The sequence below is a fragment of the Rhinatrema bivittatum genome, chromosome 3 (genome assembly GCF_901001135.1).
Source record: "Rhinatrema bivittatum chromosome 3, aRhiBiv1.1, whole genome shotgun sequence".
In the NCBI taxonomy this organism is placed as follows: domain Eukaryota; kingdom Metazoa; phylum Chordata; class Amphibia; order Gymnophiona; family Rhinatrematidae; genus Rhinatrema; species Rhinatrema bivittatum.
This window is the reverse complement of record NC_042617.1, coordinates 514,911,878-515,056,056: the sequence shown is the minus strand read 5'-3', so window position 1 is coordinate 515,056,056 and position 144,179 is coordinate 514,911,878. Positions and strand designations below refer to the sequence as shown.

At 45.0% G+C, this 144,179-nt stretch overlaps 1 protein-coding gene across 2 annotated transcripts; it reads left to right on the top strand.

Annotated features, from left to right (window-relative positions):
• The first annotated feature begins 34,652 nt into the window (after positions 1–34,652).
• TRIM35 (tripartite motif containing 35) lies at positions 34,653–119,686 on the top strand. Of its 2 annotated transcripts, XM_029596204.1 has the most exons (6): positions 34,653–35,249; positions 51,759–51,854; positions 84,183–84,413; positions 89,495–89,517; positions 108,077–108,198; positions 118,632–119,686. In XM_029596204.1, exons 1-6 carry the CDS (start codon positions 34,830–34,832, stop codon positions 119,204–119,206), a joined length of 1,467 nt encoding a protein of 488 aa, XP_029452064.1. In that variant the 5' UTR covers positions 34,653–34,829; the 3' UTR covers positions 119,207–119,686. The 2 variants fall into 2 exon arrangements, with proteins under 2 accessions (XP_029452064.1, XP_029452065.1); XM_029596205.1 differs by lacking the exon at positions 84,183–84,413 and having other exon boundaries at positions 34,671–35,249.
• Positions 119,687–144,179: the final 24,493 nt, after the last annotated feature.

Genomic DNA, 144,179 nt, shown 5'->3' with positions numbered 1-144,179 from the left:
ACGGCAGGCTTGATAGTGAATTGTAAAATTATTTTGAATATTTGTGTTTCAGGTTGAGGAGAAGAAAATCGGTGCAATATCACTGAGGGAAGGTATGCCGAGGAGTTTGTGTCTCAAAATGTCTGAATAGTAAGTATTTTCCGGATACAGGGCTAGCTGCAGGGTCACTAGTAATGTTTCAATATAGTTGTTGAAATATGTAATACTGCAGTATTAAATTACTCATTGTTTTAAAAACATACGCGAGCGCGAACAAAAGTACACTGGATTTTATAAGATACGCGCGTAGCCGCGCGCATCTTATAAAATCCGGGGTCGGCGCACGCAAGGGGGTGCACATTTGTGTAACTTGTGCGCGCCGAGCCCTGCGCGCGCTGCCCGTTCCTTCCGAGGCCGCTCTGAAATCGGAGCGACTTCGGAGGGAACTTTCTTTCTACCCCCCTGCACCTTCCCTTCCCCTACCTAACCCACCCCCCCGGCCCTATCTAGACCCCCCCCCTACCTTTATCGGAGAAGTTACTACTGCCTCTGGGCAGTAGTAACTTATGCGCGCCGGCGCGGCAGGCCTCGACACAGGCCGCTGTGTCGGGCACTCGGCCACGCCCCTGGACCGCCCACACGCCCCCGATTCCTAACCGCGCCCCCTGGCCATGCCCCCGACCGCCCCTTTTTGCAAGCCCCGGGACTTACGCGCGTCCCGGGGCTTACGCGCGCCGCCGAGCTTATGCAAAATAGGCTCGGCGCGCGCAGGGTGGGTTTGGGATAGGTTTTCGAAGGGGTACGCGCGTATCTTACGCGCGTACCCCTTTGAAAATCTACCCCTGTGTGTAATAACTGAGGTGTGGCACTTCTCCACCCTTGGCAACCCTATCTTCAGTTGAACCCAAACAGAACAGAACACATACCTCCTCCACTCTTGCTGCTGGGTTCTCCGGTCTTGCTGCTGGGTTCTCCTTGCTGCTGGGCTCCCCTGTTGGCCTCTCCAATCTGCCGAGCATTTCGAGCATTTCGCATTCTGCTTCTGAACCGAATGAAAAATAACGCCAGAGCCAATATATGCATGTTGTCCATGGCGCTGCCCGGTACGAAGCTGGCTGAACACCACACTAACGCCAGGGTCAGGGTAGGTGGTAAATATTGAGGTTAAAGACGCGGTAAAGAAGCTGGTTAAAAAGGCGATAATTTGGGCCACGTTACTGTATCGGGGGGGAATAGCTAATCCGATCATTAACATATCATATACATGCGGCGGGTGGTAATGGATACGCGTCTTTTTCGGCAAGCGCAAGGATGTGTAAAAGCCGAAACTGAATCGTGCATCTGTCTTACGTGCTCAAAACGTGCGTCCAAAGCGGGTTAAAAAACGGGCAACTGCGGCCGCGCTTTACTGTATCGGCCCGTTAGTAATTGCAACTTAAGCTGTACCGACCATTATTTTCAACACAGTACTGGAGATGTGAAGTGGAGTAAAACATGCTGCTTTCTAGCCACACCACTGTCTCCCTGAAGTTAGCATTGCTAACTTGAGCTGTCTGGAAACAGCACTGCATTACCTCTGAAACAATACTAGCGCAGTTCAGGAATAGCAAAAGTACACTGAAAGCAGGGTGTACTGCATCCTTGGAAGCTGGTACCAGCCAACATTCTGTACTAATTGTTGTGGGAAGATGGATTTACTTGGGCTTCAATATTGCTGAACAGAGTTTCAAACACTACAGAGATGACTGAAACAACACCTCCGTGGAGGAGATGAGGCATACTGCATGAGTGACCTCATGACCAGGATAATTAAAGGAAAATGTAAAACAATACAAGATTGTCAGGTTTTTAAAATTGAAATAATCATATACTCTGTAACTGTCAACAAAGGACTCAAAGATAATTATGGGCTTAATACATTAATGAACCATAAAATCATATGGCCTGTCATCTTCTGATCACCATCAACCCCCACTTCCACCCCTGTAATCCTCCCCTTCAAGCTATCATTGGAATGTCTTTTATGATTCACTTACAGGCTAATTTTAAAATGAGCGCGCATGTGCCCATACACGCACATATCAATGCGTAAGTGGAGACACCCTGGAATTTTAAATCATGCATGCACTTGCACATTTGCATGTAAGTATGTACCTAATTTTAAGAGGTTACTCAAGCAAACCTAGGGGGTCATTTTCTAAAGCTATCGCACACGTTCGATAGCTAGCTTGGGGCGGAGTCAGCCCCGGAAGAGGAGGAGTCGGGGCGGCACTGGGGCCGACTCTGCGAAGATTTCCCAGACAGCGAAAAACACGCATGCTTTTCGCTGTCATTTTCGCGCCGAATAACTACACCTTTTATGGTGTAGTTATTTGGCGCGACGCTGGCAGCGATTGCACCGCCATGGTGCGATCGCTGCCGGCTAACGCAGGACAGCCCCCCACCATGTCGCCCCCCCACCCCTGCGGGATTCACTATGCCTTTCGGCATAGTGAATCCAGGCCCTACTTTGCACATCTCCCATTGGACTTTGCCAGGTTTAACTCAAGTATGTAAGCAGATTTTAAAGCGTGCTCGCGTGAGGGACATTCCCAGTTTTTCCAATTAGGCCTCCAGTTTGCCCAATCAATAATGAGGTCTTCCAGCTCCTCTGGTTCTTCATCCTGCATGCCCCCCGGTTGACCTTGACCCCTCACCCTGTCCTGTAAGCCCTAAAACGCGAGATCTACAGACTTGCTTCTCATCAGGGGCAGCAGTAAAGTTACGTGACTAACAAGCCAACATGCATTGCGGCCTCCAGTTTTAAAATATGGAGTTACACGTGTATATTAGCTTTGCCCTGGAATGCTCATGTCCCGCCCCTTTCCACCCCCTTATTTTTGATGCACGCACGGGTATATATGAACATACTTTATGGCTATTTAAAATCTTCGTTGCTTGCGCATGGCCTACGTACACACATATTTGGGCATTTTTGTGCGAGCCATGCTTTTAAAATCGATCACATATTTTCTGGTACTGTCATCTTTTGCTGATTCTGTTCTGACCTGTGGAAGGGAGTAATAGTTCCTGAAAGCTAGTCAAGAAAGACATTAAGTTAGTCCAATAAAAAGGTATTGCTTTATTTTCCCTTTATTTTTATGCATTCATGTAGAATAACATGGAAACCATACTACTTTATACAGAATTTTAAAAAGAACTTTTGATTCTTGTCTGTCAACCCTGCCATCTGGTGGATTCTCATGAAACTTCAGCCAAATGAATGAGTAATCCAATTCAACAAGGTTCCCACCATCAAATACTTCACCAGCCAGATAATTGCATGTGATCTGTGATGTGTACATCCGGCACAGAAGGTAAAAGCTCTAATAATGGTCCAGGAGAATGAGCTCCTGCCAAAACTGGAGAGAAACTACAATTAGTGCTGTTAGAAAACTTTAAAACAGTAACAAGATTGCAGTTAAGCTGCAGCTCACAAGTCAGAGTTAAATAGGGATAAATGCACTCCAACACAATCTAATACCAATTTAAAATCTGTTATGCATGCTTTAGTTTTGTCTCACATGGATTTTAACGCTCTCTATATTGGACTTCCTGCTCAGGCAACGCAGGTTACAACAGGTGCAGAATGCTATGGATTCCCAGATCAGATTTGCCCATTTCTTGCTGCTCAGCACTGGTTACCAGTATCCTGGTGCACCCAATTTAAGGCAATAAATGTTCTTAGTCCAGCTGATTTATAGAATCTCCTTTTGAAGTATGCTCCCAAGAGGAATTGAAGATCTTCTCAGGAGGCTTTTCTTTGCACTCCATTACTGAAGGATTGTAAGTTAGTCAGAACCTAGGCTTGAGCACTTTTGTAGACAGCACCAGCTCTTTGCAGTTCTAGTCCCAATGAAATCCAGTCAGAAATAGTATATCTAGTTTTCATATGAATGAAAAGGACATGGCTTTTAAAATGACTTACATGCGTCCCGGGCTTTACGCACGCCGCCGGGCCTTTTGAAAATAGGCCCGGCGCGCGTAACCGTTTGAAAATCCGGCCCTGTGATTTGCTATTTTTATGCGGTACCGCACTATCAGGTACATTGAAGGAAAAAGGTATGTCTGACCTTAGTTAAACATGTTAATATATGATAAAAAATGAAATGGCAGCCTAGATGAGTTATATTTTTATTTCGGAGAAGATCCTTTGTTTTTTTAAATAAACAGGTTGAATCCGAGAAACCATATCTGGAAGAGAGGATTAGTAGCTTTTAAACCCGATGTGCAGTTCAACAGTTAAAGATCGGTGTAAAAGACCCGGTCTTTATATAAAACACTGGAATAATATATTGCTTTTTTATTGATGGTGCTATTGAATTATGGTTGTTCTGGAATTATATATTTATGAGACTTGAGACAGTAAAGTCACGCATAAGAACCCACATAGGCCTTTTAGTAATTTTATAATGTACTTGTGTGATGCCGCAGTTTTTTAATATTCAACATTTGCTATCTCAAAGATAGATAAACATAACTTTACCTGAAGTTAGAACAAAGAAACTCAACTAAATAACTGTTTAAGCCCAATTTTGAAGTAATATATTGATAGCATCAGGAAAACTTATGTGATGTTATTAAAGGACATTCTTTAGTTATTTGGTATAGCGGATTCAACACTTTTAAATTGATTATAACCTACAGCGATTTGAAGGAGAGTGATTTTATATTTAAATATGTGGTTTAAAATAAATAGTTCACTGCATTTGTTTAAAAATTATTTTTTATAAAAAAATAAAAAAGAATTGATTTTAGAGATAGTATTTTTTAATTGCAAGCACATAATGGCAAGGCATATCGACTATGAGGTTTGAAGAATACATTAAGACCTTTTATAATGATTCAATACCATTTCATTAAAAATAATGTTTAATGTATTGTAAAAGATTCAAAGAATTATATTAAAAGGGGTCACAAGATGTTTTTGATTATTATAATGCTATAATTTATGAATGTTACCTTTAAATTAAAACTTGGTAACAATTAGTAATCATAAAAAAATTCAATACATATTGCTATTGAAAATATTGAATGTATAGGGATTACTTGTTTCGTTTCATAAACACATAAAAATACATACTCTAAAGAATTTTTTCTTTGATCATAAAAATCATTCACCAATATCCAAAAAGATTTTCTAACATGAGGATTATGTATAATAAATTAAGTATTCAACTTATATGTTTGCCCTATTTCTAGCAGATATTGATATCTCAATGCAACTGTGAAGGTTTAACACATTTGCATAATACGGATAAATGAGGTAACTTTTTTGGCATGATTAAATGGATTTTCTCTGTCCTTGTTAATATTTGATATGGTCCTCCTATCTCTTTTATTATGATATTTATGTGTGTGTATAATAATTGATATTTATGAAGTATTAATCTTTGTTTATGTAATTTATTTTATTTGTGATGTTTTATATATTTTTTTAAAGATTTCCTTTATATATATATTTTTTAACATTTATTATATATTAAATTATCTTTACAGCCCCTGACGCAGCCGAAATGTGAAACTCTGCCAGAGTCTGGCATTGTGACTTGTAACCTGAATTATTTGAAATAACAATTTTACTTTTCAAGACATTGAATCTGTTTTGTTTCCTTCACATCAGAGGCTGGATAGAGGCAGTGATGGGGGAACTTGGAGTAAGTGGCTGATGAGGTTGCTGCTGTCACTCTGGGACCTCCCCGAAATCAGCGTGTCTGTGCAGGAGTGCAGAGAGAGCAGCGGCAGCCTTAAGGACACTGCTGTTGTGGTGATATGGAGTGATCACAGCATTGGGGGCTCTAGGCAAGCCCCTGATATGTCGAGGAGGCACAGGCTGGGTCCCGCTGATATCAATGATGCTCAGAGGCATTTTTAAAGTTAAAAATAAAGGAAGACAAAATAAAATTTGAAAAAAAAAGCGCGATTCACGGGGCAGCCTGAGGAGAGGCTTCCCTCTGGGTTTTGTGTCCCAAGCATATTGGCGTACCTGGCACCATGGGGGGAGGGGGAGAGGAAGAGGTAAAACATACCAAATCACTTTAAATTTAATACATTTGAACACTTTGCTGGTGGTAGTCAAGTGAGGAGAGAAAGAGGACCTGTACAAACTCAATTGGGCTGGAAAATCATTTCTAAAATAATTTTTTTTACCCATTTTTGAAAGAAACTTTTCTGGGGGGATGGAACGGGACAGGTATATCCCCCATCAGGAAATTTTGTTTCATGATTTAGAGCATCTGAGAAGATGGCAGTTTCTCAGCAGAGCCAACTGAATACCATGGTTGGGTACCTCTAAGGTATGGCTGCCCAGTCCGCTCCGGCTTCCACTCCAGCACCCACGATAAGGTCTACTACTCCTACGCTCCACTTGCCTCCATTCTGAGGTACGATGGAAATCTAGTGAAATGTAGATTTTGCGACCATCAGTCTCAGATGGCTTTGCCCGACATGCCTCACCTCTATTTCAGTCTTCTCCACCAGCCTCGGGAGAATGGGGTCTGTAGCGTCTCCTTGCCGCACCCTCAGGCTTCCCCAGAGTGGCTCTAGCGCAGCGTCCCGCCATGTTGACCTGAGGACTCCTAGGGTGCGCGCACGCACGCCTCACGTCTTGTAGCAGTGTTGGCGCGAACCTCGGGGGCATCCCCATCGAGTGACGTCACTGCTTCAGTATTCAAAAGGTTGCCCATTTGCTGACTCTCGCCGAGTTAGCAACAGATTGGATTTGCTCCGGTCTGAAGCTGCTTTGCCGCTTCTACACTGCTGGAAGTCACCTTCACCCTCCGAGGTTCAACTAACCTGGGTACCTGCTCCTTGGGGGCCCTTTGCTTATTTCCAGGTGCCTATCCTCTATATAGGTACTCGCTCCTTGAGGGCCTGTGTGTCTATCCTGGTGCCTGCCTACAATTCTTTAACCTGCTGGAACACTACCTATCAGTTACAGAGAGTGAGTACAACTTCTCCCAGCCTGTCTATCTACAGTTTCTCGCTGCTCATCTGCATCGGGCCCTACACAACCATTGTGGAACAGGTCTCCTCTGCCGAGGATTACAGACTGCTAACATCTATCCTCTCTCTCCTGCTCATTGGGAACTCTATCTACTCAGCTACCAGAGAGTGCATTATAACATTTGCCAGTCTGGTCTCTCCTATAGTGCCGTACTGGACATCTGCATTGGGGCCTTACACCACCATTGTGGAACGGGTCTCCAATGCCAAGGATCATAGACTACCGCTGCTCTTTACTGCCACCTCTGGTGGACTACAATAGCTGTATAATAAAAGATAGAATCTCTGCGTTTGGGCATCTGAGTCTAGCCCGGTGCTTCAGTTCCTCCCCGTAGGAGATACCATCACTGATGCCCCTGAGAATCCACCAAACACCTCAATATCATAACAGTAGAGACTTCCTAAATCAATGTCAGATGCAATTCGAATTGCACGCACTTTGCTCCTGACAGAGTGAGTCAAAGTGACATATTCTATCCTTGTTAGCTAGGTCTGCCATGACCTAGGCTTCACCCCTTTGGGAAAGAGGTGATCCCCTCATGGGGGGCTTGAGCCACTTCTTGCAAGAATTCAGGGAGATCTTTGATGAGCCTGGTCACATGGCTTCCAAGTTGTCTGAACCCCTGCAGATCAGACAAGGCTCTCAGTCTGTGGGGGAGTATGCAGTGCATTTCTGCACCCTGGCCTCCAAACTTCAGTGGGGCAGTGACAGTCTGACTGCAATTTTCAGGCAAGGCTCTCTGAGCACATTAAAGATGAGCTGGCTGCTTGGGAATCTGCCTGATATATTGGAGGGCCTAATCAGCCTATCCATTCATCTGGAACTGAGGTTCCAAGAAAGGGTCCAGGAGAGAGGCTCAGCTTGTTGCCCCATCTGCCTCATCCCGAATTTCCAGTGACCAGTGTCCTCACCATCACCTCATGAGCCCAGACCGGCACCAGTAGAGGCCATGCAGGTCAACTTCCTCAAGCTGTCTGAGGAGGAGAAGCAGAAGCGCTGAAATCTCAACCTGTACCTATATTGTGCTGCATTTGGGCACTTCACAAATTGTTGCCCGATTAAGCCAGGAAACTCCAGCACCTAGGTTTGGTGGGAGGGGCCGCCCTAGGTCATCCCTGCACCTACTCGTGGACATTCTTCTTGACACTCTTGCCTTCTTGGATACCGGAACTGGTGGCAACTTCATCCATGAGGCCTTGGTCCATCACTATCAGTCCCTTTGGATACTCCACTCTGAATTTTGTCTGCAGACGAAGAACCTTTGCCTGGAGATGTTATGAAAGTCACCGTCCATGCAAACAGGAATTCTGCATGGAGAGCAAATCAGTCTTTATGTGTTGCCTAAAGTAGTCAATGCAGTCATCTTTTACCTACCATGTTCATGCTACATCAGCCCCACATGGATTGGGCAACGATCACCAAATGGAGCGCTCGCTGTCATGAGCAATGCCTTGTCACAGTTCCACCTGTGAGCATGCAGAAGTGCAGTGCATCCCATTCAATTGAAATTAATTGAGTGAAGGGTGTCCTGGTATGATAGTAGAAGAATTTCAAGCCAGGAGAAACCATGAGTTGGGATATGAGCCGTGCAACAACATGCGTTGAGAAATTAAAGAGAGGAGTGGAGTAGGGAATCCTCGTCCTGGTGAGGAGGCATGGGTTGTTTCCAGAGGGATTGATAGGATCCCTGACAACTCAATAGGAAAGGCGTACCACGGGTGCCGGTTTGACGGTAGAGTGGTAAAGTAGGACTGCGCTGTAGTGGTAGACTCCATGGGGAAGGAGGCTACAGGAGGCAGTAGACCGCTCCTCAGTGTAAGAGAAATCGGAATAACATGTTGGGCAGTGAAGTATACTGGTCTGCTTGGTTCCGAAGAGGCGGAATTGGGAAGACCTCAAATATGAAAAATCATTCATGTTCAGTGCTTGACTAAAAATTTGCCGTCAAGGATATTGTACTTTAAACACATATGTATTTATGTATTTATTTATTGTTAATATTGCGAAGTTGATTTTGAGTAGATTAGCAGGGTGAAAAGGATGGATTCACCCGATCATGGAGCAGGGAGCTGACCGTCCCGCAATGGTAGAGTAATGTATGGGAACCATAAGGCTCAATACATGGAGAGTGTGCTCGAATGTTCGAAGAGCGGATCGGGGGGCCCGCAGCTCCGAGCAAGTCATATACTTCCTATGGCCTGACGTGGATGACAGACCATAAAAATCCAGGTGGTGAGAAAAAAGGGGCACAGCGCCCTTTTGTGGAGCCCCTCAATGTAAAAAGACGGGGACGTAGAAGCTAGGTTACCGGATGCGCCGATATGGGCAATCCTCACTTGAAGTCTCTGTGCATGCTGGAAGGGAGAGTGACAGGAGAAGGATGGAAGGATTGACTCCATTAGGTCCCAGGCCACGGTGTAGTTGATGGTTGCGCGCGGCACGGCACACAATGATGATGCGCCGGGAACCAGAGTTGCGAAGAATTTGCCGGGCCCAGGGGGTGGTGGCCACCTCGGTTAGATTAACACCTGTTGTCAGGGTAAGACTTGGGCTTTAGAAGGCCCTGTTCCGAATAGTCTCAAAGGAGCATCGATGAAAATGGAAGGCTTGAGTGGCTGTATATGGGACTACTCGCAGGCGATGAGCAGGTTCAGATCGAGCAGGCAAGAGGGAGGGTAATTTGGAGGGTAGAATGGTTTGAGGTCATCTGTAGAATCGGCTAGGCAGGAATGTGTATATGGAGATGAGAGTGAGCCCAGTCTACCGCCAGGCTTGTGGTGATTAGCCCTCTGGGCTAAATAGTCGTTCGTCGCCAGTTATCTGTAGAGAGAATGAAGGTTCAGGTTGGCTATTGTAGTGCCTGTGATTTTAAAGTATTGCAATTATATCCTGGTGAAGGTGTGGGGAGGATAGCACCGAATGCACCCCTGCGGGACGATATGTTTGATTTTCTGCAGTAGAGGCCTGCTTGCGTTGGCATAGGCTGGTCGGGTGTATGAATAAAAGGGGCGGAAAGCTGAGGGGAGTTTGTGTTGACAAGGGCGGCGGGCCGAAGAACTCCAATACCTCTGTGCTTGTCTAGGTTGGTGGAGGGGGGATTGTTGACTCCCTTTCTCTACGGTTGTGAAGGCTGCAGAGAACTTTGCTGGAATGGCAGGGGACCGACAAGACTGAGACGGTCGGTATGGACGATGCCGGTAGGAATACTGACCGGAGAAGGATTTTGAAGAAGAAGTGTTTGCAGAGGAAATGGTTAGAGATATGAACTCTCACCATCCTCCCGTTGTTGTAGCTGAACTACTGTTTCCCCCAGATTTATCTGCAGGAAGGTTGCCAGGGAACAAGGATGGTCCGCTAACCTGTGAACGCCATCACGAAAGGTGGTCACCCGTAAGCAAGCCTCGTGACGAGCTGCAATACAGTGGCGTTGGATGTTGGTGAAGTGACCAAGGCCTCATAGATGAATGAAGGTGTGGTGAAAAAATTCTCCCCCCCCCCTCCTGGAAGGCCTGTGGGACCGAGCTGACTGGGGGAGAGGTTTCATAGACTGAAGACAACCGGAGGAAGAAAACGTCACCTACATATGTGTTGGTGCGTCGTGGTATGCAGCCCTTCAGATTGGAGCGCCTCTCTAAGGCGTCGGGATATATGCCCCCCCCCCCCCTTTTTTTTATGGGGTTCATGTAGAGGAAGTCTAGAACTCTGTTTTCTTCTATTAGTACCAATGCCTGAGTCATGGAGGGAAAGGTTTCCGCAGACGAAATATGGGATTCATCTGACGGGAAGTTGGTGGTCCCGAATAGGGGGATATTTAGGTCTCGGTTTTCATGTTGTGCCGGACAGTGAAGGAAGCAAGTTGTTGGTTCCGCCAGAGTTCAATGAAATGGGAAAATGTCCCAACATATGTCGTTCAGGATATAGACACCCTGAGACCTTATTTCAAGGATGTGGTCCATACTCATCAGGAATTTAATGAGTCAGGTCTTTTGTTGGAAAGAATAGTATATATATATAATCCCGGGAGGAGCCTCTGACCTGCCCGTTCACGCTATGGTGGGCCGTTGTTGAGGTTGATACTCTGGAAAACAATAGAAATTGTAATTTTTTTTTTCTTTGAGGGCCATGTCGTCTGGAGGTGGTACCTATGGATGAATTGGAATACCCGTCGGCGTTTGGTCTTGTGAAAATAGAATGTTCAAGGAAGTACTTCATTTTTTTTTTTTTTTAGATGATTCCTCCTTGTAGTCAACTCCCCGGGATGATTCCAGAATGGTTTCTCTTTTTTTTTTTTTTTTTTTACATGAGTGAGGTTTTGCACTGTAGAGACTCGGAGCCTTCTTGGACTTGCACTGGTAACGCATCTATGGCCTAGTAAGTGCGACGGTTCATGCGTGTCTGTATCGGTCTACACGTCGAGATTCGGCCAGCCTGCGGGCCTGTAGATGCGGACGCATTGGTGTTCCGGTATGTTGACGTATACCTGTGGATGCGTCGGTTTTTATTTGAAACATGTCGGTGGTTGGGTCCTCCGACGAATGCTGGAAATAAAAATCACATCCATTTTTTTTTTTTTTTGTGGAGGCTGGATGTGAACTTTTAAAATGAGATCTCTTTCTTTTTTTTTTTTTTTGCACCGGTGGATGCGCCGGCCCGGCAGATGTGTAAGGGTCTTTTGCATCGGGAAATGCGTTGATGAGCTGTTGGACACCATGGCGCACCGGTGGTTGAATTGGCTCTTTGAAAAATATCAGAGGAACATTTGGGCGCTTCGATGCATTGGGAGACGCGTCCAAGCACCGGCGGATGCTTCGGTACGTCGGTGGCTTGGCGCACTGGCCGATGCATAGACGCATCCCTGTGGTCTCAGCATAGACGCGCTGCATCGATGCGTCGATATAGATGCTTCTTTTCCACTGCGGAGCGCTTCCTGCTCCGTCTATTGCTGCCGCAGGAACTCAACTCTGTGCTGGCCCGGCCGAACCGGGAGGCTACTGAGGAGGTCAGCATTAGAAGGGGGTTTCAATGGCCCGATGGGGATCCCTGGAGACAGAAGGATTTCCCCTCAGAAGTAGATAAATGTATTTCTGCGATGCGGGTCATCTGCATCGCTGGGTAAGCGGCTAAACGTGATAAGCAGGGGGACACCGTCTGTTGTCTCCCTCCTTTTCTTTTTTTTTGACCACATTTTCCATCTTGTGAAGTCGACATCCGATGGAGGTGGCGTCAATGAAGAAGTAGTTAAATTATTTTCTTCATGTCTTTTTAGCTGTTCTTCCTTATTTATTCATTGTTCCATTTTAATTTTTTTTTTAAAGTTGTGAGCAGAGAGAGAGCTCCGCGTGCACTTAGTCACGCAGAAAAAAACTGACTTGAGGAGATCTGAGGTGGCACAGGAACATACAAGCGGGCACACCTCACTGGCAAAGACCTGTTTAGCTTTGAGAACTCCGCCACCCAGTGGCACGGAGGACGTTGTTATGGTTTTGAGGTGTTTGAGTAGATTCTTGGGTACTGTGGAAGATGACCACGCCCACGGGGAGGAGCCCCGTAGGGAGCCACAGTACTGGGCTACACTCAGGATGCACAAACACAGAGTTTTGTCTTTTATTGTACAGCTGATGTATACCACCAGAGGTGGCAGTAGTGAGGTGATCCAGAGGTAGCAGTCCAGGGACCCTTGGCAGAGGGAACCCCTCTCACTCAGATGGTTATAGGAAGATCCAGGTGTAGGTTTCCCAGCACGGCAGAGCTGTAGATGAGACACACTGAGAGTTAGATTACTCACTCGATGGTAGCTATAATGATGATGATTCCACCAGGCAGAAATCAATGGTTACAGGCACCGAGGCAGGGAGAACAGGCCCTCGAGGAGCGAGTACCTGATCCAAGTAAGGCACTTGAAAGAAAGCAAAGGGCCCCCGAGGAGCGGGTACCCAGGTTAGAGAATACCCCGAAGGGCAGAGAGAGAGAGAGCTTCCAGCGGCAGCACGGAAGTGGCAGAGTAGCTTAGACCGGACAAATCCAATTCTATCACGATCCTTGCTAACTCGATGAGCTAGCAAAAAAGCGTAGGCTAAATACCCGGATGGCGTGACATGACTCGAGGACGACGCCCCCGAGGTTCCCACTATGACATGGATAAAGACGTGCGTGGCATGCGCGCGCGCACCCTAGGAGGCCCTTAAGAGAAACATGGCATGAGGCTTTGCTATAGCCGTTCCAGGGATGCCGGAGAACATGGCTTAGAGATGCGGTGGTAGCCATCTTCCCAAGGGGAGAGCAGAGAAAAAGGTGAGGCACAAAGGTCGAAGCCGTCTGAGACAGACGGACGCAACAGTACCCCCCTTCAAAGGGCCCCCTCCAGACCTCCTACCTGGTCTTGGTTTCTGAGGATGCATTTTGTGTTATTGCTGAAGCATCTCTTTATCCATGATATTTGCCAAAGGTTCCCAAGAGTTTTCTTCAGATCCATAACCCTCCCATGAAAGGAGGTATTCCCATACTCTGACTTTCTGTCTCACATCAAGGATACCGTCTACCTTGTATTCAATGTCTTCTTCTGCATCAATAGGTGTAGGTTCAGGTGTTTTGGTTGAGAACTCGCTAAGGACTAGCGGTTTCAATAGTGAGACATGGAACGCATTATGAATCTTTAATGCTGGTGGAAGTTTCAGACTGTAAGTGAGGGTGCCTAGTCGTCGGAGAATGGGAAAGGGTCCGACGAAGCGTGGAGCAAAATGAGCTGATGATAGCTTGAGTCTTAGATGTTTTGTAGACAGCCAGACTTTGTCACCAGGCTGGAATTCTGGAGCCTTGCAGTGGTGAGCATCATAGCCTTTCTTTGATCTTTGTCCTGCTCAATGGAACATCTCTTTAGTTTTAGCCCATAGTTGTTGGATATCTTTGGCAATAGATTGAGCTGCTGGGGATGACACTGAAAGTGGAAGTGGTAAGGGTGGTAAAGGTAGTTGTCCGTAGACCACTTCAAATGGTATTGATCCAGTTGATGTTGCTGGATGAGAGTTGATGGCGAATTCAGCCCAGGGAAACAGTTCAGCCCAGTCATTTTGACTTGTACCAACATAGGCGCAAATGAACTGATTGAGTGTCCTATTCATTCTCTCCGTTTGCCCATTAGACTGAGGATGGTATGCAGAGGTGAAGTCGAGAGAGATATCAAACTTCTTGCACAATGCTTTCCAGAACCTTGCTGTGAATTGGGCTCCTCTGTCAGAGACGATGTGCTTTGGCATGCTGTGTAGGCGAAAGATGTGGGTGATGAAAAGCTTTGCAAGCTCCATGGCTGAGGGCAAGCCAGGGAGAGCTACAAAGTGAGCCATCTTCGAGAAACGATCCACTGTAACCCAGATGGTATTGTTACCTCCCGAGAGTGGTATGTCTACCACAAAGTCTGTAGCAATGTGAGTCCAGGGCTCTGCGTTGACCAGGGTGTCCAGCCAGTTTAGAATCAACAGCTTCTTCCTTAGGTTCTTGGGTACATTGGTCTTACCCGCAGGTACTGGGTAAATAGTTGACAAGATAACTCTTTTCGGGTTGATGATATGTTGGGGTTCATCAGGTACGTCCTCAGAGAGAAAAGAGCGAGATAGGGCATCTGCTCTGAAGTTCTTTTCTCCAGGGCGGTATTTCAGCACAAAGTCAAATCTGTTGAAGAACAGGGACCATCTTGCCTGCCTATGCTTTAGGCGCTGAGCGTGACGGAGGTCCAGGTTTTTGTGATCCGTAAAAACTGTGATCAGATGTTGTGCACCTTCAAGCCAGGGGCGCCACTCCTCGAATGCCATCTTTATTGCCAGTAGTTCTTTATTCACTTTGCCGTAGTTCCTCTCCACTGGCGAGAAGCGTCGGGAGAAAAAAAGAACATGGGTGTAAGGTCTTAGAGTCACCAGTGTGGCTCAGCACTGCCGCTACACCTATGTCTGAGGCATCGACCTCTACGATGAAGGGCCGAGTCGGATCCGGATGTCGGAGGCATGGCTTGCTCGAGAAAGGATCTTTCAGTTTCTGGAATGCTGTTTCTGCCTCCGTAAACCAATCGGCGACGTTGGCACCTTTCTTGGTCATTGCTGTAAGCGGAACAGTTAGTGAGGAGTAGTTTTTGATGAATGTTCTGTAGTAGTTGGTAAACCCCAGAAATTGTCTAAGAGCCTTTAGACCTGTGGGTTGTGTCCATTTCTGAATGCTCTCCAGCTTCTGTGGGTCCATCTGGAAGCCCTGATTGGAAACAATATACCCTAAGAAAGGCACTGATTCCTTGTGGAACTCGCATTTAGACAACTTTACGTATAGGTGGTTCTCGCGGAGTCTTTGCAGCACTCTTTTGACATCTTCCAGATGAGTGTTCATGTCCTGGGAAAATATCAAGATGTCATCTAAGTACACAACGATACATTTGTAGAGTAGATCATGCAGAATGTTGTTCATCATGTTTTGGAAGACAGCCGGGGCATTGCACAGGCCAAAGGGCATCACTAGATATTCAAAGTAACCATCCCGACTATTGAAGGCTGTCTTCCATTCATCGCCAGAGCAGATGCAAACTAGGTTATAGGCTCCCTTGAGATCAAGCTTGGAGAATATCTTGGCTCCCTGTAGTCTATCAAATAGCTCTGAGATGAATGGTAAAGGATAGCGGTCTTTCACAGTGATCTCATTTAGACCTCTGTAGTCAATGCATGGATGCAATGTTCCGTCATTCTTCCCCACAAAGAAGAAGCCTGCACCGGCAAGAGACTTGGAGGGTCTTATGAAGCCTTTCTGAAAGTTCTCCTGTATGCATTCAGACATAGCTTTATTCTCTACCACGGAGAGAGGGTAAACCCTTCCTTTGGGTGGTTCAGTGTTAGGCTTCAAATTGATGGCACAGTTGTAGGATCTGTGTGGCGGTAGTTCGTATGCAGCTTCTTTGGAAAATACATCTTGAAAAGATGCATATTGAGGCGTCAACCCAGGCATCAATGGGCATCAGTTGGCATGCAAGGTATAGGAGAGATTCCATCAGACATTTACCATGGCAATCTAGACCCCAACATGAAAGCTCCAGAGTGGCCCAATTGAATTGAGGCATATGCTGCTGCAGCCACGGTAGCCCCAATACTACAGGGTGCATGGCCTTCTCTAGTACAAAGGAGATAGTCTCTGAATGGAGAGCACCGGTCCGTAAATTCACTGGTTCGGTGAGCTGGGTCACTTTGCCCAGTAAGGGCTCACCGTGAATTGAAGATAGGAGTAGTGGAGACGTCATGGTGGTGGTGGGGATCCGCAAGTGCTCCACTAATCGTTTCAAAATGAAATTGCCTCCTGCCCCTGAGTCCACTAGGGCAAGAGTCTGGTATTCTAAGGGCTGCAGATTAAGGATACAGGAAGAGAGAGTGGAGGAGAGAGTACAGTTAGACCTAAGAAGAGTCCTCCCGCAGGACTTAGGTGTTGCGTCCATCGGTGCTAGATGGCTTCACCCCGTTTGCCTCACCTTGTTCATGGCTCCTCCTGCTTACCTTGCAAGCCGCCCTCTCCGGCGTCCCTGGAACGGCTATGGTGCTGCCTCCCACCATGCTCCTCCCAAGGTCCTACTAGGGTGCGCGCACACGACCCTCATCTTTATTCCAGCTATGGCGCAAACCTCGGGGTCGTCCCCTTCAAGTGACGTCACGCCATCCGGGTATTTAGCCTGCCTGCTTTTGCTAGCTCACCGAGTTAGCAAGGATTGGTCTCGGCCAGTCTAAGCTACTCTGCCGCTTCCTGCTGCCGCTGAAAGCTCTCTCTCTGCCCTTCGGGGTATTGACTATCCTGGGTACCCGCTCCTCGGGGGCCGTCTGCTTTATTTCTGGTTCCTTACAGGGATCAGGTACTCACTCCTTGAGGGCCTGCTCTCCCTGCCTTGGTGCCAGTACCATCGACTTCAGCCTGGTGGAATCGCATACCTACAGCTACCATCTAGTGAGTAATCTAACTCTTAGACTGTCTCATCCACAGCAATGCCTTGCTGGGAAACCTACACCAGAATTCCCCTATACCAATGGGGTGAGAAGGGTCCCCTCTGCTGAGGGTCCCGAGACTGCAACATCCAGACTACCTCACTCTTGTCACCTCTGGTGGTATACATCAAGCTGTATAATAAAAGATCTAAATCTGTGTTTGTGCGTCCTGAGTCTAGCCCAGTAGTGTGGCTCCCCACAGGGCTCCACCCAGTGGGCGTGGTCATCTGCCCAGTACCCAAGAATCCACTCAAACACCGCTTAACCACAACATTAGGTCTGCCCGTTTCCCGGACATATGGGGCATGTTTGTACAGCATGGCCAGCTTGTCAACAATACATGCACGATCCCAACCTCTTCCGCGTTCTTCTCTCTTTTGATGTCAAGTGACTGTGGTCTAATTGCATTGGTTCTTCTTCGCCAGCAACTGGACCCGAGGGAACAGACCTAGGTGTAGACTTAACTTGTGTTTGCCCTGAAGGGGTCTTCTGGGAGTCTTGGTCTCTTGAACCTTGTCACGAAGTTGGCGATCAATCCTTGTTGCCAACTTCACACATTCAGCCAAGGTCTCAGGCATCTCACGAGCTGCCAGCTCGTCTTTCAAACGAGAGATCAGTCCTTCAAAGAAGAGGGTCCTCAGGCATTTAGGGTCCCAATGTAATTCAGTCGCCAGTGTCTTGAATTCTATGGCGAAGTCTGATAAAGGTTTATTACCTTGCTTCAGGTGAACCAACGATGATCCTGCAGTTGTGTGCCAGGCAGTGATCAAAAACTGATCTGAACAGTTCAAGGAACCCGGCAAGATCATGTAAGATAGGATCATTGCGCTCCCACAGTGAAGAGGCCCAAGCCAACGCTCTTCCGTCCAGATAAGACATGATGTAGGTGGTCTTGGCATAGGCTGTAGGAAAATGATTAGGTTGCAGGGAAAAGTGCATGCAACATTGGTTGATAAATCCTCTACATTTCCAAACTTCCCCTGAGAAGCCTGTTGGAGCAGATCGAGGTACAATTGTCTTGACCGTCACTTCTGGCGGTGTAACTTCTTTACCTGTGGTGGTTGGTGAATTCATCTGTGCGTGCAGAAGGTTAAATACAGCAGTCAAATTCTCCAGCATGTTCTGCTGTTCGGAGATTCGCTAGGCCAGGCCTGGAATGGCCTGCAAGGCGGTGAGCTGAGCCGAATCCATGGAGTTAGCAATCTGTTATGGTTTTGAGGTGTTTGAGTGGATTCTTGGGTACTGTGGAAGATGACCACGCCCACGGGGAGGAGCCCCGTAGGGAGCCACAGTACTGGGCTAGACTCAGGACGCACAGAGTTTTTTCTTGTCTTTTATTGTACAGCTGATGTATACCACCAGAGGTGGCAGTAGTGAGGTGATCCAGAGGTAGCAGTCCAGGGACCCTTGGCAGAGGGAACCCCTCTCACTCAGATGGTTATAGGAAGATCCAGGTGTAGGTTTCCCAGCACGGCAGAGCTGTAGATGAGACACACTGAGAGTTAGATTACTCACTCGATGGTAGCTATAATGATGATGATTCCACCAGGCAGAAATCAATGGTTACAGGCACCGAGGCAGGGAGAACAGGCCCTCGAGGAGCGAGTACCTGATCCCAGTAAGGCACCTGAAAGAAAGCGAAGGGCCCCCGAGGAGCGGGTACCCAGCTTAGAGAATACCCCGAAGGGCAGAGAGAGAGAGCTTCCAACGGCAGCATGGAAGCGGCAGAGTAGCTTAGACCGGATGAATCCAATCCTATCATGATCCTTGCTAACTCGATGAGCTAGCAAACAAGCATACGCTAAATACCCAGATGGTGTGATGTCACTCGAGGGGATCGCCCCCGAGGTTCCCGCCATGATGTGGATAAAGACGTGGGTGGTGTGCGCACCCTAGGAGGCCCTTAGGAGAAACATGGCTTGAGGCTTTTCCATAGCCGTTCCGGGGACGCCGGAGAACGTAGCATGGAGACACAGCGGTAGCCATCTTCCCAAGGCTAGCGGGGAGAGCAGAGAAAAAGGTGAGGCACAAAGGTCGAAGCCGTCTGAGACCGATGGATTCAACAGACATCCCAGACAGCATGGCTAATTCAGCCTGCTTATCGACAGGAAAATGGCAATTACATGAAATTTTGGCTATAAAATACATGTGCAGTGTGCTGGGCTTATTTATTTAGCATTTTTATATACCGACTTTCCAATAACAGAATTACTGATCAACTCGGTTTACATTATAACAGAACAATCACATTTACAAGTAAATGTCTTACAATGAACAGGTAGATAAAACTTGGATAGGTATATATGGGGTTAACCAGTAAAAGATACATTGCCTAATGTAGGCATAAGTAAAGATACAGTGCCTAAATTTAGGTTAAATAAACAGTGCTAATTATAAGACTAGGTTATGATTCTTGACTGTTGTGGTGATAGTGGGGGTCAGATGGGTAAGCCTGGTGAAAAAGCCAGGCATGTTATATATTTTGGTTGCAAGAATGGCCTTTTTTGGGAGGGAATTCCATAACCTGGGAAGAGGGAGATGGTGTGCTTGCGGGTTCGGACCAGCTTGGAGTCAATGGGAACAGGGAGATGTTTGAGAGCCCCTATTTTGGATCTTAATCTCTGGGTGGGTTTGTAGAGAGAAAGGCATTCTTTAAAATAGTTAGGCTAGGCTTATTTGGGCCAAGTAGGGGACTGGATGCTAGTAAAGGCCCAGCAGGACTTAGTCATTTGGATCCTGGCATCTGAATAGCAGTGTTCTGCAGTACATGAGTTTTTGCAGAAAAGCCAAATACTGTATAGTGTGTTGCCATAGTCCAGTCGGGAGAGAAGGAAAGTATAGGTTAGAGTGGCCAGGTGGCTTCTCTACAGGTTGCCTGAGGTGGAAAAGGTGCTCCTAGCAACTGTGGAGATTTGTCAATCCATGTGTAATTTGAATTCCAGGATGATACTCAGACTATGGACTTTGGGTTTTTTTGTGAGTGAATGTTGTTCAACATCAAACTAAGGTTGGTGAGTGGATTATGAGTGGTGTCGAGGATGAGACCTCTGTTTTGCTAGGGTTTAGTTTTTAGCTTGTTGAATGTGGCCCAGTTCCAGATTTCTGCAAGGCAGTTGTTTTTGTACACTATAGCCTCTCTATTGGATCCCAGTGACAGGAAGACCTGGACAACATTCGCATAGACAACATATTGAAGATCAGATTTTTTGAGTTTGTCAATTAGGAGTCTGAGGTAGATATTAAATAAGGTGTGAGGGAGTATATAAGAAACTCCCTCAGAACACCTTAAAGGCCCAGCCACAGCTATCTGTACAGGTCCTACTTAAGTCCCAACCCAGCAAGGGATTCTGGGTTAGGGGGATCACGGCAGACCAGGGGCAAGAGACTAGGGCCCATAGGGTTGGGAGAGGCCCCGGAAAGTAGAGAGGAAGATTTCCTATGAGAGGCAAGTTGCAATTGATGATTGAATACTGTCGGAACAGCAAGGTGAGATGCATTTGTTTTTCTGTTTTGTTTGCACTGTAAATAAAAGTGCAGGTAAGGAAACAACTAGAGTCTGCCTCCTTTGTTTTCTTGGCTGTTTCCCAAGGCACTACCATCCAAGTTATCATATAGGGTTGGGGACAGAATTAACCCTTACAGAACTCCAATTGGTAGGGGTTTGGCGGATGAGGTGCCGCCCACAACAACTTATTGAGGGCAGTCAATAAATGACATCATACTATTTTGGCATGAAATCAACCCCCATCCCCCTCTCGTCATACTTCATCACAAATCTCCAAATCCCATTTCAATTATAACATCACAAACTTAGAACCTCCCCTTATATTAAGCTGCAATACTAAACTGCAAACTCGAGCAAAACAGAATTAGTACTGTACACACAGTTTAGGCATTTATCACGTACTGCAGTCAGTTTGTATTATAAATAAAGCTGTTAAATGTTGCAAAATCAAATAACTAAGACACTGAATTGTTTTGTTGCAAGAAATATTCATCCTAACGAAAAGTGATCGGCCATTTGTGCAAACAGGGATGCTGCTGATAGAAACATCGTTTTCTGGAACAGTCAGTCCAGTCCATGTAGTTCTAGATCATCTTCATCTTACCATACCACACTCTCTATGTTCTCTGCATATGCAATGATCACAATAAACTCATGTTGTTGATGGGCAGCCATTGTTAATGGTCTGATAATTTTGGTTGGAACTGCCTGATGTTTGTACATTGCTGTGTGGCTTTACAGCATCACCATAGAAGCAAAATATTGATGACATGTCTTGGATATCCTATCATTCAATACTACTGACTGACAGTTCAGGCCATATGGAATACAATGGAATGTTATAGCTGAACGATGAATATTGGGGTTCCAAGTGTTGTTTTTGAGCTAGAGTAGCGGTGACTAAACTTCTTGAACTGTGGTTCCACTTTATTCAAACAATTGGTTGGGGGCCCCCAAAATTGGTGGGGTGGAGAAGGAAGGTGTACAAATGCATTGGCCCCTGGGCAATGGAGACCCTCACTATACCACTGCTATTGTGATAATCTTATGACTTTGAACATATCATGAAGTCACAGAGCAATCTACGCCCTCATCAGAAAAATGGTAACCCCTCCCCCTTGTTGGAGCATGATGTCATTTATAGATGGCCCCTTGTGTCCTTCATGTTACAAATGATTGAAAATAGTTCCGTGATGAGCGGTGGGGGGTACCATCAGTGAAAGAGAGGAGAAAAATTGAGGGCACAAAGATGAGGTTGAGAGTGTGTGGGTTCATTTACACACTTAGTAATTCTAAGGGTGGTCATGGTTTCAATGGAGTCTCTAGCTGGTCCACTGGTAGAGGTATCTGCATGGAGGTTGAGGTCACTGAGGCTGATTTGGGAAGGGAGGCCTTTTGAGTGGCAGAGATTAGTTCATGGAGGTCGAAGAGGTTATTGGTTATTGGTCAGGTCAGTAAGGGAGTTGTATTTCAATAGAATGACGAGTTTATTCTTGAAATTGGCTAGCAGGCATTCATAGCTGGGAATTAGTGGGATGATGGAGCTTTTGAGTCTCATGATATTATTGAAGATGGCAACTCTACCTCCCCGCTTACTGATCCTATTGAGGAGTAGAATTGAGAAGTTGGGAGGGACAGAGTCCTTTGGGAACCAGGTTTCTGTGAGGAATGAGTTCTGGAGATTCTTCAAGTAGCAAGTTGAGCACGATGGGGATCTTGTTGATGGATTTGGAGTTCAATAGAAGCTTGATAGAGTGGTATGCAGCTGTTGGAATTGACAGGTTGAAACTGGACCTCTCTGGGATTAACAGGTGTGACACACTTTGCAGTGGCATTTTGGGTGCCCTGGGAAGCCAGGTCTGTGCTTTCTGTTGCCCCAGATTTTGATGTGCTAAGTGTAGTGGAAATGCATGCCTGGGGTGAGGTGTGTGTGTGTGTGTGTGTGGGGGGGGGGGGGGGTGGCAATTATTGTGTGTGTGTGTGTGTGTGGGGGGGGGGGGGGTGCAGATATTGTGGTCTGCTCTGTCCTCCCTGGCTGCATGCAGAATGCATGCAAAGGGATGTGACCTTAGTATGGGCCAGACAGGATTAGAGCTCACCCAAGGAGGGACATTGCTGGTATCCTGGGTTGCAGGAAGTAGTTGGGCAGACTTATTTCTGATAATGCTAAGTGTGGTGTGCTAATGGGGTGATGGTTCTTGATGAAGAAAAGGCCGCCCCCCTTCTCAGAGGCTCATCTCTTGTGGCTGCCAGGGTGTAGGGTACTAGGCAGATCTGATCTTGATGACACTACTGCAGATAGCAGTGGGACTCCATCTGGAGGTATCAGCTTGAACACTTATGGGAGAGGGCAGAATCTAGAGATTCTGCCCTCTCCCTTATGTGGGGCAGACCCACATAAGGGAGAGGGCAGACCTTATGTGGGTCTGCCCCACATAAGGTGGGGCAGACCCTTGGATGCCTGCTTGGGAGCACAAATGGCATGCCTTTAGTGCGGCCTTAAGTTGGAGGGTCCCACTATGGTGTGGCTCTTTAAAAAGCTGGTTGTCTGTGATGGATGACATCAGTGGAGGATAGATGCAGGGTGGCTGATCTCATCTCCTTCTGCTTGATCCTGGAGATGGCTTTGCAGGTGTGTATAGAAGGAAGGGGGACCCCAATGGAGGAGGCTGGTGGCTGCACACACTCATCCCCTGCCACTGCTTTTAGGAGTTCTGTGGTTCAGCATGTCCCTCAGCATTGCACTTTAAAGAGTCAGTCACAAAGGCTGGTTGGTTATTAGTTTTAATCATTTTCTTAATAAATTCCCCAAAGTGTTTTGTTTTGTATGTTTGTCTGGATTAGATTCTAAAATCAACAGAGAAAGGACTGTCTCTTATGTGTGTTTATTTTATTTATAATCTGCTTTTTTTTGGCATTTCAAAGCAGATTACATTCAGGTACTCTAGGTATTTCTCTATCTCCAGAAGACTCATAATCTAACGGGCCGATACAGTACAGAGCGCTCCAACGGAGCGCACTGTTAGTCGGCATTTGGACGCGCATTTTGGATGTGCTAGCTTTACCCCTTATTCAGTAAGGGGTAATAGCGTGTCCAAAATGCGCATCCAACCCCCCCGAACCTAATAGCGCCGGCAACATGCAAATGCATGTTGATGGCCCTATTAGGTATTCCCGCGCGATTCAGAAAGCAAAATGTGCAGCCAAGCCGCACATTTTGCTTTCAGAAATTAGCGCCTTCCCAAAGGTAGGCGCTAATTTCTCCGGGCACCGGGAAAGTGCACAGAAAAGCAGTAAAAACTGCTTTTCTGTGCACCTCCAACTTAATATCATGGCGATATTAAGTTGGAGGTCCCGAAAGTTTAAAAAAGTAAAAAAACAAAAACAAAAACAAACATTTGAAATAGGCCCGCGGCTGTTGGGTCGAAAACTGGACGCTCAATTTTGCCGGCGTCCAGTTTCCAAGCCCGTGGCTGTAAGCGGGCTCGCGAACAGACGCCGGCAAAATTGAGCGTCGGCTGTCAAACCCACTGACAGCCGCCTCTTTTTACCGCCGGGCCTAATTTAAATAAATTAAGATACTGTATCGCGCGCACAGGAGAGTGGCCTGTGCGCGCGCTGGGAGAGCGTTCGCCCGCTCTCCCGTGTTTTTACTGTATCGGCCCGTAAGTTTGGCCCTAAGGCAACAGAGGGTGATGTGACTTGCCCAAGGTCACAAGGAATGGCAGTGGGATTTGAACCCTGGTTTCCCTGGTTTGTAGCCCACTGCTCTAACCACTAGGCCTCCTCCTATTACCAAACCATCTTCCTGTTGCATGTTATGTGCTGCGTAAATCGAGTAGTGCTATAGAACTGATAAAGTAGTAGTAGTTTAGTTTACAATAAGTTATTTGAAAATTTGTGATCTGATAAATGACAAGTACCGGTATTTATTATTTTCCTTCAAAACAAATATATGTTTTCCTAATAGTAGAGGTGGCAATAACAGTCATAGGCAGAGGTGGAAGGACACTTATCAGTAAAAATATTGTTCAGTGCATCCAAGTAAGTGTTCAACATTTTCACAATTGAAAGTTAGTATTCATCTAGCTCTTTCTCTGGCTCTGCCCTTCTCATCAGCACCCAGTTCCAGGTTTGACACCTTCCCCCACCCAGCCCCCAAGCTCTGGTTCTCTCGCCTTCACCACCAAGTCTCCTGCTCTCCCCATCCCAGCAGCAGCCAAATCTCTCTCCAGTTCCTTCCCCCAACCTCCTCTAACTCTCACCACCCCTTCCCATGAGCTCCTCCCCATCTCTCTGGATCCCAACTCCATCAGCACTCAGACACCCCTTCTCTCTGATTCGCTCTCTCCCTCTTCCCCTCCCCTTTTCTGATGCCCCAACCTTTCTGGAGTTTGGGCCAGTGCTAGTTTTTTTGCTTCCCTGTACGAATAATGACTGTGCTGCCCCCTCCTCCCCTTATTCATTCACTGTCTGTCCCGGACTCACCAAAAGGATTCCCAGCTCCCTCCAGTAATAAAAGCTTTAAAAACTGAGACCTCCCCCCACCCCCCCCTCCTCCGGTGAACCTTATAGCCTTGCACAATGCTTCCCCACCCTCCAACCTCCCCCCTCAGCCCATTCCACGCACACAATTAAGAGTTATGCATATTTAATATTTTACATGAAAAATATCAAAGTCCAGTATTCTGAGGTAAAAATATCACTTAAATTATATTTACATGCACTGCTGTGATGGCAACATGCAATCCTTGCAAAAGACACTTGGAACCCATTTGTAGTATGCTGTGTGTGGGCTTGACTCTCCGAAAGCCCTAAAACACTAATACACTTCCTGTTAGGAGAATACCTCACCTCAGTCACACATGCAGAACATAAACAGACCTCAAATACAGAATAGAGCAACCATAAAGTAGAAATATAAGTGTGACAAAACCTGAATTGGAAACCACAAGAAGCCACACTCTATGCAGTGCAACAATAAACAAACAAAACCATCCACATTCCTCAAACAATAACATCAAGAAATAAAATAAATACATAATCATTATAGTTAAAACATACTAACATTCCAAAAACAGATGACAAAGAGTGAATAATTAAAAACTCGCAATTTTTTTAAATGTCCCAAACACCAATAAAATATTTCAAATCAGCAGACATGAAATAACATCTAAAAATAAAACTAAAGAGAAATTACTATTTACCTGATAATTTCCTTTTTTTTTTTAGAACAGTCAGATGAATCCAGAATAAGTGGGTTATGCACCTCTACCAGCAGATGGATACTGAGCAAACTGATGTCACAGTATATATATATACCCCTGCAGTGACATCAGCCTGCCAGTATTCTCTTCAAAAGCAACTGTGGACAAACTAACAAAACTTGATTAAACAGATAACCATTTCAATACTCGGCCAACAGGCAACACTAACCTCAGACAAGAATGTAATAACACTAGTCTAGGAACTGGTTGAACACTTAACAGGAACCCTTGTAACATGTAGCCATGGAAGAAGACCATTCGCCAGCCAAGGGAGGGAAGCTGAATTCATCTGATTGACCTAAAGAAAATGAAATTATCAGGTAAGTAGTAATTTCTCATTTCTTAGCGTTCAATCAGATGAATCCAGAACAAGTGGGATGTACCCAAGCGACTCCCGATTAGGGCAGGAGGCTGCCTGCAGTCCAGTCAAAACAGCATGTGCAAAGGCTGTGTCCTCCTAGGCCTGCACATCCAGAAATTATTATCTGGAAAAAGTGTGTAACGAGGACCACATCGCAGCTCAGCAAATGTCGACAGGAGACAATGTCACTTCCACTCATGACACTGCCTGAGTCCTAGTGGAATGCACCCTGACCTGACTAGGTAAATGCTTCCCAGCATCAACATATGCAGCTATGACTACCTCCTTAATCCAGCGAGCTATGGTAGCCCACGAGGCTAGCTCTCCCTGCCTAGTACCGCCGTGAAGCACAAACAGGCGATCCAACTTCTGTAAAGGTTTAGTAACCTCCAGATACCAGACAATATGTCTCTTGACATCCAAGGGTCGCAACAGATGATACTCCTTTACATCTCTTTCTCTTTCCAGAGATCGCAGGGAGATAGACTGATTCAAGTGAAAGTCAGTGACCACCTTTGTAGAAAGGAAGGGACAGTATACAGCTGCACCACCCCTAGAGTCACCCGGAGGAATGGCTCCTGGCAAGTCAAGGCCTGTAGCTCGGAAACACTATGCGCAGAATAAATTGCCACAGGAAACACCGTTTTCAAGGTCAGTAACCGCAAGGTCAGATTACGCATCGGTCTGAATGTAGGACCCGCTAAGAAATCCAAAACTAAATTAAGACTCCATAAGCACACTGGAAACAGCAAAGGAAGATGAAGATGTTTCACTCCTTTCAGGAAATGAGCAACACCAGGATGAGCTGACAAGGATCCACCATTCATCTGACCTCTGAAACAGGCGATAGCCGCTATTTGTACGTTTAAGGAATTAAGTGCCAAGCCGTCCTGCAAGAATTCCAAAGTGAGTGGGATCTTGACAGAACAAGGAGGCCTCAAACACTTGCCAAACCAGCACATAGGCCAAGGAGGTGGAGAGCTTTCTAGCAAGGTGGAAATCACTACTGCAGGAGTATCTTCATTTCAGCCAGCAAGTCCTTTCAAGTGCCATACTGTAAGACAAAATTGATTTGGATCTTTGGGAAGAATAGGACCTTGCCGCAACAGATCCCTGTGTGCCAGAAACCGAAAGGGCAATTGTGCTAGGAGCCACCGCAGATCCATACACCACGGTCTCCTGGGCCAATCCAGAGCAACCAAGAGCACCATCCTTCTGTGGTGCTCGATCCTCTGGACTAATCTGCCCAACCAGGGCCATGGAGGAAAGGCGTACAGCAACTTGTCTTCCGGCCACTCCTGCACCAAGGCATCAATCCCTAACAACTTCGGATCTCTCCTGCGACTGAAGAATCGTGGAACTTTCTCATTGCGCGAAGTTGCCAGCAAGTCTAGAAACAGGAGACCCCAGCGATCCAGAATCAGCTGAAACACCTCATCTGATAGCACCTATTCTCCTGGGTCCAGACTTTCCCGGCTGAGAAAGTCTACTCTTACATTGTCTTTTCCTGCTATATGCGAGACAGAGCATCTGGAGATGTAGTTCAGCCCATTCCATAAGCTGATCTATGTCCTGTGACACTTGTTGGTTCTTGGTTCTTCCCTTCTTATTTATATAAGCCACAGTCGTTGCTGTGGGAAATTATTTTAAGGAGTTATTTAGCTTGTGGAAGAGTATTGTACCGTGATAGAAAGGAATGAAGCAGAGAAATCACTGATATTATTAGTGTAATTATTTAATAAGGCATATAAATTCTGAGAATAAATGTGCCATTTTTCTTAACCTGCTTGTAATAAAAAAAAAAGTCCTGAGATCAGATATATTGAAAGAGCAGTTACTCTGAGGATATCTGAGGAAAATAGGACACTAGCCTCTTGGCCACACCTAACTGCTTTGCTAATGAGATAATGGACAGTTGGAAACTCAAAGAACACATGGGAGTGGCCCAGAGGAGAAACTAGAGCAAAGCTCAGAAGAATTAACTTAAAAAGACCTACTGTAAACTAACTTTTTGAAATCAGAGGAAAACAGCTCAGAGGAAAAGCTCTGGAACATTACCAGTGGCTAATGATGTGACTGATGAGCTGTTCTGATTTCCCAATGCGTTGTGTTCCAGATTTCCAAAAATATCTCCTATTGGGAACCGTGAAGTATTTTTGTGCAGATATTCTTTAATACAATCTCTGATCTTGTATGTTTTTTTTGCTTATTCTCAGACCTATAAGTAAAACTTCAATGCTTATAAGTGTGTTGTGTAATCTATGACAAAATAATCACCAGTTTTCCCACCGACTACAGTTGTGTTGTCTGGAAGTAGTTCTTGCCCACCACAAAGAAGATATTTCTGATGGACCTGGGAAATCTCGATAAAAGTGTAGGTGTCTTTTAGATCGAGGGAGTAAAGCCAGTCCCCTCTTCATAAGAGAGGTATCAAGGCACCGAGCGAGACAACTTGAACTTTTCCCACTTTAGGAACTTGATCATCGCCCTTAAGTCCAGAATAGGATGGAGGCCTCTGTTCTCTTTGGTATCAGGAAATATCTGGAGTAGAAGCCAATTCCCCGCTGTTGCAGTGGAACAGGCTTGATTGCTCTGGCCGTTAAGAGGCTGGAGAGCTCTGCCAACAGTACATCCTAATCTGTCAAGAGACCCTATGAGGGACACAGGGGAAATTCCAGAAAGAAATCTTTCAAATTGAGCCTGTACCCTTGATGAACAATGGAGAAGACCCAACGGTCTGAGGTGACAGCCAGCCATTGGTTTGCAAAGAACCATAACCGACCCCCTGACCGAGGGTCCGTTGGTGAAGGTACTGACAACTGGCTTACGCTCCCTCACAGCCAGTCAAAACCATATGGCAGGGCTCTGCTGGGGTGCCAGCTGGGTCCTAGGAGTACGAGGATGCCTTGGGCAAGTCCTAAGCCCAGCCCGCTGTGACCTCGCCCAGCCCGCTGGATCCCTGTCTAGAGGACTTCTTGCCCAAGGACTGCGGGTCTGAGATGCTGGTCAACAAATGCTGGAGGGTCTCATGATGATCCTTCAGCTGCACCACTACCTTCATGATCTTATTACTGAAAAGGCAAGTCTGCAAGGTGCTCCTGTATCTCTGGCTGGAGGTCAGAGGAACATAACCAGGCCATTCAATGAGCAGCAATGCCCGCTGCAGCTACCCACGCCACCATTTCAAAGACATCATAAGCAGAGCAGACCTCATGCTTATCACACTCCAGTCCCTGCTGAATAACTTTCAGGAAATCCTCCTGATGTTGATGAGGGAGGCTCTCCACCAGATCCTGAACCTGTTTCCAAAGGTTCCTGGAATACTGGCCCATATACAACTGATAACAAGCAATATAGGCTGCCAGCATGGAGCTCTGGAAGACTTTTCTCCCCAGGGCATCCAGTGCCTTGTGCTCATGGCCTGGGGGAGCAGAGCATAGGTATGAGACCTCTTTGCCTTCTTGAGGGCAGATTCCACCAGCACAGGCTGGTGCAGAAGGTGACTCCTCTCAAACCCTGCAGTAGGCTGAACCAGATATACCACATCTGTCTTACGGTTCACCGGAGGTACAGAGATGGGCTGTTCCCAGAGCCAGACAAACAGATCCTTAAAGATATCATAGACCGGGACAGCAACCACTTCCTTAAGCGCATCCACAAATTGGAGGACCTCCAACATCTTGTGTCTGGAGTCCTCTTTCATCAGGAGCTGGAAGGGAACGGATTCCATCATAGCCCTGACAAAACCTGCAAACATTAAATCCTTGGGAGATCAACGTCTCTCCTCAGGAGGCGATGGTTCCAAGGGCAGGTCCTCAGAGTCCTTTGAGGAGGAAACTGATTCCTCATCTTCATCAGTCTGATTGCTCAGAGACGCCGGTGGCAGAGCCCTAACCATGGCCTTGGGTTGGGGCATGGGGGCCACTGGAGGCACCAATGGACCCGGCAAAGGCTCGGGCAATGCCAGCCCCAATGGTCTTCCCCATCCGAGGAATCAGAAATGGGAATGGCCTCCAGGCGAGTTAGTATCTATGGCACCCGGGGCACCAGAACAGGCGGTGTCGGCAGCGCATCGAGGAGCAATTTCAGATGCTCCAACAGTGGTGCTAGCAGACTCTGGTGGTGGTGGCAGCCCCAACATCTTGTAGGGCTCAGCCGATCGCCAAGTGCACCCTGCGCTCCAACTCCTCCTCGAAGTCTGGCGAAGACAGGATAGCTTGAGGAGGAGGAGACGTGATCAGGCCTCCCTTGGAGCCCAGAGGGAGACCGGTGTCTGGCACTGGAATCGGTGGAACCACTTTGAGCCCTCGGCCTTGATGGAGTGTGGCACCTCCACGGTCCGTGGCCGCTTCAGGCATCATGGCTGATGCTGGTGCCTTCCCAGACTTGGAATCGTGGGAGGATGGTGACTGATGTCAATGCTTCCTTGGTTTCCCATGGTGCTTGGCCAGTCTTTCCCTGGTGCCGAGGGAGAGGGTGAGGAACCGGACCTGAAACGAGAAGAGAGAGAGATGGAGATCCAGCGACAGAAGTTAAACCTGGACCGGTGGCTACTGGTACCTCCTTCTTCCCGAGAAGGAGGTACCAGACGTCGATGCTCCTTATGCAGAGATCACTGGATTGGACCTCCTGGGCCCAAACAACTTTTCCATCTTGTCAGGTCATGCATGGCGACCCTTGAGGGTCATCTGATCACAAAACTGACACCCCCTGATAGTGTGAGACGCCCCCAGGCACAAGACACAGAACTCATGGGGGACATAGTCCAAGGGCACTGGGGGCATCAGCGAAAGCCAACGATGCCATACCAAAAATCAACTGGCAAGTATTCGATGGCCAGCGGTCACTGGGAGACTGCACCATTGGGAATCGACTGCAGGGGACATACAAACACTTTCCGCGATGCCCTCTGACTAAGGCCGGGAAAAGAGCGAGGGACCCCACGTGGCAGGAAAAAAAAGAGAATTTGAACACAGACGTTTTCCAGCAAACAAAGCACAAGCTCCTCATCCATGAGATGGTAGCACCAAGAAAAAAAGAGACTGAAGAGGGACCCCACGTGGACGAGTGGATAGAGTTGGGCATGCTCAGGGTGCCTAGTAAAAGTTCTAGCAACTTTGACAAAGGTTTTCCATTCTGGGCTCTATCTGATGGTGTCTCCCATGTGTGAGGACTACCATCCTGTTTGTCCTAGGAGAAAAATTCTACCCATGAAAAGGTAGAAGCATCCAGACCAGGAGGTATTGGAGGCGTACTCACTAAGGTGCACTGCTCTGCTGAAGAACCAGTTAGGGGAGTTCAAAAATCTGGTGCCCCCCCCAGACCTACATCAGGCTGGAAAGAAGCAGGCTTAGTGAAATCAGAGGAAGATAATTTCCCCTGAGCCTCCAAACAGCACTAGCACAAGTCTGCAGGCATTCCTGGTTTTTATGCCTGATAAGACGGGCAGTGCAGGCGCTTAGATTTCTTAGATATAGGCACCATTAGACTGGCAGTGTGCTGGGCAGCAGTTGGAAGCATGCGTCTAGCTGCTTTTTTTTATTTTTTTAGGACATCTGAAAATTTCTAGGCATCCAAAGTAGGCATCCGAATGCCTAGGCATCAGATTTAGGCGTCCCCAGTGATAGGCGCCATAAAAAATGTAAACGTACAGCAACACTCTACTTGTGGGCACAGGTAAGCGGATGGCCAGTTAAGATGCTGCTTAACTTGGATGCACAGACTATTAGGCCTGCCTAAGCATCCAAAAACTGGACGTACAACTTGGACACATAACTAGACGCCCATGCCGAACTGACACTCCTGTGGAGGGCAGCCTAAAGCAAGCACGCGAAAGTGCAGTGAAAAGGCCTCAGATTGAGGCCTAGCTGACATCAGGTTACCCACATCCCTCGACCTCCCACGGAGCGGGACGAATGTCTGAATGGTGCGCTGAGCAAGGAGACTTGGGGAAGGAGGAAATCCTACACTAGAAATCCCTCCTTCTCTGTCTCTGTATTATTATTTTTTTAAACTTACCTGAACTCAGCCTTACCTGGCTGAGTACACAGACTGTCTCCAGCTGCGGGGGAAGAGGGCATTTGCTGTCACTACCGCGCTCAACTTTCCTGCACCTGCTGCCTTTCAGCTGTTTACCAGCTAAGTCCACACTGGCTGAAAAGTAGCTATTGGAAACAAGCACTCATCTGAGGGACCACCTCAGGAATTCTCACCTGGGGAGGGAACTTGTGTTATCACCGCAGGAGAGCAGGGCAAATTTATTTTCCTTATTTCTCCTTTTTTAAATTGAAGGAATCTCCAGTAGGGAAATTCACACCCACCATCTTCTGGAGACAGAGAATACTGTCAGGCTTATGTCCCTGCAGGGGTATATATATACTGACATCAGTTTGCTCCATCTCAGTCTGCTGATAGAAGTACTTAACCGACTTGCTCTGGATTCAACTGACTGGATGCTAAGAAAAAAGGATTTAAAAAGTTCACGCACTCCATACCTGGGAACTTTTGATTTCGTCACCCTAGATTGTCGTGGCTTAGTGGGAGTGGATACACAAACTTTCTCTTCTCTTTCTATTTACACCCACACAAGCTCATAAACACATATGCTCCCTCTCAGATAAACCCCCAGGCATATCCATATCTTCTTTGGTTGGGATCTGCCCGCAGCCCCGGGCCTTCCTCTTCATTTCAGCTGCTGGCAGGTTGGGATCCACTTGCAGCCCATTCTCTCTCTCTTACACACACATACACACAACCCAGACAAACTCCCATTCACACCCACACATCCCAGGCAGGCTCCCATTCACACACACATACAAACACACGCCTATCCATTCCAGGCAGGCTCCCATTCACACACACACATACACACACACACACAACCTATCCATCCCAGGCAGGTAACACTCACATAATGTGTGTGTGTGTGTGAATGTCCCATTCACACACACACACACACACACACAACCTATCCATCCCAGGCAGTCTCCCATTCACAAACACCCTATCCATCCCAGGCAGGCTCCCATTCACACACACATACACACACACACACGCCTATCCATCCCAGGCAGGCTCCCATTCACACACACACAACCTATCCATCCCAGGCAGGCTCCCATTCACACCCACCCACCCCCATCCATTTGTTGTGTCCGTCGGTTCCCGACGCCCTCTCTCCGCTCTCCTTACCTCTTTGGCGACTCCCTCTTCGCCTGCAGGAAGATTGGTTGCCGCAGCGTCCTTCTGCCTAAGTCCTCTGGCGTCCCCGGACCGGCTAGATGCTGCATCCCGCCATGTTTCCTGGAGGCCTAGGGGCGCACGCATGGCGCGGCCCCCGACTGAAGCACCGGTGATGGCGTGAACCTCAGGGGCGTCCCCCTGAGATGACGTCACCCGCGACGGATATATATGGTCTTAGAATTTGCTAACAGATTGAGTTACCTAAGCTACTCTGCCTCCTTGGACTTACCAGGGGTACCCGCTCCTCGGGGGCCTCGCTCTCTCCTTTGTTTTTCAGGTAACAGTCTGGAACCGGTACTTGCTCCTCGAGGGCCCTCGTTCCCAGACTTGCTCTGTATTCTCTTCTGCCTGGAAGTCATCACTGCCAACTACATCAGTGAGTTACCATCGCTCTCTCAGAGCTTTCCCTGGAACCAGGCCTATACATTCCAGCTCCTGGGCTTCTGTGAGACATTATGTGAGTGTTACCATCAGGTTCGGTACATGAACTCTGCATACCCTGCTACTCACTATATTTCAGTTTCTCTACAGCTCAGCCTCCAGGGATTGCTGTTCCAGTATCTGAGGGACTACAGCCCAGCTGGGCATTCCAGCTCACTACTGCCACCTCGGGTGGTTCAGTATACTGTCTAATAAAAGAACTAGTGTGTGTCTGTCTCCTAACTCTGAGCCTGACCGGTGGTCCCTCTTGGGATCTTCCCCCGGGGGCGTGGTCATCTGCCACTGGTCCAAGGATCCACCCACAACTCTCCTAAATAACAACACCATCACAGGCAGGCTCCCATTCACACACACGCGCAGGCACACACATCCCAGGCAGGCTCCCATTCACCAACACGCACAAGCAGACCAGGCAATCAGGGTCCATTGGTCATTCCTCCTCTGCTGCTGCCTCCAGCAGCCGTTCTGCAGCTCCTCTTGTATCCTGGCACCTGAGAAGTGGCAGGACGGGCTTCTTCGGCTGCCAGCGGGATGGGGCCCACACGTGGCCGCACGTTTTGCACAATCCATCGCCGAACGGTTTGCACACTCAATGGCACCGGGCCTATCTCCACCATCTCATTCAAGATCTCTTGCTTAGCCCTTAGTCCATAGATGTTCGGGTGAGTCGTGAGCACCAATAGAATTCAAAATTAGCGCGGGGCCGCCCTTACGCGCGTTACCTTAACAACTAGAAGCCGGTCTAATAATTCTGAGGGGGTGGGGATACTTTATTGCCTGCGATGGCGCTCAGTTCGATGTCTGTTACTATTGCTGTGAGACTAGTAATATTCTGTTGGGTGTGACGCCCAGGGGGAGGCTTTCCTGCCGGTCACACCTACTCACACGGGGTGGGAAAGGACCTATTTTAAGGCGGGGCGGGGGCCTCGGCTCTTTAATCGTGACCGGGGGATAAGGTGGTGAGCAGACGAGAAATACTTTTCTGCCCCTAACAATGGCAACGGGTTCCTTCGCCAGCCTCCTGCGCCAGGAGCTGCAGTGTCCCGTCTGCTATGAGCCCTTCCACGACGCCGTCACGCTGGCGTGCGGCCACAGCTTCTGCCGGCAGTGCGTAAAGCGAGACCGGCGGCGGAAGGCGCCCTGCCCGCTCTGCAGGCAGGTGGTGGCGCGCGACGAGCTGTGCACCAACCGCACACTCAGCAACCTGACGATGGCTTTGGTGTGCGAGGAGGCACAGCAGGAGCAGCAGCAGCGCGAGGACGAGGGGACGGCGAGCTGTTCCCTGCACCCCACCCAGGCGCTCATCCTCTTCTGCCTGCAGGACAAGCTGGTACTTTGCGGCCTCTGCCAGCTCGCCGAGCAGCACCGGGGACACACGCTGCGGCCGGTACCTGACATCGCCAGGGACTACCGGGTGAGGACCGTATTCTAAGAGGCTCCTGCTCTTACTCCCAAACGCATCTCTTCCTCTTTGTATGGACCCAGGTGCTGCCAGCCCATGGTGGTGGGGTGTGGGAGTGTGGTAAGCCCCGGTTGGACTCTACCTGACTGGCATTTGCTGCTTGCCTGGCTGCGATGGGAATGGATGGTGTACACAGTTTTTGAAGTTCGAAAAAAAAATGAAATATGAAGGTGAAAAGTACCAGGAGAGCATCCCTTTAGACAAAACTACCGTATAGAGATAAGCACTGTAACTATTTTATAACTAAGCTACACTTAACTTTTTTTTAAAATTTTGTTTAGAGTAAGAACCGTGCTATTTTAGCTTTTATAGAGCTGCCAGAGGAGAAATTAGCACAGGCGTTCCAGCCCCACTACTCCTTCCCAGCTGTGCTTTCTACCTTGCTGCATCCTATGTCTGACACAGATTTCCTGAGTTGGATATTAAGGCCTTCATTCTGGTCATGCAAAATCCCATCTTTTTTAGGCTGCTTTTAAGTCTTAACCCCCAATTTATAATACAATCTGAGCTTTAGGTGAATTATAAGGTCCCTGTCCAAGAAAGCTTATAATGTAAGGGCCTGATTTACTAAGGCTTTTCTCCCATTCTAGGTTCAAGGGGAAAAATGTTTAGTAAATGAGGGCCTAAATTTGCACCTGAGGTAATGGAGGGTGTAGTAGTAGGAGACACCTTCCTCTCCACACAAGGCAACTTGCAAATACATACATACAGTCCCTACAGGAGGTGAGGACATTCCCACCCCTGACTTACACACCTTCCTCCTTCCCCCCCCCCCCCCCCCCCCCCCCCATAACAACTTAGTTACACAGATACCCTCCTGGAGCAACTGATACCTACCACCTGAATAACTTGCAGGCACCCATCATCCTCCTGCACCCACAGCATCTGATTCTGCCACCAGAGCTACACAGCCACTGCTGTAAGCACCTTACTCACATTCCTTCCTTCCCATCCAAGCAACTCAACTCCTTGAATTCAGTACTGTGCAGAATTCCCTTCCAAAGCAGACTTATGCATTTATATTGCAGAATTCAGTGCAGTCTCCTGGAACCAACAGCACAGACCTTAAAGGAAGATGTGTTCATGTTGGCCCATGCAAGCCAGAAGACTAGTCTTTGGCTGCAGTTATGTTTTATTTTATTTAATGTATTTATTTGCTTTTATATACCGACGTTCGATCAAGATATCAAATTGGTTTACATATAACTGAACAAATATGAGGGCCTGAAAAGAAACTGTAGTGGTGGGGATTGCCTACATGGCTGACAGAGGAGGCATTGAAGCCTAAGAGACAGCTAGAGAGGAGCTTGCAGTGAGGGGAAAGAGTAAAATCTTATTTTTAAATGCATAATTGAATTGTGTGCGTGCAGGGCTGTAAGGTTTGCTTAGGGTACCTAATACCCTTTTCTTGACTATGGGTTCTGTTTTTTTGTGGTGGTGGGGGGAGATCTTAAAAACATAAATTGCTGGAAGGAGCTGAGCTTTTTTTGATGGGTGTGGGACAGACTGAATGAAAGGGGGGGGGGACGACACAGCACAGTAATTTACACAGGCCAGCAAAAAAGCTAGCACCGTCCCTGCTGGGGGAGGGAATAGCTGTGGGATGACCATGGGGGGGAGAATAGCTAATTGATCAGAAAATTAAAAATTATTCACCTTTTGAGTAAAAACTTTTCTTGATTTGAGTAATAAATCAGTCTGCAGAATACTGACTTTTTTTTTTTTGCGCACAATTTTCTCAGGAATTCAACTGGCATCAAATGGCAGATGAAATTTAATGTGGACAAGTGCAAGGTGTTGCATATAGGGAAAAATAATCCCTGCTGTAGTTACACGATGTTAGGTTCCATATTAGGAGCTACCACCCAGGAAAAAGATCTAGGCATCATAGTGGATAATACTTTGAAATTGTTGGCTCAGTGTGCTGCAGCAGTCAAAAACAAAACAAAAAAAAACCCCAAACAGAATGTTAGGAATTAAGAAGGGAATGGTTAATAAAACGGAAAATGTCACAATGCCTCTATCCCTCCATTGTGAGACCGCATCTTGAATACTGTGTACAATTCTGGTCGCCGCATCTCAAAAAAGATATAGTTGCAATCGAGAAGGTACAGAGCAGGGCAACCAAAATGATAAAGGGGCTGGAACAGCTCCCCTATGAGGAAAGACTGAAGAGGTTAGGGCTGTTCAGCTTGGAGAAGTGACGGCTGAGGGGGGAGATGATAGAGGTCTTTAAGATCATGAGAGGCCTTGAAATGTAATTTTTTTTCTCTATTATAATTTAATGGTATTTAATTCAGTTGGGGGGTTATCATTTTATAGTTAATTTTTATTTTGAAAATGTATTGTGAACCGTTTCGGTCATTTCATGTATCTGGTGAAACGGTGTATAAATGTTTTAATTAAATAAATAAATAGATGTGAATCAGTTATTTACACTTTCAAATAGGACTAGGGGGCATTCCATGAAGTTAGCAAGTAGCACTAATCGGAGAAAATTCTTTTTCACTCAATGCACAATTAAGCTCTGAATCTGTTGCCAGAAGATCTGGTTAGTGCAGTTAGTGTAGCTGGGTTCAAAAAAGGTTTGGATAAGTTCTTGGAGGAGAAGTCTAACTGCGATTAATCAAGTTTACATTTCGGGAATAGCCACTGCTATTAATTGCATCAGTAGCATGGGATCTTCTTAGTGTTTGGATAATTGCCAGGTTCTTGTGGCCTGGCCTCTGTTGGAAACAGGATGCTGGGCTTGATGGACCCTTGGTCTGACCCAGCATGGCAATTTCTTATGTTTTTAAATGCACATCTAGATGGCACCCTACCTAAGCAATGCACGCTCTTCCGCACACTCCGACACAACCTATTTCACACACCACCTTGGAGCAAATTATCTCTTCTCCAACCAGAACAACTGTAACCAGGTGTTTAATAAAAGTTAAATGTAGTTAGGTTTATACATAATGGTGGCAGTGCCCTGTGCTGATGTGCTGTCCCATTAAGGGGAGTAGAAGAAGTTTTAAATGGCTAGGAACAATTCATGCCATCTCCCCTTCCCCACCTTCAGCAACTCCTGCTTATTCTTCACCCCTCTCCTTCTCTTCCCTCCCTTTACTCTGGAACAAGTAATCTGATTTGGGAGACAGAAAAACAGCAGCCCTTAGGGTTTAGCTGGTTCTGTGGTAGCAGTCTCCTTCCCCCTTAGCTTCCTTCCCATCTCCTGTCCCAGAGCCACTTACAAATCACTACCAGAACTGCATTTCCTTCTCTAGGACTGTATCCTATCTGACACCATGGCCTGGGTATATGGTGCAGAAATCAGTAGGCGGTAGGGGTGTGCATTCTTTTTGAACTTAAATGTAAAACGCTACTTTTTTTTTTTTAACTTAAAAAAGTGATGAGGCGAAAACGATCGGATTTCCAACTTATTCAACATAGCTATGTTGAATACGTTGGAAATCGCGATTGTTGATCCAAAATAAAAATTTAAACCCCTCACCTTCCTTAATCCCCCCCAAAGACTTACCACAACTCCCTGGTGATCCAGCGAGGAGTCAGGAGGAGCATGTGACGTCGGCGCCACGGAGTGACGCGGCGTCACGTGATTCCCCGCGGGTTCCCTCCGGCACCCTCGTTCGGCCCAAAAGGAACTTTTGGCCAGCTTGGGGGTGTCAGGAGGCCCCCCCAAGCTGGCCAAAAGTTCCTTTTGGGCCGAACGAGGGTGCCGGAGGGAACCCGCGGGGAATCATGTGACGCCGCGTCACGTGATTCCCCGCGGGGAATCACTCATAACAGTAGGTAGCCCTACTTCATGTAAGCATCTCTTATTTAATTCAACTATGCAAATTTGACTCACAATGGATACCCCAAACTGCACCAACATTATCAATCTGCCCAACCACACAATCAGCCAGGTTGAGGAAGGTGTCCTTTCATGGGGGCTTTCCTTCTGCCCCACCAAATCCACACATGTTACAATTCTGTGCTGATCTGACACCCCCAAGCCTCCTGACACCCCCAAGCTGGCCAAAAGTTCCTTTTGGGCCGAACGAGGATCCCGGAAGCGACCCCGCGGGGAATCGCGTGACGCCGCGTCACTCCGACGTGACGCCGACGTCACGTGCTCCTTGCAAAGTTGGTCAGAAATGGCGTCCTGACCCCGCTGGACCACCAGGGAGTTTTGGTAAGTCTTGGGGGGTGGGGATTAAGGAGGGTGAGGGGTTTAAATTTTTATTTGCACATATGGACATAGACTCAACTTATGGAATTCTCCATATGTCCATATTGACCGCAAATGGGACCCCCTTTCGACTTATGGACATATGAACTTAAACTTTTGCTCTGCACATCCCTAGTAGGCGGTCTGGCTGTACACCTTGCAAAAGGCATGACAATCAAGAGAAATTCAAAACGAATTCACTGAGCCCTGTTCTCTCTTACAACCAGAAAGAATGGATGTGCGCGCTTCCGACCTGAAGGATGTATATGCACATACTCATCCATCTGTCCCACTGGTGCTACTTTCAGGATGGATTCTTCTCATTATCAATAGAGTATGCCCTTTTGACTTGTCAGCAGCTCAGAGACTCTTCACCAAATGCTTTGTGGTAGTAGCAGCACACCTTTGACATCTGAGCCAGTCTCTCCATACCTGGACAATTGGCTAGTCTACAGTAAGCTCCTGGAAGGAAGTGTTGTTCTTCCTGCAAAAGACAGTTCATCTTCTGCAGAACTTGGGATTTCTGGTGAATTCCAAGTAATCAAAACTAGTGCGGACCCAGAAAATAGCTTGTTGGAACATGGATAGGTTCACTGCAGGGGAGAGCTGTTCTACTGACAAAGAACACCATGAGAGTGCTTATTTGCAAACCACTTGCCTTGGACCTTATGGTGGTGGTTGTAGCTCCATAACCCGCCTCCCATATTTGTCCTCTGCAGTAAGGCCTGCTTTAACCACCTAAGTGTTCTTAGTTTGAAAACGCCTTTCCTTACGACGTTTGACAGTTGTAGTGGTAAGGTAAATCCAGCATCTTGAATAATTCCTAGGTCCCGAATAGATTCTGAAGCCTTCACACTCTCCTTCCCTGCCTGTAAAGATATTTGCAATGGGTTTAAATTGTGTGTAAATAAGATCATGTCTGTCTTGTCAGTAAACATAAAAAAAAAAATTCTGGCCCATCCATGAGATAATTACATTAATAACTTTCATTCCTAGTCTCATCCATATCTCCTGTGATCTCAAAAACAGCTGCAAATCATCAGCATGTAGATGGGAAAAGTGTACATGCTCTGTAACACACAGGGGAGCAAATACGACAAACATGAATCCTGTAGCACACTCCAACAGAGTGGTATCCAGTCAGAAGTCATGGTTTTTCCTAACTTGAAAAAAAACGCTCATTCAAGAAGGAAACGAACTGCTCACTTTTAACTTAATAACAATCTCTGACAATTGAGAGAAAAGAATTAGTAGGCAAGACAGTCAAACGCGACAGAAACAACATTTAAAATATTGCAGTAACCTGACTATTCCTGTCAAGTTTACATAAAATAGGAAATTGAAACTGTTTCAATACTGTAATTGCAATGGAATCTGCTCTGATTTAGCTATTTGTCTGTCCCCTACACTTCACCATGAAGACTATAGACCATTTTAATAACCACCCTCTGACTCCATCCTGTTTATATCCTTTTGAAGGTGCCACCTCCAATACTGTACACAGTATTCCAAATAAGGTGTCACCAGAGACTTATTCAGGGGCAATATTGCCTCCTTTTTACTGCTGACCATTCCTCTCTAACTATGCATGCAAGCATCTTGCTGGCTTTTGCCATCACTTTCTACACCTTTTTTGGCCATCTTGGGATTATCAGATAAGATCACCCCCAGATTCTGCTCTTGTTTCATGCTTTAGAATTTTATCCCTTAGACCAGTGGTTCTCAACCGGTGTGTCGCGACACAACAGGGTGTCGCCAAGAACATGCAGGTGTGTCGCCACACTTTCTGATCCTCCTCCGCCCGGGCTTAAAATGCTGTCAGCCCGGGCGGAATGTGGCAGAACAGCTGGAGTCCGGGGCACCGGCATGGTCTCTTCTTCCCCCCCCCCCCCCCCCCCCGTGGCCCGGAAGAGGAAGTGGTGAGCAGTGGGTGTGTGCATGGGGAGAAGAGACCATGCTAGTGTGGTCAGCACCTGCCCGAAGAACAGAAGAGAGATGTGGCCGGAGGAATGAACAGCGCGGCTCAGAAAAATGAACATCAACCCCCGTGGCCGATGGGACTCCTTTCTCTGCGCGAGGGCTGAAAATGAAGGAGGTTAGGGTTGGGAGGAGGCTGCCGCTAGTTCCGGGGAGGGAAGGAGAGAGTGAATGAGCAAGCAAGCACGTGTGAGTGAGCATGTATGTGAATGATTGAGAGCCTGCCTGTGAGAGAGCATGAATGTAAGTTTACGATTAGGAACCTGTATGTGTAAGTTTGTGATTGAAAACCTGTTTGTGTGAGAGAAGTAAGAGAGAGCGCATGTCTGTGTGTGATTGAGAGCTGGTTTAGGTGAGGGAGCATCTGAGTATGTGAATGAGTCTGTGTGAGGAAAAGACAGTATGATTGTGTGATTGAAAGCCTGTGTGTAAGCATGAAAAGATAGACAGCATGTGTGTAATTAAGAGCCTATATAAGTGAGAGAAAAAGCATGTGTATATGTGAGTGATTGAGAGCCAGTGTGAGAGCACTGGTATGTGACTGAGAGAGGAGAAAGTTCCAAGCAAACCATCTCAGGACACCTGGATATCGAATGTTCCCAGGTATGCAGAGCAAAAAAAAAAATTTGTATCCTTATTTTTCATTACTGGGTCTTTGTGTCTGCTATTTTGAAATATTTTATTGGTATCTAGAAATTTTTGAGTTTTTAATTATTGGATATTCCACTCATCAGCTGTTTCGAAATCTGTTCTTTTTGTTAGTATGGTTTTACTGCTACTGATTTTATATTTCTTGATTTGTTTTATAAGGATGGGTGACTGTGTTCTTTTTTCCTTCATTACACTGCATACAGAGACTCTGGCTTGCAGTTTCCAATTCAGTTTTTTTCTGCATGCTTCTAGTTATGCGTTTTGGACTCTTTATTCTTTGTTAGGTGAGGGTCAGCACATGTGATTTAGGTGAGGTTTTCTGCTGGCTTGTTTCTGTGTAGGGCTCTATAGCAGCCTGACTTGGTCTGTTTTCCTAATAGGAGATGTATTGGTGTCTTAAGGCCCGTGTAATATTGTCAGTATTGCCTTTTCTTAGGTAAGGTGGTTACTGTTTAAATGCTGGAAATTAGTGCTGTTTTGGTGTGGGATGTTTACTATTTATGCAATTTCTGTTCAGACAGAATATGTATCTTTTCCTTGTGTCATTCTTAACAATAAAAATAATTACCTGACCTTTACTTTTATTTCCGCCATGAATTGTAATGAGCAGGGTGTCACACATGTGAGCGTGGCCTGTCAGGTGTGTCACGATGGGGGAAAAAGGTTGAGAACTATACTGCTTCCTTGGATTTTTGCAAGAGGCAGTTTCCTTTGTGCCTTTTTTGGCTTCTATTTAAGTCAAAACTAATCTCTACTGGGGCTACAATGCCAGGAACTTTCATTTATAAGTATACTGGCTTGTCTATTCCCCCTCCCCCCCCCCACCCCAACCATTTTTTAATCTTCACACTGTTCTCTATAGCCCAGCCATTGCAGTATGCACACAAACATCTGTTTTTTGCCAGTTTCCATAATTTTGTTCATACAGAAAGCATCATAAAATATCCCAGTTTGAAACACTGTGATATACTTCTAAAGCAGGGAGTGAATGTGTTGCAGAACATAGATGGGAGAAACCAAGTCGAGTCCTCTGGATAAGATGCTAAACATGAAGGCTTATTTGCATTTATACTTAATATTAGATGTTCTTAAGTGAGGGAGAGCAATGTTAAAAAAAAACCAAAACCCAAAACAATCAGTATAAATGTATTAAAATTGTTCAACCACTCTAATGATTATGGTGATTTACAAAATTAAAATAAATCACATTAAAACATAATAAAAGCAAAACTACATGAACCTGATTTCTAAAAAATTTATTGGAAGCTCTAAGATGGTGTACCTGAAGGCTTGTTGGAATAACCAAGTTTTTTAATGCCCTTTTGAATACATTTAAGTCAGATAAGACTCCGAGGTGCTCTGGCATGGTGTTCCAAATTTTTGGACTGCTATGGATTTTTTTATTTATTTATTTATTTTTAATTTTTATATACCGGAATTCCTGTATACAATACAAATCAGTCCGGTTTACAGTAAACGAAGAAATTGCCCCAGTCTGGGAGGTCAGACCTGGGTTGATTACATCGAACATTGAACATTGAAAAATAACAATGAAAAATAAAAATAAAAAATAACAATTAACAATTAAACATTAAACATTGAATGTTTTCGTGACCTAAATTAAATTAAATTAAAATAATTAAAAAGTTAAATATTGCATATATATATGTTGAATATTGTTAACTGTATAAAACAATAAATTAAAGGTTCAATCAGGATAAGGTGCTTAGTTGGATTCTGTAAATTGGAACGCTTGTCTGAAGAGCCAGGTTTTTAACTTTTTTTTGAACTCTGGCAGACTGGGTTCAAGGCGTAGGTCTGGGGGGAGAGCATTCCAATGGTGTGGTCCTGCGGTTGAGAGTGCTCTTTTTCTTAGTAATGATGTTGCTGGAGGGGCGAATAATGTGCCTCTGTAGGCGCTTCTGATGGGTCTGGAGGATAGGTGTGGACGAAGTTGCGTTTGGAGAGATATAGGGGCGATGTTGTTTGTTGATTTATGAATAATGGTAAGGGTTTTATAAAGGATTCTCTGTTTGATGGGTAGCCAGTGGAGGTTGCTCAGGATAGGGGAGATATGTTCTTTTTTATTGGTGTTTGTTAGGATTCTGGCGGCGGCGTTCTGTACCATCTGAAGGGGTTTGATACTGTTAGCGGGGAGTCCAAGCAGGATTGCGTTGCAGTAGTCGAGTTTTGAAAAAATGATGGATTGTAGGACAAGGCGAAAATCATTAAAGTGAAGGAGAGGTTTTAACTTTTTGAGGACTTGTAATTTATAGAAACAGTCTTTGGTGGTGGTATTTATAAATTTTTTCAAGTTAAGTTGATTGTCAAGCCATGCTCCTAGATCTCTGACGTCTGAAGAGAGATCAATATTTAATGAGGTGGATTGATAAAGGTAAGGTGAGTTGATGTGTGGGACGTGTGAGATAAGTAGCATCTCTGTTTTGCTGGAGTTTAAAATCAAGTTAAGGTTGGAGAGTAGTTGTTTAATTGGTTGTAAACAGTCCTCCCAGAAGGATAAAGTTTTTTGAATAGATTCTGAGATGGGTAAGAGGATCTGGATGTCGTCTGCGTAGAGGTAGTGGGTAAGCTTGAGTTTTGATAGCAGATGGCAGAGGGGGAGGAGGTAAATGTTGAACAGGGTGGGAGATAGAGATGAACCTTGTGGAACGCCTTGGTCTGATAGGATGGGTTCAGATTCCTTGTTGTTTATTCTGACTTTGTAGAACCTGTTTGATGATAATGATTTAAACCAACTGAGAGCCGTGCCTTTAATTCCTATGTTTGATAGTTGGTCTAGGAGTTGAGAGTGATTTACCGTGTCGAATGCTGCGGATAAATCTAGGAGAACCAGTAGGTATGATTGTTTTTTTTCCAGATTCAGAAGTAAGGTATCCGTGAGAGAAAGCAGAAGGGACTCTGTGCTTAATGATTTCCGAAAACCGTATTGTGCGGGAGAGAGAATGTTGTGTTCCTCGAGGTATTCGGAAAGTTGTTTGTTGACAGCTTTTTCCATCAGTTTGGAAATCAATGGTAAGTTTGCAATGGGTCTGAAGTTAGCTGGGTCAGAAGGTGAAGCGTTTGGTTTTTTTAGTAGTGGTTTGAGAATTGCTAGTTTCAACTGATTGGGTACAATGCCTTGGGCTAGGGAGGTATTAATGATTTCTGCAATGGGTTTTGCTACAGTGTTAGTGATGGCGGTGAGCAAGTTGGTTGGTAGTGGGTCTGAGGGATGAGCAGCTGGTTTAATTTTTTTTGAGTATGTTTTCGATCTCCATGGCAGATGTGGGTTCGAAAGCCTCTAGTCTGGCGTTCTGAGTGAATTGAAAAGCGCTCATAGGTATAGGTGGGGAGTTGTGGGTTGTAAGGTGTTGAGTGAGGTTGGAGATTTTTGTTTTAAAATAAGTGGCCAATTCGTTTGCCTTGTTGAGTGCTTGTTGGTCTGGAATGGTTGGGGGCATTGGTTTGGTAAGAGATGAGACGTATGAAAATAGAGCTTTTGAATCGAAGATGAAATTGTGAATTCTTTTTGCATAGAAGTCTTTCTTTGTTTTGTGGATGGCATTTCTGTAGGTGTTGAGGGTGTTTTTGTAGTCCAGTTTTGCTGAGTGTGAAGGGTTGTTTCTCCAGCTTTGTTCTTTGTTTCGAAGTTTTTGTTTCAGGGATTTGAGATCTGGGGTGAACCACGGTTTTCTGTTGTCTCGTGCTGGTTGAATTGTTTTGGAGGAGATTGGGCAAAGTTGATCAGCTATTTTGTTTGTGAGTTTGATCCATGAGGTAATGGCTGTGTCGGCATCTGAGAGGTCTAGTTGGTTGAGATCATTGGAGCATTGTTCGTTAAGTTGATCAATCGAGCATGGTTTCCTAAAATGAATCGTGGTTTTGTTAATGTTTGGAGGTGGAGTGTTTTTCATTTTGAGAGTCGTGTTGATGATCTGGTGATCTGACCAGGGGACTGGAGTACAGGAGGGATTGGAATAGGTAGATAAGCTTTCGTTGATAAAGATGAGGTCTAATGTGTGACCTGCCTTGTGTGTGGGACCGCTGATTATTTGTGAGAATCCTAGGTGACTGAGGGAGGTAAGAAATGTTTCACAGTTTGAAGATTGAGGGGTGGAGTCGACGTGTAAGTTGAAGTCTCCTAGGATGATAGATGGTTTTTCTGAGTTGAGGTGTTTGGTTATTAGCTCTATTAGAGGAGAGGGGTTGGTGTCTAGGGTTCCTGGTGTGGCGTAGATGAGAAATATTTGAAGTTGTTGTGATTTGAATAGGGAGCATTCCAGTTTTGTAGTGGAATATGATTGTTGTAGGGTTAGGCCCAGTTGTTTTTTTGCGGCAAGTAGGATTCCTCCTCCTTTTTTTTTGGGTCTGGGTATTGAGAAGAGGTCAAATGTTTGAGTTGGTAGCTGGTTTGTTAGTGTTATGTCTGAAGGTTTTAACCAAGTTTCTGTTATTGCACATATATCTGGGTTGTTGTCGATGAGGTAATCATTAAGAAGGTGAATTTTTTTGGAAAGTGATTGAGCGTTGAATAGGGTTAAGGTGAAAAGAGTGAGGCCAAGAAGTTGCGTGATGGGGGAAGTCATGATGGATATGAGTCTTTGTTGTCTTGGTATGGGGAAGGGCCTGAATCTATGTGGGCAGTTGTGAAGGTGGGGGGTTTTGGTGCTCTCCACTTGTAGTTATGTATAATGGGAATTGTGATGGGGTGCATGTTAGCGGGTGGAGGTGTCTGAAGTCAGATGTCTGACGGAATGGTTGTAGTCGAACGAATGCTGGGAGAATGTAATCAGATGAATGCTGGGTATATGTTGGGCGAATGCAGTTAGCTGTATGCTGGGCGAATGCTGGGTTAGTGTAGTCCGAGAATAGTCACCTTTTCTAAGATCTCTGATATTCCTCTGTGGAATCTGTTGCCACTCCGGCTATTCCACTGGTTCTTGGATTGAAGCTGGCGTGGTCTGTGCAGGTCTGGAGTTGGAATCTTGTACGCGGTAGTATGTAGTGGCTTGGTAGGTTTTATTGTGGGAGGATGGAAATTGAAGGCTAGTGCCGCTGTCTTTCGATGTTTGAGCTCTGATACTTCAGCTAGTAGTTGATCCGCTGTTATTATGAAGGAGCTGCAATGGTGAGCAGCTGACGAGGAGATGAGATATAAACCAGAGCTGGAAGACCAAGGGTTTGACTTGTGGCTCCTTCGGGGCTGCGACGAAGGGGCGAGACAAAGGGGCAAGCCCCTTTGTCGTGCTCCTTCGTTGCGCGACGCACGGCGCGCGGCGCCGGTTTGAAGAGGATTTAAAGCCCCTCTGGGCTGTCTGCGATTGGAGGCTTTGTTCGGCGGGCGGGGCTTCCGATCTCGGCGCGTTTTTTAAATTTCTAGCCGCTTTAATTTTTGCAGTAGGGATTTTTGTTTGCGCTATCGGCGTCTAGTCCGCCTGGGTGGGGAGAGCAATTTACTGACCTTCCCCCGGCGGGGCTCGGCGCCGATCGCGCAGGTCTTCCCCGATGGTGGCAGCCGTGATGAAGAGGAAATGGCGCCGGTTTCAAGAGGATTTAAAGCCCCTCTGGGCTGTCTGCGATTGGAGGCTTTGTTCGGCGGGCGGGGCTTCCGATCTCGGCGCGTTTTTTAAATTTCTAGCCGCTTTAATTTTTGCAGTAGGGATTTTTGTTTGCGCTATCGGCGTCTAGTCCGCCCGGGTGGGGAGAGCAATTTACTGACCTTCCCCCGGCGGGGCTCGGCGCCGATCGCGCAGGTCTTCCCCGATGGTGGCAGCCGTGATGAAGAGGAAATGGCGCCGGTTTCAAGAGGATTTAAAGCCCCTCTGGGCTGTCTGCGATTGGAGGCTTTGTTCGGCGGGCGGGGCTTCCGATCTCGGCGCGTTTTTTAAATTTCTAGCCGCTTTAATTTTTGCAGTAGGGATTTTTGTTTGCGCTATCGGCGTCTAGTCCGCCCGGGTGGGGAGAGCAATTTACTGACAATTTACTGACAATTTACTGACAATTTACTGATTTTGCACAGTTTCTTACTTCCCTCAAGTGTGCCTGAGAGAACCATGAGAAGTTCTTTATTTTCTGATTGTAGTGTTCGGTGGGGGTATATATATGCAGGGCTTCTAACCACAGGGCATCATTTTGTGCATGACAAACATAAATATATATATAGACATTAATACATATGCACAATTGCATCTTTAAAAAAACATGTACTCAATGTAAAAGCTATGGAACATAATCAAATAAAACATCTTAAGAATAGCAGAAAAATATATAGAATAGTAGGATAACATTCTGAAATGTAAACATCTAGAACAGGGGTAGGGAACCTATGGCTCGAGAGCCAGATGTGGCTCTTTTGATGGCTGCATCTGGCTCGCAGACAAATCTTTAATAAAAAAGTGAAAATCTTAACAAAACCCCCCACCCTCCTGACGCCCCCCAAGACCTCCAAAATTAATTTACTACAACTCCCCCCCCCCCCCCCCCCCAAGACCTGCCAAAAGTCCCTGGAGGTCCAGCAGGGGTCCAGGAGTGATCTCCTGTGACATAGTAAGGGCAGCCGACTGCCCTTTGCCCTTACTATGTCACAGGGGCTACCGCCGCCATTGGTCGACCCCAGTGACATAGTGAGGGCAAAGGGCTGTCGGCGTCATTTTGACTACTGGCAGCCGACAGCCCAAGTCCAGGAGATCGCTCCCGGACCGCTCCTAGACCCCTGCTGGACCACCAGGGACTTTTGGCAGGTCTTGTGGGGGGGGGGGGGTTGTAGTAAATTAATTTTGGAGGTCTTGGGGGGGGGGCGTCAGGAGGGTGAAGGGTTTTGTTAGATTTTTACTTTTTTATTAAAGATTTGTCTGCGAGCCCTGGACCCCCGCTGAACCACCAGGGACTTTTGGCAGGTCTTGGGGGGGGGGGGGGGGGTTGTAGTAAATTAATTTTGGAGGTCTTGGGGGGTGTCAGGAGGGTGGGGGTTTTTGTTAGATTTTTACTTTTTTATTAAAGATTTGTCTGCGAGCCCTGGACCCCCAGGGACTTTTGGCAGGTCTTGGGGGGGCATCAGGAGAGTAGGGGGTTGTAGTAAATTAATTTGGTAGGTCTTGTATGGCTCTCACGGAATTACATTTTAAAATATGTGGCGTTCATGGCTATCTCAGCCATAAAGGTTCCCGACCCCTGATCTAGAATATAACATGGAAAACCATAGCCCCACAGACCTATCAACACAGCTCAATAGTAGCAGGTGTCAAGTCAGGCTAGGGTAAGGTATACTAAAATCAGATTTTTACTGCCTTATGGAAAGGTAAATGGCCTTGAATAGAAAATCCAAGGGCAGTTTGTTCCATAGAAGTGAACAGATATAGCTAAATGTATGTTTGAGTTGTCGCTAAATATGCCTCTCTTTAGAGATGTTATGGAAAGTAAAGGAGCTTATGCTGATCTTAGTAGACAGCTTGGACAGTATAAACAGTTTTTTTTGAAGTTGCTGCCTTTTCTCCCAAGATGTTTGAAAACTAGATAGAGTATTTTAAATTCATTGTGCACGAAGACTGGAAACTAAAGACTTCAGCAAAGGAGTTGCTGTATTCTTGTAATTTTATATCCATTAAGAGGTTATTGATGAATAGGGAACATTTATCAGACATTAGCTAATATTAAAAATGCTAATGGATCTCATAGGAAATTCTAGTTCAGTGAGTTCACTGTCACCCTTACTTATTATAGTGCTCATCAAGTTGGTGATATTTTTCAGTAAACCAATATGAAATCTTTTGTGGTGAAACGGGTTTTGCATGCTTCGTAATTTGGTTTTGGCCTGTGACTGTTTTCCCCATAGATCTCCCTTCCTTTGGTTTTATCTATGCACTGTAGTTCAAACAGCTTTGGGATGCTGGCTTGACTCAGAATGAGGCTTGGACAGCATACGTATCCCAGTATTCTTGATGAAGCTGTAAGACTGAAACCTCCTTTGTGACTCCAGTGTCCCTAGAAACTACTAGGGGAATAGCTTATGGACCTGAGTACTTGCCCCTAGGCATGTGGCCAGTGTAGAAGCATGTGTGCAAATGCATTCAGACCTGGGTAGTGCTTGGTAGGACCCCTTCAAGTGGCCACAGGATTAATCTAAGTGGGTGTTAGGGGTGGCACCTAGGGGATTACATGACATCTTTCTGTACCAATGAACTAAAATGCGTCCAGGCTAATGGAGCAATAACCTTAATGCACTTGTGTGTGTAAACATGGACCGCTGATATTTTTATTATATCCATCACATGCAAATTTATGCAGATATTCATTAATATTTAAAGGGTTAATACAACTTATGAACAGCGTGACTGTAAATAGGGTAGACTAGGGATACCAGCTTGGAGGTGGGGGAACCGGGAAGTTGTCAGCCTAGGGGAGTTAGTTTCTTTCAGCATCAGGCAGCTAGAGGGTTTGGCCCGTAGGGGGGGGGGCTTTTTTGTCTGAAGTGCTCATAGCTCACATTCAGGCCGATTTATAATATTGGCGCACGTTAAACGGGCACTCATGATTGAGTGCCCGCTCTCAAAGCATGCCAATTCGCCTTTCCTGAGCACCCGATTTAATATTTAAATGGGCTGCCAAGGTAAAAAGGAGGTACTAGGGAAAATTTTGCATCCTTAGCACTTCCTTGGCTTCAGATGCCCAGGAGAGGTCAGCGGGTTAGAAAACAAACACTCTCAGTTTTTATGAGCGTCCATTTTTCCTAACCTGTGCACAGCCAAGAGTTAGTAAAATGGACACTCATTAATTGAGCATCCGTTTTCTTAACCAGACTGCTGGCGACACTTTTTTTTAAAACTTTTTTTTTTTTGGTTCCTCCGACTTAAACTTGCCACGATATTAAGTCTGAGGAACTACAGAAATGCAGTATTTTCTGCTTTTCTGTAATATTTTGGGGCTCCTCAAGAATTAATGCCTGCTCCAGGGCAATCTGTTTGAGAGTAAAAATGTGCACATTTGGCACACTTTTTTTTTTTTTTTTTTTTGTATCAGGGGTAACTGCTAATAGCCTCATCCTCATGAATTTACTTGTGATGAGTGCTATTAGCTTTGTGCTGGTTTGGACACTTGTTTTGGACACATTAATCCCCTTATTGCATGAGGGGTTTTGGACAGTCATCCAGTCGCATGTAAAGCAGTGTGCTTGGATGAGCGCACTATATTGCATCTGCCTGATTGAGCCTTTCGTTAGTCCCCCAACTAACATAATACATAATACTAATATATTAATGCTGGCCGTAATCTGATGCAAAGCACCAGCTTTTATACAATGTGCATTAAACAGTGTTTTCCATGAGAAAGTTCGTGTTAAAATCTGGCCATTAATTGCAGATTATAGATTGCCCCCTAAATGTTCATGAGCTTTCAAGACTGTTGGTCCCCTCTACAGAAGTTGTCTGAAGTTTAATTAGATGACATATCTGAAGAAGACTTTGTGGTCTCTAAAGGCCATTTGGTGGAACAACTTTGTATGGCTTTTGTGTTGGTCTCATAGAAGATATTACCTGCAAAAAATCCAGTTTTCTCCATCACCACTATGGTTACTAGAATTATGTATAGGTCACCTAAGTTTGCATGCTTTTGTTTGGATCTAGGCAAAATGGAAGAGTTTGGAGAGTTCCCTCAGAGTCAAGCTGAAGAGTTTCGATATAATGAAGATGAAATATTTCTCCCTACTCGAACATAATCAGGTATGTGGGATGTGCATGAAGAGTGTTGGATTGTCAGCTGAAGGATGCTTCAAGCATTTCAACTATTTTTCTAGTCAGTGCTGCTCAGTTGCTATTTGATACTTTTAAGCAGAGAGCAAATTTAACTGGATTAACATCACAAACAGTGTCTACCCCTCCTCTACCCCTCTCCCTTCAAAGAATTGGGATCTGTGATTAGGTTAAAAATATTTAAAATAAACCCTGGACAAACAAATTCCTATTCAGGAACTTGCTTAATTTTTCCTTGATTCTTTTGGAGGATTTTAATTATTCCATCTCTAATTGTGATAAACCCTGCCCAAAGATATTTATGGGAGACAAATGATCATGTATTTTGGCCTATCTGTAGCAGTGCCAGTCTGGTATTTGTACTGATGTGATGGTGGTCGTATCCTTTCTGCTGACTTGCAGGAGTAAGGCAACCCATCCTCTCTACTCTCATCCACCTCTGGTGCCCAGCAGGAGCAGGGAATTACCTTTTGTCTCCATCTCTTGAGACCCCAGTTGCTGGCTCAGGATGGAGGTATCTGGGATTGCCTGTCCAACACAACAGGAAATAGTTGTTGCAGTTCCAACCCTGCCTTGGGAGTGAAGGTGAGTTCTTAATTCATGTCTGGCTTCAGCTGAGGAAAACATCTGTGGTTTGCTGTCCCTGAGCAGGAAAAGCCTGATAACCTATCTAGAGAAGGGGCCTGCTCCAGCCCAATAAGAGAAAGGGGCTGCTAGAAGGAATGGAGAGAGTAAAAGGAGAGATAAGGAAGGAGCTGGGAATATATATTGGGAGAGGGGTGAGAGGAGGAATAATGAAAAATGGTGGGAAAGTAAGGGAAAAAGATGGTACTAGGCAGCACAAGGAAATCAATGGAAGAATGCGAAGATGATATAACAATGGGCAGGCCTTGTGGCACTATGGCATAGGTGACTGGCTGACTTGGTCTGGGTGATTTTTAGAAGTGATGCACTGGGGCCCAGTAAAGGAAGAAAAGTGTCTGTTTCAGTGGCAATCCCTATAGTCCATGATGCTAAGGGTCATCCCTAAGGAAACATCCCTTCCATTTTCTAGGCTAGTGTGAGTCTGTCATATGGGGAGGAAGGGGACAGGGAAGATGGCATGAAAGCTGGGGAAAAAAACCCCCCAAATGTAAGGGCAGAGGGAAGCCCTTTAAATTTTAGACCGCACGGACGGCTTCCCCCTTTCGACCACGCTACCGGCTCCAGACAGCGCCTTCACCTCCTCTGCCGGGGCTCGAACGGCCCAATCGGGGCTCGAGTCCGCTCAACCCTAAACGATCGGGGAGCCATGCAGAGGAGGCACCTCAAACTTGAAAAAAGATGAAAAAAAATTTGTCAAAGAAAAACACCTCTTCAATGAAACATCGCGGTGAGTGATAAACACACCCACCGTAAGGTACCCGGCCAATCAGAGGGCAGAGGGAAGCACTTTAAATTTTAGACCGCACGGACGGCGTCGCGCGTCCGAAGGGGCGCGACCTATTGGGCTTGCCCCTTAGTGCGCCCCTTTGTGACCCCAGGACCCAGGACACACACTACATGCAGCCTGCCTCGATAATCCTCACATCTCTTCATCCCCAAGCCTATTCGAAGACCTCCAGCGAAAACAGCAACCATCCTCTCAACATTCATCCCAACATTCAGTTTCTTATTCAGCATTCAACCAATCGCCTCAGCATTCATCCAGCAAAAGATTAACACAACCAAACATATTAGTCAGTCCCCCTCAAAGAACACTTCCACAATCCATTACCGCCACAACTTCATAGGACACCTGGTACTGACAATCCCATCAAAGCAATCTCCCTAGTACAACCATGTTACTAGGACACCCAATACATATAATACATCACAACACCTGCTTCAAGATGAAGCCTACGCTAAGATATCAACCTATAACTCGTAGAAATCTAACCCCTGTAATGATCTCTCCCATTACACAACTACTTGGACTGGCTCTATTCACCTTATCACTCTTCAATGCCCAGTCAATCACTAAAAAAGCCCACATCCTTAATGACCATTTGCTAGATACCGGACCAGACATCTGTGCCATCAGAGACCTGGTTAAAACCCTCAGATACAGTCTTAATAAATCAATTGCCTACACAGACATATGATGTCTTCTCCTTACCCAGAAAGAAAAAAAAAAGGAGGTCTCCTAATAGCTGCAAAAAAAACGTTTTAACCTCACGCAACAACCTATCTATACTATACCCAAACTTGAGGTAGGCTTATTCAAATCTAAGTCGCTTCAAATCCTCCTCACCTACGCTCCTCCCGGACTTTTAGATCAAGATGCCTCTCCTATGGTAGAAGTTATAGCCAAATACTTAAAACCAGATTCTCCTGCCATAATCATTGGAGATTTTAACCTCCACATTGATGCCAATCCTCGATCGTCCAATTGTGATGCTTTCCTATCAGCCCTCTCGGACATGGGCTTCAAACAGCACATTAACCAACCAACACATAAAGCAGGTCACACTCTTGACCTTATCTTTACAAATTCTAATCTCACTCCATTCTCACCTCCCTTATGCCTCCCAGTCCCATGGTCAGATCATTTTATGATCAACTCCACCTTCAGGTCATTGACAGGATTGACCACACCTCATCATCCTACCACTCTATACTACAGGAAAAGATGTCCTTCAGAAGATCTTGGCAAATCCCTGATCAGAAAACTTCCTAACTTGGATCTTTCCAATCCCAATTCAGCTATCACCTCATGGCAAAACATTACCGAAATGATAGCCAATGATTTATGCTCACTGTCAAAATAAAATATAAATCCTTCTCAAAAAAATAAGCAACCGTGGTTCTCAAACTCCGCACTCAGAAGCAAAATCTAAGACTGAAAGAAAAAGAATGGAGGAAGAATCCTAATCCCCTCTCTCTTTCCATATACAAAACAACTCTCCACCATTACAGATCAGCAACACTTCGAACAAAAAGAGATTTCTATGCTCACCGTATCCATGATATGCTGTATGATGCGAAGGCCCTCTTCTCTTATGTTTCGAAACTTACCAAAACGGTTCCTCCTACCATCCCTGACGATACAGCCCAATCGAAGGCCAATGACCTGGCCTTATTCTTTCAAAACAAAATCACCAATACCCTGGCCAGATTACCTACCAGCCCAAATCCTCGTCTTCTGGACACAGTTCTCCTACCAAACACATCCATAAGATTGGACTCCTTTGATCCTACCCACACTTTAGAGGTAGAATCCCTGATAAAAAGAATGAAACCTTCGACCCACCCACTGGACCAAATACCTTCCAAGTTACTGATTCTCGTACCAGAATACATATCCAAATATCTGGCCGATATCATCAATTGTTCCCTTTCACAAGGAACATTCCCGGATGCTCTCAAATTGGCCATGCTCAAACCCATACTCAAAAAATCCAACCTGGACCCGGAAGACCTCAACAATTACCGCCCCATATCAAATCTCCCATTTGTAGTTAAGATCATGGAGAAAATTGTAAATAAGCAACTTTCAAATTACCTAGAAGACCACAACATACTACACATGTCTCAATATGGTTTCCGAAAAGAACATAATACTGAAACCCTCCTCACCTCTCTCCTGGATCAACTATATATTGGCTTTGATAAAGGACAGTCGTTTCTCTTAGTTCTCCTCGACATCTCCGCGGCTTTTGATACAGTAAATCACAATATCCTTCTAAACCGGCTTTCAGACATAGGAATTACAGGTTCCGCCCTCAGATGGTTTGAATCCTTCCTTAGCAATAGAGGCTATAAGGTAAAAATTAAAAACAAGGAATCACCTCATACTAATGCTCCTTTTGGCGTCCCCCAGGGCTCCTTATCACCCACCCTGTTTAATATCTACATACTCCCCCTCTGTCACCTACTCTCAAACCTCAAACTCAAATTTTTATATTTATGCAGATGATGTTCAAATTTTAATCCCTATATCCAACTCACTGGACTCAACACTCAGGTTATGGAACTCTCATCTACAAACTATAAACCATTACTTATCCAGCCTCAACCTCATGCTCAACACTTCTAAAACCGAACTCTTGCTAATTACTCCAGAAGGCAGTCCCATACTACTCAAATCACAAAATATTCCACATATATCACATGCCAGAGATCTTGGAGTCTTAATCGACAGTCACCTGAACCTAAAGCATTTTATAAAACACACTACTAAGGAGTGCTTCTATAAGTTACAAGTACTCAAAAAAACTCAAACCGCTCCTATTCCATTACGATTTCAGATCCGTCCTCCAAGCCATTCTGTTCTCCAAGATCGACTATTGCAATTCCATTCTGCATGGTCTTCCAGCCTCTACTATTAAACCTCTCCAGTTGATACAAAATGCAGCGGCAAGAATTTTGACAAATACCAATCGGAGAGAGCATATCTCTCCCATTCTAAAAGATCTCCACTGGCTCCCAGTAAACTTCCGGATCCTTCATAAATCTCTCACAATCATTCATAAAAATATCCACCATCAGACCCCTCTTGATCTGCTTCATCCTCTCAGACTGCACTCGATGGCCAGGCCTTTAAGGGATCTTTACACGTTCCTCCAATCAAATTAGTGCACCACGCAAACATCAGAGACCGGTCATTCTCTACCGCAGGCCCTTCCATTTGGAACGCCATGCCTCCGGTCCTCAGACTGGAGACCTGTCTAACAACTTTTAAAAAGAAACTAAAGACATGGCTGTTCAGCCAAGCCTTCCCCACTACAAACCCCATTGCCTGATCTAGAATTGTCCACCACCCACCTATGTAAACAAATTTTCCATATTTCTCATGCATAGTATCTATTAAAGAGGTTGGCTCCTTGCCCCCCTCTTTTGTATATAGTATTTATTTACTTTTTCGTTCACCCCTTCTTTATTTCTTACTCCAAGTTAAGGCATCCTTGTTATAATGTAACTGTATGCTCCTTATCTCTTGTTGATTGGTTAATTATATTTTCTGTTTAGTTCATTGTACACCGAGTTGATTTGATTTGTATCAAAGTCGGTATATAAAAGCCTTTAATAATAATAAAGGAAAAGTTGAGAAATATTTTTGCGTACTTAATAGGTAAAATTTGTATAGCAAATTAAAAATGTGAGCATCTTAGGAGGTTGTGATACCTTGCAATGGACCAGTGGTCCAGATGTCATTGTATATGAGCTTATGAGACCTCATTTGTCTGAGACCTGTGTTGGCTCAAAAGCCCATATACTATTTTATCTTGGTTTTTTTTTTCTCTTTGTTCTTTAAAATGTTATAGCCTACAACGATTCCACTTATCTCCAGGACTGATACAACTATAAGAACTATACGAACTATACTTTCTCAGAGGACAAGCAGGATGGTAGTCCTGATACATGGGTGACATCAAATGGAGCCCCGATGTGGAAAACTTTGTCAAAGTTTCTAGAACTTTGACTAGGCACACTGAGCATGTCCAGCATGCCCTATACCATGCATCCACATGGGGTCTCTTTTTCTGTGGAGCTGTAAGCCTCGCGGTATGTGAGAGCTCACTTTTGGCTATGTTTGACATGTGGAAAATGTTCCTTTTCTAACATTTTTGGCGGTTTTTCTGTGCTATTCTGTCGCTGAGTCCCTCTCTGTACAATTCACATAGTGCTTCTAGTCAAGGTTTTTGGTGATTTGTGTAAGGTTTTTTTTTTTCTTTTCATGGTTGATTACCTGTGCATCAGTGCCCACTGGCCATCGCTGCCCTGCCGCCATTTTCAGTTTGTGCCCCTTTTCTTTAGTCTGACATGGCCATGTCTGGTTTTCAGTGATGCCCCCGGTGTCAGAGGACCATGTTTATCACGGATCTGCATGATATGTCCTCTGCCTGGGGGCATCAATTGACATCTGCTTATGCACACAGATGACCACGAAGAGATGCCTGCTTTGACTCAAGATGGAATAGCTCTTAGGGTCGAATTCCAAGCCGATGGACACAGTCATTGACATCGGCAGGACAGCCTGTTACGTTGATACTGTCAGCAGACAGAGGTGCCGCAGATCTCTATCTGTAAGCTGAGGTTGTCTGGTTTCTTGTCATCTGCCTTGGCACCAGGGAAAGATTGGGTTGAGCATTGAGGGAAGCCGAAGAAGCATCAGCAACTGTCCCCATAGATGCATGGGGATGCACTGGCTTTTGTCTAGATGCCCTTGAAGCAAACCCCCCCCCCCCCCCCCCATGGCGAGGAGTGCCTGTCCTTCGTTAATGCTGGGGTCTTCAATGGTCTCCACCAGTGCTGATGCCAGTCACCACCCGTTCTCATACCACTTCTGGTATGAGCTCAGTGTGCTCATCAGTGCATTACTGACCCAGCTGGTGCTGGTTCCCAGGATTGCATCTGTGCCCAGCATGGCACAGAGGCCTTCCCCCTATTGATATGGTGGTCATTGCCATTTTCTCCAAGGAAGAAGCTTCACAGAGGCCAGCAGAGACGCTAAGGCCTGCCACAGTCATCTAGTTCTACTGGTGCATGCACCCCTGGACGAAGGCCGAGCACCTAGGGACCCGTCCCCTGTGGCTTACATTGAGAATGAGGAACCCGATGACACCTTGAGTCATCAAAGTGTCAAGGATTGTCCTTCAGAACCTTCTCCTCCATAGGAGCGAAGGAAGTCTCCGCTTAAGGACTTCACCTTCACAGGTTTTGTGAGGGTGAATGCAGAAATCATCCTGTTTATTGACATGAGGAGGATGCCAGGCACAAAATGCTAGAGATCCTTCAGTTCATGGAGCCTCCTAAGGAGATATGTGGTGGCCCAGTTCATGAGATCCTTAAGTAGCTGCTGCTGAAGATATCAAATTTGGAACGGGGGATCTCGTTTCGAAGTCCTCCTATCCAAATTGTCCTAACCACAAATGCACCCTGGGGTGGGGAGCTCATGTAGATGGGCTCAGCACTTGGGGTCTGTGGTCCACCCAGGAATGCTCTTGTCACATCAACTTTCTGGATCAGGTAAGTGCTATGGGCTTTCTGAGATTGGCTGACCGACAAAGTTGTCCAGATCCACACTGACAACCAAGTAGCTATGTGGTATGTCAACAAGCAGGGAGGCATGGGATTGTATCTCCTGTGTCGGGAAGCAGTCCAGACTGGTCGTATTCCCTGTCCTTTGGGATGGTGCTCAGGGTTATGTATCTGGCTAGGATGGAGAACATGGTAGCGGCCAGGCAGTCGAGCCTTCATACCCCACGAGTGGTCCCTGGACCCAGGGGGTAGCGAATTGGATATTCCCCCTCTGAGGAAGCACGAACATAGATCTGTTTGTCCCCCTGCAACAGGAAGGTGCCTCAGTCTGCTCCCTGTACAGATCAGACTGCAAACCAGCCTTGGATGCCCTTGCCCATCATTGGGCAAGGGTCTTCTATATGCATATCCTCAGATTCCCTAAGTAGCATAGATTCTCTTGAAGCTTCGAGAGTACAGTGGAGCTATGAACCTCATAGCCTGAGACAAATCTGGTTTCCATTCCTACTGGAGTTGTCTGTCTGGGGACTTCCCCAGATCTCATCATGCAAGGTCATGGTCTGCTGAGGAATCCCAATCTCCAGGCTCTGTCGATCACAGTCTGCATATTGATAGGTTAATCTTGCAACCTCTTGATCTTTCAGAGGATGTCTCTCTGGTCCTGGTGGCTTCTAGAAAGCCTTCAACTAGAAAGTCCTTGTTTGTGATAATTGTGGGTGGATCCTTGGGCCGGTGGCAGATTACCATGCCCATGGGGGAAGATCCTGAGAGGAATCACTGGTCAGGCTCAGAGTTGGGAGACAGACAAACACTTAGTTCTTCTATTAAACTGTTTTAGAGACCACCAGAGGTGGCAGTAGTGAGCAGGAAGAGCCCAGCTGGTCTGTAGTCCCTCAGGCACTGGAACAGTGATCCCAGGATGGCTGAGCTGTAGAGAAACTGAGATAGTGAGTAGGCAGAATGTGCAGGCAGAATGTGCAGAGTTCAGGAACAGAACCTTGATGGCAACACTTATACAATAGTCTCTTGGAACAACCCAGGAGCTGGAATGAAGTAGGCCCTTGAGGAGCGAGTACCGGTTCCAGACTGCGACCTGAAAAGCAAGAGAGCGAGGCCCCCGAGGAGCGGGTACCCCTGGTAAAGTCCAAGGAGGCAGAGTAGCAAGGTAAGCGGAGAGCGAATCCCATCCGCAGTGATACCTGGAGGCAGCTAGGTAGGAAACCCTTTGCTAACTCTATTAGCTAGCAAAACAAGAGACCTTAAATATCTGGCGATGTTGTCATCTCAGGGGGATGCCCCTGAGGTTCGCGCCACAGCCGGTACTTGAGTTGGGGCCACGCGCGCACGCCCTTACTCCTCAGGAGAACATGGCGGAAGGCAGCGTCTAGCTGGTCGGGGATGCCGGAGGAGGTCGGCAAACTGACACCACGGCAGCCAACTTCCATCAACCAAAGAGGGAGTCGCCAAAGAGGTAAGGTGGGCAGAGTGGAGACGTCGGGCAGCAACAGTCCTGTGTCCTGAAGTGGGAGAGGTTTTTCCATGTGGTGTGAGCAGAAGGCCCTAGATCCATTCTCCTGCCCCCTACAAAAACTGCTTGACTACTTTCTACACCTATCAGACTGGCTTAAAGACCAACTTCATTAGAGTTCATCTGTGCAATTTGTGCATACCACCAAGGTGTAGATGGAATGCCCATCTCTGTACAGCCTATAGTTGTATGCTTCATGCAGGGCCTGCTTCAATTGAAGCCTCCTGCTAAGTCTTGGGTCCTCAAAGTGGTGTTAGCTCAGCTGATGAAAGCTTCTTTTGAGCTGCTGCACACCTGTGACCTGAAATCCCTGACTTGGAAAGTCATATTTTTGGTGGTAGTCACTTCAGCAAGCTCCAGACCTTAGTGACTTATCCACCTTATACTCTGTTTTTATTATGACAGGTTGGTCTTGCACATCCTAAGTTTCTGCCTAAGGTGGTGACAGATTTCCATCTTAATCATCTAATTGTACTACCTATATTCTTTCCCAGGCCCCATTCGCACAAAGGCGAATGAGCACCACACAGTTTGGACTGCAAAAGAGCCTTAGCCTTCTGTCTGTGGCAGACAGAAGCTCATTCAGTCCCCCAAACTTTTTATTTCTTTTGATAGGAATCAGTTGGGCATTTCCATTACCAGACAGACCTATCCAGTTGGATAGCAGATTGCATCATCTTCTGTTATGCCCAGGCGGGACTGCATCTTGGAGGTCATGTCAAGGCTCATTCTGTCACAGCCATGGCACTGTCAGAGGCCCACTTATGAGCAGTTTCCAAGGAGAAGATCTGCAAGGCGGTGACGTGGAGTTCTCTTCACACATTCATATCTCATTGTCTGGATAGGGATGGCCAACGTGCAGTAGGTTCAATCAGTCTGTCCTTCAGAACTTGCTTGAGGTGTAGAACCCCTCTCTCCCACCTAGGGCCCATTGTTTGGGTTCAAACTGTCTTCCCCATCTTCCCCATCTTAACCATGTGTCAGGCACTGTTGTGCCTGACACATGGTTATTTTATTTATAAAATTTTATATACCATCATTTAGAAGGTTCCATCACAACGGTTTATAAATATCCATGGTAATAAACACAAGATCAGTAATACAAAATAAAATTTATAAAAGACAAGGAGTATACTACAGTCCACCTGGTCAAGATGGTGAGACTGACAGTGAAATGCTAAGAGAAATTAGGGAAGCTAACCAAATTGGTAGTGCAGTAATAATGGGAGACTTCAATTACCCCAATATTGACTGAGTGAATGTATCAACGGGACACACTAGAGAGATAATGTTCCTGGATGGAATAAATTATAGCTTTATGGAGCAATTGGTTCAGGAACCAACGAGAGAGGGAGCAATTTTAGATCTAATTCTCAGTGGAGCACAGGACTTGGTGAGAGAGGTAACTGTGGTGGGGCTGCTTGGCAATAGTGATCATAATATGATCAAATTTGATTTAATGACTGGAAGAGGAACAGTGTGCAAATCCAAGGCTCTCGTGCTAAACTTTCAAAAGGGAAACTTTGATAAAATGAGAAATTGTTAGAAAAAAACTGAAAGGAGCAGCTACAAAAGTGAAAAAAATGTCCAAGAGGCGTGGTCATTGTTAAAAAATACCATTCTAGAAGCACAGTCCAGATGTATTCCACACATTAAGAAAGGTGGAAAGAAGGCAAAACTATTACCGACATGGTTAAAAGGGGAGGTGAAAGAAGCTATTTTAGCCAAAAGATCTTCATCCAAAAATTAGAAGAAGGATCCAACAGAAGAAAATAGGATAAAGCATAAACATTGGCAAGTTAAATGTAAGACATTGATAAGACAGGCTAAGAGAGAATTTGAAAAGAAGTTGGCTGTACAGGCAAAAACTCACAGTAAAAACTTTTTTAAATATATCTGAAGCAGAAAGTCTGTGAGGGAGTCAGTTGGACTGTTAGATGATCGAGGGGTTAAAGGGGCACTTAGAGAAGATAAGGCCATCGCAGAAAGATTAAATGATTTCTTTGCTTCTGTGTTTACTGAAGAGGATGTTGGGGAGGTACCCGTAATGAGAAGGTTTTCATGGGTAATGATTCAGAGGGACTGAATCAAATCATGGTGAACCTAGAAGATGTGGTAGGGCTGACTGACAAACTGAAGCATAGTAAATCACCTGGACCGGATGGTATACACCCCAGAGTTCTGAAGGAACTTCAGCCTAGCATCCGCACCTCGAGTCATTACCAAGTGCCTTGTAGTAGTCGCGGTCTACCTGAGGTGTCAGGGCATCCATGTCTACCCTTATCTCGACGATTGGCTGATAAGGGCTCTAACTCAAAAGGACGCACTAGCCTCCTTATGTCTAACTCTCTCCATACATTGCTGTCTTTCTGGTTTCTGATAAACTATCCCAAGTCCAGCCTAGTTCCATCTCAAGCCCTATCATTCATAGGAGCCACCCTGGACACCATGCAGGCGAAAGTATTTCTCCCTTAGGATTGAGCTCGTACTCCTGTCCCTAGCGCAATGCCTCCAGGATCAAGATTACACGACAGCTTGTAACTTCCTCATTTTGCTGGGTCACATGGCATCCTCTGTACATGTCACACTCCAATGGCACGCCTCGCCATGAGTCATGCAATGGATTCTGAAGTCCCAGCGGCTTCAGGCTTATCGCTCAATGTCCTGCATTGTCCATGTTACCAAGCAGCTCTGCCTGTCGCTGGCCTGGTGGATGCGGCTCTCCAATCTTCTTCAAGGTCTTCCCTTTCAAATTCCAGAACCTCAAATTATCCTGACAACTGATGCCTCCAACCTAGGTTGGGGTGCTCATGTCGACTGCCTCCAGACTCGAGGAACCTGGTCTCCAGAGGAAGCCAAACATCAGATAAATTTCCTGGAGCTTCGGGCAATCCGATATGCCCTCAGTCTTTCAGGATTGCCTCTCCAACAAGGTCATCCTGATTCAGACAGACAACCAAGTGGTGAGGTGGTACATAAACAAGCAAGGGGGAATGGGCTCCTACCTTCTGTGTCAGGAAGCTGCACAGATATGGGCATGAGCTCTTTCCCACACCATGTACCTCAGAGTAAACTACTTGGTGGGCGTGGACAATGTTCTAGCAGACAAGTTGAGTCGAACCTTCCATCTGTACGAATGGTCTCTCAACCCCACAGTAGCGGACACAATCTTCCAACGTTGGGGGTATCCACAAATAAGAACATAAGAAGAACATAAGAAAATGCCATACTGGGTCAGACCAAGGGTCCATCAAGCCCAGCATCCTGTTTCCAACAGTGGCCAATCCAGGCCATAAGAACCTGGCAAGTACCCAAAAACTAAGTCTATTCCATGTAACCATTGCTAATGGCAGTGGCTATTCTCTAAGTGAACTTAATAGCAGGTAATGGACTTCTCCTCCAAGAACTTATCCAATCCTTTTTTAAACACAGCTATACTAACTGCACGAACCACATTCTCTGGCAACAAATTCCAGAGTTTAATTGTACGTTGAGTAAAAAAGAACTTTCTCCGATTAGTTTTAAATGTGCCCCATGCTAACTTCATGGAGTGTCCCCTAGTCTTTCTACTATCCGAAAGAGTAAATAACAGATTCACATCTACCCGTTCTAGACCTCTCATGATTTTAAACACCTCTATCATATCCCCCCTCAGTCGTCTCTTCTCCAAGCTGAAAAGTCCTAACCTCTTTAGTCTTTCCTCATAGGGGAGTTGTTCCATTCCCCTTATCATTTTGGTAGCCCTTCTCTGTACCTTCTCCATCGCAATTATATCTTTTTTGAGATGCGGCGACCAGAATTGTACACAGTATTCAAGGTGTGGTCTCACCATGGAGCGATAGAGGCATTATGACATTTTCCGTTTTATTCATCATTCCTTTTCTAATAATTCCCAACATTCTGTTTGCTTTTTTGACTGCCGCAGCACACTGAACTGACTATTTCAATGTGTTATCCACTATGACACCTAGATCTCTTTCTTGGGTTGTAGCACCTAGTATGGAACCCAACATCGTGTAATTATAGCATGGGTTATTTTTCCCTATATGCATCACCTTGCACTTATCCACATTAAATTTCATCTGCCATTTGGATGCCCAATTTTCCAGTCTCACAAGGTCTTCCTGCAATTTATCACAATCTGCTTGTGATTTAACTACTCTGAACAATTTTGTGTCATCTGCAAATTTGATTATCTCACTCGTCGTATTTCTTTCCAGATCATTTATAAATATATTGAACAGTAAGGGTCCCAATACAGATCCCTGAGGCACTCCACTGTCCACTCCCTTCCACTGAGAAAATTGCCCATTTAATCCTACTCTGTTTCCTGTCTTTTAGCCAGTTTGCAATCCACGAAAGGACATCGCCACCTATCCCATGACTTTTTACTTTTCCTAGAAGCCTCTCATGAGGAACTTTGTCAAACGCCTTCTGAAAATCCAAGTATACTATATCTACCGGTTCACCTTTATCCACATGTTTATTATCTGCTTCACTTTTTTGAAGGAGTTTTGTGAGGCAAGACTTGCCCTGGGTAAAGCCATGCTGAATTTGTTCCATTAAACCATGTCTTTCTATATGTTCTGTGATTTTGATGTTTAGAACACTTTCCACTATTTTTCCTGGCACTGAAGTCAGGCTGACCGGTCTGTAGTTTCCCGGATCGCCCCTGGAGCCCTTTTTAAATATTGGGGTTACATTTGCTGTCCTCCAGTCTTCAGGTACAATGGATGATTTTAATAAGTTACAAATTTTTACTAATAGGTCTGAAATTTCATTTTTTAGTTCCTTCAGAACTCTGGGGTGTATACCATCCGGTCCAGGTGATTTACTACTCTTCAGTTTGTCAATTAGGCCTACCACATCTTCTAGGTTCACCGTGATTTGATTCAGTCCATCTGAATCATTACCCATGAAAACCTTCTCCATTACGGGTACCTCCCCAACATCCTCTTCAGTAAACACCGAAGCAAAAAAATCATTTAATCTTTCCGCGATGGCCTTATCTTCTCTAAGTGCCCCTTTATCCCCTCGATCATCTAACGGTCCAACTGACTCCCTCACAGGCTTTCTGCTTCGGATATATTTAAAAAAGTTTTTACTGTGAGTTTTTGCCTCTACAGCCAACTTCTTTTCAAATTCACTCTTAGCCTGTCTTATCAATGTCTTACATTTAACTTGCCAATGTTTATGCTTTATCCCATTTTCTTCTTTGCGTCCATCCACAAAGTAGAGAATTTCTGCTCCCTCACTCGCAGCCGCCACTCACAGCTGAGGGACGCTTTCGCCCTCTCGTGGTCCAGCAGTATCCTCTACTCATATCGAAGACTCTCGAAGGGGCAAGTCGGGACCGCGTCTACATTATTGGATTAATATAGCTGTCGGCGATTATAAATGTTTGCCTGATTGCCCTGAGAGTGTCACGGAAGAAGCACGAAGGATTTCTCCCCTGAAGCAGGACCTCAAGGGTGGGGGTCCGAAACGCGATCGTGTTGGGCTATGCAGATGAGCATTACTGCTGAATTTTCGAATCTAGATTAAAAAAGTGACATTTCTGCTATCTGACTTTGATTTGCAGTTTCATACCATTTGAAATTTGGAGCTTTCATCAGTTTGATGAAAAGTGAATGATAAAATGAAAAAAATTACCAAAAAATATATATAAAGCAAAATGGACCTGAGACCATAAAGAGAATCTGATATAATACCTTGTCCCTATTAGTGGTCCTACAAAATTATATACCTTCGTATAGTATGACAGCTTGAATAAGGGTTATAAAAGATACCAGGTATACCATCATTGTTTGATACATTGTTTAAATGCATTCATACTCCACAGCGTAACCTGCGGTCAGGTAATAAAGGCTTGCTAACTATTCCATCTCCCAGATCAGCCCATTTGAATAGAGAGAGAGCTTTATCACTGGCCAGTCCAAAACTATGAAATTCGCTACCAATGGAGCTAAGATTAGAAGTTAACTTTAAAACTTTTAAGAAGAATTTGAAAATCTGGTTATTTAAACAGGGGTTTGTAGAGTAAGCATGTCAATCTTATTCTTAAATAGATTTTAGAAGTAATTTTATATTTGATTTTAGAAGTTTTTAAATCTGATATAGTGAAAATGAGGCTTTGTTTTTTTTATGTGACTTATGTAACTTGATTTTATGTATTTTATTTTTAGTTTTATATGCATTTGATATCTTTATTAGGCTATGTATGTTTCAATATGATTTATTTTCATGTTGTGAACTGGTATGATTGATTCAGAATATTGGTATACAAAATAAATAAAATGAAACAAAATGAGAAATCTTTGAAATCAGTCTGACAGTGACAATTATTCAAAAGATGAACTCTGCTTGATGTCCCTTTAATGACTTTCCAAAGCCACTATTAAAATTTGAAACATGACATCTCAGTAATGACCTGTGTAATAAATTTATCCCTTGCCAAAGTTTAAAACAAGCATCCATTTGCCTGTTCTGAAAATACTGATCCTGCAATTATAAATAGACAACTTAATTTCTTCCTTTTATTAGAAAACTGAAAGAATCTGTCATACTAAAGCAATTGACAGATTACTGAGAGATCCTAAACTGATAAATCAATATCAGTTTGGCTTTTGTAAAAGCATTAAGCGCTGAAGCTTTACTAATTTCCTCAATTGATACTTATCCACTGTTTTGATCAAGGTCCTAATTACATCTTTGTACTGCTCAACATTACAGCGGCTTTTGACACATTAGAACACCATTTAATATTGTATCGTCTACATACTTGGTATCAAGGGACTGTGGTAAAAATGGTTCAAATCATAACTTTCTGAAAACATTCCAAGTTAGAGTTGGAAATTCCCACTCTCCGTGGTTTAATGTTTCTGCTGGTATGCCTCAAGGTTCAGTTTTGCCTGCAACACTTTTTAATATCTACCTATCTCCTCTGTGTAAATTGCTTACTGGTTTATGCGTCAAGTATAGTTTACAAAGACATAAAGTTCCTTTTTTCTTAACATTTTTGAGCATTCACACTTACCCCATCGTTCATCAGAAAAAGTTAACGCATTGATAACTCATGTGTTATCAAAAAGGGGTGTGTTTATGGAAATTTGTAAGTTACCGCACCATGTTAACGCTTTGCATAGTTTTATCACATGGTTTGGTAAACTTAGCATGCCATGCAATCTCTATTTTTCACATCCTGTGCTAAGGGGGGAGGGAGAGAGAGACTATCTACAGGGCCCTCATAGTAGTTAAGTATTTATATCTCTATAGGAGTGCCACCTAATAGGTCGAGGTGAGGTGTTAGTGGTGGTTTAGGGGCCAGTTTCGCATGTAGAGTGAGATGTACAAACAGCACAGTACACCTTGGTGAAGATTTGATGTCATTTGGAGTGAGGAAAGTCTCACAAAGATGAAATTTCTACTATGTTCTCTCAACCTAGCTTGATAGAGGCTGCCCTCTTCAGGAGAGTCGGTGAGTATGTCTGGCATTCAATTGTGTGCCTAGTTTTTGGACGCTTAGTTGGGCGCCTGCTTGGGCATCCGGTTGGTAGTGGCATCTATTTGAAGCGTGCACTTACCCATATGCACAATCTGAGCGGCATTGAAGGTGCTCAGTTTTTGGGCCCTCATCGAGGCACAGGGTTGTATACTTAAATTTTGGTTGCCTATATTTTTGCAATGCAAATACAGCTGGACACACAACTTTGTCACCTGTCAAACAGACTGATGGTGCTTATAGCTAAGAAACCAAAGCACCTTACCCCCTGTGCTGCTTGTCATTTTCGGGCATCTCAGCCTGGTATTCTCTAACTTTATTTATTTAGGGATTTTTATATACCGCAGTACATAAAAAGATACATCACCGCGGTTTACGATAATTAGCAACAGGCTTTACAGATAACAGGTATGAAAGATAACAGGCAGTACAGACAGTAAACCATAAATTAATATAATGTTTTACATACAAGAGTGATTTCGGATGTAACTAAAAATCATTTACGAACCAACACAAAACCTTAGAACATAAAAGTCAATAATAGTCAACTTGTACCAGTGCTGCTTGGAGACTCAGGAAAAATTCCCTTCATCTGATTTTACTAAGTCCGGTTCTTCCAAGCCTGATAAAGGCCTGGGTAAAGATGTGTCAGAAGGGGCACCTGATTTTGGAACTCCCCTAACTGATTCATCATCGCGGGAAGGTAGTTCAGTGAGCACAGGACAGGTGCCTCCTGGTTTCGGCATGGATTCTTCTGCCTTTTTCTTGGGTGGAATTTTTTTCAAGGATTGCAGTTCTTTCTTCAGGCACAGTCCTTGGCCCTGAACAATCTTGCCAGGTCAGTGTCGCATGTGGTGACCTCCCACACATCTAGTATTGCAGCTAAGCACACCTAGATCAGCGGCCGGTCTTCCCGATAGAGACCTGGATGACGAAACCTATCCTTCCTGGAGAATGGGGAAATTCCTCTGGGATTGGAACCATATAGGACTATGTTGTGGTTCTTTTATAGAGATGTTACCTTCTCTGATTTCCCAGACACTAAAAATACTGGGAGTCCCTGGGGCTGAATCCATGTCTGAGCCAAAGAAAGATCCCATTTTGGTTTTTATTAGTAAAGCCCTCTTGTTTTTTTCCTTATAATGGAGGCTATTCAAGAATTGATTGATATTGAGTGGGGCGCCCCTGAAGCTAATTTCAAAGGGGGATGAGTCTTGGAAGGACTGTACCCAAAACTTTAGCTGCAAGAGAGAATTACATTTTCCAAAAGTGGGTGCGTGCTTGTGTGTTCAGACTATCCCCATAGAGGGAGGAGTGGCCTTGAAGGATGCGCACGAAGGGAGGATTGATGCCATCCTTAAACAAGCATTTGAAGCAGTGGCAGTGACTTTGCAGATAGCTTCTTGTTGTTCCCTGGTGGCTTTCTCCTGTTTACTTCTTTCTCAGGTGGTTGAATCTGATGTGAATGAAGGCTGCAATTTGGTCCGCAACTCAGCCAGGGGGATAAGTGGCTAGGTGTCTGTTATGACTGAGAAATTGGTTGGCCAATGCGAATTCAAAGTCTAATCTTACAAAGTTACCATTTAAAGGCTCTCTTGTTTGGGAGCAAGTTGGAGAAAATGGCCAATAGGTGGGGCGAGTCCCCGGTTCCTCTGTTACCAGAGGATAAGAATCTAATGCTTCACTCCTTTAGCATGAGAGGTCGTGCTAGTGGATCCAAGTGTTTTCGACCCTACAGAGGAGCAGCCTTTGAGAGGACTCAACCTTTCGATAGATCTGTCCTTTCATCCCAGACAGTCCACATGGAGCACTGGCTCGGGTAGTGGAACCTCTGAGCCTCCCAATGAAGGTGTGCTGACCCATCCCTGAGAATAGGAGATAGGGGGTTTCCTCTCTTATCAAGAGGTGGGTCGAAATCACTTCAGACTAGTGGGTCCTGGAACTGATATGAGATGGATATGTGCTAGAGTTTTGCAGTGTTCCTCAGGATGTGTTCATGGTGTCTCGCTGTCACTCCTTGCAGAAAAGGCAGGCAGTGGAGGATACATTGTCGAGACTCCTCAGTTTGACAATTGTGGTTCCAGTGCCCATGTCTCAAGAAAATACAGGCCAATAGTCCATTTATTTCGTTGTGCCCAAGTAGGAGGGTTCTTTTTGTCTCATCCTGGATCTCACAGGGGTCAACCATCATTTGCGGGTGTCTAATTTTTGCATGGAAACCTTGCACTCAATGATATTGGTCGTGCAGTCGAGGGAGTTTGTCCTTGGATCTGTCAGAGGCACACCTGCATATTCCCATCCTGCAAGAGCATCAATGTTTTTGGGACATCAGTTTCAAATGCTGCCTTTTGATCTGGCCACCGCACCCAGGACTTTTTCCGTGGTGGTGGCAACAGTTGAGAGAGGATGGGATTCTGGTACACTCGTACTTGAAAGACTGGCTGATTCGGGCCAAGAATCTGGAAGAGAGCCTCATGGGACTCTCACAAGTTGATCTCCTCATTGCAGGAGATCGGTTGGGTGGTGAACCTGGCCAAGAGCAGTCTTCAGCCTTCTCAGTCACTAGAGTATCTCTGTGTTTGGTTAGACACGAAGGTGTCTAACCAAACACAGATACTCTAGACACGCAGGGTGTTCTTGCCGGAATGTTATATTCAGAAGTTGATCATGCAGATGCATCTATTGATGAACTCAATTTGCCCAATAGTGTGGACCTATCTTCAGTTGCTTGGATTGATGGCAGCAACCCTGGAAGTGGTGCTGTGGTTGAGGGCGTATGTGTGCCTCTTCAGTGCACCCTGCTGTCTCATTGGAGCTTTCAGTTCGATTTCTGCTTCACCTGCCGATGGAGGTCTGCACTCACCAGCAGTGGTGGCTAAACGTGGGTCATCTGAGAAAGGAGGGGGGTTTCCCTAAGCTCCCTGGTCTGGCTGTTACTCACGACAAATGCAAGCCTCCAGGGCTGGGGGGGGGGGGGGCTCACTGACAGGAGCTGATAGCACAAGGGTGCTGGAGTCCAGAAGAGTCTCTCTGGAGTATCAATTGGCTGGAAGCCCATGCGGTCTGGTTGGCATGCTTACAGTTTGGTGACAGATTGCAGGGTCGAGCAGTCCAAATAATGTTGGCTTACATCAGTTAGCAAGGAGGAATTAAGAGTTAGCAAGTATCACAGGAAACAGTCCAACTTATGGAATGGGTGGAAGTGCATCATCAGATCTCAGCCTCGCACATTACAGGAAAAGACAATATAAGTGCAGAGTTTGGAAAAGGAGAATGGGAATTGTCAAAGAAGGCGTATCAGCTGATAGTGGATCACTGGGACTGTCTGATTCTGGACCTACTAGTGATTTCTTGCACTGCAAAGGTTCCTAGTTTGTCACAGGAGAGATCCAAAGTCCCTGGGAAACGATGCCCTTGTGAGCTACTATATGCCTCCCCCCCCCCCCCCCCCCCCGTGGTCCATGTTGGGCAGGGGGATGGTATTTCTGGTGGCATCAGATTGCATACCATGGCTTCCTGGGCCAGAACTGTGAAGGCTCCTGGTAGGCTCCCTCCTCTGGCTTCTGGCACACAAGGATCTGCTGCAGCAGGAGCCTGTTCTTCACAAAAATCAGACTCACATTTTGTTTTATGGTAGGGCCCTTGAGGGCTTGCTTGCTGAAGCTTGGATATTCTACTGCGGTGATGGCCACCTTGCTGCGAGTGAGGAAGTTCTCTACTTCCTTTGCCTATGTGCAGATTTGATGGGTGCTTGAGGGTTTTTTCTTGTGTTAAGATCCTGCTCATTTTGGAATTTTTGCAGGATGGATTGGATAAAGGATTGGTCCTTAATTCCTTAAAGGTGCAGGTAGCTGCTCTTGCCTGTTTCAGGTGGACCCTTGTTGGATCATCCAGATGTGGCCTGTTTCTTGAAAGGAGTGAAACATCTTCGTCCTCCTTTGCAATTATCGGTGACCTTGTGGAGTTTTAATTTTGGTTTTGGATTTCTTAGCAGGCCCTACTTTTCGACTGATGCGCAGCCTTTCCTTGCGGTTATTGACCTTAAACAGTATTTCTTGTGGCAATTTGTTCTGCACATAAAGTATCCGAGCTGCAGGCATTGTCTCGCCAGGAATTGTTCCTTCGAGTGACTCTGGGAGCGATCCAGCTGCGAACTGTTCCTTTTTGCCAAAAGTGGTCTCTGATTTTCACTTGAATCAGTCCATTTCCCTGCCATCTCTGGATAGGGAGAGGGACGCAGAGGAATATATCCTGTTGTGACCCTTGGATATCAAGAGACATTCTGAAGTATCTGGAGGTTTCTAAACCTCTCAGGAAGTTGGATCGCCTGTTTTGCCTTCCACAGTGGAAATAAACAGGGTGAACTAGCTTCGCAGGCTACAGTAGCTCTCTGGATTAAGGAGATAGTCACGGCTGCATATGTGGATGCTGAGCAGCTGTTGCCAAGTCAGGTTAGGGCTCATTCCACTAGGACTCAGTGTCATGGGCAGAAGTTAGATTGTTGCCTCCCGTCATTTGCTGACCTGCAATAACGTCTTCCTTACACATCTTTTCCAGGTATTAAAGTCTAGATGTGCAGGCCCTGGAGGACGCAGCCTTTGCACATGCAGTTTTGTCTGGACCGCGGGCAGCTTCCCACCTTGTTCGGGAGTAGCTTTGGTAAATCCCAGTTCTGGATCCACTTGTCTAAATGCTGAGAAATTACTATTTACCTGAATTTCCTCTTGTTTAGTATATAGGTGGATCCCTTGGCTGCTGGCGAGTTGTGCTATTGTCCTCCTATGTGGCTGTGTTTCCAGGGGTTACTGGTAAGTGTTAATCCAGCCCTAGACTAGTGTTAATGTATTCTTTGTCTGAGCTCAGTGTTTCCTGTTGGCTGGAATGGTTATCCTATTAATAATCCGTTTTGTTACTGTCCATAGTTGGTTTTTGCAGAGAATACTGGTGGGTTGTTGTCACGGCAGGGGTATAAATACTGTGATGTCAACTTCCGTTCTATCTCCATCTGCTGGTAGAGGTGCATAACCCACTTGTTCTGCATCCACTAAAAAGGAAATTATCAGGTAAGTAGTTATTTCTCACTCTTCTTCCCCAGACAAGTGGGATTTTCTCCCCTATCAGCTGATTCATAGAACAAAAGCGTTGCTGCTTGCCTGATACTTCACTCAGTATGCTACCCACAATTCCTCAGAAATTCTGTTTCTTCAGCAGATGGTAGAGGTGTAAAACCTGTAATTGGCTGATATATATACATTGCTTCCAAGAATGGCAATCCTTTTTGGGCTGCCATCCTGGTTGGGTAGGGATGAGCAAGGGGTCAGTGCCCCTTGGTCAACTTGTCTCAGCACCAAGGAGGACTTAATAGCCAGGTGATCTGGCTCCCTCATGCCCTGCCTCTCTGCTCTCATTATGGGTAGCTTTGTTCTGTTCATCTGCTCAGGAAAGTTTTATCTTTCTAAGTTATTAGGGCTGTTGTGGGAACAGTTTTAAAGTTTTTATAAAAAAAAAAAACGTGAAAAAAGGGACTGTTGGTTCCAGTCAGAATCTGTGTGGGAGCCAGCTGCAATTGTTCCATGGTGCGGGATTGCATTATATTCCAGCGTTTTGGACTGGAGACCTTGAAGAGAATGGGTGGGCGCCAAGTTTTTCTGCTTCCTGGCTTCAGCATGGCTGTGATACAGGAACATGCCCAAACAATTCTGGCTTATGGAGGCCACTGTGGCTCGATCCAACCCTCTAGGTTGTGTAAGACTTGTTCTGGGGGTGGCATTCTGGAGAGCCCATCCTGGGCACTAAAGCAGAGAAGTCAACCTCTAAGAAATTGTGCCTTACTGTAGAATCAGACATTGGGAGATCAAGGCAGAGAAACAGTGGCGGCCATTTTAGCTCCTCCTGCACTTATAGGAGAGTGGGGAGAGCTTGGCAGGCCCACCAGTGTTGTCTCTGGTAGACAACAGTATAAGCATGCAGTGAGAGTTTGGGCCTGGTGCTTCATCTATGCAGGAAGAGCTGGGGAAGGCTCTGGAGGAGCCTTTTTGCTAAGAATTTGTGCTACTTATGTACAGAGCCTTTTTGGCCACAAAGGGCTCTGATACAGGGGCTCTGAGTACTGACAAGGGAGTCTCTGTTCTTATCCTTTGCTCCAAGTGCTGTCATTTGGAGGGAGAGATTGAATTTGAAGAAGAGTGGCTGACTTCAAGGGATGTCTCCGGGGGAGAAGATCCTGGGGCAGTTAGATATTGAAATGGAAAAAGAGCAGCTGGAGGAAGGAGAGATCCTAACCTAGAGGGCAAAGACTTGAGGGTTGTTTGCTTATTTAGGGGAGAGGAGTTGTCCTTTGATTACACACTCTATCTGAGTTAGGGATAATGGACAAGCCAGCGGAGCCGGTGGATGATGACAAAGATCCCATTTTGGAGTGACTTAAGGGTCCTGCCAAGGCTTTTCCATTTCACAGGATAGCCAAGGCTCTGATCTCATTAGAATGAGATGTGCCAGAGGCAGGCCTGAAGGTCGTTACGGCTACAGTGAAATTTATATCCCATCCAGAAGAAGACCTTGGTTTTGTTAAAATTGCCTAAGGTGGATGCTCTCTTGTCGGTTACAAAAAGACCACTATTCTGTCGATGGAAGTGTTGCTCAAGGATGCTCAGGATGAGATTGAAGTGCACCTTAAGTCTTTAAAGTTGTGGCTCTGGGCCTCAGGATTCCTGTCTGTTCGAGTGTCATGGCTCAGGCTTTTTGTGCTGGGTGCAACATCTCCTGGTTACTGGTGCTAAGGAAAGATGTCTTTGAGAGGCTGAACGGCTGAAAGCTGGATTTCCTTTTATAGAAAATATTTGATTTGTACTTCGACTAGAAGTATTGGTCACATCAGTGGTGGCTAGGAAATTGGTGTGGCTCCATAATTGTTCAGCTGATGTTTGGACTAAGACTCATTTACAGAGTTTGCCATTTAAAGGAGAGGATTTGGAAAAGTTGGTAAAGCATTACAGAAACACCAAAGCTTTTAAGTTACTAGAGGAAAAGCCTAGGTCACGTAAGCCTTTTCCCATGAGGCCAAACTTCCATGAGTCTAGGTGATACTGCCCAGGAAAGAGTTTGACGCAGAGGTCCTATTCTAGCAAATATCTGCCCTTCTCTTTGGGGGGGGGGGGGGGGTGTCAGGTCAGAAGGCTAGAAGAGATGGGGCTTTTGCTGGCTTGGCAGCACTCAAGGTTCACAATGAGGACCAGGTCCACACTTCATTAGTAGAGATTGAGTATCATCTAATCCATTTTTAGGAAGTAGGCCGAAATCACTACAGATCAATGGTTCTTTCAGTAGTAAGACTTTTTACTCGTCCAAGGCATGACGCCTTTGTTACTCCTGTCTAAAATGAGGCAGTGAAGGAAACTTTCATCTTCAGTTGGAGGCAGTGGTTCTGGTACCAAAAGGAGAGAGGGATCAGGATCACTATCTATTTTGTAATTCCCAAAAAGAAAGGTATGCTCCAAACTGTTCTGGATTAAAATAGGTGAATGTGTGTTTAAAGGTGTCTCATTTTCACATAGGAATTCTCCATTCGGTAAGTGCTATGGTGTGGAAAGAGGAGTTTCTGGTGTCTCAGAAGCTTAACTGCACATTCCAATTTAGAGGGATCATCAGTTTCCTCTGTTTTGCAGTTCTGGGAGGCTGCTTCCAGGTTTCAGGCAATGCCTTTTGGATTGGTGACAACCCCTCACATGTTCTTAAAGAGTAATTGTTTGTTGCAGCAGCACTGTAGAAAAGGAGTCATTATGGTACATCCTTATCTGGATGATTGGTTGATATGAGCAATGACTAGAGAAGGCTGGCAGTGTCACTCTGTTGGGGGAGCTTGACTAGGTGATCAATTTTCCCACAAGCAAACTTGATCCTTTTCAAGTTTGAGTATCTGGAGGCTCGTTTCGCAACAAGTCTGGGGAAGTTCATTCTTACTACAGAAAGAAGGCTGAAGCTGAAGATTCAGGTTTGCAGATTATTGCAATTCTAGTGTCCCAGGGCTTGGAATTATCTCCAAGTGCTGAGGTCTATGGCATCATTAGATCATTCTGCCTTGGGTAGCAGCTCATATGCACCCATTGCAGAAGTGCCTGTTTTTCGAGATAGAACCCTCAGTCGCAGGATTACAGGGTTAAACTACCTCAAGTGGGCAGGAGAAGGCCAGGTTGAATCTGAACTGTTGGCTTTTGGATCAGAATTTATCCAAAGGGATGGATTTAGAGATTCTAGATTAGATGGTTGTGAACACAGATGCCAGTCTGAAGGACTGAGGAGCTTTTTGTCAAGGGCAGATATCTTGATCTTTGGAGTGTAGAGGAAGTGTCCTTGACCTTTGGAAGTGTAGATGAGGGTGACCAGAAGGGCCCTGATTGCCTTCCTGGGTATTATCAGGAATCGAGCAGAGTTTTTAGGCAAAACTGTGGTGGTATACATACATGAACAGGCAAGTAGGCACTAGGAGTTTGATAGTGGCGTTGGAAGTGAATTGCTTGTTTCAGTGGGCAGAGCACTACCTAAAGGCTGTCTGCTTCTCACATAGCAGTGGTGGAAAATGTTCAGGTGAATTTTTGAACTGGCACATATTGGATCTTGGCGAATGGGAGCTTAAGATGGGGGACTCCACAAGTAGATCTGGCAACGAGGAAATGCCAAGGTTTTTTGCGGTTTTTCAGCAGCAGAAGGAAGATAGGAGGGGAGGGCTTGGATGCTCTTGCACAGCCATGGCCTCAGAATTGCCTGTTTGTGTCTCCTCTATGACCTCTAGGAAAGATTCTTCAGAGACTAGAGAGACATTGGGGAATGATTCTGGTAACTCTGGAATGGCCCAGACGCCCATAGTTGATCAGACTGAGTACATGGGCCCCTGAGTTTAACGTGATTTCACATCTTCTGCATCAATGTCCAGTCTGCTTTGAGCAGGTGGATCACTTTTGTTTTGCGGCCTGGCTATTGAAAGAAGGCAATTAAGAATAAAGGGTTATTTCCTAGCGTGTAGCAGATGGACTCAAAACAAGTGGGTATAGTGTGCTCATGTTAGCAGTTGGAGACAGATCTGACGTCAGCACGGGTACATATACCCCTGCAGGAAGTGCAGCAATTCAGTAATTTCCATCTCCAAAGCAGTTTGGAGCTACCTCACGCTCGCTGAGCGTTTTTTTCCAAATTCTAACTACTAAATTCATAGAAGAAACCTACCTGAAGACGAGCCCGCACTCCTGCGGTGATACCATTCGGTCCCTCCCCCAGTTGAGTTTCCAGAGGCAATTTCCATGGTCCCTCGGAGGTAAGAGCCTCTGTCCGGTGGCCGACTCGTGGCAGGGACCTAGCCCCCCGAGCGAGACGAGTTCGGGCGCGGCCTAGAGGCAGCGGGTGCACTTCGAGCGCGGCGGTGACGGTAATCACCCTCTCCCCCCGCAGCCGGGAAGTGCCGAAGACAAGGTAAGGCGTACATCTTTACTTGTTGGTCTCCGAGGAAGCGAGGATCAGCGGAGTCTGCCTACGTGGCAACCCGCCAAGGAGGTCTCCATCTTGCCTGCCTGCTCAGTCTCCTTCGGCCCTGGTTTGTCGCTGCACACAGGCGAAGGGCGTATGTTAGGTGCCCGAAAATACTTGGGCGCATATTCGATAGAGGTGTACATTGCAGTCACCTGGATTCATGTTGAAATGCGCACGTTGCTGAGATAGGCGCACGTTGCTACTCACAGGCGCCCGCGGATAAGCGCATATTGGTAGGCGCACATCTTGCGCGCATATTACAAAGCACAGACTCCAGCTGGGAGAAGATAACAGACGAGATGGAGCATAAGAGAGCCCATGCATCCGCAGAGCAGGCACCTCCAGAATCAGGCATAAGAGCTCTAAGCCTCTGCTCAGCATGCAACCTCAGAGCCACACAGAGTGAGGAAGCAGACTCCCTATGTGCCCAATGTGAGGAGGTCCTGGGAATTCCAGGCCGGGACCGGTCCCAGCCCAGCACACTTGCCAGTTCCTCAGGGAACACCCTGGACCTAGCAGGCCGCGGTGAGCAACCAGGGAACCCGAGAGACCTGGTGCCCCTAAGGCCAGATCCTGCTTCGCTCTCCTGGGTGGAATTATTCAAGGAGATTCATGCCTTTGTCAGAATGCAGTCTGATCCCCGAATGGGTCCATACGTACCGGATGACCTGGACCCTCAAGACCTAGGCATGGCCACTCGCCACCCGGAAGCCCCGCTTTTGGGGATTCAGATTGCTCTGAGGAAGACTAGCCCCCCGAGGAGGGAGAACTTCCCTCGGGGATAGAACCATATCGGACCATGAGACACTTCTTTCTGAAAGAGGATCTCCCAGGCCTGGTCTCTCAATGCCTGTCGGAACTGGCTATCCTGGGCCATGACACGCCAGGGGAACCTAGAATGAACACCCTACTAGAGGGCCTGCGCCAAACGCTCACCATTTTCCCCTCCTACAAGCAGCACAGCAGCTAATCGATATGGAATGGAATGCGCCGGAGGCCTCATTCAAAGGTGGTCGGGCCTTGTCTGGCATGTACCCCTTAGACCCGGCAACCAAGGAGCTGCTGGCGTGCCCCAAGGTAGACGCCATAGTTAGCGCAATTGTGAAGCACACCACCATTCCGGTGGAGAGGGGGCGGCCCTCAAGGATGCACCGTGGTGACGCGTTCCTGTTTATCACAGGCTAGGAACAACACCCCGGGAGAAGAGATGGAATTGGCGCTCTCGTTCCTCACTGACGCAGCCTCCGACCTAGTCCGTACGGCAGCCAAGGGAGTGTCATCCTCAGTGGCAGCCAGGAGACAGCTCTGGCTACGTAATTGGTCGGCCGACTCCTCCAAGACACGTCTCACAAGAATGCCCTTTAAGGGATCCCTCCTGTTTGGCAGCGATCTCGAGAAACTGGCTAATAAATGGGGCGCCTCTCCATTACCCCGTCTACCAGAAGACGGGTCAAGGAGGAGCCAGCGCCCTTTTCCTAGGCCATCCAGAGGTAGAAACTCTCAGCGCTTCAACCCTTACAGGGCTCGCTACCAAGCACCTCATTCTCAGGCCAGGAACCAGTCCTTTCGGACTAAGCACATCAAGAGGAGAACCAGCTCGGATTCCGGTCCCGGCCACACCCCACAATGACAATCAGCCGACCCATCCGGGGGTAGCAGCCATAGGGGGCAGGCTAACCCTCTTCTACCGCAGGTGGGTCGAGATTACCTCGGACCAGTGGGTCCTCGCCATCTTCCGAGAAGGGTATTACCTGGACTTTCTTCGGCTCCCGCCGGACAAGTTTGTGGAATCTCCTTGTTCACCCCTCAAGAGGGTGGCATTAGAAGTCACCTTGCGGAGGCTCCTGTCCCTAAAAGCCATAACCCCAGTGCTTGCATGGGAGATGAATTCTGGGCATTATTCCATTTATTTCATAGTACCCAAGAAGGAGGGCACTTTCAGGCCCGTCCTGGACCTCAAGTCAGTCAGCTGACACCTACGGGTCCCCAGCTTTTGCATGGAAACTCTGCGGTCTGTCAAAAATGCAGTACAGCCAGGGGAGTTTCTCACATCCCTAGATCTGTCGGAAGCCTACTTGCATATCCCAATCCATCGGGATCACCAGCGCTATTTACGCTTCAAAGTCCTGAACCAACACTTCCAGTTCTGAGCTTTACCCTTTGGGTTAGCCACCGCGCTGCGGACCTTTACCAAGGTCATAGTAGTAGTGGCGGCGTCCCTCAGGAAGGAAGGAATCCTCGTCCATCCCTACCTGGACGATTGGCTGATCAGGGCAAAGTCACCGGAGGAGAGCCACCAGGCAACCAACAGAGTTATAGCTCTTCTGGAAAGCCTAGGATGGATAGTAAACTTGAACAAGAGTTCCCTACAGCCTTCTCAGTCGCTGGAATACCTAGGAGTCCGATTCGACACCCAGGAAGACAAGGTCAGTCTGACCTCCAAGAGAAGAGGAGATCAAAGCTCCGGAATCGTCTGCAGGCCCTGCTGAGCGCAACCCGGCCCACAGCTTGGGATTACCTACAGGTCCTCGGCCTTATGGCATCCACTCTGGAGGTGATACCATGGGCGCGGGCGCATATGAGACCATTACAACACGCCCTCCTATCTCGGTGGAGCCCACGATCACAGAACTACACCATACACCTACCTCTACCAGCCAGAGTGCAGAATCAGCTACGGTGGTGGTTGCAGCCCGGCCACATGAGCCGGGGGTCAAGAATGTCCTCCCCAACCTGGACCCTGCTCACTACAGATGCCAGCCTGAACGGATGGGGAGCACACTGCGAAGAACTCACCGCCCAAGGGCGGTGGAACAGAGAAGAGTCGGGGTGGAACATCAACCGACTAGAGGCACGGGCAATTCAGGATAGCATGCCTGCGATTTTCCCACAGACTCCGAAACAGAGCGGTCAGAGTGATGTCGGACAATGCCACCACAGTGGCATACATCAACCGACAGGGCGGAACCAGAAGCAGACAGGTATCCCTAGAAATAGCCCCCCTGATGTCTTGGGCGGAAGCAAATCTACAGGACATCTCCGCCGTCCACATCGCCAGGAAGGACAACACCACGGCAGACTTCCTTAGCAGAGAGAGCCTAAATCTGGGGGAATGGCAGCTGTCGCCCACAGCTTTCCAGATGATTGTGGATCAGTGGGGGACACCGGGCATGGACCTACTAGCGGATAGGTCCAACGCTCAAGTACCCAGATATTTCAGCCGCAGGCGGGATCCTCTATCCCAGGGGATCGATGCCCTGGTACAGCCATGGCCTCGGGGGATCCTGCTTATATGCCTTTCCTCCATGGCCCCTGCTGGGCGCCATTATACACAAGATTCAGCGGCACAGAGGCCTAGTTCTTCTAGTGGCCCCGGACTGGCCAAGAAGACCCTGGTACCCAGACATGAGAAGACTGCTGATAGGGAATCCATTTCCCCTGCCTCCACACAGGGACCTGCTGCGGCAAGGTCCCATCCTCCACGAGGATCCAGCTCAGTTCTCTCTTACGATCTGGCCATTGAGAGGGCTAGACTGAAGAAAAGAGGATACTCGGGGCCAGTAATAGATACACTCCTCAAAGCACGCAAGTTCTCCACATCACTAACATAAGGATCTGGAGACTATTTGAAGCCTGGTGCGAAACTCACAGCACCAATCCACATGCCACTAAGATCCCTATCATTTTGGATTTCCTGCAAGATGGACTTCAGAAGGGTCTGTTGCTCAATTCCATCAAGGTTCAAGTGGCAGCGCTATCCTGCTACGGTCCCCGGAGTGACGGCAACAGCATCACTACACACCCAGACGTTTCATGTTTCCTGAAAGGAGTCAAACACATTCGCCCGCCACTGAAGTGGTCAGTGCCCCTGTGGAACCTCAACCTAGTTTTGGAATTTCTAGCGGGACCCGCCTTCAGACCCCTTCGAGGCCTGTCCCTCCGTTTGTTAACCTTGAAGATGGTGTTCCTGCTGGCCATATGCTCAGCACGCCGCATCTCAGAGCTACAAGCGCTGTCCTGCTGTGATCCGTTTCTCAGAATCACTCCAGAGGCTATCCATCTTCGTACGGTTCCTTCCTTCTTACCCAAAGTAGTCTCTCACTTCCACCTCAACCAAACCATATCCTTGCCTACCACTGAAGGTTTGAAGAAGGGGGAAGGTCTAATACTATGCCATCTCGACATCGGCAGACTGCTGTCCAGATACCTGTAAATGTCAGAAGCAGTACGAAAGACGGACCACCTGTTCGTCCTTCACAGCGGGAAGAAGCAAGGGAAAGCGGCCTCAGGGGCAACCATCGCCCGCCGGATCAAAGAAGTTATCAAGGCAGCCTACGTAGAAGCGGGAAAACCACCACCTCTACGGGTCAAGGCTCACTCTACCAGAGCGCAAGCGGCCTCTTGGGCAGAAACTAGGATGCTGTCGCCTGCAGAGATATGTAAAGCGGCGATGTGGTCCTCCCTCCATACCTTCTCCAGATTCTACTGGCTGGACGTCCAGGCCAGGGAGGACACAGCATTTGCGAGGGCAATCCTAAACGGACCTCGGGCAGCCTCCCACCCAGTCCGGGAGTAGCTTTTGTACATCCCACTTGTTGTGAGTCCATCTGCTACACGCTAGGAAATGTTGAGATTACTTACCTGATAATCTCGTTTTCCTTAGTGTAGACAGATGGACTCAGCATCCCGCCCAGCTGCCTGTATACATTGGTTTCACCGATTCAAGGTAAGCCTTATCACTTCTTACATGAGTGCGTCCACTCTACCAGGTATCGACGCCTTCCGGTTGGGAATGCTGGCGGTCTCCAGCTACTATCAATTGGTCAGGGGAATCCTGTTTTCATTATTTCATTGATCGTCAGTACACATATATCCATAACAGCTTTTGCAAGGAAGATTACTGAAGTGCTTCACTTCCTGTGGGGGTATATGTACCCGAGCCGACGTCAGATCAGTCTCCAACTGCTAGCACGAGCGCACTATACCCACTTGTTCTGAGTCCATCTGTCTACACTAAGGAAAACGAGATTATCAGGTAAGTAATCTCAACAATTCTGAAGGAGTAATTTCAACCTTGTTACGGGCTAAGAAACTTCCACTTAAGAACATAAGAAATTTCCATACTGGGTCAAGCCAAGGGTCCATCAAGCCCAGCATCCTGTTTCCAACAGTGGCTAATCCAGGCTACAAGTACCTGGAAAGTATCAAAACACTAAGTAGACCACATGCTATTGATGCTACTTCCTTGGTTTGTGTTCAGAACCTTTTTTGCCAGGACTTTTCATCTTTTCATGCATCTATTTATTGCATCCTTTTCTTTCTAAAGACAGGATTGCAGAAAGGTTTAGCTTTAAGTTCTTAGAATGCAAGTGTTTGCCATTTCTTGTTTCAGGGGAAAGGTTCAAAATTGCTCTTTGACATCTCACCCAGATGTGGTCAGGTTTTTTTAGGGCAGTGAAACATCTTCATCCTCTGTGTCAGAGGTTAGTGCCTTCTTGGAATCTTAATTTGGTGCTATGGGCCTCATCTATGTCATCCTTCAAGCTTATCTGTGAAGCTTCTTTGAAAGACTTTACTCTGAAGGTGGTAATTCTGGTAGTTATTCGTTCAGCAAGGTAACTCTAGAACTGTAGGCATTATTGTACAGAGATCCATTTCTGAAGCTCTTGGATCAGGGGTATCATTCCTACGGTCTGTCTGTTTACTTGAACTGGTATCTGAGTTTCCGTAGAGAAATCCATTCAGTTGTCTGCCTTCAGGAAGTCAATTCAGAAGCAGGAACTCAGTTCAAGAGTCTGCATGTGCTTGGATGTATGTAGAGTGCTACTTCATTTCACTGTGACAAATTAATTCAGGAGATTTGATCATCTTTTTGAGGTTTTTGCTGGATGTAAGAAAGGGGAGCAGACATCCAAGAACATTGTCAGATGAAGTAAGCAGATTGTGCCTGCTTACATTTCTAAAGACTTAACGATTCCTGAGCATCTTAAAGTGCACTCCGTTAGTGGTCAGGTGACTTGGTGCCACAGATTTTTGGAGGGTGGTGGTGGTGATATGGTGGTCCTTGCACGCTTTCTCTCAGCACTACAGATTGGATGTGCAGGCATCCAATGCTTCTTCGTTCAAAGCAAGTGTTATGAATGGGTCTTTTAGCTTACCTCCCAGTTTGGAATGGCTTGGGTATATCCCGCTGGCCTGGGGGATGAAGAGGAAGGAAAAATTGGTTCATGCCTGCTAACTTTCTTTCCTAAAGTCTTTCCAGATCAAAATCCCACCCATTCATTTTCAGACTGCTCTTCTGTGTGTATATAGATCAGATTGTTATGATGGTTCTCTATTGAAAGTTTGCATCCTCTTATTGATGGGGTTCAAACTGAGTGTGGCAAGTGTTACTCCTCCCGCTGCTCATTTGGGTTATTTGATTGCCTTTGATATAGAATTATTGAGGGATTGCAGATGGCACACTGGATTAAGTACCAGGTGAGGAATAAAGCTTTTCCTATCTTCATCTGCTGGTAGGAGAGAAACCCAATTGTCTGGTGGCCCCCCCCCCCCCCCAAAAAAAAAACAAAAACAAAAAAAAGCAGGGAAGAACCTATTTTTCTATTCCTGGGTAAGGTTTTAAGGTGCTATAGAAAAACTGCAAATCCAGTTATAAGACATCAATGAAACGCCTAAGCTAGACCTGGAGCTAAGATTTGAACTTCAAGTTCTAGCACTTACCTCCACTTCTATGTTCCTCCTGTAGAGTGAAGCCACCAGAGTCCAGGAATTAATGAAAAGAGAGTTTGAAAAACTCCATGAATTCCTGCATCGAGAGGAGAAGATAGCCCTTTCGAATGTGGAGGAGGAGCAGAATGAGAAGCAGAAACTGGTAGAAGAGAAGATGAAGAAGATCTTGGAAGGAGAGATGTTCTTGAAACTTGAGATAGACAGGGTCCAGGCCCAGCAGAAGGAAAATGATGTTCTCTTTCTAATGGTACTTTGTTGTCCCAGTTAAAAGGGGATTTTTTTTTATTGGAAGAAACCTAGGAAAGTATTAGGTAGCTGTTTCCACATCCAGTCTTGCTATATTGCACCTCACATTACACAGCACTGCTGCTGAATGTGTATATTTTTAATGGAATATGCCTGGGGGAAGCCCTGGCACTAAATTGTGCTGTGATGTTTGACTTCATATCGTACCCAAAATATGCTACAGACTCTAAAGAGGGTACAGTCCACATGCCAAGAAATCATAAGAACAGACTTTTCTTCATTGTCCTATCAGACTAGTCCAGGCCAGATGTAGAATGTTTTGCCATACCAGCAGATGGAGATAGAGTGAAATTTTGTACTGGTATCTTCCTCCTATATAGTCTGGTATAGCAAAGGAAAACTGTTGGTTCTTCTCTACTTATATGCTAGCAGAATACCTCACCTAAGTCACACGTTGCATACAGAGACCATAGTAACATAGTAATGACAGTAGAAAAAGACCAAAATGGTCCATCTTTTTTTATTTTTTGTTTTTTATATACAGATATTCACCCAAGAGTATCACATCGGTTTACATAATATCTAGTGAGAGTGTGATTACAGGTCATACTATCTTTCTTTCCATTGAGACATTGTGAAACTACAGCGAAGTATAGTTTTGTAAGGTTAGAGATATAACATTGTGATAACAAAAACGGCTTATTTTCATGACAATATAATAGCAAACATTTGATTTGACTAAGTGTTCTCACTGTAGGATATGTGCAGGGTTAGAGATCTGTTTGGTTGTGGTCGTTGGATGCTGTGGAGTTAACTGTTGGCTGGGTAGGCTTTTTGGAATAGCCATGTTTTTGGTGATTTTTTTTTTAATATCTGTGATGAGGGTTTCATTCTGAGATTTGCTGGAAGTTTGTTCCATAGTGCGGGTCCAGCTATTGAAATTGCTCGTTCACGTGTTGAGGTGCATTGTGCCTGTTTTTGGAGGGAATGGAAAGTAATCTAGTCTGCCCTGCAAGCTTCCCAATGTAGTAACTGCTGCTCTGTGCCGGTTTAGCTTTTACAAGTATAAATACAAATGTGCAGACAAAAACTGAACTGGAACCCGCAAGAAGCCAGACTCTGTATGCATTGCAATAATGGAAAAACAGATTTCTGTTCCTCAAACATTCAAATACAATCAAGAAATATAAAATATCAATAACAGTAAAACCATACTGAGAGAATATTTCAAAACTGACACATAGAACATCCAATAATATAAAACTAATATAAATTTTTAAATTATTTCAAAACATCAGACACATCAACAAGCCAATAATTAAAACTAAAGAATTTAAATTTCCACACTTTCCATACCTGGGAACTTTTTGATTCAGTCACCCTGAGATTCCTGTGGATCAGTAATGGTGGGGAGGAGGGTTCACAAACTTTCTCCTCTCTCTCATTCACGCACATATGCTCCCTCTTTCACACACATGCCCATTCACTCCTTTTCTCATGCATGCTCTTTCTTGCGTGCACACACACATAAAGCTCCTATCTCATTCACTTAGGCTCTCTCACACACACATGCTCCTACGACCTCTCCATATTGTTTTGCTGGAGTCTGCAGGGGACCTGTGGTCTGCTTTCTCAAGCTTCTGACAGCCCTGCATCCTCCACTTTTCAACCGCTGGTGGCTCAGCAGCCTCCTTCAGTCTTCAGCCATTGGTGCGAAGGAATGTGCCAGCGACCTCTCAGGCCTCTTGTTTTGCTGCTGCCATGGAATGGGTTCTAGTGGCAGCCTGTTGGGTCTCTTCTTTGCAGGGGCTTTTTCTTTCTGCTTCCACAGCTTGTGGACCCCCTGTTATGGTCTGGTCTGGACCCCTGGAGGTACATGGACCACTGCCATAGAAGCTTCCAGAGAACAGGACCATGGGTGCCACCACAGGAAGCTTTCCTAGAACTTGCCTGAAAAACATCAGGCAGTACAAGTCTGATGGGCTCCAGAGCAACTAAAAGATTAGGCTACCGAATAGGGGGCAACCATTTCAAGGAAACAGAGTAGATCGCTCTCACCAATAGGGGTCAGTTGCAGCAATACTATGAAGATGGACCTGTATTAAAAAGACAAATGAATCTTGGAGATTATTCAACAAGGATATACTCCTTGAATTGTGTACCAATTTCAAATGTCTTTATCTTGTCCCCCAGTAGATCCTTAAAGAAGGTGGCCATTCAAGCAGCAATATACAGATGCCTCCAATTGGAGGCCATGGTGCTGGTCCCAGCATTGCAAATAGGAAAAGGCAGATATGCCAGCTATTTTGTCCCAAAGAGGGAACATTTTGATCCATTTTAGACCTGAAGATAATCACCAGTCACTAAGGGTTTTGCACTTCCTCATAGAAACCTTGAGGTTTGTGCATGTGGAAATAAAAGGAGCATTCCTGTCATTTCTAGATCTGTCTGAGGTATACCTTTACATCCCCATCAGAGAAGAACATCAAAGGTTCCTATGTTTCCCAGTGTTAGGAAAGCATCATCAATTCAAGGCTCTACTGTTTGGGCTAGCCACAGCACTGTGAACAGTCAGTCGATGGTGGTAGTAGCAGCCTTTCTCTGCAAGAAAGGTATTTTGGTGCACCCATACCTTGATTGGATCAGGGCTGAAACCTTCCAGGAAAATTTCAGGTGACCCGAAGGATCATACAGGTTCTGCAAGACCTAGGCTGCGTGGTGAACCCTTCCAATCATTGGTATACCTAAGAGCACAATTCAAGACAAGGGCAGGGAGTCATATTTGTAGGTACTGCAGTTGGAGGTGGTGCCTTGGGCAAGGGCTTATATGTGCCGCTTACGAAAGGTGGTCCTGTCTAAATGCCACCACAGAATCAGGAATTCATTGTGATACTTCCCATCACACGACGGGCCAGGAAGAGTCTGGCGTGGTGGTTAGTCACAGCCAGTTTGGAAGTAGAGGTCAGCATGGAATCCCTGGACTGGGTCACAGTAACAAGACACAAGCAGGACAGGATAGGGAGGCCTGGATTAAGCTTCAGTGACCATTTCAAAAAGTTTGTCTAAAGCCATGTTAAGATCTTTCCTAAATCTCTTCAAGTTATCCTGCAGTCATAGCTCTTGAGGCAGTTTGTTTCAGATGGACGGCCCAGCAATAGAAATTGCACGTGCCCTGATTTTGCTTAAATGTGCAGACCTTACTGTTGGAACTGTCAAGAGGGCTTTATTGGCAGACCTTAGATTGCATTGAGGGATATGTAGTTTTATAGTAGAATTTAACCAGGCAGACATATCACTATATAATATTTTATGAATAATGCATAAAGTTTTAAGTTCTACTTTCTACTGGCAACCAATGTGAGTCCTTTAAAATTGGAGTGATATGGTGGCTAGAGCAGTGAGCTATGAACCAGTAGACTAGGGTTCAAGTCTGCTGTCGCTCCTTGTGACCTTGGGCAAGTCACTTTACCCTCCATTGCCTCAGGTATAAAACTTAGATTGTAAGCCCTCTGGGGATAGGAAAACCTACAGTACCTGAATGTAAACCGATGTGATATCTCAGATCGAATGTTGGTATATAGAAATAATAAATAAATAGTATTTGAAAGAATGCGAGCTGCAGTATTTTGAAGGACCTGTAAAGGGCGTAGTGTCTCTTTTGGAAGTCCTAGCATTGTGGAGTTGCAGTAATCAAGTCGGGTTAATAGCAAAGCTTGGAGTATTGTTCTAAAGTTTTTCCTTGAAAGGATTGTTTTCAACCGTTTTAGCATCATCAATTTGCTAAACCCCTCTTTAACTTTCTTAGAAATATGAGCTTTAAAATTTAGTTCATAATCTATGATTATTCCCAGGTTCCTAGTTGTATCTACTAATATGTAGCTGGTTACATCATTAAGCGTGTCAGCTTTCTTTTCTGAGTTCACGTTTTTTCGGTCTAAAACCATAAAAACAGACTTCACTAGGTTTAAAATAAATTTCATTTGTGTTAAAAGTTTAATAATTTTAAGATGTCTACTAATTTAAAGGTAGCATTTAAACCATTTTCAACTGGAAATAAAATCTGAATGTCTGCATAAATAAAATTTAGGCTAAGACCAGTTAAAAGGTGACACAGTGGAAGTAAATATTAAAAAGGGTAGCTGATAACACGGAGCCTTGTGGTACTCCTGTCTTTAAAATTTTCTCAAAAACAACATCTTTAATTTTTACTGTGAAAATCCGGTTTTCTAAAAAAGATGTAAACCATTTCAGAGTGGTTTTGGTTAAACCTATGTCCTGTAGTCCATCAAGAAGAGTTTGATCCACCGTATCAAAGGCGGCAGATAAATCCAAAAGGACAAGTAGATAACTCTGTCCGTTGTCGAAACCTCTGAGAATATTGTCAGATAATGAAAGTAAGAGTTTCAGTACTATGTAATTTCCTAAAACCGTGTTGCGATGGATATAAAATCTCGTTCAGTTCTAGATATTCAGTTGTTTGACTACTTTTTCGATTAATTTTGCTGAAAACTGTAAATTTGAGATCTGCCTGTAATTTTTTAAGTCAGTATTATCTAGATCTTTTTGTTTCAATATTGGTTTTACAATTGCGTTTTTAACATCTGATACAGTGTCCCTTTTTACAAAGGATTGGTTTACTACTAAGGTTAAAAACGGAGTTATAATTTCAGAACATTGAGTGCAATAGTATGAATTACATCTAGGGGATGATTAGCGGGATTTAGTTTCCTTTGCAGGCTTTCTATTTCCTTTACGGAGCCTATATAGGGAAGAAGGATATCAGTGCAAACTCTTGCTCCCCTACCAGAAGAGGAGGTAATACCACATATCTGAACTGATCTGGCAGAACTCAAGGAAAGAAAATTAGCAGGTAGGAACCTAATTTCACTTTCTAAGAAATTATCATTCCATAGGGAATCCAGCTAACTGATTGTGGGGCCAGATGAACCCAAGGGTACTTATGGGGAGGGGGAGGCTTTCGTACATCCGGTCCTCCTTGAAGTAATGTACACACTCACATAAGAGTTCAGTCTGAAGGTTAGTAATATCTAATGGGTTCTTGTTTTTCTTTTTGTTTTTCAGAAACATGAAAACAAGAAGCGAAGGTATGTTTAACATGTTATATGTTTAGAGGATAATTTTCTAACTGTACGTTAGGGTGAAGTTGTGTGTAACTTTTTGTATGCACAGACTTTAGCCCAATTTTCAAAGTGACCTTTGCACATAAGCTGAAAATGCTCAGGTATTTGGTCCAGTATGAACACAGAATAACTCGCACCAAGTTACATCTGCTCTTTAGAAGTCACAAACTGTGCAGGTTAACTTAAACATGTGCTTTTTAAAATCAGTGTGTACACATAAATACCAACTCTGCCCTCCTCCTCCCAGTTTACATAAAAGTATCTGCTGAATGCATCTACTTTTAAATGCACTGAGCCCAAGGATATTTTATTATGGCCATTTATGTGCATAAAACCATGATTTATGTGCATTAATGAATTTAAAATAAGACTTAATAGGGGTCATTGCATTCCAAATTTCAAAATTTCTGCCCTTTTCAATAGATGCAGGTTGGTGGTAAGGAGGGTATGGTGTGCAGAAGATGTCTTATTGACTGCTTTTATCAGTTCCTGATTTACGTTTTAACTATGGTTATCTAGGAATTGGGCCACTTCAATAAAAGCTCTCCTTGGGTGGCAGTTAAGATATGGCATCCTGCACAGAACCAAATATGTGTTTTGCTTCAACAGATGGGCACTACTGCTTTAGCTGGTCAATGTACAACTGTATTTCTCCTGGAAACTTGTACTTTGAAGAAAAGTCTTTTATTACTCAAGATTAAAAGAAACCCACACCAAAGCAGAAATGCATTTCTCACCGGACAAGCAGGATGGTAGTCCTCACATATGGGTGACATCAGGATGGAGCCCAATCACGAACACTTTTGTCAAAGTTTCCAGAACTTTGACTAGCACCTACTGGGCATGCCCAGCACAGCACCAACCCTGCAGCTAGCAGGGGTCCCCCTTCAGTCTTCTTTTTTTCCATGCAGCAGTAGCCACACGGGTTAAGGAGCTCTTCAGAGATTCCTGACAGGAATTTTTCCTCACGGAACTTGCTCTGTGGTCAAACGGTAAATTTTTTTTACCTGCTTACGGTCTATTCCTGTCGAGTTTTTCTCTTGCAACCTACCTACCATCGACTGCACCGTGGCTAAATTTTGTCGAGGCCATGGCATCTGGTTTCCGTTGGTGCCCTGACGGCACTCTAACATTGTCCATCACTGACCCTCACATGGTCTGTGATGTTTGGGGTTCGACCATGATGTTCTTACTTGCACCAAATGTGCCCAAATGACACCAAAGGGTCGCAAGGCTAGGCTGGAGAAGATGGGACTTCTCTTTCGGCCAAAAACCCCGACGCCATTGATAGCTTCGTCGTCTGAACCAGTACCGTCTACTTCGCGCCAGCACCGGGAAACTGCTGCTGCCCACCGGTTTCTATGACTCCGCAGGTGTCGACACCCCCCCCCCCCTCCTCAGTTCCTCCTCAGGAGAAAGACAGAGGGAAACATAGACACCACCACCATAAAGTTAAAGTTCAAGCCACCGATACAGGCAAGCCCTCTGCATCAACGTCGTCTGAGTCACCGACAAAAGTCCCGAACAGAAAAGGCCCCATCCTCTTCTGTCTCTGGGTCACCGAGGCGTTCCCCACCTGGACAGGTGCCGGGATCCACGATTCCACCTTCACCGGTGGACCCTCCGGCTACACCAGTGCTGCCTCCTACTCCGGAACCAGGTATCCATGCCCCAGGTTTCCATGAGGAATTGGATCGGATGATCCAAGAGGCCATCGGAAAAGCACTCCAGGGGTTCAAACCTCCATCGATGCCGGTTCCCAAGCCAGCCACCGATCCGATATCCATGGTGCTTGCACCGCTATTGGTAAGAATGGACAAGTTAATCGGTGCCCTTCCCCTGGTGCATCAGAGAGAACCGATGGCCCCGATTCCTTCCTCACCAATACCCTTGTCATCTGAAGAAGAATCACAGATCTCCATTCCGCCCTCCTGAGTGCTACCACAGACACATCCATCAAAGTCACAGATTCCATTGATGCCTCCATCGATGGCTAGGACCGGACCTTCCGGAATAAGTTACTCCCTTCTGATGAAACATATGGGAGCTGGTGATGAGCCATACAATCCCTGGACCGATGATTCGTCCCAAGATTCAGACGATCTGCCTTCACAGCCCTCTCCTCCTGATGAAAGGAAGCATTCTCCTCCAGAGGACTTGTCCTTTATCAACTTTGTTAAAGAAATGTCTGAAACAGTTCATTCCAGCTTCAGACTGAAGAGGACTCTAGGCATCAGATGTTACAACTTCTCCAGTTTCTCGATGCTCCTAAAGAAATCATGTCTATCCCTATTCATGACATCCTTTTGGACCATTTAAAGAGAAATTGGGAGCACCCTGGCTCTGTGGCACCTATTAACCATAAGGCAGATGCCACCTATCTAGTTCAGCCAGCCCCTGGCTTCCATAGAGCTCAACTAGATCATCATTCAGTAGTAGTGGAGTCAGCCCAGAAGAGGGCACGACGCTCCAAACCCCACTCTTCCATTCCCCCAGGAAAGGAACAGAAATTTCTTGATGCGTTTGGAAGATGAGTATTTCATGGGTCAATGCTCATCTCTCGCATTGCTTCCTATCAATTGTACATGACCCACTACAATAGGGCCCTCTTTACAAAAACTCAGGAATTTGCTGAAGCCTTACCTCTGCAATTCCAGGACCAACTTCATGCTCTAGCTCAAAAGGGTCTAGATTCTGCCAAACATGAAGCACGTTCGGCAAATGACATCTGCGACACCGCCTCCAGAATTTTGGCTGCAGGAATTATTGCGAGAAAATGGGCCTGGCTAAAGTCTTCAGACCTCAGACCAGAAATACAGGACAGGTTAGCTGTCTTGCCCTGTGCTGGGGATAATCTTTTTCGGAGAAAAGATTCAAGAAGCAGTGACGCAGCTCAAGGACCACCAAGAGACTCTGCGCCAGCTCTCCTTACTACCTTCTGATCTCTCTTCCTCTTCCAAACGTTCATTTAGAAGAGACTCCGAGACAATTCTACTGGCAAAGGAGATTCTATCCCCCAGCGTCCAGGGCTCGAGGTTCTAAGCCTTACCAAAAATGCCAATCCAAGTAACCTCGAGTACAGAAGTCACAGCCAGCCTCCCAGCCAGGTCCAGTGTCTGGCTTTTGACTTCTTCCTGGAGAGCAGTACCCAGCCTCCACTTCAAACTATTCCCATCAGAGGCCGGTTGTGCCACTTCTCCAAACCATGGCATACAATCACCACAGATCAGTGGGTACTCGCTGTAATAACCCAAGGTTACCACCTCAACTTTTTCTCTTTTCCACCAGATTCCCCACCTCTGCTGACACAGGGAACATCTGACCACTCACTGCTCCTAGAGCAGGAGGTCTCCCTCCTCCAGTCCCAAGCATTAGAGCCAGTGCCCCTCACCCAACAGGGGCAGGGTTTCTATTCCCGGTATTTCCTGATACCAAAAAAGTCAGGTGGTGTTAGCCCAATATTGGACTTGCACCTTAAACAAATACCTTCAAAGAGAAAAGTTCAAAATGGTGACCTTGGGTTCTCTTCTTCCCCTTCTCCAAAGGGAAGATTGGCACTGCTCTCTAGACCTCCAGGATGCCTACACACGCATTTCCATTTCTGTCACATCGCAGATTCCTGTGGTTCCTAGTAGGCCCAAAACACTTCCATTATCGAGTGTTACCATTCGGCCTAGCATCTGCCCCACGAGTCTTCACTCATAGTTGTAGCTGCTTTTCTCAGGGATAGACATGGACACTGACTCCTATCTAGACGATTGGTTGATCAAGGGCTCCTACTCAGCAAACTGCACTGACGTCTCTACATCTCATGTGCCATACCCTGATCTCCCTAGGGTTTCTCATAAACTATCCAAAATCCAGGCTAGTTCCCTCTCAAACCCTATCATTCATAGGGGCCGACTTAGACACTCTAAAAGCGAAAACCTTTCTACCTCAGGATCGAGCTTTCACTCACCTCTCTGGCCCATCGACTGCAGTCTCGACAACACTCAACTGCATGTCATTTTCTGATCTTACTGGGTCATATGGCCTCCTCGGTGCATGTCACTCCCATGGCCCGCCTGGCCATGAGAGTAATGCAGTGGATTAAGTCTTCTCAGCCAATGTCCACCATTGTCCACATCTCCAACCAGCTCTGCTTATCACTGGCTTGGTGGATAAATGTTCTGTTATTGATCTAATGCCTGATGGGAGGAGCAATCAGATAGTAGTTAGCAATCTGTTCGGGATCTGTAGTTATATATGAGAGTTGAGGGTGGATCCTTGGACCAGTGGCAGATGACCACACCCCCTGGGGATGATCCCGAGAGGGACTACCGGTCAGGCTCAGTTAGGAGACACACACTAGTTCTTTTATTAGACAGGATTCTGAACCACCAGAGATGGCAGTAGTGAGCTGGTAAGCCCAGCAAGGCTGTAGTCCCTCAGATACTGGAACAGCTGAAGAGAGACTGACATATATATAGTGAGTAGGCAGGGTATGCAGATGGTCCTCTTTGCACACATTTACTAAGCATTATCACTTGGACGTTAAGGCCTCTGAGGCGTCCTTCGGTGCAAGTGTTCTACGTGCGGGTCTTTTGGGTTCCTGCCCAGTGTAGGGTGACTTGGGTACATCCCACTTCTCTGGACTGATCCTTGTACGTATAGGGAAAAGAAAATTGGTTCTTACCTGTTACCGAAAGACTGTTGGCTACAATTTGCCTAGTTTTTTTCATAGAGCTCCTTTTTTGCAGAATGATTGTTCGAGCAGTTTTTTTCTAACAGTTTATGTACTCATGTTTCCTTGGGGTGAAGTGGGGGACAGTGGTTTTTGGTCACCCGATAGTATTGGTTGTTTGGCTTGGGTACAGGTCAATACTGAGGAACTGCAAGTGGCACTCTCATTATGTAGTAGTGCCCAAAGTTCTAATTGTTCTCTGACTCCACCTGCTGGTAGGGATACACAACCCACTTCTCTGGACTGATCCTTGGTACTATAGCAACAAAAATTAGCAGGTAAGAACCAATTTTCTTTTCACTGTGAATGTGCTTTAAAGAGGAGGAGAATCTTCATTTTGTGTAAATGATACAAAAGTTCCGTACCAGAACAAGTGAGACCGTATTACCCTGGTAGGGTGGCAACACCTGGAGCTCACCCAAAGGGCACAGCTGTGTCACAAAGGTGAGCAGTCTAAAGGTCTTGTGTTACTGCAAGGCTGACTTACTGTGTGGTGAAAATCAACTTAAAAATTTTTTTTTCTAAAACCAATGTAGCCATCTCATGTCCTCTCAACCACTTAATGGCACACACACTCACACCCTGCCTCAGGGACTGATTTCATAATCAGGAAAAGGAAATAGTATCTCTTGTTTGTAGATGTTGACTCTCTGTAATAAAGCACATCAAGTAAAAAGGTGTATACATTGGACATAGATATAGAAGATCTCACAATTTGCAATTTGAGTTCACTTGCTTAAAGCGTCGAAAGTTGAAGACTCTATCTAGCGGATTTGAAGGAAGAACTACTCATGTGCATTTTTAAATGTCCACTGTTGTCTTACGTTACTACAATGTCAAAACATAACTGTTCAGAATCAAGCAACATTTTTAAAGTGGTGTTGCTGATTTTGAATCGACATAGTGTACATAAGAAAATGCCATACTGGGTCAGACCAAGGGTCCATCAAGCCCAGCATCCTGTTTCCAACAGTGGCCAATCCAGGCCATAAGAACCTGGCAAGTACCCAAAAACTAAGTGTATGATGTCAGTATCTTAAATGTTGGAAGCAATATATAGACTATATTTTTGTCATATGGCGGGGATCAACATCTGCCCTGTTCCATCAGTGGCTCAATGCATTAAATCCACATCTTAAATTTACAATCAATTTCTATCAACATCGGATTGCATTTTTGGACATTCTTATTACAAAACAGCATGATACTCTGAATACCAGCATATACTGCAAACCTAATGAACGCAACAACCTTTTGAAATTTGACAGTTTTCACCCCACCAGTTTTAAGACCAATCTTCCAGTTGGCCAATTTCTACGATTATGCCGATTGTGTTCTGAAACTACGGATTTTAAAATCAAAGCCAAACAAATGGCTGAAATATTTCTTCAACGTGGATACCCTCTATCATTAATAAAAACTGCATATAAATGGGCTTTATATTCTAATAGACTATTTTTTCAAATAAAAATTCCACGGGGGATTTGAACTGTCAAACAATGGTATTGCGACATACCACAGCATTGGCATCAATTTGCCGAGCTCTTCATTAACATTGATTACCTTACAAAAAGTTCATCCTATATTTCATTCTCCTCTGTGGTTCGCTTATTCACGAGGATTAAACCTCTGAAATCATGTTGTACATTCAGCCTTCTACAATACCTCAAGGGAAATGGCTTATAATGCAGAGCCTTGCAGTGTGATATCTGTTTGAAAAGCCCTAGCACTTCTATCGGATCAGCTTTGGGATGTGATTTCTCCTTACTATCAGTTTACTTGAAAGATTTCTTTTGTAGTGTATTTGATAATGTGCCCCTGCAACTTAAGGTATGTATGACCAAACATAAGATTAGAACTAGTCTAATAGAGCACTATAGCTGCCTCAAGATGGGCAAGATCGAGGCTCCTTTGGTTTCTCACTTTTCTGATTTGCAGCATAACTTTGAAGATAGCCAATGGACCATTCTAGAATTTATACCCTCGCATTGGCGTGGAGGTGATTGGATAAAAAAAAATGAAACTGTGTGAACAGTGGATTTTTCACCTCCAAACTTACTCCCAGTGGATTGACCTGTGAAATTTAAATGGCCGATATTTTTTTAAACACCACTTAAGTGTTGCTTTATTCTGAACAGTTATGTTTTTTTGACAGCTGACGTTGTGATGTAAGACGTCAGTGTACATTTAAAAAAGCACAAGCGTAGTTCAAGTCTGCTAGCGTCTTCAAGTACACTTTCAGCACTCTAAGCAAATGGGCTCAGTTTGCATATTGTGAGCGTATATTGAAAAGATCTATATCTGTGTCCCCTGTATGCACCTTTTCACTTGTTTTAATTGATGTGCTTTGTTAGTAAACATCTATAAATAAGAGAGAGTTCCTTTTCCTGATTGTGAAATACATTGACAGCCCCTGAGGCAGCGAATGTGAAACGTGATATCGTGTCGGGCTTTGCCTAAATGGGGGAAGTATCTTGTTTTTTTTACTTTAAATTTAAAAGTTATTAAAAAAACAAAACATTTTTTAGTATGCCTTTTGGACCTATAATTAAAGTGGACCCCAACGCAGTGAAAAAAACTGGAAAACTTAGTGGTCCCAGTATCCACAGAGGGTGGTTTGATCTGTATAAGAAATGCTTAATCATTATATATAGATTTCCTCTCTGAATATTAATGATTTAAACCAAATTGCAATTATGTTTTGCTTTAACTATATTGGATATCATCTGCACATATTGATTATTTATAGTGTGATCTAATTAAACTTTGCCACGCTGCATCAAAAATACAAACAAGTGACCACCTACACACATACTTTATGAAATTTCCAAATGTACTTTTCAAAGAGGTAACTCGCATACATCTCCCATGTTTATCTTCTCATGTGCATTCCAACGTAACATCGCCTTTAAAAATTTCATCACATAACTATCTCACAAAATCTACCCTCTCAATTTCCTGATTAAGGCCTTTAGATTTTGAAGTATTCCAATGAAAAATAATCATGTTGTATAAGAGGATGGGACAAATCTCCCCAATATTTTGAAGTCATCTGACAAACATTCTATTGATAACTTAAAATTCTTTAATAGCTAATCAATGCGCTAACAAGTACCTGCATTTTTTTTCAGTGTGTAAGCAACTTCTGTGCACCAAAATCCATATACTGATCTGGCACTTTGTCCAATGTAGAGCAAATTGCATGGGCACACAATAACATATACCACTTGAGACGTCAATCAAAATGGCCAGGCAATTGATAAAGTTCATCTTTATATATTTCAGATGTGGCTTCTGCAAATAATCTGCATTAATTCTCTTGCAATACTTGATCTGGATGAAGTTAAGCAATCACGCACGCGTCTCCCCTACTTAAGTGCACAAATAAGTGGTTCATTTAAAATCTCATTGCCAGTGTCCATGTATAATATCCTTAATACCCGAAAACCTAGAGCAGAGCTTTCCAAAGTGTGTGTTGCGACACTTTAGTGTGTCACCTGAGGTGTATCGCGGCCGCCGGTGGACCTCATCCCACTGGCGGCTGAGCAGTTAAGTTTCGCTGGGCTGTGCTGTGTGCCGGAGACACACAGCAGGAAGATCGGCAGGGCCGTGAGAAAAAGGTTACGTCGAAATGTGCAGATGCTCCTCCTCCATCCTGCCCACGCAGCCCCGGAAGAAAAATGTTGCCGGAGCTGCACGGGCAGGAAGGAGGCGGAGCATCAGCTGCGTGCAGAAGAGGAGCAGTGGGCTGAGGAGAGGAGGAGGCCCAGTAGCAGGGTCCCCACTGCGGATCGACCCACGAAGAACAGGGCCGCTGCAGAGCCCATCCTGCAGCGACCCGTGAAGAGGAGCCCAGAGGTAAGAGAGGCTGAGGGCCCAGAGTGCGTGTATGAGATGAGTTGAGAGATTGTGTGCGGGAGTGAGGACCTGAATGTTTGCAGAGACAGCATGTGAAAGCCTGTGTGTGTGTGTGACAGCATGTGCCAGTGAGAGCCTGTGTGTATGAATGATTGTATGAGAGAGCATGTGACAGTCTGTTCTTGAGCAAGACAGCATGTGGGAGTGAGAGAGCCTGGGTGTGTCAGACAGCATGTGCAAGAGAGAGACTGTGTATGAATGATTGTATGAGAGAGAGCATGTGAGAGCTTGTGTGTGTATGAGAGAGGGAAAGCATGTGAGAATGAGAACCTGACTGTATGGTTGAGGGAAGAAGATAGATGGAGAGAAAAGAAATAGAAAAAAAAGACAATATGAAAGACAAAAGAAAATGGGGGAGAGAGGTTCTGGAAGCCAAATTTAGGATTTTAGGTAGGAAACTGAAATCCAGAACCTCCAGGGTGGCATTCTCTGAAATGCTTCCTGTTCCACGTGCAGGTCCCCAGAGGCAGGCAGAGCTCCAGAGTTTCAATGTGTGGATGAGATGATGGTGCAGGGAAGAGGGATTCAGCTTTGTAAGGAACTGGGGAAACATTTGGGGAAAGGGGAGACTTTTCCGAAAGGATGGGCTCCACCTTAACCAGAGTGGAACCAAGCTGCTGGCACTAACTTTCAAAAAGGAGAGAGCAGCTTTTAAACTAGAACAAGGGGGAAAGCCGACAGTCACTCAGCAGTGCATAGTTCGGAGAAATGTATCCTTGAAGGATACTAATGAAACAGGAGAGTTAGGGCATCCCGACAGAGAGGTTCCATTAAATGCAAACATAGTTCATATACCTATATGTAAAAAATCACCAAAGCTAATGATTTCCAAATTATCCCAAACAACTGAAAAGCAGGTTGTTTAAAACAAGCAAAAACCACATTTTAAAATGTCTATGCCAATGCCAGAAGTCTAAGTAGTAAGATGGGAGAGTTAGAGTGTATAGCAGCAAATGATGAGATTGACATAATTGGCATCACAGAGACTTGGTGGAAGGAGGATAACCAATGGGACAGTACTATAACAGGGTACAAATTATATCGCAATGATAGGGAGGATCAACTTGGTGGGGGTGTGGCACTTTATGTCCGGGAGGGTATAGAGTCCAACAGGATAAAGATCATACAAGAGACTAAATGCTCAGTAGAATCTATATGGGTAGAAATCCCATGTGTGTTGGGTAAGAGTATAGTGATAGGAGTATACTACCGTCCACCTGGGCAAAATGGTGAGACAGATGATGAAATGCTAAGAGAAATCAGGGAAGCAAACCAACTTGGCAGTGCAATAATAATGGGAGATTTCAATTACCCCAATATTGACTGGGTAAATGTAACATCAGGACTTGCTAGAGACATAAAGTTCCAGGATGTAATAAATGATTGCTTCATGGAGCAATTGGTTCAGGAACCAACAAGAGGGAGCTATTTTAGATTTAATTCTTAGTGGAACGCAAGATTTGGTGAGAGAAGTAATGGTGGTGGGGCCACTTGGCAACAGTGATCATAACATGATCAAATTTAAACTAATAACTGGAAGGGGGACAATAAGTAAATCTGCAGCTCTAACACTAAATTTTAAAAAGGGAAACTTTGATAAAATGAGAAAAATAGTTAGAAAAAAACTGAAAGGTGCAGCTGCAAAGGTTAAGTGTTCAACAGGCATGGACATGGTTTAAAAATACAATCCTAGAGGCGCAGTCCATATGTATTCCGCGCATTAAGAAAGCTGGAAGGAAGGCAAAACGATTACCGTCATGGTTAAAAGGTGAGGTGAAAGAGGCTATTTTAGCCCAAAAAAATCCTTCAAAAACTGGAAGAAGGATCCATCTGAAGAAAATAGGATAAAACATAAGCATTGTCAAGCCAAATGTAAAACACTGATAAGACAGGCAAAGAGAGAATTTGAAATGAAACTGGCCATAGAGGCAAAAACTCATAATAAAAAACTTTTTAAAATATATCCAAAGCAAGAAACCTGTGAGGGAGTCGGTTGGACCATTAGATGACAGAGGGGTTAAAGGGGCTCTTAGGGAAGATAAGGCCATTGCAGAAAGACTAAATGAATTCTTTGCCTCCGTGTTTACTAATGAGGATGTTGGGGAATACCAGTTCCGGAGATGGTTTTCAGGGGTGATGAGTCAGACGAACTCAACGTAATCACTGTGAACCTGGAAGATGTAGTAGGCCAGATTGACAAACTAAAGAGTAGCAAATCACCTGGACCGGATGGTATGCATCCTAAGGTTCTGAAGGAACTAAAAAATGAAATTTCTGATCTATTAGTTAAAATTTGTAACCTATCATTAAAATCATCCATTGTACCTGAAGACTGGAGGGTGGCCAATGTAACCCCAATATTTAAAAAAAGGTTCCAGGGGCGATCCAGGTAACTATAGACCAGTGAGCCTGACTTCAGTGCTGGGAAAAATAGTGGAAACTATTCTCAAGAACAAAATTGTAAAACATATAGAAAGACATGATTTAATGGAACATAGCCAACATGGATTTACCCAAGGGAAGTCTTGCCTAACAAATCTGCTTCATTTTTTTGAAGGGGTTAAACATGTGGATAAAGGTGAACCGGTAGATGTAGTGTATTTGGATTTTCAGAAGGCGTTTGACAAAGTCCCTCATGAGAGGCTTCTACGAAAACTAAAAAGTCATGGGATAGGAGGCGATGTCCTTTCGTGGATTACAAGCTGGTTAAAAGACAGGAAACAGAGAGTAGGATTAAATGGTCAATTTTCTCAGTGGAAAAGGGTAAACAGTGTAGTGCCTCAGGGATCTGTACTTGGACCGGTGCTTTTCAATATATATATAAATGATCTGGAAAGGAATACAAGTGAGGTTATCAAATTTGCAGATACAAAATTATTCAGAGTAGTTAAATCACAAGCAGACTGTGATACATTGCAGGAGGACCTTGCAAGACTTGAAGATTGGGCATCGAAATGGCGAAATTTAATGTGGACAAGTGCAAGGTGTTGCATATAGGGAAAAATAACCGTTGCTGTAGTTACACGGTTAGGTTCCATATTAGGAGCTACCACCCAGGAAAATGATCTAGGCATTATAGTGGATAATACTTTAAAATCGTCAGCTCAGTGTGCTGCAGCAGTCAAAAAAGCAAATAGAATGTTAGGAATTATTAGGAAGGGAATGGTTAATAGAACGGAAAATGTCATAATGCCTCTATATCGCTCCATGGTGAGACCACACCTTGAATACTGTGTACAATTCTGGTCGCCGCATCTCAAAAAAGATAGTTGCGATGGAGAAGGTACAGAGAAGGGCAACCAAAATGATAAAGGGGATGGAACAGCTTCCCTATGAGGAAAGGCTGAAGAGGTTAGGGCTGTTCAGCTTGGAGAAGAGATGGCTGAGGGGGGATATGATAGAGGTCTTTAAGATCATGAGAGGTCTTGAATGAGTAGATGTGACTTGGTTATTTTCACTTTCGAATAATAGGACTAGGGGACATTCCATGAAGTTAGCAAGTAGCACATTTAAGACTAATCGGAGAAAATTCTTTTTCACTCAACTCACAATAAAGCTCTGGAATTTGTTGCCAGAGGAGTTAGTGCAGTTAGTGTAGCTGGGTTCAAAAAAGGTTTGGATAAGTTCTTGGATGAGAAGTCCAATAATGGCTATTAATCAATTTTACTTAGGGAATAGCCACTGCTATTAATTGCATCAGTAGCATGGGATCTTCTTAGTGTTTGGGTAATTGCCAGGTTCTTGTGGCCTGGTTTTGGCCTCTGTTGGAAACAGGATGCTGGGCTTGATGGACCCTTGGTCTGACCCAGCATGGCAATTTCTTATGTTCTTATGAATTGGCAAAAAAATAAGAAAGGGGAGGTGGAACAAAAAAGCCTGTGACCAACCGATTAGAAAACTAAGATCAGACAGCAAAGGTAAAAAAAAAAATTACTTTACTGATTGGCACATGTAATCTTTGGTAATGTGCAAGAGTAGCACTTTCTCTATGCGGATCTCACAATGTACGAGATCAACATGGAGGAAGTTGAAACCCACGGGGCCTGCACAGAGGAGGCAGCAGAATGGGCTTCAGTGCCAATAGCAGCAATCAGCGCCTCCCAAATAGCCATGCGGCATCAGTGACAGTGGCAGCAGAGGAATGAGAGAGGCTCCGAGGTTGCTGGCAAAAGAGAGAGAGGGGGTCTGCCTTTAGTGTGCATGTATATGAATGGGAGTCTGCCTGGGGGTGTATTTGTGTGAATACATGGGTGCCTGCCTGAGGGTGTGTCTGTGTATGAGAATGTATGGGTGTCTTCCTGGGGTTTGTATGTGTGAGAATAGGTGCCTGCCTGTGTGTGTGTGTGTGAGAATGAATGTGTGCATGCCTGGGGGATGGTGAGGGAGTGGTGTGAAAATGAATGGGAGCCTGCCTGGGGGTCAGTTTTCAGTGTGTGAGTGACTGGGAGCTTGCCTGGTTGTGTGTGTTTGTGTGAGAATGATTGGGAACTTGCCTGGGTGTGTGTGTTTGTGTGTATGTGAGGGAGCCAGAGAGAGTGAGAGCATGAGTGTGTATGAGAAAATCCAGGGGAGTAAGAGTTTGTGTGGGGGGGGGGGGGTGTGTGTGTGGAGGGGGGAGAGAGTGTCTTAGAGCCTGAGAGTGTCAGTGTCTGTGAGAGCGAGAAGTTATGGTGGGTATAAGAGCATGAATATGTATGTATGCGACAGTGTATGTGTGAGAGAGAATGGACATGTGAGTGTGTGTGAGAGGATAACCTCCTAATCCTTGACAATATCAGGGTGACTGGAAATCAAGAGCTCCCACGTATGGATAGCAGGGGCTTTTTAAAATCCTTATTAGTTTTAATTATTGGGTGGTGTTTGATATGTGCTGTTTAAATATTTTATTGGTATTTGGGAAATTGTAAAAAATGTATATGATTTTAATAGAAATTCTATTTATCAGTTTTAAAATATTCTTTTATTAGTATGGTTTTACTATTATAACTGATGCTTTGTTTCTTGATTTTATTTGTTTTGAGGAATGGTGGTTCTGTTTTTCCATTGTTAATACACAGTCTGGCTTCTTGGGGTTTCCATTTCAGTTTTTGTCTAATTTGTGTTCCTTTATTTTGTATTCTGTGTTTGGTGAGGGTCTGTCTCTGCTCTGTGTGTGTGACCATGATGAGAGATTCTGCTAGCATAGGGATCTATAGCAATCGGGTTTGTTTTGTTTCCTCAGTAGGTGGTGTATTGGTATTCTAAGACCCAGTGTAATATTTACCCATGCTTTTTCACAGGTAGGGTTATTGTTGTTAGAGTGCTTGGTGTTATTACTGTTATGTTATGATGGGATTGCAGTATAGATTTTGAGTATCTTTTTTGTGAGGTTTTGTGTTAGTTCACAATGTGCCTGGCAGTGGAAGGTGTTTGTGCTGCTGTTACTGTGAGGTGACACCAGAATTTGAAAATATTTTTTTGTATGATGAGCTGTAAGGGAAACATCCAAGCTCCATTGTTTGGGGGAATTTCAGTGGATGCACAGAGTTACAGAACTGGAGGTGCAGGATTTATATTGACATTCTGTCCCTTCCTATAAATTCCAGACTTCACTCTCATAGCCATATAGAATTAGTTGAATGAGGCTATCAAATAATTTTATAGTGTGAAACTGGCCAGCTTTTTAAAATTACGCAGAATACCCTTTGGACTTTCTTATTAACACCAAATATTCAAAAGCTGTGTTCATCCCATCAAGCTCATATAGCTCATTAAAGAGGTAAATTGAATAACACAATAACTGTTTTATTATTGTTGTTCATAAATTAGAACAATAACATTAATCTTGGAATATTATATATTTTTAATATAAATGAGAGGTTTTCACAAGATAGGTTATGTTGTGAAACATTTTATTATGTATATATTTAAGGAAACATACATAAATTGTCAAAATACATTTCGTTTGTTTAACCTGTAACCTCTGGTTTGCTAGACTGAATTACTGTCCTGAAATTGTTTGTCTAAAAAGTGTCACCAACATGAAAAGTTTGGAAAGCTCTGACCTAGAGTATTGGCTCGCACAAATAAAACCTGACAGGAAAGAGTTTTCTGAAGTCGGCAACAAATGGTTAGAAAATGCACATTTGCAGCCTGATTTTTAATTCCCCACACGCGTAAAAAATGGGGGTGACGCGCATGGCCGAACCTTGCGCATGTTGCACGCATCTTCAAAGGGGTCTAGCCACACATAACCCCTGTTACGCTCCGAAGTGCAGGGCCCAGATAAAGGGGGATGGGGCGGGGCTGGAGGCGGCCGGTAGAGCGGCCATTTGCCACTGTGCCAAGAAAGTGCACGCTTGGCACTCTGCCGGCGCACGGAACTTGCTACTGCTCCAGTTGAGGAGCAAAAGGTGTAAAAAAATAAACAAATTTGGGGGGTGGGGTGGATAGGGTAGGCATAGGGAGAGGGGAAGGGTAGGGAACTGGGGAAGGCCAGGATGCGTTGCTGCGTGAATTTTGCAGAACTGTACACACACCCCCTCCCCCATGCACACGTGGATTTCAAAATCCGACATGCATGTGGGCATGGCCCAACAATTTTAGAACATGCGCATACATGTGCGCACGCCAGCCTTTCAAAATCTACTCTACATTCTGCAAAATACCTGCAAATTAAAAATCTTTGTAAAAGATTTCAAGCTTGGAATTTGTACTTATCAACCGAGGCACATAATCTGCACAATTGTAAGAATTCACCGACAGGAATATTATTTTTAAGAGCACGAGGGTGAAAACTGGAATTATGGAGGAAGGTGATATCAGTGGCTTTCCTAAAAATTGGAGGAAAACTGACCATATCTCTTACAAATCATAAGATCCCAAAAATACTCATGCAGGGGTGGCTCAAGGCAATCTGCTGCCTGAGGCGGAGGATGAAATGTGCCCCCCCCCCACCAATGGCCCGGTGCAGGTGAAATCAGAGGGGGCAGGGGGAAGGCAATGGAGGGAGAAGTGACGTGCCAAAGGTCACAAGGAATGGCAATAGGATTTGAACACTGGCTTCCCTTGTTTGCAGCCCACTGCTCTAACCACTCACTCTTTGGGCCTGTTTTTGTTCTCAGCCTTAGGCTGCCCTACCTCCTGGGTCTAGAAATAGAACTTCTCCATTCCCTGTACCTACCTTCCACCCTTCTCCCGAATCTGCCCTCTGGGGCTGAGAGGTTTTGTTAAGTGGGAGTGTGTGTGTGTGTGTGACACACACACCATCTTAGGGCTGATACAAGGGATTTCGATGCCCTAGACGAGCCTTTCATTCCCCCTTCCCGCCCCTCCCCACAAAATTAAAACTTATGCATTCTTTTCCATTTTAAAATGTATTAACTTCCCCAACCTAAAAAGGCAGATTGTACTTTGAATGTCTATTTTCCAAATGCAATCTTCTGAAGTAAAAATATCACAACATATAGGTATACACTGCAAAAAAAAAGCCCACACTTTAAGACTATTATTCAAACTACCTTTCTCGTAGTAATCGAGGCAGTTTACCATAGACCTAATATCATATTGGATCTAGTAAAGTGCACTGGGTGTGGACTTGGCCCGTAGAAAACAAAGAATAAACTGAACTGCAATTTCAATATAGTAAGTCTTCCATATAACTGCCAGCACTCAACCTATGAAAAAGCCATAGTGCAAATATTACATCAAGCCCTAAACACCAGTACACCTCCTATTAGGAAAACAGATTGTTGTAAATCCCTACACAAACTACATACTAGCAGAATACCTAAAGCTTCAGTCACACAAGCAGAACACACTCTCACCAAATACAGAATAAACAGATCATAAAATATAAATTGAAAAGTGCAAAAACTGAACTGGAAATCACAAGAAGCCAAACTGTAAGCAATGCAAACACAAATATTAAACATTAAATATACTAATAAAAAGAAAGTCAAATCTGCTGATAAATTCAGTCAAAAATATTTTAAATATTACCAAATATCAAAACAGCAGATATATCACATCCAATAATTAAAATTAACAAGGATACAAAAATATCTCCCACTCTTCATACATGGGAACTTTAGATTTCCAGTAGTCCTGAGAATGTCAGACTGGAGAAGGGTACACAAACTTTAACCTCACACACGCATACCCCACCCCCACCACCCTCTCATGTGTGCACATGTCCATCACCCCCCACCACTGCGCTGCCCTGCTCTCTCTCTGTCATCTACTCTTTCACCTGTGCTGGCATTGCCACAGGACCTGTCTTTTGCTGGTAGGGAGTGGAAACCTGCCAGCCCTTTGCAGCTTCAAGCCGTCAGTTTGCCTGCATGGATGGTGAGGCAACTGTGGCAGGAAGGTTTCAGGGGGCAATTTTGTTGCCTCAATCTTGCTGCCTGAAGCAGCCGCCTCATTATAGAACCGCCCCTGCTCTCATGATTCTTTGGTACAGTAAACTTTTAATTCTACTGATCTGAAATTTTAAGCTAACCAATAAACTATTGCAGCCTCTCTATTGTGCTAGACCGGATTCAAAAAACATTGAACCGCTCCCACAATATAATATCCTGCCAAAACTCAGATGTATAAATAAATTCAAAATCAGCTATATAGAGGTATACAGTAGATAGGGCTGAAAGCCTCTTCACCTGATGGAAAATGTGTTCACTGAACAAAAGTATTCTGTCAAAACTATAAGATACCAAATACCCCAGTACTACCTGTGTTTGGTAGAAATTCCTGCCCATATAAGCTTTTGTTCAATAATTAATAGGGCAGCATCCTGCAGAATATTGGTATAGAACACTAGTGCTTTGAAGCAATTGAAGCTTCTGTATACTCGGACATCTGCTTCATCAATGCATGTGTCTGAAGGACGTGATGGGTGCTCTCCTGTGTCCTCATACTGTTCTTGGACTACGGGGTGGTGGTGGTGGTGGGGACGACGACACTGATCTCACCCATACAACTCTGTGGTTTTTACAGGGGGTGGACCCAGAGGGTGTTACTGCCTGTTCTTATTCCGGGCATATCTATCCACAAGTTACTTTTAGATATCTGCCACCTAGTCAAATCATTCCAGTCTCGCAGCTTATTGCTCAAGAACTGAGACGTCTGGCTCCAATTTATTTGATCATACTCCTAGCATCCAATAGACCACCTGCAGGCCAAGCGCAGACCATAATAGGACTTGAAAGAGGATTCAGCACTACCATCACCTGCACAGCAAATTCAGTCATTGGAACAACTCACAGATAATCAGCATTGCCCACGTTACCTCAACCAACTATATGAGGTAATATACAGTTCTGATTGATTTCAGACATTTGTTAACATGGTGGCTTCATTGTTTTAAGAATAGTCATGCCTGAGCAACCATAGCCAAGGAACACCTGGTTCAAATATATACCAAGCTGTGAAACACTAGACAGATCCCCCCCCCCCCCCCCCCCCCAAGCATGAAGAAAAGGCTTCCAAAACATGGACCATATCAGAGATACATTGATCTTAACTCTTTCAGCATCTCTCTCAAGATAAGTTGGAACTTGCCTTGCAACTAAAATTTTTCAAAGCAAGACATTTGTGTTTTTAGGCATCTATGATTTACACTTGAACAGTGTAACACTATGCATGTATGTTTGCATTATTGCTGAGAGGTGATTGCATATAGCCAGTCATGAAGGTCCTGATATCATAAAATAATTTTTGTGAGTTATAGTCATGTGTTTCCAGCATTTAATGTTAAGAATATAGGAATATTAATTGTAAAACATTAAGACAAAATTTCATAATGGAAGTTTCTGTTAATTTGCTATATTTGACCACTGTGATTGAGAGAGACCATGTGTTTTTTTTTTTTTTGGGCCCCCCCCCCCCCCCCCCCCTGCTCAGATTTGCTTTCACTGTGGCCGAACCCAAAACTATCCCACCAGGCATGATGATTGATACTGCTCGCCACCTAGGATCTCTACATTACAGAGTTTGGGAAAAAATACGGAATTCCATCAAAGTGGGTAAGAAATTAGTTGACTGTGTTAGGACCAAGAAAGCTTAGGCACCATCTTCTGCTGATCCTGCAGCATTTCATGTTTTTGGCCTCAAGGCAAATACAGATGTGCTCATAAGTTTACATACCCCTGGCAAAATTTGTAAGATATGTAGCATTTTGAGAAAACATGAGTGATCAGACAAAATGTGTTAATTTTATTGTTTCAAGTTAAATTATTTTATGCATCACATAAAATAATCACAATCATTAGATAGCAATAAAGGAAATAAAATAGTCTTGTTCAAAAGTTTACATACCCTTCATTCTTAATATCGTGTATTGCCCCCTTTTTGCATCAATGTCAGCTTGCGGTCTTTTGTGATAGTTGTGAATGATGCACTTTATTTTTTTATCTGGTAAAGCTGTCCATTCCTCTTGGCAAAAAGCCTCCAGATCCTGTAAATTCTGTCTAGCATGAACTGCATGTTTGAGTTCTCCCCAAAGTGTCCTGATGATATTGAGGTCAGGAGACTGTGATGGCCACTCCAGAGCCTTCACGTTCTTCTGCTGCAGCTACTGAAAGGTCAACTTGGCTTTTTCATATCATTGTCATGTTGGAAAGTCCAAGTGCACCCCATATGCAGCTTCCTGGCTGATGAATGCAAATTCTCCTCCAATATTTTCTGATAAGATGCATTCATCCTGCAATGAATTTTGACTAAATTCCCTGTGCTGCAGTAACTCATACCCCCAACCAAAACAGCAGAGATCCACTTGGGGGTTTTATGACTTCTCTCCAAACATAGCATTTATGGTTGTGACCATAAAGTCCAATTTTAGTCTCATCATTCCAAATTTTGTTCCAGAAGTTGAGACTTCTCTAGATGCTGTTTAGCGTATTGTAAGTGGGCTGTTTTGTGGTATAAGTGCAGCAATGGCTTTTTTCCTAGCATGTAGACAGATGGATTCAGGAACAGTGGGTTTATGCTCCCCTGCCAGCAGATGGGTTTCCTCAAGAGCTAAAAAAAATCATTGATTATTTCTACGCAGACACCAGTTACAATTGAACAAGTCACAGGTGTGGATAAATATCCTTCATTGCCATCTAAACGTGTGTGTCAACTTGGGTGCATATTAGCCCAAACATTCAAGAGTGTGAACTTTTGATTTTATTATTCTCACAGGACAAGCAGGATGGTAGTCCTCACATATGGGTGACATCTCAGGATGGAGCCCAATCACGGAACACTTCTGTCAAAGTTCTGGCCAGAACTTTGGCCCCTACTGGGCATGCCCAGCATGGCACTAACCCTGCAGCCAGCAGGGGTCCCCCCTTCAGTCTTCTTTTTTCCACGCAGCAGTAGCCACGCGGTTAAGGAGCTCTGCAGAGATTCCTGACAGGAATTTTCCTCACGGAATTAATAAAAATTAATTTACCCCACAGGGGTCCCTCCTTCAATGTTTTCAAGCCGTGGTTCTCCGGTAAGTTTTTTACCCATTTTCCGTCTATTACAGTTTAGTTTAGCCCTCGCGGCCTACTGGTCGTCGACTGTACCAAGGCTAAAAATTTTCATGGCCATGGTGTCGGGGTTCCACCGGTGCCCGGACTGTAATCGCACCATGTCCATTACAGACCCTCACAAGGTCTGTGTAATGTCTTGGATGTGAGCACTATGTCCTAACCTGCACCAAATGTGCCCTTATCACACCAAAAGGTCGCAAGGCTAGAATGGAAAAGATGGAACTTCTCTTCCGTGCTCAAACCCAGACGCCATCTATTGCATCGACGTCATCAGAACCGGCATCAACCTTCGGCCAGTGACCGTCTGGCATCGACGACTTCTCGGCCTTTGACACCCTCTACTCCCCCTCAGGATCGAGGGGATTGTAGAGATAAACACCGGCATTGAAAGTCTCGGACCATCGAGGGAGCGAAATCATTGACCTCTCCATCGTCCGAACTGCCGTCTAAGCCCCGTCCAGAAAAGGCACAGACATTTTCGGCGACCAGGTCACCGAGGCAACCCTCACCTTACAGGGTATCGGGAGCAGCGACTCTGCCTTTAATGGTGGTCCCTCCGGCTATGCCTCTGTCTCCTTCTTCTGTTCCGGAGCCAGGGCTGCTTGCTCCAGGTCTCCAAGAAGAACTGTACCGGATGGTTCAGGAGGCCATCGACAAGGCGATGCATCAACTCCAGGTTCCTCAGACACTGGTACCGATTGTGGAACTGACTACTGACCCAATTCCAACAGCACTGGCACCGCTGCTCTCGAGGATGGAAGTGCTTATGGTCGCTTTTCCACCGATGGACCCCGGGTCACCGATGGCTCCGGTGCCCTCCCCGCTTGCTTTGTCATCGGGAGGAGAAACACCATTCCGCATCCCTCCATCAGGTGTTCTACCGATGCCTCAGCCGTCGATACAGATACGTCCGGTGCCAACGCATCCATCGGGCCACCCATCGATGCCCTCTATGCCTGCACCGGTGCCTTCGATGACTTCAGCGGTGCCTCCAGTTATTCCTTCGGAGCCTCGACCAGGATCTTCGGGGATCCCACCACCTCATCCTCCTCTAGTCCCTAGAGGAGCAGGTGCTGATCCTTACGACACCTGGACTGATGATTCTTCACCAGACACAGATTTGCCTTCACCACCTTCACCTACTGAAAGCAGAAAGCGTTCTCCTCCAGAGGACCTTTCCTTCATAAATTTTGTGAAGGAGATGTCTGAATTGGTTCCCTTCCAATTGCAGACTGAACAAGATGACAGGCATCAAATGATGGAGCTATTCCTGGATGCTCCTAAGTAAATAACCTCCATCCCTATCCATTAGGTTCTGTTGGATTTCCTCAAAGAACTGGGAACATCCTTGCTCTGTTGCTCCAGTCCACAGGAAAGCTGACACCAATTATCTTGTTCAGTCAGCTCCAGGCTTTCGCAAACCTCAATTGGATCACCAATCTGTGGTTGTCTAATCTGCCCAGAAAAGAGCAAGGAAATCAAAACCTCAATTTCTTTCCCCCAGGCAAGGAACAGAAATTTCTAGATGCCATTGGTCACCGTGTCTTCCAGAGATCAATGCTCATCTCTAGAATTGCCTCTTATCAGCTCTATATGACCCAATATAATAGGGTCTTATTTAAGCAGATACAAGACTTAATAGACTCCCTGCCTCAGCAATTTCAAGAGCAACTCCAAACCCTAGTAAACAAGGGTTTTGAGGCAGGCAAGCATGAGATCAGATCATCCTATGATATCTTTGACACTGCTACCAGGGTATCTGCAGCTGCTATCGCGGCAAGACGATGGGCCTGGCTCAAGTCTTTCGACCTTCGCCCTGAAGTTCAGGACAGATTGTCCGACCTGCTCTGTGTAGGAGACAATCTGTTTGGCGAGCAGATTCAACAGACAGTGGCGGAACTCAAGGACCATCATGAGACCCTAAGTCAGCTCTCTCTGATGCCTTCCGAGTACTCTTCAAAACAGCCCTTTTGGAAGGACTCTAAAAAGTCCTACCCACCACCAACTAGAACCCGTCCTAGAGACCATTCTAAAAAACCCAGTCTCATCAGACATGAAAACGAAAACAAAAACCGCAAGCAGCTCCTCAGCTGTGCCTTGCTTCCGGTTTTTGACTCCTGCATAGAAAGCAGCAGCCAGCTTCCATTGCCCCACATTCCAGTGGGAGGTCGATTGTGCCATTTCAACAACAGGTGGCACTCAATCACCTCTGAACAGTGGGTCCTAGCGATAATTGCGCAAGGTTATCGTCTGAACCTTCTCTCTATTCCACCAGACTCTCCACCTCTACCAACGTGGAGAACATCCGATCACTCCATCCTTCTGGAACAGGAGGTCTCCCTCTTCCTCCAGTCCAAGGCAATAGAACCAGTACCCTACTCTCAGCATGGCCTAGGGTTCTATTCCCAGTACTTTCTAATCCCCAAAAAATCGGGAGGCATTCGTCCAATTCTGGATCTACGTGCCCTCAAGTACCTCCAGCGAGAGAAGTTCAAAATGGTAACCTTTGGCTTTCTTCTTCCTCTTCTACAAAGAGGAGATTGGCTCTGCTCTCTAGACCTCCAGGACACATTCACTCATATTGCAATAATTCCATCTCATCGCAAATACCTGCGGCTTCTAGTAGGCCCCAAGCACTACCAATACAGAGTGCTTCCATTCGGCCTCGCGTCTGCACCACAAATCTTCACAAAATAACTCATCGCAGAGTTGCAGCCTTCCTCAGGACTCAAGGTGTCCACGTCTACCCCTATCTAGACGATTGGTTAATCAGGGCTCCCACTCAGCAAGCTGCTCTGTCGTCCCTACATCTTACCTTACACACTCTAATTTCGCTCGGATTTCTCGTCAACTACGACAAATCCTAATTAGTCCCATCTCAAACCTTATTGTTCATTGGGGCAGACTTGGACACCTTACAGGCAAAGGCTTTTCTGCCTCGACGCACACCAGCAGCACTCCACGACTGCACACTACTTTCTCATCCTCCTGGGACTTGTGTCCTCAGTTCAGGTCACCCCAATGGCCCGTTTGGCATTGCGTCATGCAGTGGACTCTAAGGTCACAATGGACTCAATCCATTCAGCCCCTGTTGACCATTGTCCATGTAACAGACTCACTCCGTCAGTTTCTCTCGCCTGGTGGAGAAATCAGGTCAATCTCCTCCAGGGCTTGCCCTTCCAGGCTCCAGACCCTCAGATAACTCTCACCACTGCGTCCAACCTCGGCTGGGGAGCCCACATGGCCGATCTGCAGTCACAAGGATCTTGGTCTCCAGAGGAAGCCAAACTCCAAATTTCCTGGAGCTTCGGGCAATCAGATATGCTCTCAGGGTATTTCAGGATCTCCTCTCCAACCAAGTCATCCTGATCCAGATGGACAACCAGGTGGCCATGTGGTACATCAATAAACAGGGAGGGACAGGCTCCTACCTTCTGTGTCAGGAAGCTGCTCAGATATAGGCGGAGGCCCTCTCCCACTAGATGGACCTCAGGGCCACCTACTTGCCGGGAGTGGACAATGTGTTAGCAGACAACTGCACGAGTGGTCTCTCAACCCCTCAGTAGCGAAATAGATCTTCCAACGATGAGGTTATCCTCAAATAGACCTCTTTGCGTCACCTCAAATTCGCAAAGTAGACAACTTCTGCTCTCTCACTCGCAGCCAACACTATCAGCCAAGAGACACGTTCTCCCTATCATGGGCAACCAGTCTCCTATATGCATTCCCTCCACTTCCACTTCTCTCGAAGACTCTCATGAAGTTACGACAGGACAAGGGAACCATGATCCTGGAGCACCCCACTGGCCGCGCCAAGTGTGGTTTCCAATACTTCAGGATCTCTCCATTCACAGGCACATTCCCTTGGGAAGGGACCCGCTTCTAATCACTCAAAACGTCGGGTGCCTACGCCACTCCAATCTTCAAGCCTTGTCCCTGACGGCATGGATGTTGAAAGGTTAATCCTTCAACCACTTAACCTTTCTGAGCCAGTTTCCCGTGTCCTGATTTCTTCACGGAAGCCTTCCATGAGGAAATCGTATTCTTGCAAATGGACCAGGTTCACGTCATGGTGCTCTTCTCAATCCCTTGACCCCTTTACCTGTCCAATCACAAAGTTTCTGGACTATCTCTGGCATTTGTCAGTCAGGTCTAAAAGCTTCCTCCATCAGAATGCATGTCAGTGCAGTAGCCGCCTTCCATAAATGTCAGATGTTCCCATATCAGTACAACCTCTGGTAACACATTTTTTGAAAGGCTTGCTTCACCTCAAGCCTCATCTGCGTCTTCCGGCCCCTTCTTGGGACCTCAACCTAGTTTTGGGTCAGCTCATGAAACCATTCGAGCCTCTTCAATCCTGTGACCTTAGATATCTCACATGGAAAGTGATTTTCCTTTTGGCAATCACTTCCGCTCGCAGAGTTAGTGAATTACAGGCGCTAGTTACATACCCGCCTTACACTAAACTTCTACAGGACCGGGCAGTCCTCCGCACTCACCCTAAATTTTTACTTAAGCTAGTTTCGGAGTTTCATCTCAATCAATCCATTATACTACCTACCTTTCTTTCCAGGTCCCATTCCAATCCAGGAGAGCAGGCTCTGCATACCCTTGACTGCAAACAGGCTATAGCATTCTACCTAGACCATACAGCTGCCCACAGGAAAAGCACTCAATTGTTTCTCTTTTTCCATCCTATCAAATTGGGGCAGCCTGTGGGTAAGCAGACTCTCTCTCTCCTCCTGGTTGGTGGATTGCATAACCTTTTGCTATCAGCAAGCAGGCATTCCACTTCAAGACCGTGTTAAAGCACTCTCTGTGAGGGCCATGGCGACTTCAGTAGCACACCTACATTTGGTGCCGCTTCCTGACATTTGCAGGGTTGCCACTTGGAGTTCTCTCCATACCTTTACAGCACATTATTGCTTAGACAAAGACGGAAGACAAGATTTTCATCTTTGGCCAGTCTGACTTGCGCAACCTATTTACACCGTGACGTACCAACACCCTTCCACCTGCCCAGTGGGGTTCAGGATGCCCTCGGCCAAATTTCATCCCAGGCCTAATGCCTTGCATGCCTAAGTACATTTGGTGCATACTCTGACATCCTTAGTTCTGTACTCACCCATATGTGAGGACTACCATCTTGCTTGTCCTGTGAGAAAGCAAATGTTGCTTACCTGTAACAGGTGTTCTCACAGGACAGCAGGATGTTAGTTCTCACGAAACCCGCCCGCCGGGTTCGTAACGTTTTCTTTTATTTTCGGCACTACCTGTAGCTTTTTAACAAGACTGAAGGTTACCCCTGCTGGCTGCAGGGTTAGTGCCATGCTGGGCATGCCCAGTAGGGGCCAGTCAAAGTTCTGGAAACTTTGACAGAAGTGTTCCATGATTGGATGGAATCCATATGTCACCGCCTATGATGTCACCCATATGTGAGGACTAACATCCTGCTGTCCTGTGAGAACACCTGTTACAGGTAAGCAACATTGCTTTTCCTTTTGCTATGGTTTGTGCATAAAATTGTTTATTTTGAAGCACAAAAATAAGACTTGTTTTTTGTCTGAACACCCATGTTTTCTTAAAATACTTGACATCTTACAAATTCTGCCAAAGGTATGTAAACCTATGAGCACAACTGTATATGGTACTATTTGCATTTTCATAGTGTTCATGACAAGCACAGACTGCCACTTTCATTTACCTGGGACTACCCACAAAAGATATGGGCATAGGCACTTCAAATGTTGCTTATACATATGAAGGAGTTACAAAGAATTTTTTGGCATTCAAATATTTTACTAGCACATATAATCAACAATTATATTAAACCACATTAGTTCTGACATACAGTGACAATGTACACTTCAATTCTTTATTTCTTTACATTGTGTATCACCATAAATTACACTCATTACATATACTAATCACATGATATTAACATTATCTAAGAACATGCCAGAAATATTCAATGCATCTTAAAATCCCTGTAACCCACATGCATACATCACCCATTCACACACAACCCATAATATACCCACCCATCTCAATAAAACAAACACTAAAAGTTGTAGACATACTCTTAATTCAGGAGATTCAGTTATTTTACTCACTAAATAACACCCCTTTGTGATTTCAAATAGTTTAACACCACTATCATTTCAGATGATTCAATTCTTCTCAATAGTTGAAACCTTCTCTCAAATACCCCAGATGGTTCAGATGACTCAACTCGTCTTCTATCAATATTCTCTACAAGGTTCCTTGTTTCGCCAATGGCTTCTGATACCACATCTGAACTGACTTCTCCACATTCCCGATAACACCTGAATACACAAACAATTTTTTAAAACATAAAAATCGCAAATAATCTAATATCCATCTCCCAACCTCACTAAATATTAAATCATTTACTCCAATGTTACTTTGTTCATGTCTGCCACCACTAACCTATGGTAACCCTAGAACAAAATTCAATGATAACATGAATGAGAAAAAAAACAGATAAGTATGAGAGAAAAAAATGTGCAAAGCTTGCTGGGCAGACTGGATGGGCTGTTTGGTCGTCTTCTGCCGTTATTTCTATGTTAGTCTTTCTTTGTATAATGCTTACCCATTTTCAAATATATCTCTTATCTTACTTATATATTTTATCCATACTTGAGCCTTCTCGGAATATCATTCCATTTACTCCTAAAATAAAACTCTCCACGCCACTTTCTCCACAACGGGTCTTAACGCTGAATTCCCGTGCACCTATTCAAAAAAGGCACACACATATAAACCATCAAAAATCTAATTCAGTTACTCCTTCTCTACTTATCTCTAGCTAACATAACCTCAAACTGTTAATTATCTTACCTTCAATAATTTCTTCCAACTGACAACAGACATTCACTTCTTCTCAGGACACACATCACCACGCTGTAAATGTCGGCACCATACACCACGCTAACACCCGGCCCTTAAATTAGTGTCTTACATCACTATCCTTACAGCCCCACCTCATCACATAGTTGATGTTGACCAATCCACGATACACACTGGGTACTATTGATGACAATGTAACGTTCCCACAATACAACAAACTTTATACTTCACATACATAACATAACCTCATATCCACTCTCTCACTAAACATACACACACTACCCAAACATTTCCTGCGGGGAACTATTAATATTAAAGTCCCCACATCCAAATACCAACAGCCATACTTCACACTATGCAATAAACCTAATGCACATCCCAAACTTAAACATACAAACCATTTACAAACTAACATCCACAAACTGCAATCACTACTATAATATAATACTATATATGTTGGTATGGGTTACTAATGTACAGGATGGAAGTTGGGCATGAGAGTATTATAATAGTGGTGATTGCAGTTTGGTGATATACAATAAAGAAAGAATTGAAGTGTGCATTGTCATTTGTATGTCAGAACTAATGTGGTTTAATATATGATTGTTAATGATTATATGTGCTAGTAAAATATTTGAAAACAGTTGTGAATGCCAAATTCTTTGTAACCCCTTCATATGTATAAGAATTATTTGGAATAAGAGAATATCTCTCAGTTTTTTTGTATGACTTCAAATGTTGAATAGAAAACCTTACACCCTTCACTGCTGTGTCCAGAGTTGTATATTTTTTGGTCCTGGATTCTATTCTAAGAACTGAGAAATATGAAGATTAAACTCTAGGTCTCCTAGCTAGGTTACTAACTATGGAAGCTACTTGGGAATATTTTAAATACTTACCCTGTGCTTTCAGTTTTTCCATCTACACACTTGTCACCTTGCAGCTTCCATCTCTGTGTCTGTCCTTTTCCCTGTCCAAGTTTCTCTCTGCCATTTTGTCTTATTGTAACAAGATAAATTAGCTTGTTTGCACTGGTTTCACGATAGGCTAATAAGCAATTCTCAGGTTGTCATAGTTGGTGAGTCCTGCAGCCAGATAAAGCATAAAATTATTAGCCATATTCAGTTGAATGGTCTAACAGATTTTATATTTAACAGGTGATTCTAAATAGAAGCTTCACTTACTATAATTTAAAAATACTGTAACTGACACACAATTACATTCACCTTTACATGTTTTACCTGTAAAATTCATCTTATTTACTGTCCAGTTTACAGTGGGAAAAGAGGGAGCTGCTAAGGTAATAGCTTTAAATTATCCTGGTTCAATGCCATTTTGCCCCCATCTCTGCTGTCAGCAAGCTCCAGTCCCACCCCCTTCCTCATGCCTCTGTTCTGGGCTGCACTGGGCTAACTACATTTATTTATTTATTTAGCATTTTTATATACCGACTTTCCAATAACAGAATTACTGATCAATTCGGTTTACATTTTAACAGAACAATAACATTGACAAGTAAATGTCTTACAAAGAACAGGTCGATATAACTTGGATAAGTAAATATGGGGTTAACCAGTAAAGATACATTGCCTAATATAGGTATAAGTAAAAGATACAGTGCCTAATGTAGGTTAAATAAACAGTTGCTAATTATAAGACTAGGTTATGTCTTCGACATGGCCACATTATGGCCTTGTGGTTGAGCACACTTAAAGCACCTTCTGTTCCTTCCAAGATTATATCCCCAGCCTCTCCTTGGCTCTATAAGGGACTCTACTGAGCCCACCATAATTGATTTACCAGAGATTGGAAGAATAACCTTATGAACAGCACATAGAAGCAGGCACCGAAACTGAGAGAATAATTTTAAAGTATGTAGTTCCCCCTAATGCTGCATATCAATATACTTCAGCTTTGTATGCATCCCAAAGGTATGACACCTAACTTGAATGAAGTAGGTCTCTACAGTCTGGATTCATAACTTTATAATGTAGCATTCTTTTTATACAGGGTCTGCATTAGTAAGTTTAGTATTCAGCTAATCTATTTCTTTTTTCTAAACCTAGTACCCTTCACTTTTGATCCCATCACAGCTGCATGCTGTCTTACTATCTCTGATGACTTTACCAGTGTGACAAACACAGGCTATAATGTGGAGAGCTACAGAGTAAAGTATATGGGGATCAATCCAGAGCAGTTTACCGGTGAACCCTGCATACTGGGCTCCACGGGTTTCTCAAAGGGGTCACATCATTGGGAAGTAGATATTGGGGGTATTCCGCACTGGCGTGTTGGCATCAGCAGGAAGCATAATGGCCAGAAAAAAAGTGAAGACCATGGCCCCTGGTACATTGACTACAGTGAAGTCTTTGAGCCGAATTGCTGGATCTTCACGTCTTCAAACTTGAGGCTGGAGCTGAAGAGCCCCGTGAAGCGGCTCCGTGTAGAGTTGGACTGTGATGAGGGGGAGCTCTCCTTTTACGATGGAGATGAGAAATCACATATCTACACCTTTCACGAGAATTTCTCAGAGATTGTCTTTCCGTACTTTCTTGTGGGAGGATCGAAATCAAATGCTCCTTCAGAGTCTCTTAGAATCTGCCCTATTAAAATAGTCATTAAGGATGAATATGTGCCATAAGCTTGTTGTGCATCTGGCCAATGGGCTTATAGCACAATTTTCATGTTTAAGTTCTCTCTGGGCCAGTAGTTTTATATTAGTTAAGTAACTAGACTGACAGAAATAAGACTTTTATGAATCATGGGCCTGAAAAGCCTGTTGTACTTCTGTTTTTTCTTTCTCCTTTATGAATTGTTCTGTTTTTGTGTATGTATTTAACCTTCTTGACCTTTACTAAGATAATCTGACTAAATGGGTACTGCCACTTCCAAGCTGATAGAAATCAGCCACTGTCATCTGCATGCAATATGCCCACCATGCCAGGTAATTTGTTACAGCAGATAATGGTCTCTTCTGGTGCGAAAAGCTTTTAGATCTTCTAAATTGTTTAAACAAACATTTTCTTTAAGAAAAGTATTGATAGGTTTAACACATGAATAAAAATTGTTTAAAATGGTGTAATAACTTTGTGTAATAAAATGGAGAGTGGATTCAGCTGAATTTATTTTTTGCTGTGGACAAGTTGGACAAAGATCAGCCATACCTGTGGATGACTACATCCAATGGCACTGTGATACAAGCTGTCTCAGAGCTCAGAAAAAGGGAGATTTTACTGAGCATGCATGGACTCTCTTTACTCTTTCGGATAGTAGAAAGACTAGGGGGCACTCCATGAAATTAGCATGGGGCACAATTAAAACTAATCGGAGAAAGTTCTTTTTACTCAACGCACAATTAAACTCTGGAATTTGTTGCCAGAGAATGTGGTTAGTGCAGTTAGTATACTATACTACTGTGTTTAAAAAAGGATTGGATAAGTTCTTGGAGAAGTCCATTACCTGCTATTAAGTTCACTTAGAATAGCTCTGCCATTAGCAATGGTTACATGGAATAGACTTAGTTTTTGGGTACTTGCCAGGTTCTTATGGCCTGGATTGGCCACTGTTGGAAACAGGATGCTGGGCTTGATGGACCCTTGGTCTGACCCAGTATGGCATTTTCTTATGTTCTTATGACACAGTGCAGCTTCTGCTGTTGATATGCTCTCACCTCCGCCACTTGAACAGATGTTTGCCATCTTAGAATCCATGACAGCTAAGATGGAAAATTAGTTTACTATAGCTTCCTGTCAAAATAGGTAAGAAATGTCTGTCATGGCTCATCTTCCTCTATGGCAGTGGTTCTCGACCCAGTCAGGTTTTCAGAGTATCCACAATGAATGTGCATGAGAGATTTACATGTACTGTCTCCATTGAATGCAAAACTATTCCATTCATGTTCATTGTGGATATCCTGAAAACTTGACTGGCTATGTGTATCCCAAGGACTGGATTGAAAAGCATTGCGAGAGGAGGATGTCATACAATTCTTGTCTGACTGGTAGAGCAAAAATGACTTGAATCCCTTCTATCATTCCTTTCTGATAATACTTGTTTCACTGGTCTTCTATTAGATACTCCTAGGAGAAGCAGAAATGTATGTTTCCTAATGAGAATATGGTATACCATGCCTTTGTCTAAATGATGGCTAAGGAAATAACCATTTGCGTTGCAAGAATCTCTAAAGCAATGAGTTGCAGTCCCAATTCATATCAGTTGCTTGTAACAGGTGTACTCAGACAGCAGGATGTTGAACCTCACAAAACTGTCCCACCTCCCCTTGGAGTTGGCTTCTCCTAAGGTATAAGAGTAAAAGGGCCCTTGCATTGGATACATGGCAATAGCTAGAGGTACAGTCAAAGTTCTAGAAACTGGAACTTTTATGTCAAAGTTTTTGTCCCAGGGCAAACAGGATGGTAGTCTTCACTAGTTTGGAATCCCTAGCTCCAGCTTGCCCCGAATGAATAAAGGAGAAACTGCGGATGGGCACAACACTTATATTTTTTTTGTTAGCAGCAGAGCTTTTCTTTTTTTCTTCCTATGAAGGGCACCCTGGAACAAAAGCAATGGGCCTAGGAGGGCGCATGGTGTTGAGTTGTACACCTCAGGACAGACTAGCCAGCAGGAGTCCCTGTTCAAACAGTAGTGTGATATGAATATGTGGAGGGAACTTTGTATTTTTGCAGATCTCCTGCCATAGTTCTGACACTGAATCTTGATGTGACCCACCAGATTCTGGCCTAGCTGGGCATAACAGAAAGAGATGCAGTCTGCTAGTCAGTTGGATAAAATCTGTTTGCCAATGGCAGTACCCAGTTCATTGCTGTCAAAAGAAACAAAAAGCAGAGTCCACTCCAGGTAGAAAGTCCAGGCTCTTTAACAGTGCAAACTTAGCAATGTTTGTTCACCTTCGTGGACATGTGGCCTGAGAGAATGTTGGAAGGACAATTGACTGGTTCAGATCAAATTCTAAAATCACCTTAGGCAGAAACTTAGGGTAGGTGTACAGATAAAAGGTGAATAGGTTATTAGAACCTGGTGCTTGCTTTCCCTGCATGCTGCCATGACCACCACCAAAAATCCAATGTTCCAGGTCAGGTACCTAAGAGCACAGAGGCTTAAAGAGAGCTTTCATCAGCTGGGTCAGAATCATGTTGAGGGCCCAAAACACAACCAGAGGCCTCATGGGAGAATTTATTTTTGTTTATATTCTGCCTTTCAGCTACTTTAAAGCAGATTACATTCAGGTACTATGATTATTTCCTTGTCCCCAGAGGCCTCTCATTCAGAGTTTGTACCTGAGGCAAGGGAGGGTGAAATGACTTGGCCAAGGTCACAAGTTGCGGCAGTGGGATATAAATCCTGGCTTCCCTGGTTTGTAGCAAGCTGCTATAAACATTAGGTGCTACGCCTGCATCTTGTCATTTTTTCTTAGAGGAGTTGGGCTTCAAGTAATATTCTGTTACAAAGGGAAATTCATTTAGTGACAACATGAGTAATGCAAAACAAAATAGTTTTATAGAACTTTATAGGGACGCTGCATGGAAGAGACTTTATTTCTTACTTTGCTGATCAATAATAGTATAGCATTCATTGCAAGATTAGTTTCTTCTATTTCTTTAGTTCCAAAATTTAATTTCTGAAAACAAGCTCTGTAAGTGAAGCAGGCCTCTCATAAATTGGACAACTAAAAGCTGTAGCGAAAAGGGTCTACCTCCTACATATTGGTGATAGATCTTAAGCCCAACAAGGAAGAATTCCTCTCGGTGCAACTGGAGCCTGACTCTGACAAGTAATCAGTTTTTATGCAGAGCAGGCTACAGGAGCTAGAGCTTTTTGCTCACACCACAAGCAGGGGCAGCTCGAGACAATCTGTTGCCTAAGGTGAGGAATGAGATGGTGCTCCCATCCCCCCCTCCCCCCTCCCAAAAAAAAAAAAAAAAAGCATGGCACAGGTCAAATCACTAAGATGGCCAAGTATGGGGGTGGAGGGTCCACTTGGAGTCTGCCCTTTTGATGATTTGAAATGCTGGGGAAGTGGGCAGGCAGAGGTCAGAGTTCCTGGAAGAGTGGCAGATGATAATGTCAATGATATTTCTCCTAGGACAAGCAGGATTGTAATCTTCACCCATGGGTGATATCATCGGATGGAGCCTGGCACGGAACTTTGATCTCAAAGATTCTAGAGTTTTCAGCATGCCCTACAGAGCATGTGCAGCTGTAGTCATCACTCTGCCCCCTAGGCAGAGTCCCTCAGTCTCTTCTCTTCCATGGAGCTGTCATCTCACAGTTGTGGAGCTTGTGCTGCTCTTTTTTTTTTTTTTTTTATTAGAAATGTTTTTCACAATATTCAGCTTTGCTCTCTTGCAGTTTTGTAAGGCATATTTTCTAGAGCTGCAGCTTTTCTTTCTTGTAGTTTATTCTTTTTTTCAAGCTGTCTGCCAGCTGCATGGTGGGTTCTCCCCTGTGTAGCCTGACAGTCTATTAAAAAAAACAAAAAAAAAACAAACTGCTCCTGCAGGTTTTTATACGTGTATCCTCTCTTTGCTCTGTCCATTTTCTTTTTTCCACAATGCTGACAGGACTGAAATATGCAGTCTGGTGATCCATGTTGACCACTGAGTCTGGGGACTCATCTCAGTTTTACCCGGGCTGGAGTTCCATGGCGATTTACCAATCGCTCAGAATCAGTGGATTCAGACTGTGGGGAGGAGAGCTCATTCTCCCCATGTCTCGAGGAACTAGTCTCTACGGCTGGGAGCCCTGGATGACTTTGCCTCCCCTCCTGCTTGCCAGCCTTGGCCATGCAATCTCCCTGGGAGAGAGGGGAGCGGAGTCTGAGCTAGCAGATTGCTGCTGTATTTTAGTGCCATGCTCATGAATAGTTGGTTGCCTGTGCACAGCTGTGACCAGTGCACCATTCATCCAATGCATCGATGTCTGTCAGGACCGCATCAGGGATGGGGCTCATCTTTGGGTACCATAGTCCCCTTGACTCTGTCAAGGTCCAGGGTCACCCTCGTTGTGTCAAGGTGCGCGACTGCACACGATGCCATGATGGCCTTTGATGCTGTTGGCATCGGTGGAACTTGAATCTCGCTGCACCGATTTGGGCATTGAGGCCTCGATGCGGCTCACTTGATGCCACGGTGCTTTTGATGTACTTTATTTATTTATTAATTTTTCTATACTGATGTCGGTATATACCTTCACACCGGTTTACAATAACTCCTTAAAATAAAATAAAATACATAAAATTCATAAAAACAAAATTTAAGATAAAAGTTTCATCCAAAAACATAATAATTTAACCAATCATACGGAGTAAGAGTTACAATCAAATAAAAAAAATTATCTAACAAATTAAAATACTCAAGACAATATTGAACTTAAAATACTAAAATAATATGAAAGGTTCCAAACTGGCTTCAATTTGAAATGCTTGAGCATACAACCAGGTTTTCAGTACTTTCTTAAAAATTTTTTAATTACTTTGGAGTCTTAATTCGGTAGGTAAAGAATTCCAAAGGCCTGGAACAGCCAGTTATACAGCCCTTTCTCTGACAGAAGTGAGTCTAGCCATAGCAATAGATGGAATTGTAAGGAGCCCTTTGCCAGCTGACCGCAGATTTCGTTGCGGAGTATGAATGTGTATGACTGCATTCATCCAATCTACCTGCTCTGCATAGATTGCTTTGTGTATTAGACATAGAACTTGACCCTCGTCATGGTGCCCTCAGTGCACTTGCCACATTTGGTGCATTCTGTGCCCTTGTAGCTCTCGTTGCATCAGTACCCTCGCTGTATTCAATGCTGTGGTTATCGCAGTAACATCGAAGCTGCTGTGCTCTCGACGCTTGCAGTGCCCTCAAGGCCACCGAAGGTCTTGATCCATCAAGGTGTGTACATGGCCACCCTAGGGGCTGATTAGGTCAAAGCGGTGGTAAGCCCTTGATGTTGTTGACCCCAATAGGAAGAAGGTCTCATGATGGGAGAGCACCAACCAGGTGCAGCAGGAAAGGATCTTGTAGCAAGGACCTGCTCTCCAGGTGATGCATTGTCCTTTCGCACTGAGGATATCTCCCCAAGGCAAGGCCTACTGCCCAGGAGGGAAGGGTTAGGTCGGCCGTCATAGTTGGTGATTCGATTATTAGAAATGTAGATAGCTGGGTGGCTGGTGGGCATGAGGATCGCCTGGTAACATGACTACCTGGTGCAAAGGTGGCGGACCTCACGCGTCACCTAGATAGGATTTTAGACAGTGCTGGGGAGGAGCTGGCTGTTGTGGTACATGTGGGCACCAATATCATAGGAAAATGTGGGAGGGAGGTTCTGGAAGCCAAATTTAGGCTTTTAGGTAGAAAGCTTAAATCCAGAACCTCCAGGGTAGCATTCTCTGACATGCTCCCTGTTCCACGCACAGGTCACCAGAGGCAGGCAGAGCTCCGGAGTCTCAATGCATGGATGAGACGATGGTGCAAGGAAGAGGGATTCAGTTTTGTAAGGAACTGGGGAAACATTTGGGGAAGGGGGAGTCTCTTCCGAAGGGATGGTCTCCACCTTAACCAGGGTGGAACCAGACTGCTGGCGCTAACTTTTAAAAAGGGGAGAGAGCAGTTTTTAAACTAGAACAAAGGGGAAAGCCGACAGTCGCTCAACAGCGCATGGTTCGGCGAGAGGTATCTTTAAAGGATACTAATGATGCAATAGAATTAGGGCATCCCGACAGTGAGGTTCCAATAATTAGAAAAGTAGTCCAAGTGCCTGGAACTAAAAACTCACCTGAGCTAAAAAATTCTAACTTATCCCTATCAATTAAAAAGCAGAATGAAAATACAAACAAAAAACAAACTTTGAAATGTTTTTATGCTAATGCCAGAAGTCTAAGAAGTAAGATGGGAGAATTAGAATGTATAGCAGTGAATGATGACATAGACTTAATTGGCATCTCAGAGACATGGTGGAAAGAGGATAACCAATGGGACAGTGCTATACCGGGGTACAAATTATATCGCAATGACAGAGAGGAGCACTCGGGAGGAGGTGTGGCTTTTATGTCCGGGATGGCATAGAGTCCAACAGGATAAACATCCTGCATGAGACTAAATACAAAATTGAATCTTTATGGGTAGAAATCCCTTGTGTGTCGGGGAAGACTATAGTAATAGGGGTATACTACTGTCCACCTGGTCAAGATGGTGAGATGGACAGTGAAATGCTAAGAGAAATTAGGGAAGCTAACCAAATTGGTAGTGCAGTAATAATGAGAGACTTCAATTACCCCAATATTGACTGGGTAAATGTATCATCGGGTCACGCTAGAGAGATAACGTTCCTGGATGGAATAAATGATAGCTTTATGGAGCAATTGGTTCAGGAACCGACGAGAGAGGGAGCAATTTTAGATCTAATTCTCAGTGGAGCACAGGACTTGGTGAGAGAGGTAACGGTGGTGGGGCCGCTTGGCAACAGTGATCATAATATGATCAAATTTGATTTAATGACTGGAAGAGGAACAGTGTGCAAATCCAAGGCTCTCGTGCTAAACTTTCAAAAGGGAAACTTTGATAAAATGAGAAAAATTGTTAGAAAAAAACTGAAAGGAGCAGCTACAAAAGTAAAAAAATGTCCAAGAGGTGTGGTCATTGTTAAAAAATACCATTCTAGAAGCACAGTCCAGATGTATTCCACACATTAAGAAAGGTGGAAAGAAGGCAAAACGATTACCGGCATGGTTAAAAGGGGAGGTGAAAGAAGCTATTTGAGCCAAAAGATCTTCATTCAAAAATTGGAAGAAGGATCCAACAGAAGAAAATAGGATAAAGCATAAACATTGGCAAGTTAAATGTAAGACATTGATAAGACAGGCTAAGAGAGAATTTGAAAAGAAGTTGGCTGTAGAGGCAAAAACTCACAGTAAAAACCTTTTTAAATATATCCGAAGCAGAAAGCCTGTGAGGGAGTCAGTTGGATCGTTAGATGATCGAGGGGTTAAAGGGGCACTTAGAGAAGATAAGGCCATCGCGGAAAGATTAAATGATTTCTTTGCTTCGGTGTTTACTGAAGAGGATGTTGGGGAGGCACCCGTAATGGAGTAGGTTTTCATGGGTAATGATTCAGATGGACTGAATCAAATCACTGTGAACCTAGAAGATGTGGTAGGCCTGATTGACAAACTGAAGAGTAGTAAATCACCTGGACCGGATGGTATACAGCCCAGAGTTCTGAAGGAACTAAAAAAATGAAATTTCAGACCTATTAGTAAAAATTTGTAACTTATCATTAAAATCATCCATTGTACCTGAAGACTGGAGGATAGTAAATGTAACCCCAATATTTTAAAAGGGCTCCAGGGGCGATCCGGGAAACTACAGACCGGTTAGCCTGATTTCAGTGCCTGGAAAAATAGTGGAAAGTGTTCTAAACAAAGTCAGCATGGCTTTACCCAGCGCAAGTCTTGCCTCACAAATCTGCTTCACTTTTTTGAAGGAGTTAATAAACATGTGGATAAAGGTGAACCGGTAGATATAGTATACTTGGATTTTCAGAAGGTGTTTGACAAAGTTCCTCATGAGAGGCTTCTAGGAAAAGTAAAAAGCCATGGGATAGGTGGCGATGTCCTTTTGTGGATTGCAAACTGGCTAAAAGACAGGAAACAGAGAGTAGGATTAAATGGACAATTTTCTCAGTGGAAGGGAGTGGACAGTGGAGTGCCTCAGGGATCTGTATTGGGACCCTTACTTTTCAATATATTTATAAATGATCTGGAAAGAAATATGACGAGTGAGATAATCAAATTTGCAGATGACAAATTGTTCAGAGTAGTTAAATCACAAGTAGATTGTGATAAATTGCAGGAAGGCCTTGTGAGATTGGAAAATTGGGCATCCAAATGGCTGATGAAATTTAATGTGGATAAGTGCAAGGTGATGCATATAGGGAAAAATAACCCATGCTATAATTACACAATGTTGGGTTTCATATTAGGTGCTACAACCCAAGAAAGAGATCTAGGTGTCATAGTGGATAACACATTGAAATCGTCAGTTCAGTGTGCTGCGGCAGTCAAAAAAGCAAACAGAATTCTGGGAATTATTAGAAAGAGGATGGTGAATAAAACGGAAAATGTCATAATGCCTCTGTATCGCTCCATGGTGAGACCGCACCTTGAATACTGTGTACAATTCTGGTCTCCGCATCTCAAAAAAGATATAATTGCGATGGAGAAGGTACAGAGAAGGGCTTCCAAAATTATAAGGGGAATGGAACAACTCCCCTATGAGGAAAGACTAAAGAGGTTAGGACTTTTCAGCTTGGAGAAGAGACGACTGAGGGGGGATATGATAGAGATGTTTAAAATCATGAGAGGTCTAGAACGGGTAGATGTGAATCGGTTATTTACTCTTTCGGATAATAAAAAGACTAGGGGGCACTCCATGAAGTTAGCATGGGGCACATTTAAAACTAATCGGAGAAAGTTCCTTTTTACTCAACGCACAATTAAACTCTGGAATTTGTTGCCAGAGGATGTGGTTAGTGCAGTTAGTATAGCTGTACTTAAAAAAGGATTGGATAAGTTCTTGGAGGAGAAATCTATTACCTGCTATTAAGTTCACTTAGGGGGTCATTTTCAAAGGAGTTACGCATGTAAATGTGACATACTATCGTAGCAATTTTCAAAAGCTATTTACTCGAGTAAAGTGCACTTACTTGAGTAAATCCTATGGACAATTCAATGGCATATATTGTAGCAATTTTGAAAAGCCCACTTACTTGAGTAAAGTGTATTTACTCGAGCAAAAACCAGTTTTGCTCGAGTAAATGCTTTTTAAAATCTACCCCTTAGAGAATAGCCACTGCCATTAGCAATGGTAACTTGGAATAGACTTAGTTTTTGGGTACTTGCCAGGTTCTTATGGCCTGGATTGGCCACTGTTGGAAACAGGATGCTGGGCTTGATGGACCCTTGGTCTGACCCAGTATGGCATTTTCTTATGTTCTTATGTCATCGAGGTGCGTGACCTCTGAGCCAGCATGATCTCAATGCCATTGCGATGCGGTGTTGCCCTAATACCATTGACACCCTCGAGGCCATCAAGGTGTGGGAGCCACCAGAGAGGCCTTTGGACCACAGATGCCTCATTACCACCTCAACTACGAGTCCCACCAACCAGGCACTGGATTTGCCATTGAGCACCCTTGTTGCCCTGTGGTTGTTGACCGCCAAGACTTTCTGAAGCCCCTGCATGGCCTCTGCAGCCCTTGGGGGGGAGGGCAGGGGTTCTTGGCCTCTTACGGATTGAGCACAGGGTAGCCAGCTACTTGAGGTGCACTGGTGCATCTGTACACAGTGGCTCAGTGCCCTCAGGGTTCCTGGGTGGTGTCAATTACAGAGCACTGGGAAGCACAGAACTGCCCCTTCAGCCATTGATCCCAGTGTTGGCCACGCCAAGATTCGCACACCATCCAATATTAATGGGTGCTAGCGAGGCTCTTGTCAGCCATATTGTTACACGGCCATGGAGCTCGCAGCATCAATGCCACTGGATAAATTGAGGAGCCAAGGGAAAGTGTTCTCGGCACTGATGGTTCCTTTTGATATCGATGACCTGTCGGGGGGCTGCAGGAACTCTCCCTACAGATGCCTATGGCTTCTTTGGTCCATACCTTTGAGTGTCTGGGCCCTTGGGTGATCGACATTTTTGAGCACCTGTGGTGCCAGGAATGGAGCGATTTACCAGCAAACTGCTTATAGATCACAGGACATGTTCACTGTCCTCCATAAACACCTGCGCTCACCAGGGACTTCGCAACAGTTGTTCCTTGTGGGTCTTGCAGGTGAGGAGGTTGCGCCACAGTTTTGATGGTCTGCCTTCTGGAGCATTCTCCAGTACTGAAGGGGGTGACACCATACACCGCCACCCTCCATCATGCCTTACCCAGAGCACCAGTGGTGCTGGGGACGCCATTGTCTCACTGTCCTCTCCACTCCACTGGAGTTATTGTGGTGTTGATGCACAGCTTGCGTGGTTGGGACAGATTAGGCATCTGTTCCAAGGGCCTCGGTTGCTGCCAGTTCGCATTCTCCCTGGCTGTGCAGCCTTCAGCCACACTAGAGTTCTTCCATCTTTCGGCATGGTCTCAGCCTCCGCGTCAGTCCGTACTGCACATTGCTGAGGAGCATTGGCAGGGGAGGTGTCATTACACACTCTGTGCTTGGTTGTGGGGCAGCGTGTAGCTGCAGACTCAGGCACATGGTTCTCAGTCCTCGCTGGGGCGAGGGATTTCTTCCACAAGCTCGGTGCTCAGGATCACGGGTGTGCCACCATCCGTGGATGGGTTACCACAGCACAAGTCAGCCCAGCATGCTTTCACAGCAGAGGGCTTCCAATTGCCCTCTGTCGCCTGGATGTTGGTTTGTGTGTGTACGGAGGCAGGTGCAAAAGGTAAGACAAAGGTCATGGGGGGTTAGAGTAGGGCTAGGGGGAGAAAGGTTAGGGGAAGGGGTGGGAAGGTCAGGCTAGGGGGAAGGAAAGTTCCCTCACAGGCCCCTCTGATTTTGGAGCGGCCTGGGAGGGAACGGGGGAAGGCAGCGTGGCTCGGTTCACGCAAGGTGTGCCGACCCCTGATTTTATAACATGCGTGCACCTTTTAAAATCTACCCCAATGAATTCTCGGTGTGAGATCTGTCAATAAAACAGACAGTTCTGGCCTCTTGCAAAAGAATTAGAGCACATCAAGAAAGGTAGCATAGATCTAGCAGAAAGGCATGGGGCTATGTAATCTATCTCAGGAGAGTCAATATGCAATTACTTGTATGTAAACAAGCAAATCAGCAAAGTACTATAAAAGCTTTCACATTATATTGCACTGTTCTTGTAGCAAAATATTGCTTTGCCTCATTTTGCGTTTCTGAAATATATAATCTTGTGTTATATTGAAATTACAAATTTTCTTCTTGTACATTATTGCCTTCCTTGTGTTGCTGGTTAGGCCAAAAGTGATCTTGATATCTGAATGTTATTCCCTTTGTTAGATGGCATCTGTTTGTCGAGAGGGAGAATTTAGGGAGAGGTAGATAGGAGGTACACCGGACTTTAACTGTTCTAGGTACATCCAAAATTTAATAAAGCAGGATGTGAATGGCCAGTGGGAGAAGCTGACCAGAGACTAGAATTAAGCATAGCTTGGAAAGGCATCCAAAAAAACTGCAAATGTATAACTCAGGAGAGATGATGAGCAAAGTGGGCCTGACACTAAGCAACCAATGGAACTTAAGCATGAACTGATGAGCCGGGCATTTCCTGAATGTCAGATCAGCCAGCCATGTTTACAGTCACCAGCAGGGAGATTGCGATGGATGACAGGAGATGCTGAGAACTGGCACAGAGGCGCCTGAGTGCATGGAGGCATGCAGTGCTTCAGATTTCAATTTGGCCAGACTTTTGTGGCATCTAAACTTCAGATGAAATAAAGCTTAGATGGGGGTGAAGTACTCCTCTGTGGGGATATGTAACCAGCTACACAGAGTGAGCAATGAACTAATGAAATTAGCTTTTCATGCAACTATGGTAGTAACCCTGGTCTTCTATATTTGTTAATTTTTAAAATGCCAATGTTTAATATGTATTCATATTGCTTTTAATATGCTGATTCTAATATAATCACTATTAGGAAACTTTTCAAACAGCAGATATCAGTGTGTGTTCTTTGAGTGCTGGGGGTAAAATATGTAATGGGATTATTTAGCCTGGTCTGACTATTGATGAATTCCAAGCCACACACAGACAGAATAGGTAGGGGCATGACCCTGAATCTGCAGTCATAAATCATAAAACCTCTTTTCTAATATTTAGAGAAATAATAAAAAGGTCACTGGCCCTGAGCCACAGCTATGTTGGGTAAATACTGATTTGGTGTAATGGAAGTCTGTTCAGGTATTGGCCACACTTGGCCTGACTCGTAATGTAAACTACTAGGAGAAACCCTGATGAATTGTCCTAAATCCACCCTTAAATCTCTTCCACCTAATTTGATGTGAGACTACTGTGATAAACTTTACCTTGTTTATCTCAATGCCCCATCCCACACCAAATACAACAAAAGTAAACCACGCTGTTAGGAAGATAAAAGATAAGTCACCCACAATTATTAACAAAGCTTTCAGGAACAGTCAAGAAACACTACAAGTCTTGACTAACTTAATGCTGGTGCAATTATTTATTTACAGTGCTTCATAGTTATATAAATCAAAATAATAGCACACCTTGTGTCAGGCAAGTAGACATGCTACTTACGGATGTACCGCTAGGTCCCCCCTAGGGCTTCTTCAAGCTCTCTAGGCCTGGGCTGTTATGGAAGTTTTAAGGGAATCTCCCTTTACCCGGAATCCCTTGTGGCCTTCTGCCTTAAGGAGGCCTGGGTTAAAAGTATAAACCAGGCTTCTTAAGGTAGAATGAGGGAGTTGGTATACTCCACCACACACTCTTCTCCTCAGCTCGGTCTTCTCAGCTCTAGCATCTAGATGTGCCCATGATATACCCTGGCTCAGCTTCAAGTGCACTCCCCTCCTTGTCATACTGTCCCCACTACCCAGGAATTGTCTCCATATGGATGCAAAGTGGGGATAATCTTGACCTAGGATTACTGGGTATGAGAGTTTGGGGAGGATATCCACTTCTAACATGGCTTGTCCTGCGGCAGTCATCAAGAGGAAGTGGAAGGTTGAGCACTTCTATTCATCTCTATGTATACATATTAATGTCTCTTTCCTTTTATAGTTGTGTCCTTGACATAGTAAGTCATGACGAATGAGCGTTTGGCTGCAGCTGGAGTTCACAAAGGCCTGGGTAGAGGCTTCCTTCAGTTCCACCTGGATTATAAAGTCCTTAAGTCGTGCATGAGGAACATTGACAAAATTGCAGCTTTGGAGTTTTGACAACTTATGATCCCAAGCGTGTTCCCACTTGTCATTAACATTCTGGGGCTCTATCCCCGTTCTTAGCTCCTTCTCAAGTTGTTCCACTAACTTGCATTCACACTCCAGTTCATCAAGCCAAGGGCATTCTTCCTTTGCATGACCTTCTGTTTTTTAGAATGCACATTCCTGTAGGGCCAGTCAGGTTTCTGCCCTACCAGCTTTGTTTATTTATTTATTTATTTAGATGCTTTTGAACTATACCGACATTCATAGGACATATCATGCCGGTTTACAATCAACATTGCAGTACTGAGCAAGAAAGTTACAAAAAACAGGGAGGGGGAGAGGGAGCAGTAAAGAAAGGAGGAGTTTAAAGACTCTTCTGTTTCTGGGTACCTATGTGGATAGCTGTCTTCTTCTTGCCTGTTCTCTGCACAAAGGGCACAAAAAGAGAGTCTGTCAGGCCCCATTTCTAGGTTATTCTCACTTCTCCAGATTCCTCTTTTTTTTTTCCAGATTGCGAGTCCTCACTGCTTCATTCCGTTATTTTTAAGTAGTGCACTTCCCCCTCTGGTGTTGGTTGAGTCACTAGGCAAACGTCCATATGTTTGCTTCAGCCATACCGATCGTCCTTTACCAAGTGTCCTATCTGTCCGCAGTTAAAACATGTGGAAGAGCGTGGTGACTGGAAACTGGGTACGGAGGCTGAGCCCCCTGTCTTGGGAGTTTCATTGCTGAGGTCCTCTATCTTCTGTACCATACCAGGACATTGTTATGGGTTGTCTCTCAAAGCCCATAATGCCAGCAGGTATTGACTGTGCATGGTGGAAGGCTTCCATCACTTCCAGGGCTCTTTCCAGAGTGAGCCCAGTGTGTCAGCAGAAACAGTTCTGCATGGACCGGTCCAGACTGTCTAGCAACTGCTCCAGGAGTATTTGGTGAGCTACTTCCAGTCCCAACCTCACCTCCGGCTGAAGCCACTTCACCTGGCATGTTTCAAAATATGAAAGAAATTTCTGGGGTTCTCTCCAGGTTGTAGGGCCACCCATTGGAACTGCTGCCAATAATATTCTGGGGAGTACCAAGCTTTTTGTAGTGTAGCAGCCTTGACATCCTCATAGGAAGCCCCCTCATCTAGATTGGCTGTCTGGAATGCCATTTGACTCCTGCCAGTGAGAAAATTAGCCAAGTGAGTTGTCCCATTGGTCACCGGCTAGACCAACAGGCAGGCGATCCATTCAAAGTTCTTTAGAAAAACCTCTGGGTCCTCTCTTTCCTTCATCTTGAATAGGACATGCGAAGATGAAGGTGCCTGAGATATTCTGGATATAGCTGCTTGCAGGGCCTCAACTAACTAAGCTAAGATTGCGCATTGTTGCATTAATTGGTCTTGTAGCCGCTACTGTTTATCTATTTGTGTTTGTAAAACATTTTGCAGCAGTTGCTGTCCTGTGGCCAGAACCTGGATTACTTGCTGTATTTTATCACCCTTTGGGGCCAGCTTCCCCAATGGATACCTCCCATGAGGCGGAGAAAACAAAAAACACCTTCTGGCCTGTTCAGCTCTAACTTACTACTTGACCCTTCACTGGCCAGGTGGGGATAAGCCCCCTTGTCCTGCTGTAGTAGAATTTGAAGTCAGAAGGCCCCAGGAAAATTCTGCAAGCAGTTTTTTTTTTTTTCTGGGAGGCTCTGGGTTTTCTTATACTTCCTGCTTAAGCAAAAAAAATCCCTGAACTGACACTATGTATGTTGCGCTGGGACGGGAAGAGCACTAGGGGGCGAGAGGTGTGTGCCCCTGCGGTAAGACGTACCTTGTCTTGGAATGGAGGCGGCCAAGCCCCTGCTGACCTGCACACCTTTGTGAGACCAACCACGCAAGGTTAGCCTCTGAGTGGTCCTCCAACTACTCCAAGCCCTTTCGGACCTGCCACAGGGAGTAGCAAAGGCTGCAGGCCGGACATGAGGCAGTACACAAGGTCGACGAATGCCAAAGGCACTGGAGCTTGGATCTTGGAATGAAGTTGAAGACTTGAAATTCACACATGGAGGAGACGGAGGCAAGAGCAAGGAGCTCCGAAGACCCGAACACAGTTCAAGGAAAAAGCTTGGAAACGGGACTCGGAGCCAGGTACCAAGAGATGGGGCTCTGAGCTGGAGCACTGAGGCAGGACTCAGTGGAAGGGAGGTTAAAAGCCAGGATCAACAGGAGACTTGCGCAGCCAAGGACGTCAGGACCACTTGGAAGACGAGAGAGAGAATCCAGAGACCAGGAACGCCAGGCAGGGACAGGAAGCGGAGGAGTCCTAGGGAGGACTAGTCCCAGATGACTAGCTCCTTGCCAAAGCAACAAGTAAGTGAGCGAGGAGCCCTTTTATAGGGCAGAGAAGGACATCGCCCAGGGAGGAGTCCACAGATGGGCCAGGAGGATCCCACCTCCGATATCCCTTTAAGAAGGGGAGAGAGCCGCAGGCCAACCCCCTAGGAGGAACAGGAAGCAGGGCCCTGGACAACGGCCCGCCGCTGACGACACTGAGATGAGGGCTGGGCCGCAGGCAAGCCCCGATGCTGGAAGCGGCCTCCCTGCCGCTGAAGAGGAGAGAGGCATTGGCAGCACTCCTCCCATGAGAGAGTCCCGGTGAGGGTGGCTTCATGCTGCGGGAGAGACCCAGTTTCGGCAGCCTCTGGGCCATGCCCACGAGGGAGCGGCGGCAGCACCATGCTGCGGACCGCAGGAAAGATGGTGCCTGGGCGGGCTGGCTGGCTGGAAAGGTAAGAGGCCTTTCGTGGCTCCGGCCATGGGAGGAATCGCAACAATGTATAGCGTATTCAGGCTGGCCATAGCCTTAGGAACAGTCGAGAAACATTGCAAGGCTTGACTAACTTAATGCTGGTGCAATTATTTATTTACAGTGCTTCATAATTCATAAATCAAAATAATAGGTCACTTTGCATCAGGCTCAAATATCAAGTAGACATACTTCTTACGGATGTACCGTGAGGTCCTATCATCTCCCCCTGGGGCCTCCTCAAGCTCTGTAGGCTTAGACTTTTATGGCAGGGTGACGGGAACTTCCCTTCACCCAGAATCCCTTGTGGCCTTCTGCCTTAAGGAGGCCTGGATTAAAAGCGTGAACCGGGCTCCTTAAGTAGAATGAGGGAGTTGTCATTATACTCCATCACACACACATTCAGCACTTTGTAAGACCATCAGGGTTGGTTTGTTTTTTTTTCTTGCAGCCTTTGGAATTTCAAATATCCAATTTTGATGAATTGATAACCACTGACATTTACATGTGACAGTTTCACAGCCTTTGGCTAATTAACAGTTCAGTTTGTGATTGCTAACCCACCATCTGCCTTAAGAAAACTATTCTTTCCCTCCTTCCTTTTCTCACAGAGTAGAAAAGTAGCAGGATTCTTAAGATAATAGACCATAAAAGTAAAAGGTCAGCTGGAAAGAGGAAACAATTACTTCTGCTAGAAGTCAGCAGAATTCAAAGAAAGAAATGGGAAAAACAAGATTAGATGTACCTAAAAAAAAATGTATAATTACTAATATCTATATAAAAAAGGAATATATATAAATTAGTCCAAAAAGGAAATATATGCTGGCCTTTAATATACTAACTTACATTAAGAAAATGTTAGAGAGAAGGGAAGATGCTTCTTATCATACTACTGAGAGGAGAGGATCACCTTGCTGGTGGCTGAAAGGAATCAGTAAGTTTTTGCTTGGGACATTGTCTTTTTTAAAAGTATTGGGGCAAAGTTAACTATTTGGGAATATTATTTAGTGTGTTTGTGCTTTTAATAGTCAGTAAGGCAGTGAATAAACAAGTTAGACTGTTTTGTATTTTTGAATAGTCAGTCAGTAAGGCAGCTAGTAAGCAGAACTGAGTAGCCAGAAGCTAGATAAAGCTAGGAGCAGTGTATACCTAAGTAAAAAGGTTGAAAAGTTCAGTTACTCACCTTGGAAAGGTTTTTAGGTAGTGTGATTTGGTTTGATTAGGTACCAACATTTGTTAATCAAGAGAGCAGTGAGTCACTCTGGCTGAGTAACTGAAGTTAGACTGTTTGTTTGGATTTCCCAACCCACCCACCCCTAGCTGATCCTTTAATTTATAGGCAGGTGCCACTTTCACAAAAAAACCAACAAAAAACCAACAAAAACTTTGAGAGTTTGATCAGTCCCTTGTAGGCCACTACCAGACATATAGTGAATTCACTAATACATTTAAAGGACATTAATTAGACACATTCCTACTCCCATAGCAACCTAAAACTTAACTAGGAACTGAACAAAATTGAGATGAAGGCAGCAGCCCAGCAGCAAGAGGGGGGCTTCCCAGTCTTTTGCATCGAGTGTCACATGTATGATTTTTTTACCTGCCGGTGAGAAGTTGTACATGTGCATGCGATGCAAACAGCTCCTGGTTCTCAGAGAACGAGTCCAATCTCTGGAGGCTAGAGAGGCACGCCTGGAGGAGCTGAGGAAGACAGAGGTATATATATATGAGACCTTCAGGGACATAGTAGCCAAGTCCCAACTTCAGACTGGCAGCCCTGGTGCTGCCTTGGAGGAAGAAGGTCTCATGATTGGAGAGCATTAACCGGGTGCAGCAGGAAAGGATCCTGTAGCAAGGACCTGCTCTCCAGTGATGCATTGTCCTTTCGCACCGAGGATATCTCCCCAAGGCCTACTGCCCAGGAGGGAAGGGTTAGGCCGGCCATCATAGTTGGTGATTCGATTATTAGGAATGTAGATAGCTGGGTGGCTGGTGGGCGTGAGGATCGTCTGGTAACATGACTACCTGGTGCAAAGGTGGCGGACCTCACGCGTCACCTAGATAGGATTTTAGACAGTGCTGGGGAGGAGCCGGCTGTCGTGGTACATGTGGGCACCAACGACATAGGAAAATGTGGGAGGGAGGTTTTGGAATCCAAATTTAGGCTCTTAGGTAGAAAGCTTAAATCCAGACCCTCCAGGTTAGCATTCTCTGGTGACCTGCGCGTGGAACTCCCTGTTCCACGCGCAGGTCACCAGAGGCAGGCAGAGCTCCGGAGTCTCAATGCGTGGATGAGACGATCGTGCAAGGAAGAGGGATTCAGTTTTGTTAGGAACTGGGGAACCTTTTGGGGAAGGGGGAGTCTCTTCCGAAGGGATGGGCTCCACCTTTACCAGGGTGGAACCAGACTGCTGGTGCTAACCTTTAAAAAGGAGATAGAGCAGCTTTTAAACTAGAACAAAGGGGAAAGCCGACAGTCGCTCAGCAGCACATGGTTCGGAGAGAGGTATCTTCAAAGGATACTAATGATGCATTAGAATTAGGGCATCCTGACAGTGAGGTTCCAATAATAAGAAAAGAAGTCCAAGTGCCTGTAACTAAAAACTCACCTGAGCTAAAAAATTCTAACATCCCTATCAATTAAAAAGCAGAATGAAAATACAAACAAAAACCAAACTTTGAAATGTTTGTATGCTAATGCCAGAAGTCTAAGAAGTAAGATGGGAGAATTAAAATGTATAGCAGTGAATGATGACATAGACTTAATTGGCATCTCAGAGACATGGTGGAAGGAGGGAAACTAATGGGACAGTGCTATACCAGGTTACAAATTATATCGCAAAGACAGAGAGGAGCACCCGGGAGGTGGTGTGGCGCTTTATGTCCGGGATGGCATAGAGTCCAACAGGATAAACATCCTGCATGAGACTAAATGCATAATTGAATCTTTAGGGGTAGAAATCCCTTGTATGTCGGGGAAGACTATAGTGATAGGAGTATACTACCGTCCACCTGGTCAAGATGGTGAGACTGACAATGAAATGCTAAGAGAAATTAGGGAAGCTAACCAAATTGGTAGTGCGGTAATAATGGGAGACTTCAATTACCCCAATATTGACTGGGTAAATGTATCATTGGGACACATGTTATCGCTCTCCTCCTCCAGAGGGGAGGAGTTAGCAATCTGTTATCGCTCACCCAGCCAGGAGGGTGAAGTTAGCAATCTGTTCTGATTTTCTCCTGAAAGGGGGAGGAATAGCAATCTGTCATGATCTGCTCCTCCAGAGGGGAGGAGTTAGCTATCTGTAGATCTGTTAGCGAACTGCTATTAGATGCTCCTGTAAGGAAAGGAGGTAGCATTCTGTTATGGATCAACTCTCTCAAGGAAGAGGAGTTGGCAATCTGTTCAATGATACTCTTCTGAGGAGAGGAGCTAACAATAGGTATATTGTACTTCGCTACTGAGATAGCAATCTATCATGCCTCCGCTACAGAGTAGCAATCTGTTATATATAGGCTGCTGGCAAGTCCCATAGAAAGAGAAGTTAGCTATCTATATAATACTTCCATAAGCTGTGTTAGTGGTCTGTAGTGGTTGGCTCCCACAGAGTGATAGTAGTGTAAGGAATGACCACTTGGAGGAAATGGTGAATTCCTGGGCCGATGGCAGATGACAGCACCCCCAGGAGGAGATCCTGAGAGGAACCACCGGCTAGGCTAGAATATGAAATAAACACAAATAGTTCTTTATTAGATAGGAAGCTGGACCACCAGTGGTGGCAGTAGTGAGTCGATGTGTCCGGCAGGTCTGAAGTCCTTCTGAAACTGGAATATAATCCCTGGGTTGCTGAGCTGTAGAGAGAGACTAGAAGTAGTGAGTAGATGGGTATACTGAATACAAGATGGTACACTCACAAGAATAGATGTCTGCAATGGTCTCTATGCCACAGAGAGTCTTCAGTACATACAGGAACAGGAGCCGTAGGCAAGCACTGGTTTCAATAAACAGTCTGTAATAAGAACTCACAATTGTAGATATGAAATGGCTTCTAGAGTAGAAGAGAGTCTGTAAAGGATTCTAGGAGCATGGGCCCTTGTGGAGCGAGTACCGGTTCCTATCTGTAATCTTGCCAATGTAACTCTTGATCTTCGTACCTGCGATAACATCTTGGACGGAAGGGAGTCTTCAGAGCTATAGGAATGTAGGCCCTCGAGGAGCGAGTACTGGATCCCATCTTGGCAATCTGAAATCAAGAAGAGAGAGCGGAGCCCCCGTGGAGCGGGTACTCCTGGTATGTTTGAAAAGGCCGAGCAGTGGAGAAGGATTCCCCTGGCTGACTCGGATTGTTGTTGCAAGTAGCGTGGACTGCCGAAGCATGTCCTGTTGGAGTTCCTTGCTACCTCGTTACAGGTTAGAAAACAAAGACCTTTTAAAGTGATAATGGATGATGTCACTACGGGGGGGACGCCCCCGAGGTTCGCGCCTTTGCTGGTACAAAGTCTGGAGTGCGCGCGTCCTTACGTCATCGGGAACATGGCGGATCTGTAGCATCAAGCCGGCCCGGGGACACTGGGACCAAGAGGCAGGGAGAAGCCACGGCTGCATCTGTCCATCAGAGCCGAAGGGATTCGCTTCCAAGGTAGAGAGGGTGGAGCGAGGGGCGAGAAGAGCACGAATGCAACAACACGCTAGAGATATAAAGTTCCTGGAACTGACGAGAGAGGGAGCAATTTTAGATCTAATTCTCAGTGGAGCACAGGATTTGGTGAGAGACGTAATGGTGGTGGAGCCGCTTTGCAATAGTGATCATAATATGATCAAATTTGAATTAATGACTGGAAGGGGGACAGTAAGCAAATCCACGGCTCTCCTGCTAAACTTTCAAAAGGGAAACTTTGATAAAATGAGAAAAATTGTTAGAAAAAAACTGAAAGGAGCAGCTACAAAAGTAAAAAGTGTGCAAGAGGCGTGGTCATTGTTAAAAAAAAAAAAAATACCACCCTAGAAGCACAGTCCAGATGTATTCCACACATTAAGAAAGGTGGAAAGAAGGCAAAACAATTACCGGCATGGTTAAAAGGGGAGGTGAAAGAAGCTATTTTAGCCAAAAGATCTTCATTCAAAAATTGGAAGAAGGATCCAACAGAAGAAAATAGGATAATGCATAAACGTTGGCAAGTTAAATGTAAGACATTGATAAGATAGGCTAAGAGAGAATTTGAAAAGAAGTTGGCCGTAGAGGCAAAAACTCACAGTAAAAACTTTTTAAAATATATCCGAAGCAGAAAGCCTGTGAGGGAGTCAGTTGGACCGTTAGATGATCGAGGGGTTAAAGGGGCACTTAGAGAAGATAAGGCCATCGTGGAAAGATTAAATGATTTCTTTGCTTTGGTGTTTACTGAAGAAGATGTTGGGGAGGTACCCATACCGGAGAAGGTTTTCATGGGTAATGATTCAGATGGACTGAACCAAATCATGGTGAACCTAGAAGATGTGGTAGACCTGATTGACAAACTGAAGAGTAGTAAATCACCTTGACCGGAGGGTATACACCCCAGAGTTCTGAAGGAACTAAAAAATGAAATTTCAGACCTATTAGTAAAAATTTGTAACATATCATTAAAATCATCCATTGTACCTGAAGGCTGGAGGATAGCTAATGTAACCCCAATATTTAAAAAGGGCTCCAGGGGCGATCCGGGAAACTACAGACCGGTTAGCCTGACTTCAGTGCCAGGAAAAATAGTTGAAAGTGTTCTAAACATCAAAATCACAGAACATATAGAAAGACATGGTTTAATGGAACAAAGTCAGCATGGCTTCACCCAAGGCAAGTCTTGCCTCACAAATCTGCTTCACTTCTTTGAAGGAGTTAATAAACATGTGGATAAAGGTGAACCGGTAGATGTAGTGTACTTGGATTTTCAGAAGGCGTTTGACAAAGTTCCTCATGAGAGGCTTCTAGGAAAAGTAAAAAGTTATGGATAAGGTGGTGATGTCCTTTCGTGCATTGCAAACTGGCTAAAAGACAGGAAACAGAGAGTAGGATTAAATGGACAATTTTCTCAGTGGAAGGGAGTGGGCAGTGGAGTGCCTCAGGGATCTGTATTGGGACCCTTACTTTTCAATATATTTATAAATGATCTGGAAAGAAATACGACGAGTGAGATAATCAAATTTGCAGATGATACAAAAATGTTCAAAGTAGTTAAATCACAAGCAGATTGTGATAAATTACAGGAAGCCCTTGTGAGTCTGGAAAATTGGGCATCCAAATGGCAGATGAAATTTAATGTGGATAAGTGCAAGGTAATGCACATAGGGAAAAATAACCCATGCTATAGTTACACAATGTTAGGTTCCATATTAGGTGCTACAACCCAAGAAAGAGATCTAGGCGTCATAGTGGATAACACATTGAAATCGTCGGTTTAGTGTGCTGCGGCAGTCAAAAAAGCAAACAGAATGTTGGTAATTATTAGAAAGGGAATAGTGAATAAAACAGAAAATGTCATAATGCCTCTGTATCGCTCCATGGGGAGACCGCACCTTGAATACTGTGTACAATTCTGGTCGCCGCATCTCAAAAAAGATATAATTGTGATGGAGAAGGTACAGAGAAGGGCTACCAAAATGATAAGGGAAATGGAACAGCTCCCCTATGAGGAAAGACTAAAGAGTTTAGGACTTTTCAGCTTGGAGAAGAGACTGCTGAGGGAGGATATGATAGAGGTGTTTAAAATCATGAGAGGTCTAGAACGGGTAGTTGTGAATCGGTTGTTTACTCTTTCGGATAATAGAAAGACTAGGGGGCACTCCATGAAGAAAGTTCTTTTTCACTCAACGCACAATTAAACTCTGGAATTTGTTGCCAGAGGATGTGGGTAGTGCAGTTAATATTGCTGTGTTTAAAAAAGAATTGGATAAGTTCTTGGAGGAGAAGTCCATTACCTGCTATTAATCGAGTTGACTTAGAAAATAGCCACTGCTATTACTAGCAACGGTAACATGGAATAGACTTAGTTTTTGGGCACTTGCCAGTTTCTTATGGCCTGGATTGGCCACTGTTGGAAACAGGATACTGGGCTTGATGGACCCTTGGTCTGACCCAGTATGGCATGTTCTTAGTGTGAACTGCTTCTGCGAAACCATGTAGATGTTTATTATCATGCTTAAGAGCCCGATTATAAGGGAGAATCTTCAGATATAATAGGCCAAGAGGTCTGAACTAATAAGAAAACATTACACCTGCCTTGAGCAGCTGCACATTCCAACCTCATCCAGTTACTAGTTTTAGTGTAAAAAGTGAGAGAAGCTGTAAGATAGCCAATCTCTTCTGGCAGCAGACTTTTGGAAGTGGCAGAACTGGCTGATTTCTTGGGTTCAGTAAGAAATATAAACTTTGCCTATTATATTGTGTTATTATTATTATTACTTATATGTGCAATCCAGTAATTAGTGATTATTTGCTTATTTGCCATGTATTTTGTCTGATCAGTATATACTCATAATAAACCTGTTATTATTCACCAGGAACCAAATTGTGTCTGTCTGTGCGTACGTGTTAGAACCACTGTAACTGCGGTGGCTGTGAATTACAGTGAGCTCCTAGAGTTACTGGGAAGTAGGACCAAGCTCAGTCGGAGTTACTGAAAGGTACCGAGCCAAGCCAATAGCCACAGGTGATGCTAGTCTCTTGGTCAACCTGAAACATCTTCCCGGGTTGTGGAACACTGCAGTTGTTGCTCCCATGTCCAGTTCTGCTGGGCCCACCACAGCAGAGGTAGCTCCTCTCCTACACCTGCTGAAGGAGACGCATGGCTGAGCTGCGGCATGCTTACAATAAGGACATTCCATTCTGCAGCTCCCTCCCTCCTGAGCTTGCAGTTCCTCCACTGCACCAAGACATGACATCATAGCCATTTGTTTCTTCCCTGATTGGGCAGCCAGTGTGCCCCCATTCAGGACTGTTCATACCTTTCTCACAGGACAAGCAGGATGGTAGTCCTCACATATGGGTGACATCACAGGATGGAGCCCAATCACAGAACACTTCTGTCAAAGTAGTGCCCAGCATGGCACCAACCCTGCAGCCAGCAGGGGTCCCCCTTCAGTCTTCTTTTTTCCGTGCAGCAGTAGCCTCACGGTAAAGGAGCTCTGCAAGATTCCTGACAGGAATTTTCCTCATGGAATTACCAAAAGTCAATTTGCCCCACAGGGGTCCCTCCTTTAAATTTTTTCAGTCCGCGGTACTCTGGTAAGTTTTTACCTGTTTTCCGTCGATTACCGTTGAGTTTAGCCCTCACGGCTTACTGGCCGTCGACCGTACCACGGCTCGATTTTTTTCCATGGCCATGTCATCGGGGTTCTGTCGGTGCCTGGACTGTAATCGCACCATGTCCATCACAGACCCCCATAATGTCTGTGTTATGTGTCTAGGAAGCGAGCACAATGTCTTGACCTGCAACAAATGTGCCCTTATGACACCAAAAGGTCGCAAGGCCAGAATGGAGAAGATGGAACTTCTCTTCCGTGCTCAAATCCCGACTCCGTCCATTGCATCGACGTCGTCAGAACCGGCATCGTCAACTTCGCGACAGCATCGACCACCGGCCGGTGACCGTCTGGCATCGATGACATCTCGGCCTTCGACATCCTCTACTCCCCCTCAGGACTGAGGGGATCATAGAGACAAACATCGCCATCGACACCGTAAGTCTCGGGCCATTGAGGGAGCAAAATTATCAACCTCGCCATCGTCCGAGCCGCTGTCGAAGAAACCCCGTCCAGAAAAAGCACCGACCTTTACGGCGACCGGGTCACCGAGGCAACCTTCACCCGATAGGGGATCGGGAGCCGCGACTCCGCCTTTAATGGTGGTCCCTCCGGCTTTGCCTCTGCCTCC

Coding starts and splice junctions, on each gene's coding strand:
- TRIM35 (XM_029596204.1), top strand. CDS start 34,830: ATGGCAACGGGTTCCTTCGCCAGCCTCCTGCGCCAGGAGCTGCAGTGT. Junction 84,414..89,494: donor ATGATGTTCTCTTTCTAATG/GTACTTTGTTGT, acceptor TTTGTTTTTCAG/AAACATGAAAACAAGAAGCG. Junction 89,518..108,076: donor CATGAAAACAAGAAGCGAAG/GTATGTTTAACA, acceptor CCCCCTGCTCAG/ATTTGCTTTCACTGTGGCCG.